The sequence below is a fragment of the Micrasema longulum genome, unplaced genomic scaffold, assembly GCF_059751315.1.
Source record: "Micrasema longulum isolate JH-2025_06_02 unplaced genomic scaffold, ASM5975131v1 h1tg001099l, whole genome shotgun sequence".
Lineage (NCBI taxonomy): Eukaryota > Metazoa > Arthropoda > Insecta > Trichoptera > Brachycentridae > Micrasema > Micrasema longulum.
In genome coordinates, this window is record NW_028278287.1 from 1 (window position 1) to 104831 (window position 104831).

Here is a 104831-nt window from a genome sequence, read left to right on the forward strand (position 1 = left end):
TACGTCACAGCGCCATTTGCTTATCAGACATGACCTTGGCGACACGAAGGTCAAGCTTGTTTGCGACTGCACGAGCGTGTCATCTGATACTCTGGTCCCGTGTAGTGGTGGTCATGGACATGGGCAGTGCGAACTAGCGCTAATTAGGTCACCAGGACTAACCGATTCGTGGAACACCCAGTTGCCGCTAATTGCTGGGAGCAGTAGATTAACAATAAGGACAGCTTCCGGGAAATTAGCGGAGCGTGTTTTTTTGTTACATTTTACATGTATTACGCAGTAGCATTTAAAAAAGAACTTTTTTCCTCCGACTTTCAGTTATTTTTTTTTACTTACCTACCTTAATAACACAATAAGAAAAATACCAAGGAAGTTAGTGGTTTTCATTTATCTCAAATTCTTTCTTGTACAAATTAACACATTACAACAGAGATGAAGAATATTTGAGAGAAGGTAATCCATCCAGAAGTCTAGGCATCTACAGGGCTAATGACCTGTCAATGGTTAGTTTAAGTGCTCACTTTAAACACTGTGTAACATTTACCATTCTGCCCATATTTAAACATCTATATTCCTTCAATTCTATATGTTGATGTTTGTGAAGTTAAAGAGCTGAAACCTTATATTTATGTGGGCGAGATTCATCTAATTGAATTATTTCACCTACATACTAGGCAACGCCTAAAAATCTTATTTTTTTTAATTTCTATACTTATTCATGGACCAGGTGGATTTATCAACAATATTTTAAGTTTGTCCAATTTTTTGTAGACAAGGACTGCATTCAACTTCCTGGGGAGCTGTTAATATTAAAATGGTCAGTATTAACTGTTAATATAAACAGCTCCCCATGGATTTGAATCCAGTCCTTGTCTTCGAAAATTCGGACAAACTCAAAATATTGTACAAATTGTTTGTTGATCAATTCTGTTTATATTTTTTTAATGTAAAAACTGTTTCTTATTATGATTTGTAATATTTGGTTCATTGAAATAATTATGTTTAAATAAATTCTTTATTTTTTTACAGTAAATTTATCTTACATTTCTAGGTTTATATAAAGTATTTTAACTTCTTAATTGTTCTTTTTTTTTTTAAATAAATAAATCTTATCATTATTATGAGATTATGTTTGTTATTACTAGAATTATTTTGTTGTTATTTTTCCAGATATTAAGTTCTTTCTTCCTTCTTATAATTGACTGAGTTTCTTTTTTCTGTTAAATAGGCGCTATCAGGTTTTGGTGAGTTTCTGATGTTAAGGTCTATTTTAATTTATGTTGAAATTTTGCTAATTTAGTTATATGTTTATTACAATAGTGATTATTTTATGTTATTCTTGTAAATATATTTTTGTTGTCTATTGCTAATATCTATGTTGTTATTCCATTCTGTGTTGTGTTGTTTTTTATGTTGATTGTTAATTAATGTAACTTGTTTTTAGCTGCTGTTATTTAGTTTTAGTAGAACGCCCTAATAAAATAAAAAATAAGTGGTTCTTTTTTAAAAATATTTTGTGAATAGATTATAAAACTAAGCAAATGATTAAAAAAACATTTCTAAGCGTCGTATTATCAGTGCAATGAGTTTTCAAACTTTTGTAATGACTATAAATATAATATATAATAAGCACGGCTATCGGCAGAAAACAGATGTTATTATGCCTTGTTTAAACATCTGGGATCCAAATTGCTCACTAGAAAAACTAAGACCATTATTTACAAAACTCTCCTGAGACCGGTTATTACATATGGTGCCGAATGCTGGGTTGAAAGAGATGAAAATATGGTATTAGTATTCGAAAGAAAAATATTAAGGAAAATATTTGGTGCTGTCAACCAAAACAAAGTGTGGAGGAGACGGTTTAATCACGAATTAGAGGCACTGTATAGCGAACCCAACATTGCACAACTCACCAAAATAAGAAGATTACAATGGTTGGGTCATGTGCACAGAATGAATGATAACCGTACCCCGAAAAAGATTCTATATACCACTCCGTAAGGCAGATGAAGCAGAGGCAGACCAAAATTAAGATGGCTGGATAATGTGGAAAGTGACATTAGAGCGATTGGTCTGACGAACTGGAGAAGAGCCGCGGGGTGCAGGGACGAATGGAGACATATTCTGGAGGAGGCTTGGGCCCACAGCGGGCTGTAGCGCCACTGATGATGATAAATATAATATAATAAAATCTAAAATATGGTATAATATGTAAGGTCTTTAAAAAAAATATTAATGTAGGTTAAGTATGAAAAACATCGAAGCAACATATAAGAACCTGCTGACGAGTTGTATGCTTACAATTTAGCAGGACTTTTAATTTAAGACTACTGTGCAAATATTAAAAAAAAAAAAACAAATAAAACTCCGCGTGTTATTTTACGATGCTTTGAGTATGTCCAAATGTTTGAAAACCGGCTGGATTTCCTCCCTAGGCAGTTATTAAGATCTAAATTTGTTGCAACAGATGGAAAACATTCCTGAGAAGGGGTGGAAATCTAGGCATTTACAAGGCTTATGACCTGTCATTGACTGGTAAGTGGCCACTTATCACCTTGGGTTGTATTCACCATTCTAAACATAGGTTTAAAAATTCACATTTTCTCAACTCTTTAAAGTGGCCACTTAAAGCAGCCAATGACAGATCATAAGCCCTGTAAATTTCTAGACTTCCCTATTCCCTTCTTAAAATTTCTACAATTCCTCTTTCTTCTCTAACTCATATAGTGTTCATGCGGCTCGACTGCGGAATCATCTCCCATCCACCATAAAAGATTTTACTACATTATCTCTGTTTAACTCACGTCTAAAGAAACACCTCCTTTTCCTCCCTTACCTTCTTTCTTCTTCCCTCTTTTTTCCCTTTTCTCATTGAGTAATAGTTTTGATTTAAGGTCGTTTATAAACAAATACGTTTATTTCTATTTTTATATATCTTTAGCTTTTAATCTTTATTTTCTATTGAATATGTTGAATACTTGAATTATCAAACTTTTATTTTATTGGTTGGTTGGAAAAAATTACCATTTGGCAATAAGCCCGCCAATGTACAAATAACATTATGAACAAAAAGTTTAATAAAAAATAAAATGTTTTCGCTCGGTTGCAACAAATTTACCTTTGCTCTCAGTTGGCCTCGTAAACCAAATAATTATCACAACACTCAATCATTTTTGATTCGGAAGAACTAGTGACGTTATTCAAAGTAACTTGTTTTTATTGAAATAATTTTTATTACTATTACCATACATTTTCAAAAAACTTCGCCATACAACTTAATGCTCTAATTTTTACCGAGCGTAAGACAACATTTTTTGTGTCCATTTTCCCGTTTCACTGAACTTCGTCACTAGTGCTAGTAGTGTCCATGTCAAAATTAGTAAATACTTTGTTTTTGTTATGATCAGCATTTCTTCCAATAACTTAATATGCGATTCAATGCTCTTTCTCACGAAAAATCTAAATACGCTTCCTATAGCTTTTGTTAACATAGCAATTTCTTACTATAAAATATGCCAAAACACTGTTTTGACATACGCATGACAAACATATTTTTTAACATCACTAAAATATGGAATATTCAAAATTATTTCTAGGGAGAATGTAAGTATATTGGCGGACCCCGTAGTGCTAAGACGTTTGCCTCACGCACGGAGGGTTCCAGTTTCGATTCCTGTTGAGACTGTAATAATTCAATGTAACTGTTCTCAAAACTGGGTGATTTGGGCCATAATTCAGCGCTGTAATTAGGCCTCTTAGCCTGCTGTGATGCAAAAAAAATTACAAATCATTGGAGATATGCACTAGAATCAACACTCCGGGAAGTTTATAGAAATTGATAGAGCCTCTTTGAACAGAAAAATAATTAAGTTAATTCTCAACTGTTCATTTAACTCATTTGTTTGAAAATTAAAGAGTGTTTTTGAGTCTCTTCCTTTGGAGGTGAAATAATTCAGCCAGGTGAATCCCACCAACATCAATAAAAGTTAGAGCCGTTTTTTTATTTCATCAAAAAGTTTGACAATTATTTTTACACTGCCATAAATAAATGAATTTTATAATTAACATTTCTAACTTTCAAATGAAGCAAGATGCTTGTGTTTAAAGAGGGAGTTCGTTTTACTTTGCAATAATTAACAGACAAAACAATTGAAAAAATATGGATGCATATATCTTGACAGAGTAAAGAATGTCTCATACTATGTAAAATGATCACTTAAACCAGCCAATGATTTATTAAAATGCCTGTTCTTGCCCTAACTTCGATTTTTTACTTCTAAAAACGGTCTCTCAGTCAATCTCTAGAGAAATATGTATCAATGAAAAATGATTTTATAACGTTGGGCACATTGCAATATTGAAGAAAACGTGGGTTCCGGGTACAATTCCCAGCGAGATTACATGGTATGTGACAGAATTCACCCTCCTAAAAAAACTTTTTTTTAAAATCAAAGGAGCTTTTAATTAATTATTTTATTGATCATATTAAAAAAAATAATCTAGGATATAAAAGTAAAAAATGGTATACATTAAAATTAAATTGTGATACGCGCATGTGCTTTAGGGTATATCTAATTGGCCCAAATAGAGTATCAAAACATCCGGTATTGTCATGGCTTCCATATAGATTTTGCACCGCGAAAAAAGTTAGACGGAAACACAATCAAACGCCGTGACGCGAACTTGGATTCTTATTTTAAATATAAACAGTCAGCCAATAGAAACGGCGCCTTGCGAAACTCAGTTGCCCGTCGGCAAAAACTAAATTTAGGCCACTTCAGTAATTATGAAATAAAACGCAGACAAAAAACAAAAATGTTCAAGTATTCGCTCTGAAAATTATTCGATATTCGATTGCTTTTGGTTCGGGGGAAAAACTGTGCTCGCGTTGGCGCAGTATTCGGATAACCCTTAGAGCTTTCAAATTTCGAAGCTTTCAGTTTGCCAGTGAGCGTCGGGGTAAGAGGTCGACTTTTCGCTCGTCAACTTCTTTCGCGATTTTCATTTGTCGGGTCGTCAGTTGACGTTTCAAATATTTGACATATTTTTCGTTTGATTGTTTCTGTATTATATAGTGCTCAGTTAGGAGTTTGATTAAGTGGTGTGGAATTAGTCATTTTGATCTGTGGATTCAGTGTGTGTTTATTTTTTGTTTAGCGTGTGTGTGACGATTGATGCTCTATTGTTCCGAAATAAACGCTTCATTAAATCAAATTGGACATATTTTGAATTAAGGTACGTAAAAAATTAATAATTTTGTGATTATTAAATTAAAGTTAGCTAAAAAATGCATAAATATACAAGATATGATACACGTGCGCCTTTTCATACAATATTTTTACGACAACTAGCGCTGTGAAAAGAAAAATAGATTTGAGAGATTGTAAATTTGAAAAATAACAAATAAGCATATTATTGATTCAATTGAAGAATTTTTTTTCTTAAATTTTTGAAATAGAAAAATGGTTCATCAATAATTTTAAGACATATAAATCATTTGAGAAAACTTCTAAAATCAGCAAATTTTAACATTGTACAAATAGCGTTAAAATTTCAATTAAAAAAAAACTAATGTTTATGTGTCAGATACTTTAAAATGAAGATGGAAGTGACAAAGAGCGACATTTAATTTAAATATCTAAAAATAAAATGAAGACAAAGGGACTGTTAAGTTACGTAGTATACTAATTTTTCATTGTGAGGCCCTTGACCCATTTATGTCAGAGTAAGCAAAATCCCTTTGAGATAACTAGAAAAAATAGTCGTGAGGTCGTGAAATGAATGTTGATTTTACCCTTGACCGTTGGTTCATATAACACGCAACAGTTGTGGTTCAATAAACATAAGATTCTTTACATTCTAGACTGGAGATCGCTTCATTTTTACGCTAAGGTCAAATAGAGCTATTGCGTCAGTCTGAGACTCTTCATGCAAACGGAATAACGAGACATGCCCTATTTTATTTACTTATTGACGGAATTTTTGCCATTTATAAAACATGTCATTGAATACCGATTTATGTAATACCGATTTATGGTCCCGTTGCTATTAGTTTTCCACACTCGCGAAAGAAGATCAAATACCACATTTACATAACTTGGTTCCCATTTTATAATAGTGAGTTATTTACTCATTGAAAATGGCATAAAAATTATATTAAAAAAACAGACATATCTTTACGGGCTTATTGCTGTACCTTTTAATCAATCAAAATTATTATCACCTAAACCAAAAACATTACGAACAATTGTATTACTATTGTATTATTTTAATTAAAACTTACCTTTCACTTTTCGCATCTGCATCCGTTTTCCATAACTTTTTCAGTAAAATATAAAAGTTCCATTATGTTTGAACACCCGATGACAAATTGTTCAAAAATCAGTTTATCGGGATTTGAACTTTGGTATATTTTTTTTGTAAAAGAAAACAAAGTAACTATTATGGAATTATTTTATATTGTCTTTAAATAAAAATCAAATTTTATTTACTAATATTGACCAAATTAAAATATTTTGGTCGGTAACCTGTAAATGAATATGTTTTTTACATTAAGATATTTTTTTTAAATTATTTATTTTTCAAAAATATTTACAAAATATTCTTAAATTAAAGTCCTGCTGAGTTGCATACATACAACTCGTCAGCAGGTTCTTATAAATTACAATGATTATTTACACTTAACCTACATTAACAATAATTTTACTTGAAAAACAATTACAGATTACATTTTGAAAAATTAAAAACTATCACTAATACAAAAAACTTGTTTCTAATTAATTAATTAATTTTCTAAACGTCGAACTCCTGTATTTAACATAGTATTTTTAATATTGTTTGGTAACATATTAAATATTTTAGGTATACTGTATTGCAGTGTCTTTTTGACATATTTATTGCAGTATCTAGGAACAGCTAGCCCTTCCATACTAGTAAACCTGGTGTTGTAATCATGTACCAACTTGAGTTTATACTCGGAGTGCGACGCATGCTGACAAATTAATTTATACCAAAGTAGAGCCCTAAAAGCTAAAGCCCTAGCTGCATATAACTAAAGTAAGCGTGAGCGTTCGAAATATGGTTTTTCAACCTGCGGCCAGTTGGCATATGTTTGATAGAACGAACTTCAGTCTTTTGCAAGCAGCCCCCGACTAATTTTCAACTTTTGTCTCCTCACAATTACTAAAAGGTCCATATGTATGCTAAGATACTGTACAAATTGATCTAGAAAAGCAATGGTATAACTTTTCACCGGTAAATAACGTTCTTACGTTAATCAGTAATTGCTTAAAATATCTATTTTAATGTAAAAAAGTCTTATTAATATGTTACCAATTCGTGAGTTATTTCCGGTCTCTGTCCTACTCAGTTAGCCGGGCGTATAAGTTGCCAACCTCCATCATGCGAAAATCGGTAAACACAAAATATTTTTTTTTTATAAATAAAGAACAAGAAAACACGAAATGTGTTGCTGAAAGTTATTTCAAAAGGTGACGCGTATGCGAAAGGGAGCGACCTACTGAATGGAACTCACAGTAGAACAATGTAAATAGTCAGTTCTTTTTACTGCACTACTCGTTTTGCTTGTCAAAGTCGACGTGATATGACATGACGGCACTTCCTCTCTCCCCTCGTCATTCCCCTTCCTTTAGGGATGACTTTTTAGCTTGAATTTGTATTTAGTGTCATCTTAATGTTTTTTTACGAGAAAATTGTTGATAAATCTTTTAATATCAAATTGTAATACGGCCCCCGATCTATATTTAATCACCTCAATCTGTATATATAAACATTATATTATCTCCGTATAAGATTTAAGCTGTTTACTGACAATTTAGTATTTCTTGCGTATTAAAATTAATGTACTTTAAATGTCTTTTTATTATGCATCTAAAACAAATAAACAGGTGCCTAGTGAAAAAAAGTATTAAAATTGATATCTTTAAAATTACTGTACATTATTATATCGTTTTTAAAACAAAAAACATTAATACGTTACAAGTTAAGAGCATATCTTTATTGAAAATGATAAAATACGTAAAACATGAAGTAGCGTATCATTATTTTGGTGTTATGCCAATATCGTGTTATGATAAATGGACATCAGAGACGAACAAAGTTTCGAGGAATTATAATACTTTGTTAGGTTATGTAAATAAATAATTTAAACCAGTAATAATTTCAGTTTCCGTTCGGGCGGATGAAGAAAACAGTTTTGTATGTGAAATAGAATCAGAATTCTAAACGAGTGTTGTTGTCACGACGACTGGTAATTGACATGATTTTGTTTTTCAAAAGTAGTTGTTCACTGAAGCATTTCATTATCCCTGGACTGGCGAGACTGATGATATTATATTCTTGTCACAGATACTCGATATACGCTGCATTTGATTTAAAAATGCAATTCCCTATTCAACACCTTGTGCGTATAAGGGTTTGACTATAGTATAGTTTATGAAAATCAACTTTATTTATTTTAATCTATTATTTCAAATATGTTGAACGGTAATTTACATTTTTAGATTATGGCGCTTTCTATGTTTACTTTTGTATGGGTAACATTTTGCACCATATTTATGTGTAAACTTATTTTTTTAAAGACTTATATTTTGTTATTTTTTTTGCGACATAAAATAATTTTATTGTATTGAATATTAATGAATATTTTGTACCCCTTGAAGGAAAAATTTAAAAATATTTTTCCTTTTAAAATTTTATCTGCACACATTGTTTTAATATATTTTTTTATATGTAAATATGTTTTTTTTACGAAACTGCAGTGTTATCGTATTTATGTAACATAGTACTTTTCAATTTGATTTAATGTTTTTCACATTATATTGAAGTGTTTATATTCTTTGAAATATGTATATTTGTAAGGTAAAGGCACTGCGTGCCGTGTATATTAATTAATAAATAAATAAATCAATATTTTGAGCATGTCCAAATGTTTTTGACAAACGCTGGATATTATCTCCCAGAGAGTTCTCCTAGATAGTGAATTTTCGAACATAGGCCCAATAGTAAGTGTTACATAGCGTGTAAAGTGGTCGCTTAATCCGGACAGGTTACAAACCTCCTAACGCATAGATTTACATGTTATCTAAATCAAAAGCCTCACCCATTTTTTTTATTATATCAATAAAATACGTTTCATCTTAAATATAAAATTAACAGATAAACAGGTCACGTTATATGTATGTCTGGCCGCTATTTTGGTTTGGTTGTCATATTTGACAGTTATGGAGAGTGGTCGCATCACAATTTATTAAGACTTAAGGGTTACATTGTTATGTCGTGTTATGTCGTGTTGTGGAGATATCTGGCGCGTACCACTTCTATGTATTATATATATGGTAAAATCATGCTGTTCTCACGTAATGTGTCGTGGCGTGCCACGTTGCAGTCCCGATACAACTATTCTTAAGTCTGCGCCAAAATAATGGAGGGGGGCTATGGTGCGTCACTGCACATCACAACAATGTGTTGCTAGAAACGTCTCCTTAACGCATGGAAGCATGCTAAGCAAGCTAAGCAAACATGACGAACGATCAATAAAAATGACAGAAGAGCCCTCAACGCACCTTACCACTCCACAACACAACACGATAAAGTAATCATGCCTTAACTCGCCATCACGACAGATTGAATCTCAACACAACGCACGAGAACAGTGTTATCCTACCTTTATGGAGCATCTAACGCCGCAACGACGCATTGAAATTGTATAAAAAAAACGCATTTAAATAATCGTCCAACTGAAAATACTCGTTGAAAATTGCATGATTTTTTTGGTGCCAAGCAAGTCAAATGTTCGGAGTATTATGAATGTTTTTGAAATGTTTCATACACCGGGAGACAAAATCTGGACGACAACGTATCCAACATACACCAGAAAGTATTAATGCGGTGAGGCACAGTGATTGGAAACGTCTGGGCACTTCTCATCGATGCCATGCACAAGAATTATGATGTTGGAAAACTATTATGACATGTTGGAACTCTATTTTGTACCCACATTGGATTGATAGTATCTACAGCAATTGTGGTTCCAACAGGATCGTACCACGTCACACACAGCTTATACAACAATGCGAATTTTAGGATAAACGTCTCCAGGCCAAATAATGTCAAAAGGTGGTGATATCGACTGGCCCCTGCAATCCTTTGATTTGATGACTCCCCTATGTAAAATAACACCAGAAGTCTGCAAAAATGTAATAAAAAATATGTTTTAGAAATAACATTTTAGCCACAGAATGACGCGCCACTTGACCGACATAATATTTCAAACCAATTGTTAAAAACCTTTTAAAAAATCAATCAAATTTGTTTTATGAAATTACGTTTTATTTAAAAGTCATTAAAGAAAAACATTGGTTTGAAATGTAAAACGCAGCTTGTAGAAACTAGAATGATTTTTTAATCTTAGGTATTTCTTTCAATTCACTCCAATAAATTATGCATAACTGTATTAGTGCAGTAATTGGCATCTGAATTCAAACATAAATAACATAAAACATTTATATATTTCCTCACTTTAAACAAATTTAAAGAAAATGCTCGATCCCTAATTAAAAATAATAATTATAATTTAAACTTACTGTACCTACCTAATATTTGTTTTTTTTTACGGTGTAATATTGTTATCATTTTTCTTGTTTGAAAGAAGAAAGAAGGGAGGACTGATAGCTCCGTATGGATGCTCTGGCGAAAGGATTTTTAAGTACAGTAAGTAAACAAAAAACTTTTTTAATATATTTTTTTATTATTTTAATATTTTATTTATCTTTTACCTTTGGAATAATGCAGAGTGGCTATTTCAATGTACGCTTTTTTTCTTCTTTTTTTGACATTGTATTTAGTAATGTATAGAAAACTATAATTGGCCTTTGATTTTGGTTTATTTGTGAATATTTTTTTATTGTTGTAATAGCTGTTGTTTTTTTTTAATAAATAATTTTAAAAAAAAATATTCTAAAATAAAAAAAAAAACGGTTTTGTTTTCTGTTAAAGTAATTACTAAGACAAAACACCGAATGAATACACGCACAGATAAAAACATTGACATATGCACATACTCATGCATTACACACTGTTAAAAAACCATTTATTAAATTTTAATGTATTTGGGTTAAATTTATATATATTTATTGAAAAAAAATGTATTTTTGTAAGTTTATTATGAAAAAATATTCTGTGTTTTTTTTGGTCAATCTGAAACAGGCAGTCAGTTAATTAATTTGAAACATGTGCACGGCATATTTTTATTTTACCGTGACAAGCGAATAAAACCTAACGAATTTGAGATGTTTTACACAAAGCGCCAGATGTTAATTCGCGTGGGAATTTGTTTTATTATTTATTTATTTTCCTGTATAAATTTTGCAAAAAAACGTTAGAGTAAAGTAAATCAACTTAATAAATATTTCAATTATCGACCAGTTACTACGCAGTTGCATAAACTTGCGATTTATGAAAATACAAAATAGGTTCATTTTCATTTATATTACCGTATTTCTCAATAAATTATGTGGAAAAGAATGTAACATAAACATTTTTCAATAATTAATTATTAATTAAATTTTCTTGTGAAACATAAGTATTTTAATAAAAAAAATAAAACAACTTTGTTTTTAACCACTAATTTTTATTTTTCACCGACCTTTGTCACTTCTTTGTCAAGGTTTACGTAACTAATACGTACACGTTACGTAAACCTTGACAAAGAAGCTTGTTTGCTTTGAAACCGGTAGGTGAAAAATTAAAATTAGTGGTTAAAAACAAAGTTGTTTTATTTATTTTATTATAATGAATAACCACAAAGTTAGTGCTTCAAATATAAACTTAAGTATTTTGACCAAAATTCAGATAAATTTTAATTAGTGTTTCTAATAATTTCAACAGACATAAAGAACCTTTTATAAATCTAATTTACATTCTTTGTTTATTAAAAAAAATCATTGCTAAAATAATAATTACAAAACCTAGAATAACATCTATCGACTAACGTTTTTTTTTTTTCTGCAAATACAAAAGGAGGAATAAAAATAATAGAAGTTTAAAAGATGAAAAGGTCAATATTTTATAAAATTTTTTAAAAATCTTTGATTTAAGTGTGCACTACTGCAATACAATTGGAACACAAAATCATTATTTCTTCCCGGCAAAAAAGAATATTAATCTATTACCTTTAGAAATAGGAAGTAATAAAAATGTAAAAATATTTAAATCTATTTTAATGAATAATACGAAAGCAAGAAAATTATTTAATATTGGATTTGTTTGGTTAATGGTTTTGTATTAATGTTTTTATTTATATTTATTTATGATTCTATAATTCTGACCGTGTTTAAACATAAGGAAAAGTAATATTCATAATCTTAAGCACGATTATTAATTTTAATATTTTTTGCATACAAATAGGCTATCATAACTACAATGGTGAATGACAACACATGGGCTTTAGATAAAAGTCATTTAATTTTTGCAATCTCCTCGGAAATCAAACAATTGTCTTATTCAATACACCACAGGAGTCGCGAATTTATTTGATTGTTGCAAAAATAGAACTGAATTTTGAAGTATTGAATAAAATTATTTTTATTTTTATTTGCCCGGTAAAGACTGTATTTATTAAAGATTATGATTTTATTCATAAAACTAAAAAAAACTGATAAAATACTTTTTTTATTGTGTAAAAAAATATCTATTTTGTGTCAATTTTAAAACATCGCTTTTCAAAGTACATGCCTTGTCACAATATATTGCATTCCGTTTCATGAAACTTAATAAAGACTTTCACCCCCGTTTCCCTAAGGGTAAGTTGAAAGCTTCCAGCTCTGCTCTGAGTTTAAAACATAGAGATATGTACACTGGAGTAAGAGTGCTTTTTCATTTTATATTCAGTAATAAAATACAGAAAAATTTCCATTAACAAATAAAAAGTGAAATTAATGTATTAATTATTTTAATTTATTTAAAATAAATGTTTTCAGGAACCTTTTTTAAAATGAATTATCCGGCCGTTATTGAATCGATTAAAATATAAATTTTTAAAACTACCCTTTAAAAAAAATGATTGAGTGTATTGACATAGGGATAATTTTTTTTCTGAATATAACGATGTTATTTTTTTAAAAGTTCAACCCTGTTGAGATGTCAAATTACAACACATTGGGTCTTACTCATAAACTTGATATAAAGTTACAACTTGGCATAGTGGTAGAAAATGGATGGTAATATTATCCTTATTATAGCGGTAGAATTAGGTTGGTATTCCCATTTTTATTCTACCACTATGCCTAGGTGTAACTTTATACCAGGTTTATAAGAAAGGTCCATAATTTTTAAAGTTTTAACTTTATCTGTTGCGCAGAACACTCAAGATAGATAAGGTTTAATTGAAATCGAAAAAAACGTGTTCTGGGGCGTTTATAACGCTGCGCTATTGTGTAAAGGGGTGGCAAAAATAGGAAGCAAGAGAATGAATTTATATGTAGGTGGTTGCAAAACATCCTATACTTAGTTTTTTGGCCTTCGGCGTCGCGACGCGTCGATTTGGTTAAGCGCAGTGCAGAGCTGGGAAGGGTGTTGTAGGAAATACAATAATCATCATAAATTTCCTAACTGCATCTAGTGGTGTATAGGGCAATGTATTGGTGCTTTAATGAAGAAGTTCAGCTGTATTGAAAAAAACAATTACAGGTAAACGTCGTTTTACGCTGGGGTTCCGTTCCGAGAGACACCGGCGTAAAATGAACACAAAAAAATGGAAGAAATAACATTATGTTCCGTGTCAAAATTCTAAGAACAATCAAACATGTTTATTTTATACATATCTTACATATATTCAAAATGAATTATAAATGTGTTCAATAAATACAGCAAATATTCGTTTACAAAATGAATAATAATCTCTTGATATAAATAATGAAGTTTTTATAGTAAATACTAACTCACCAGTTCGTCGGTACTAAATTAAATTCCGACACTTTTTTGAAAAACGCATCTAATTTTATTCGCTTTTATTGTTGATTCCTTTCTTGCAAAATCATAGCATAAACTACAACTATTTTAATATTCTTTTCATTTTAATAATAATAAAATAATAACTATAATCATACCTTTTTTTTCTTCTTAAAAACAAAAGGAAAACCTGCTCTGGAACAATTTCACACACACAATAGGCTGCTCGCGTACATGGTAATAGAATAAACCAACGCGTAAAAGTGTGTCTGCTATTAGAATCGCGGCGCCTACTGTCGTCTGGTGTCGACTGAACCGGGGAATCCCACGCCAGCACCAACCGGAGTAATTGTAAATCGGCGCAAATCGAACCGGCGCAAAACGACGTTTATCTGTATTTGTTAAAAGACCATCAAACTAAGCCAAAATCAAGATGACAAGTCGGAAGAACATACCGAGGTAGATAGAGATGGTATAGAAGTTGAGTATGCCGTCTCAGTATCTATCGATGAAGATAGCCTTTATAATCGCGGTCTTGGTTATGTCGATCGGAAGAGCAGGCAGGCAGCTGAACATTATCACTTTGGAGATAGACGTCTTTTACATCTGTGAAACTATCTTTAAAAGGTAAATACTTTAGCTCTTATAGAGTATTATACCTTAATAATGTAGAACCATTGCTCAAGAGTACGTGGTTTGATGTGTTGTCCCAATATAACGGCTTAAATATTTTATGTTATTTGTAACGTTATTTTGGTAAAATAAATCAATCCAAACTTGATCATTGATTATTTGTGTCTTGAAAAGAGAACCACCATACAACGGATTGTTTAAAAAAATAAAAAGGTGCCGCCTTTACACTGAAGCTATTGTATTTTTGCAGTTATGTAGTAACTTAAAGCTAATTTGCTTTTTACTTTTACCGTAGTTGCGACCGCGATCCCCTAAGCATGGCTTTGCGACACCCTTAGAAGTCGCGACCCACAGGCTGAAAAACTCTGGAGTAAACGATATTATTACACTTTTGTTTGTTTATTAAAAGGCACATATATCTCCAGCCCCTTTTGTTTAAAGACTCATACAATCGAAGTTCATTAAATCTCTAGACCCGAACAAAAGTTTGGCCAAATGTTCACATAAACTTCCGTACAATAGAATCCTGTATCAACACTTATGTTTGTACTATTGTATATGTCTCCCTACTGACCATAAACGATGTTTTAGTTGCTAGAAATGTGGTTACCAACCCTCGCTATGTACGAATTTACCAACACATGAATGTACATAATATGTACATTGTCCACACAAAGGTATAATGTAATTTAGGTGTGTGACGCATGTAAATTATGTGTTTAAACAAGTGTGTATGTTTTGTGAAGATAGTGTAAGTGGAAACATCGTTTGTAAAAGTGTCATCTACTCATTTGATAATAAATTTATCTTAGGCCCGGCCCAGTTGCACCAAAAGTTAAGTCGTGGACATGATGAAAGTAACATAACACAACGCACATTTTGTCTTTTTTTGACTGTATATCATATGCTGCTGACAAGCTTCTAAAATAGAGGCTTAGCGGGTTATTAATAAAAATGTATATATTTTAGTATATAACAGTTTATTACTTTATTATAATTATCACCCAAAATAGATTAATTTAAAAAATGCATGATTAATATAAACATATTCTAGGTACATACGTGACGTTATGGAATTGTTTTATTTTTATTTTTAAATGCATAGAAACCTATCAAATGTTACAATTAAAGAAAAAAGTGAATATCTACACCATTTTACAAGGAGATAAGGCATAAAAAAGGAAAAGAAAAAAGGAGAGAAAAGAAAAACTTTTGTATTCAGATATTGACATTTTAATCGTGATTTAAATGTGAATGAAGCACGGACTTCTTTGTTTCAATGAATGTTTAAAAAAAGAAAATTACAATTAAATGTTGCACTTATTTTAGAACTTGTTTGTCCAATGATGGATTTTGTTATTACATTTTTTCTGTTTTTAAAATTACTTTACTTCATACAATTACTTCACTTGTATTCTGTGCATTGTTTAGAAATATGTTATGCATGCGACATGAATACTTTTCAATAATATTTTGAGTGTGTCTAAATTTTTTCCAGACAACAAATGTATTTCACACCCTAACCAGTTAATGACAATTCATAAGCCATGTTCGGAAATTTAAATTAAAAATAATGCTTCACAAAAATCGCACTTTTCCCTCTTTCCAATTGTTTCAAGAACAAGAAGCTAAACTTTTAAACATAAGACAATTTTTTTTTTCAATGTTTAAAATATAAATTTAAGTACCAACTGTAAATAAATTACAATTAATTCAAATAGATCAAGTCAAATAAGGAATTGAGTTTTAGAAATACCAAATTGTAAAACGAGGCTCGCACAGAGACATACGTATTTTTTAGGCCCAAAAATTTTAATAATTTTTTTACTGATAATAAAATATAATTGATTCCGAACTTTCAATTTTTTTTTTTTTTAAAACACGCACTATCCTGAATTCAAACTAAAGATATGAACTCTTTTTTTCTATGATGTATTTTGTTGCCCTTTAATAATAAGGAATATTTTAATGTTTTTTTAAATATTTTTTATTTCCTTTTTTAATTACTATAAAAAAAATACCGTTTAATCTTAAACAGTATATTTTATTTTCTCTTTCTTTTGTAACACAAAGATATTGTAACTGTCCATTTATTATAGGGGCGAAAATTCATTAACATTTTCTTGTATACCCACGAACAGGCCATGCCTTTGTGGGATTTTTTGTTTACTATTTTTTACTATTAATATGTATTTCATTGCAATGAATTATCCTTTATTTTGTGAATACTATAAATTTACCTTTTATGTATTTTGTAAAAAAACAAAAAAAAAATAAAAATACCTAGACTTACACATTTCTATTGTAATTTTTTGCTACTTTAAGTTGCGTTTTGTTTTATGTTTATACATTAGGGTGGTCCAAAAAAATACCATTCTACCCGGGCACCCTCTTATTTTGTTTTTTGATAAAAAAAATACCTTATATAAACTTCGAATTTGAAAAAAATGTTTTAATGTCGCGACCGAGCTTTGCATTTTTGATTTAAAAAAAAACTTAATTTATCTTTTTCCAAAAATATACAATCATACATATATCATATTAGAAAAGTAGATTTTTAAGATTTTTTTAAAAAATAAAATTGTACTCATAAACAATAAAATTGAATAAAATTATAGGTAATGTTTTTAAATAAAATCGGCGCACATTATCTTCCATACTATTGCCATTTTAAATTAAATTAATTTTAATAACAAAAATATATTTCTATTATTGTGTGATATTATGATTCCTGTAAATATAATTCAAATGCTCATTAAATATAGTGTTCTTTGCAATAGGCCTTCACTATTTATTCTTACCAATTTTTATTTTCTAAAACTAAGTTGTGACCGCTGAAATTTAGTTTGAAAATTACAACAAATTACGATCATTCTTTTTACAGAGAATATCAAAATTAAAAGATGCTCTAAACAAAATACAGAAACGATTTTTTTACTCTAATTTAGGGACCACAATACATGTTGAGTTGAGAATATTATAAAAAAAGTAAGATTCATGCATTAGCTTCTATTGCACCGATGTATTAGGGTGGGCCAAAATTAGCCAGGCGTTCAACGGTATCAGTTCCGCGGAGTGTAAACTTTTTGCATTTCGGTAGTTTTAAAACGTCTTTGAATTTGTAATGTGATTAAATAATGTCTTTACTCCCAAAAAAATAATTTATCAATATTGACAATTAACCAAATGTTCACAGTTATAAACTTCAAACCTCGGTTGAGGGCCAAAAGTAGTATGTTATATTTAAAAAAATATTTTTTACATTCAATGTGATCCAAAATGCAATTTTTTACACCCCTTTCACTTTCATGTCTATAAAAATAAAAAAACTTCATACATCATCGGCCCAATCTAATATAAATACATAAACAAGCCTTTAAATAAAGATTTTTCTTCACAGAAAGAAACACACTTTGTAAAGTATATTTATTTGTAGAATATAAACTTTGCATTAATCGAAAAATTATTAATTTTTTTATTCATGAAACCTGTTTAGAGAAAAACTGTCTGAAACGTTTATACTTAAGTAATTTCATGGGTGATATAGAGGTGCATTAGTCTGGTCTTATAAATTGGAATGTACGGAGGCTCCTTGAACCACTAATTTTCTCTAATCCATTTTATGGAGGGATTGCATGAATTGAATCCGGGGTTTTGTAGGTCACAGTAGCCTAGTAACTTCTAGTCATATTGCCATATATATTGTGTAATGCATACTTACACGTAGGCGAGGAATTCTAGATAAAGTCAGTACCTTCGTATGTATCGTCGCTTCAGTTCGTTTTTATCCAACATGCCAAAACAAGAATCTACAGAAATAGAGCTTTTTTTTTTACAAAATAGGCATAAATAATGACAAAAGTTTCAGACAACATTCTTTGGAAAATCAACTAAACTTTAAACTATTAAAAAACTTTTTTTTTTCATTTGAATTTTATAAATAAAGGCTTCCTCAGAACTCCTGTAAACTTAACTCAATTTTTTTCAAAATGATTTTTTGGACAAAACCGAACTAATGCGACGATATGTCACTGACAAAAAGTTAAATCAGCCACTCAATTGGATGGCTAGGCTGTTTATCAAATGGCGGCATTCAATTGAACAGCTAACGGATGTTTAGTGAAAATGTTGAAAACAACGTTTAACGAAAGGGCTGAACGTCGCTCAGCTTCTTGAATTTGAATACAAGAAAAATAATTGTTTTATTTGTTAATTTATTTTGTAATGTTGAGTAAGTTAGGTTAGGATAGGTTGGATTGGGTTGAATAATAAAAAAAAAATAAAAAAAATCGACTTAATTATTACTTTGACTCAATAAGTAAAGTAAAAAAAATCTTTTTTTATTATTTTACTAAACCCAATATATCCTAACCTAACGGGTTTAATTTTTTTTTTATTTCATAAATTTATTGCAAATATAAGTATACATATTTAATAGCAAGGATGCAGCTAAAGGCAGGATGTAGAAGTCTAATTAAGAATCTAGAAAATATCCAATACATGAAGGTGCTGGATATGAGACAACTGTACTTAAAAGAAGCACTTACACACTTCTGGTCAAACAATAAGGATAGGTCTCAGCAAAATGTCCGTACAAGGTTTTCACAGAGCATGAATTATGTCATACCCAAAACCCGTACGACTTTTGCTCAAAAACATTTCTCTTTTGTCGTACCGAGAGTGTTCAATATTTTGGGAGAACGTATTAAGCTTTTAAATTATTTTTAAGAAATGTGATAAGGACTGGATTTTCCTTAGTGGAAGGAATTTGAGTAGGAAACTCCTTGATAATTTTTCGAATGCTCGAGTTTACTGTTTACCATATTGATGTGCCATATATATGTTTATTGAAAATATTTTTTGTAATTATTTTTTATGTTTCAAATCATATATTTGTGGTTATATACTCATGTGTCTGTGTCATATAATTACTCTTCCCATCTCAACACAGGACTTTTAGTCCCATGGAGTTAGAACTTATTGTCTCAAATAATAAACAATAAACTAATGTATGTAAATAAATAAATAAATATCGTAATAGTAATACGTCATGAGGACTTATCGCGTGAGGTTATATCATACATGGTACAGGTAATTGTCGAAAGAAATACTTCAATAAGTTAGAAAAAACATACTAATTGCAGTAAATATAACCCTTGTACATAAAAAGCAATTATAAAAATAAGTTAGTTCCATTTTAAAAAAAATCCAATATTTATAAAACTAGTGAATCAGTAAAATAATACCAGGAAAACTATACAAAACAAGTCAATTAGAAAATTAATAAGGAGCGTCTTCTGGTTAGGATAGTTTCCATCTAACATGGTTCAGCCTGTTCTAAGATGGTTCGGCTGTTTGCAAAATGATAGCTTTCAACCAGTCAACTCGTTGAACATTAAGCAATATCAAGAAATTCCATGAACGGCTTAGCCAATTAATTGAATCTTCTTCTTATTGCGGTACCTCGTCAGGTCCCTCGACGTTGGCGATCACTACAGTGAAAGCATCTCGGTCCTGCGCTACTCTTGTACTCCTCAGCCAGGACAACTGCTTATTGAATATACTCGCCATAGTGATTCCTGGGAAAAGATGACTAGAATGATTTCCCGTTGCCTTTTTTAGTGAATTTTTCTGTCAAGGTTACCTTCCCTTACCTGGTTGGTTGTGGTTCGGAGACGCCAGAAACTCGCCTTTCATCCACTTGTTATCTGCTGTGATCACACCGTTATGAGTGTGATTTCATTGTCCAGGGTTCGCGACTTGGACGCTTACGATTTAGACTGGTCAGCAGTGTTGCCGGTGGAATGCAACTGGGCGTTTGCAGCATTTTATAGAATCACACCATCCCGCAAGATGCCTCACTGCGACCGTACTGACTGTTTGAACCCGTGAACTTAATATACATATTTTTTATGATTTATTTCTGAACACAATACTGGCCCCTTCAGAATAATCAATGTCGGATATAACACACATTTGTCAGCGTTTCTTCCAATCCTCGAAACATTTCTAGAACGCTCTTTTTGGTATGGCTTTAGTTCCGTCTGCGCTTCGATTATTATTTTCTCTATGGTCGTGAAACGTCGTCTTTTCGCAGTCTTCTTCAACTTTAGAAACAGATAAAAGTCGCAAGGAGACAAGTCCGGTGAAAACGGTAGCCGGTTCATCAATGCTGTCTGGGTTTTGTCAAAAAGTCGCGAACTACCCACAAGACGTGAGCGGTCGTCCGTCATTTTCGCTATAGAATAATCTAGAATATTTCATCAAAACGCGTCTTGCTAGTTCGTCTATCGAAAATTACGTACGTGTCCAAAATGGCCAAAAATTGACAGATTAATAATAAAAAACAGTGTACAAATCAAGAAAAAAAATAGGCTCTTAATTAAGTTATTAAATAGTAATTGCCTCCTACAACTTTGGTAGTTTTTTTCCCAATAACAATAACCAATGGAGATTGGATATCATAGTAGCAATTTTCATTTTTATGGCAGCTGCCCTAAACAAGGACTGATTGCTGCAATGGAATCAGTCATGCAAGTTCTTTAGCCAAAAATGCGCCTTCTACCAGCATTGCGTCTTTCTTAAATCCTTACCTGTAGAAATGATATATTTTTTGCCTCTCATTACATGCTCAAAGTACTCAAATTGTCTTATCTTTATGGTCTTTGGTATCTCTTTATCTTTTTCTATCCGTCAAAGAACGTTATCGTTTCGGACTTTGCCTTCCCAGAAGATTTTTAATATTATCCTGTAGCACCAAATTTCAAAAGCTTTGATCTTTTTTGAAATGTTTTGAGTGAGTGTCCACGTTTCAACGCCGTAAAAAGTACTGAGTGTCCACGTTTCGACGCCGTAAAAAGTATTGAGACGACGTAACATCGTACAATGCGCATTCAGAGGTCTAAATTAAAGTTTCTACTGAAAAGAAGGTCGCACATCCTGAAAAATCAGTCTCACGCCATCTCTATTCTGATTTTAATTGCTTGTGAGTGATCCCATTTATCATTCAGCAAGCATCCTAAATATGTATGTTAACAATCTGCCCTCCAAGTTTTAATCATTGGGAAAGTTTGTGACTTTTTCCAAACGACCATACATTTAGTCTTGTAGATATTAATTTTCAGCCCTTTATTAAAACTAGCCGTGTGAACTTTGTCCAATAATAGCTGTAAGCTTTCCATACAATCTGCCAGAAGGACAGTATCATCCACATGCGTTATAAATAAAAATAATAGACACCTCTGTAGCTTTTTCTTGTATGTCTGCAGAGATATTAAGTACACAGGAAGTGTCGGTATAGGTTACGGGAGTCGCTTTAGAAATATCCGGTTCTAGAAACAGCTTGTTTGCTTCGTACCAGAGGAAATCTCTTAGAATAATTCCATAAAGTAAATGGGTGGTCATGAAAGGCAAGAAAGCTGAATCTCGAACGGTAATAATAAAAATAATTATGGATAACTTATATGGCGCCATTTTCGTAATATAATACCTCAAGGGCGCTTTACAAAGTGATTATATAAAGATATAAATTTAATTTTAACTTTTCAATTTAAGAAAAATAATGTACTTTTTCATATTACTTTTCCGCCACATGCTAAGAATTTATTCAAATGATTTAGAGAACAAGTGAATTTTAAGTTTCTTCCGTAACATCACTTCCCTCTCACAGTTTCGGATTTCTGCTGGGAGAGCATTCCATGCCGTAGGGCCTGCGACCGCAAATGCACGTTCGCCTAATTTAGTGCGCTGTTTGCGTAGAGGTAAAATAACTTTTCCTTTCGAAGTAGATGTAGCTGATCTAAACGTAAGACGTCTGTCAGCTAGTTCATCTGGAATGCAGAGTTCCCTTAGATATTCTGGAGCAGAGTTGTGCAGTGACTTGTACATAAGCCAACAGAGTTTGTATTCCACCCTCCGTGGAAAACGTAGCCAGTGCAATTCCCGAAGTAGTGGAGTGATATGACTAAATTTAGAGATTCCAAAAATAAGTCTCGCATCGGTATCTGTGAATACAAACTTGTAAATTATAACGTTATAATCAAACTCAAACAAAACTTTTGCCTTGTTATTTTGAAACAGGTCGACGTACGACTGTAAAAATTTCGTGACTTATACACATTTATAAACAAAAGAAAATGAAAAACATTATACGCAACATTGTTTTTGATATTAAAAATGAACTATCTTTTTTGAAACGCAAATAATACTACACATTGTTTGATAATCTTTTGTTATGTAATTATTATTCATAAAAAACGATTTAACATTTGTTTGTCGAGTTTGTTATAAAAACTTCCCCCTCAAAAAAGGTGTAGTCGGTAAATTTATACCCGTCCAAATGTTTGCTTTGTCCCAAAAAGCTCTCATGACAAATAGGTTACAGGTAAACAAAAAATAATTTATTCCAAATTAATTTCACTTAAAATGATCATGGTAAAATCGTAAAATACTTCTCATTATTTACTTAATAATAATACACCATTATTTGAAAATGTGCTTTTAATTCAGGACTTAGTTTTTTTTTCCACATTATAAACAATTATAAATGATTTTAAAAATGTGTCCTTACTGGGGTTGCCCGTGCCGAAGACACTTAAAGTTATACTTTTTTTATTTTCTTACATGTGATAACATTACAAAATGTTATAAAAACCACGTTTTTATGTTTATATTTTATTTCTGGATACCTTAATATTATTTATATTATAAAACGCACAATAAAACGAATAATAAGTAGCATGAATTTAAATATCAATCCTGAATATACTGTACATCATTATAATTCCCTTTCCACATCTAATCGTGCATAGAGCACTGCATTGGTACACCAATCGCAGCGTTTATTTAAATTTTCTTTTTTTATTTGATTGTAATATGAATAGACATTTTGTGATTTTTAACAGTTCAATTTTCTTATTTTTTACTAAAACTAAAATCCCACCAAGCCACTTTCAGTAGCTTGTTCGTGGAGATTTATATTAATACTAACTTATATAAAATATATAAATACTTTGATTATTTTTGCTACATGAAGGTAAAATGATCAGTCTTACGCTTCAGGTACCAGTCTAGGGACTATGAAAAATTCAAGTGTAAAAATCCCCTTTTAAATAAATTATTCATATCAACTATGTCGGGCAAATCATCCTTCTTAGGATGGATTGCGTTAAAATATAAAAATGTCGGAGATCGAACCCGAGACTTCTTGCATGGTAGACAAACGCGCTGACCATTACGCCACGAGGCCAACATACGAATCTTGTAGTGATCATTCAGAAATCAGTTCGATAATCATCCTGTGTACCATAACAAATATAATAAATTAAATTAAATTGCCAATGTGGAAAATCTTTATCTTATTGTTTCGTCTTTATTTTATAAACGGTAATTTTTTAATACGAAATTTCTAATTTAAATAATAGATGATAAAAAATAATTTAAAAAAAGATTTAACTAGGATAACCTGCTATAGGGGACTATACAGCGCTAATTTTTTTTGTTCGTTTGTCATGTAAGATATATTAAATATTTAAACTCCATTTTAAATTTATATCTAGAAAACTACTTTATTATCTCGACTCCTTGGAATAACAAAATTCCACCAGACACTGATACTCAATTATTTAATAAAATTTGTAAAACCTTTTTTGAACTTTTAACACTTCTTCTTTCTTTATAATCCATAAAGTACAAAGAAAAGAGACTGGAACTATTTTCACTCGATAACTCAAATAAACTCAAACTGCTAGTTACTTTGTAAGTGTCAAATTAATTCTTTGAGAGATCACATTACACTCGAACTATAATTTCGCAAAATAATAATCATTTTACCATTGCTCAATTGTTGTCTTAAAGAAAAAAACATTGAAGAATTTAAGATAAAAAATAGATTCTACATTAAAAGTTTAACTTAAAAGTAACTAATTCCATTAGTTTTATTTAAAGTAATCTCTTTGAAGCCAATTCGTCAATCGTTGTCAATCGTCGACAAACATTATTTTGTTTTTTCCTTTATGTAAAATTTTCCACCCCGAGAAGTTTGTGCAGCAGATGCATGGGATTTCCAAGCGGGGCAGTAATTTATGGCCACTTTTTTATGTGAAACACTCCCTTCAATTTATCAAAAAGACTTTTTCATGTTCCCAACTTTTTACTGGCATAGACAGCAAGCTTTTTTGAGGCTTAACAAAGGAAAACTTATACGGAGCCTGCGTAAATAAATAAAAATGTTTAATAAAAATGTCATCGAAAGTGTTCCCCCGCTTTAGAAAAAATACTGAGATATGTAGTTTTGCTGATTCTACATTTAAAAAATATATAATACCCGAAATTCGTTGTGTTTCGATAAATATTTCATTCATGAGTGGCATAAAACTAAGAAGTGTTTTACATATTTTATATTTAAAATGTTATTCCGCAAAGATACAAAAAAAAAAATTTTATCAGTCGCGTTTTTCTCAAGTTGTTGAGAGTCAGATTCTCATTAATTTTTATGTAAGTAGCTTTCTCAAAAGCAAAGAAATTTGTTTGTTATTTAATGATAATTTAAATCAAATAAATGTACGCAAACGAACCATTAAAAATATAATAACCCAATATATCTAATTGCCAATATTTTTAACATGAACTTTAATGAAAAATTATATTGAAGGTTGATAAAGTAATCAATTTATATACATTTTGGAATGTTTGCCTAAAAAAAATGCGCGTGGTTAATATTCAATATAATTATAAAACGAACGTCATAAATATTTGTCGGATATTGACCTTTAGGTGTCAAATATTATCAAATTTAGATATCTTATAAAAAATATTATTGTCAGCATGTTTCGGCCGAGATAAAAAAACGTATTTTTTCGTTCGTTTAACAGATTATTATTTTTGATTTACTGATATTTTGTTTGTTAAGACAAACGGAAAATTCTCCCAATGTATATTGACATAAAACAGAAGAATAATAGGCATAGAAAGTCTGTGAAAGAGATTTATTAGTGATAAAAGTGTTTAAGAGGATTTTCTACGTGTTTATGAAAACCTTTTTGGGACAGTTTAGAAGTTATTTTCGCTGTATATAATATTTTGATATTTTAGAGATGAAGCTGTATGTCTCCATAAAAGTAAAAAAAAAAATACAAAAAAATAGATAATTTATCTAGTAAACATAATTTTAAAAACCAAATTTATTTTTTAATAAGAAATTCGACTACCCTCGCAATACTAACAAAGTGTCCACGTACTTTTATTTAACAATCTGACAGACAGTAAAATAATCGAATTTTAAAATAATATTTCTTGTAAATTTACTTCTTACACATATAATGTGATCCTACCGTATTCCCTTTTAATCCCGGCAGCATTTTGACACTTGCAAACGACACAACACGGCATAGTTGAATTTAAATCGGCAGTTGCGTACTAAGCGACGTCTACGGAGTATCTAATGGCTAAGACGTAAAATTACTCATTTGTGACTAGTTTAGTCGGATTCAGTTTGATGCTCGTATGCGGTTTCTGGACTATTCTAATTCTATGGGCAGGTCATAAGCCATGTAAATGCCTGGACTTCTATCTTCTTTCCTTTTCTTACACGGCTTAATAATTAGATCATTTAATTTTACGGCGTACTTTTACTTTTACTTATACTTTTACTCAGAAAAATATGAAAAAAAAAAAAATAACTACTCTCAATGACGACACAAGTTCTTCTTCTTTTTTTATTCCTTTCCCTCGATTGAACGCGAACAGAAGGAGGTGTCGAGAATGTCCTCTTTCGTCTACTTGACATTCGACTTTAAAGGCTCGTAATCAAATATAAAAATATATATAACTTAAAAGCAAACGTAATGTCTTGTAGAACAAAAAATTCTTTCGAATGACGTACATGTATTTTACCATTCGTTTTTCTTTTAGTGCTCAATTTTGAATTAGAAAAAGCGGACTTAACACCCAATATTTGATTTTTTTTACTACCGAATAAAATTTAAAAAAATCATAGTCTATATAATACATTCAAATTGAAAATAAAAATTAAGTAAGAACAAATAATACGGCTAGCCACAGATAAAAAAGATAAATTGAACAGATTTAAAAAGTTTTCGTTAGAAGTTTATTGATTTAGTTGAAAATGTATATTCCCTTTATTTTTATTGGGCAGATATTTAAAATTCATTGCTCATTACTTGTATTGTACTTAATTTTTAAAATTATTTTTCTATTTTTTCATAATTTTTGTAACTCGCATGCTGTGGCCATGTCATTTTTAATATTATTACGATTAATAATATTTAAAGCATTAATATTGTGGTCCAAAATTTTAATAAATGTTATTAAATATTTGTATGAAAATATTTCACATTAAGAAGGCTTTAAAATTAACGACCCTTTAATCGATAATTAAAATACCTTTCAATATAGTCCATTATACGATGTTCCATTGTAATGGTCACCCTATACTTATTAAACTCACGCCCTGCCCATCATAAATGAATTGAATTGAATTGAATCATTCCCCCCTCGTTTATATTTTTGTGCAACAACTAGGGTGAAGGTGTGTAGTGGGTTTCGCATGTTAGTTTAATTAGTATCCTGATGAAGAGGCGGATACGTTTCAAAACCGGTAGGCATAGAAAAGTCGGTAAGTGGTTATATGCAAATATTTTATAACATTTAGTTAATTCATATTGAGTTTTATTTAATAACAAATATCTACCCAATTACTTATATCTAACTAATCTGACTCGCTAAAAAATACGTGTTAAGTTACTTGTATATCTTATATATACATGTAGTTTACATTACACATATAAATGTCAAGAACATTTATTTATCAAAACTTTTTAGGTACGTATCCGTATAAAGCTTTAGATTCTTATATATATTTTTTTGTATTAATATTTGCTTTCTTATGATTAACCCAAATATTTCATTTTAAGGGCCATTTTCTATGAGTTGCAAATAACTCACTAATAAAAAATGGGAATCAAGTTGGGCTAGAGTGGGATTCAAACCACGGACCTTTGAGCCGTGAGTCCAAGACACTAGCCACAGGGCCACAACCCGATTAAAATTCCCCTTCTTTTATTTCTTCGGGTTGATTAACTTCATCAATTTTTTAACTATAATATAATGAGATTTAAGACTCTTTCTCGTTGGTGTCATATTTTAAATCGTTTCAAAATATTGCCATAAAATAATTACCATGCGGCGGCGGTGCGAAGCAGCTTATGCCGGTTTTTAATACAAGTCAAGTGTGCACACAACAGTATAAATTTCTTAGTGAAATCGTATTTCATGGCAGATCAGAGTATAATGTATTCTAACCAAATCTGGAAAGCGCTTCTCAGGCGCAAACATGATCCCAGATTTCCTTAGGTAACTCAGGGGTGAAAGGCGCTATCCTCTACCGCCTGTCCTTCTTAAGGGATGATGTGAGATTCGTCTGACGTCAAACGTCACGAGAGTAGATGTAAATTCTTTATCAAAACATAAAGAAGGCGGTGACAACTCAGATGCAGCTGCTCGGTAAGTAAAGAATAAAGATTTTTCTATAAGCTAATTTTTGCAAATATCTGAATAGAGACAAAAATATTCATCGAGATGAGAAAACAAAGTTAAAATTACTTTATGGAGTGTAAAATATTTTAATGAAAACTTAAAACATATTCTAAGTAAATGTGAAAAATATGAAAAATCAAAAAAATTTATAGAGCTTTTCCTTTAAATTTTTATTGCTCTAAATAAAACGAAATCACGTGTAACCTTCTACGTGAGCATAATTTAATTAATGAAGTAGTTAATTGAATAAGATCACAGTATTAAAAAGAAACGGGAAGAAGAAAAAAAAAACAAAAAAACAATTGAAGGAAATAATCATTTGATTGAATATACAATCAGGATATTCGAAAAGATATCAATGTCTCACACTATCTTAAGGCCTTATTTATTACTTTAGTGTCGAAATCCGTCATAGCAAATAACATGTTAGAGAAAGCAACTCCGGAGTTATTTCGTTTTTTACTTATTTGTTTTGAATATTTAAGTTCGGGCTGATAAAAAATATAATGCTGTAGTTGAAATAGAACCAAAACTCTACTGAAAGCTACTCTCAGATATAAATCCTGTAAAAAAAAACATATGGAGATATGTCCGCCAGAAGTACCATGCTTGATTTCCTAGGTTCAATTTCTGGTAATTTGGACGTAAAATATTGTTGAGATACTAAATTAAGGGAATCCTTAATCCTACCATCCACCCGCAGCTGTTATAGAGCCCTGAGCCGCGATTATGAATGACTATCTTCATCGGTATATACTGCGATGGTATAAACTCATGTCTATATTTATGTACGAAAGTGTGTATTTTTGTATGAAAATTCAAAATATCTTCGTCTGTAACCGGTTATTGAAAATGTATAGAAAAAAAAATGTAAATATATTCTCTTTTTAATACGGAAAGCTTTATTTTACTTTGTAGATAAAAATGAAGATAAATTTTAAATTCCTATCAGAATAAATATGATTGGAATTGAAATGGAAAGTTAAGATTTATCTTCAATTTTAACTACAAAGTAAATTTTAATTTTCTGTATGAAAGACAGAACATGCATACATTTTTTCCTTCTATGCATTTTCGTTTGTAGGTTAATGACGAATATACTTTAAGTGTTCATGCAAATATACTCAATTTCGTGCATAAATATTGGTTTTTCTTTATAGACTGTCTAAGATAACTCTGTTCTCTGATTCTCTGTCAGCTGCGCATAAAGAAAAGTTATTATAAATACTCCCAAAGAATACAAACACTATGCAGATTAAGAAGGGGTGAGGAAGATGTATGGACAAAGGCCAACACGTCGTCTCCACTCCTCAGGATCCCCTCAATGCCTCCGTTTCTTTAATTAAAAAATAAGGTATCTCCAAAATTAACAAACAATTTTAACAAATAAACGGATACAAATATACGAAAATAATGGTTTAGAATAAGTTAAGGTATTACACTGCAATTTTTTATTGTTTTTTGACTCGCACTTGAAGCGTAAGACTGATCATCCTACCTTCAATTTAACAGAATTATCCAGATACGCTGCAATGCATTGGTGAACCTTTATATTGCCTGAGAGCGGATAGGTATTATGAGTATATCAAGACGCATTGAATATGTAAAATATATATTTAATGTAGGATTGTGTGCATACATATTACGTGCATAATAATTATTAAATGAGATAATTTAACATGGGTCTTCGGTATAACCCTCACCTTTTTGAAATTTAATATGCGCCATAAAAATCACTTTAATTGTTCCGAAAAGGTAGCGGTGTTTTAATATATAAGGGGGTTTCTTTGTGCCGAGTTCTCCCGAACCCTGTGCTAACTCCGCATTAAGGGCGCTATCTGAACCGCCACGCTTAATGTTGACATTTCTCGCTAAGTATACAACTTATACTGCTTCCGTGCAAAGGGATGGTAACATGCTATTGAAGATAGCAAAAAGATTAACGTATGAAAAGTGAAAATGAAAAGTATCAACTGATTTACTTTATAACGACCAGATCATGCTTTGCAAAATTGTAAATAATAAGTTTGTTTCCCCGGAACTAATTAATCTACTTGCTTACCGTGTCCCCTCCAGACCAGCCAGACTGTCTGATCATTTCTATATTCCTAACATTAAAACTAATCATCGGAAACATTCTACCATCCCTCGTATATGTAAAACATTTAACAATAATTTTAATAGGCTAGATATATTTAACACTCCATAAGTACAGAAGAGATCTAACGAGCTTGACTCAAGATAACAGAAAAAGACGTTTTGTCTTTTTTTGCTGTTTATTTCTTGACATCAAATTAATAACATTATTTCAATTACTTATCATTTATTTTTTATATAGTTTAAACCGTCGCTTTATTTTATTACAATTTGGTGCATACATATTATTCGATGGCAGACCCTGCTATTTTTTATATATTTATATTTTTTAATAGCCTTTAAGTACTTTTTGAATTTTTGTATTTACATTAAAAACACATCATTTCATTTAATACTTCCAAGGAGTTTTTGTAAAAAAACTCATGTAAGGACATGCAGATAAAAATATTTATTTTCAGTCGTAACCATAATATTATTTTCAAAAGCAGAATAGAAATTAAGATACACTACAAATTAAAAGAGTATGAAAAAATACAAAATAAAAATAATTTGAGCTAATAAGGCGAGGAAATGAATTTAAATTTATCTATTTATTAAACAATTTATTAAAGAATAGACAAAAAAACAATAATTAAAGATCCATCAGAAAGAAATTCAGCCAGTCTGCAAGCATTTGAACATATTCAAAACATTTTTTAATTATTAAAGAGTTTAAAAGTTACATGCATGTACATAATCCAAGCTAAATGAGTATGAAACAGAATGTTAAAAAAATACATAATTGCAAGAATGAAAAAGTTTTTAAAATTAGCAAAATCAACATTTCACCTGTACCTGAGTTTGTATTCCAAATAAATAAAATTAATAATATCTTACTTTTGTTAACTGTTGATGAAAAGTTATTTATGTAATATATAAATTGAAAAAAAATAATATCGTCATTCGTCATATCACAGCGTATCTGGTTTGTTACGTGGAAGGTAAGGATATCAGTTTTACGCTTTTGGTGGCAGTCGAGCAACAATAAAATATCGCAGTATATAAATACATTCTGAAATTTGTATGGAGTGAACCGAGAAAATGAGACGTAATTGTCGAGAAGGCAAGCTTAGTTTTTAAAATTCAGTCTGGGATATTTTTTTGTTTTCTGGTGAAAACCATTAATTCCATTTCCAAAAACTTTTTTAGAAATCTCATCCATTCAAACTATTTAAAAAAACTTAAATGGTTTTATAAGTCTGTATCATTTAATGCATTTCGAAAGTTTTGCCAATAAACCAAATATAATATATGGGATGTATTTGCAAACAATCGACTGAAGTTTTCTCGCTTTTAATGACGTCGAACACGTATTTTAACAAAGGCAAAAATTAAAATTCATACTTTATAATGGATTATTTCGCTTAGGTACTCACCGATTAAAAAAATAATTTAAAGATCAATCTAGTGATTTTTGCTTTGTTTTTTTAGACAGCAAATTTTTCTGATTCCCTATTAAATAAAATATAATAAAAACGTCCCTGTAGAGTGTGCGATGAGGAAAAAGAAGTATCTAGATGGAAAATACAGAATTGATATTAGTATACAGAGGCGTTAATTATATTTCAAGCATTTACGGTATATGGTATAATATTGCATCAATACGGTGTTATTATTATTTGACCTAAAATAAATGCAAAGCCAGCTTACTGGAATAAATACAACATCCCCTAGGTATACCAGAGGTGGGCAAACTTTTTGAGGAGAGGGCCAAAAAAACTTTAAGCGGGTAAAAACATAATTCATCTACATGATAGAAATAAAATAAAAAGGAATCAATTCATGAGTTACGTAAACCTTGACAAAGAAGCTTGTTTGCTTTGAAACCGGTCGGTGAAAAATAAAAATTAGTGGTTAAAACAAAGTTGTTTTATTTATTTATTTTAAATCTTAAAGTAGGCCACACATATCATACATATTGTTATGTGTGTTCTAATAATAACATTGAAAATATATTTAATTTATAAGTTGTTTATCACATATGTCTTGACCATTATTTTAAATTTTGATATGTTTTTTTCTTCATAAATATTTTTTTCCATTTCGTAATACTTCATTTCGTAACATAACTCATCATTAAAAAATAAATAATAAATTGTTACGTAGTATTAAAAGCTATGTACTATAGTGATATCTTCACGATAGAATCTCTCTGGTCAGTTAAACTAAAACTACTGTTTATATTCAAACATTAATTTATGCAAAACAACCAGATTCCAATTAATGGTTTTCTTTAAGCCAATTGGACTAAAAAAATAATGTAAAAAACAGTTGTGTTATCGTTAAAATGTGTTTTATTTTGTATTTTTTTTTGAGCTACTCATTTTGTCCGTTTTTCCGACAACGCAAAAATTATTAAATTTCAAACATTGTTTAACTGAATTTTAATGGTGTAACGCAACGGGCCTTCGGTGGTAATTTCTAATTCTTCTTCCGAAATGTAGTTATAAGGTGGCAGTTCAAAAAGCGACTGAGACCGCTACTTGACGTATGGGCTTACGTTGCGTTCAGTTCGCAACCGAGACAACTTCTGACGTATGGCCTTACGTTGCGTTCAGTTCGCGAGCGAGACTGAGACTGGAGACTGAGACCGCTACTTGACGTATGGGCTTTCGTTGCGTTCAGTTCGCAACCGAGACAACTTCTGACGTATGGCCTTACGTTGCGTTCAGTTCGCGAGCGAGACTGAGACTGGAGACTGAGACCGCTACTTGACGTATGGGCTTTCGTTGCGTTCAGTTCGCAACCGAGACAACTTCTGACGTATGGCCTTACGTTGCGTTCAGTTCGCGAGCGAGACTGAGACTGGAGACTGAGACCGCTACTTGACGTATGGGCTTTCGTTGCGTTCAGTTCGCAACCGAGACAACTTCTGACGTATGGCCTTACGTTGCGTTCAGTTCGCGAGCGAGACTGAGACAGGAGACGCGAGTCAAATAGTCTCGGTCTTCTGTCTTTGTCTTCGGTCTCGAACACGTTGCGAACCGCCACCGTAAATGATTAACTACAGATATGGAATTAATATAAAAAAATAATGCATGGGTATATTATATTGTATGTGATAAAACGGAGTTTATTTTTTTTTTCACTATACGCATCGTCGTTAAATAATCAAGGCACTTGCTTAGTCAGCAAGAAGTCTCAGGTTCGATTCCTGACATAGTTGATTAAAAAAAATGATCTGAAAAAGTATTTTTACACTATAATTTCAAAGTTTCTGGACAAGCACCAGAACTTTTATGTTACAAAAATAATGAATAAATTCTAATTTTGGTATACCCATGCAGTACCCTATGCTCCGTTAGGTGCGGAAAACGTGTGATGAAACTTTATGATTTCAATGCAAATGAGCGTATTTTAACAATTTCATTAAAATTAAAAATTTGTTTACCTATTGTAAGTTTGAAATTTTTAGCGGATCAAAAAGAACCTCTTTGCAAGCCGCAATTGACTCGCGGACCGTAGTTTACCTTTTACTGCCTTATACAATAAAACGAAAAATGTAACAGTCAGCGCACGTTCACGACAACTGACGTTAGTATGAAAAAGCCCCTAGGAATAAAATTTCTTCGCCCAATTTCATCAAAAGGAAAATAATGAGTCCCTAACTCCATGTTATTAACGTCATTGCCATAGTAACGAGCCCGTGTTTCCCTTTAAAACGTCTAATCTTAGTAAATAAAGCCCAAAGATAAGTCAACATATTTCAGAATGTTGAACTTGTTTATGAATTCGTCATAAAACTTGCGGTTCATTATGTTTCTCATTTCGATCCCCAGGGGCGTTTTGTCAATCAAGGTTTTTAAATTAGTTTTGTTTTTTCATACGTTTGTGAAAACACGCGTAAAACTTGGTGGAAAATTGCGCAAATTTAAAATGCTTTTGTTTTGTCAAGTATTTTTGTTTACTTTATAAATAAAATATAATTAAACCTTTCAAAATATATAAAATAATCCCAATAGATAGCGAAAAAAATTAGATGACTATCGTTTGATATGTAGGTACCCATTGTTTTGATATTAATACACATATGTTATTCAATTTCTGTGCCTTAAAGGGAAAACAATATATTTATATTATTATTTTCAAATATGTACATGGCAAAATAATCTAACTAATTCAAGTAATTAATTTAACAATAAGAACAAATTAAAAAGTAACTAAAAAATTTAAATATTACACAAAAAAAGATAATCCCAAGAAAACGATAAATTTACTTTATAAGCATATTTTTTTTGTTGTAAAATGAATGAAAGATGATAAGTTTTATGCTTATGTGCCAGTCTATGGACCGTGAAATATCTCAATTGATATAATATAACTTTTGTCACATAATTATAAATGAAGTAAATTGAAGAAAAAAAAAACAATATTTTGTTTTATTACAAAAACGTATTATTGTTATATTTCGTGACCTAAAAATGATTATAAATAATTTCAATTTGAATTTTCATATACTGAATTTTTTGCGTTAATTAAAATTCAAGGGGAAAAATCTCTGCAAAAAACTGCGTTAGCAGTTTAGCAAGAGTTTGAAGTGTATTAAATTTTAAGTATAAAACTTTTCGATAAAAAAAAAAAAATCAAATTTTATTTCATGTCCAGCATGCCGGAAACCGAATCTGAGAATCTTTACACATCATCATCATTATTTTTGTAATATGGAAGGTAAGGTGATCAGTCTTAAACATCAGGTGCCAGTCAAGGAACAATAAAATCTTGCAGTTTAAACAACCTTTAAATTGAATATTTTAAGTCAACCCTGCGAAAAATTAAACCCAGGACCTCAATGTCAGGTGAAACCTCTAAACGGTAGGCAAACGTACCAACCACTACAAAATGAGAACCCACTCGATTGCCTGTTTTGTGATATTTACCTGAGAGTAGTCATGGAGTCGAAAATGCTTATCTAGGATTCTGGTTCTTTTTCACATTCAGAAATGTATTTTTTATCCGGTCGGATATGAATCTATATATATATATATACTAATTTACTTTCCTACTGCTCAGTCGTTCCACTGCTGGACGTAGGCCTCAAATTCGTTCAAATATTTCTGCTGCCATCTACGAGCCGCGAGCTAGACAATGCCATCTTCCTACCTTTTCTGTTTCTGTGTTTTTACGCCTCTTTTATTGTTCCAAGGCCTCCACTTCAGGATTCTTGGTGACCTCGTCTCGTGGCAATACACGGCAATCTACACAAACCTATACATAACTTATTAAAAAATTTAAGTGAATAAATAATTACATTGTGTACAAAAATACTTAAATAATAGCAAAGTGTTTCCATTTTTATAAACCGAACCCCTATAACTTCACAGCTTCTTCATCCCTCGTTTTCATTTTATTAACGTGAGGTGTTTCGTCTGGAAATGGAAGAAACACGTTTCGTTGGAATACGTCACAAGATCGAGGCTTTAGAGCTTTAATACATGACCAAGATTTTATTTGAATGATGGAGATACCACTTTTACAGGTATATAAAATGGTTTCTGTACTGACAAAATAAATCAAGACACACGAGATTTGCTTTGTGTAAGAGCAAAATAAAATACGTGAAATATTGACATTTTGTCAGACTCGTGGTCTTGTAGTTAGTAGCTCGTTTGCTAACCATGCAAGAGGTCTTGTGTTTGTTTCCCGAAATGATTGAGTTGGAATAGTGATTTAAAAATTACAGCAAAGATAGAGAATATTTTAGAAAAAGAAATATGGAAGTCTAGGTATTTACAGGGCATATGACTTGTCAATGGCTGATAAAGTGGCCACTTTACACACTATGTAGCATTTACGATTCTGCCTGTGTTAAAAATTGGCGGTATTCATGGTGTAATGTTTAAGATGCTTGACTCACGCATGGGAGGTTCCTGGTTCGATTCTCGTTGAGAAAACAATAATTGAATGTAATTTTTTTCAAGCTTGGGTGTTTTTTGTTATAGTTTACAGCGGTAATTGGGCCTCCTGGCTTGTTGTGGTGCAAAATAAAACATTTGTATTTCTGAAATTCTTCTGTTTTCTGATTTAAGTAAAGTAGGAGAACTGTAATTTATTAATCTTAATAGCTTCCTAGGGGGTGAAATCCCAACTTTCGTCTGCAAACATTTGGATCCAGTTAATATTATTAAAATATCAAATCGGTTTGAAAACTACACAAGCGTCCTTTTTAAGGTATAATTTAATTTTCAAATATAATAACTTTAAGTGCTTAACATTATGTCAAGTAGTATTTTGTTTTTGTTGAAATATGGAGTAAAGACTGAGGAGGTTGATTAAATTAGACCTTGTTAAAGAAGCTTGAGAAGTTTTGAAACCAGAAATCGAATCTTAACAATTAAAAAAAGGCGTTTTCGTTTTATTTCGAATTATATAACTTTAAAGTTAGTTATTTACTTATTTTAAATAGATATCTTTTTACTCAACCAAACAAACATATTTATAAGATCACCATATAAATAACAAAACATGTAACGAAACTTTAAAAGTACGAGAGTTGAAAGCATTTTTAGGTTTTCATAGATTTTCTTTCAACTGGGAGTATCGTATGACTGATGCTTTTAGGCAATAAAATGAAGGTAATATTTCATAGAAAGATAAGCAGTTTTTGGATGTACAGATAAACAGTTGAATGGGTTTGTGATTTGAAACCATCTAACGTAGCAAAAAAAAAAACCAGTTTTCATATAAATTTAATAAAGTGAGTGGAAATTATTATTATTATTTATTCTCTCAAATTTCAAACGACACTGAAAAGTTCAAGAATGGAAAAGTTACGAAAGATGGCTCGATAAAAAGTTCATAAAATATTTATGAAGCCCGAAAATTTAAAAACCATTTCTTTGGTACGGCCATAAATTACCACGAGCATTTTCGGCAAGCATTGTTAATTTAAAAGTTCCAGTTGAGGTATAATTTTTGGATATTCTGTGTATTTTCACTTTTTTATGAAACGTAAAATTTGAACAATGCTTTGGGTAGATAATAGAAAAAAAACGCTCTTTCATTGTAATGTAACCTTGGTATTTCTTATTGATTCTTCAAGGCATAATAAAAAAAACTTATATTCTATCAAACAGACAAAACCCCTTTAAAAAAATCTCAGATATATTTTAATGATCCAATTTATTTTATTTATTCAACGTTTTTCATTATAAACAAAGATTTATAATAAAAATAATGTGACCTCACTGGAGTTACCCATGCCGAAGAAAATAAACAATTATTTTCACATGTGAGAATAAACTATGTTGACTTAATTGATAATAAACAAAATATTCAGACAGTTTTAAACACTGCATTTATAAGTTTATATTTAATTTATGTACACCTATATTATTTATATTATAAAATGTACAATAAAAGAACGAAACATAAAGTAAACTATACGTTTGTGGATCAGATTATTCAATATTAGTTTGGGCGAATGAAATAATCCATTTTACCTCTACCCAGCTTCACTATCCATTTTTTATAGCTTTTCTGAACATTTTCTCATTTCTAATTATTTTTATTTAAATCTTAAAGTAGGGCACACATATCATACATATGTTATGTGTGTTCTAATAATAACATTGCAGATATATTTAATTTATAAATTGTTTATCACATATGTCTTGACCATAATTTTAAATTTTGATATGTTTTTTTCTTCATAAATATTTTTTTCTATTTCGTAATACTTTTTAATTGCTTTAAATAAAATTGAATTTTGTGACTTTGCCTTTTTCCTAAATGGAAGTCTAATTTTGTTCTTTTCTCTAGTATTGTGATCGTGTTCATGCTGGTTCCGATCAATTTTTTTCCAAAATTCTGTTTTTTATTAGAGTTTATAATTTTATGAACAAATATCATTGTATATATTCTTTTTTTATATGTTAATAATTTCATTTCATTTACCATCGACTTTACCCTCGTGTATCTGTTTTTTTTCAAAATGATTCTAAAGGCTTTATTTGGCAATACAGTTAGTTTATCTGTGTTTTCTTTGTTTGATAACAATAAAATGCTACTACAGTAGTTAACGTGTGGTTCAATAATTATTTTAATATACAGTAGAAGTAGGTTATAGATAGACACATAATACTCAAAATTCCTTTGTCCGAAAGTGGTGTTAGTTGGTATTTGTTTAAATTGTCTTTGTGTAGTACTAATCGTTTGTCATTTGCAAATTAAAAATATTTCAATAGTTGTGTAGATTTGATTACTCACTCTTTTCACAAAAGTGCTATTATCTCAATTTCACTTTTCTATGGCTGGCTGCTTTCTGCATACGTACGTTCAATTGATGATCTGTATGCAGTGCTCTATGCACTACTAGGTGCGAATAGGGTCATATTGATGATGATCATAACCATTGTGAAGATGTTTAATGGGATTTGTATGTTAGTGTAGTTAGTGTCCTGATGAAGAGACGGGTATGTCTCGAAACCAATAGACATAGAATACATACGATTATCGTCGCCGGTAATTTTACCACACAGCGTAACGGTGGATAGCATAATATGTTTCAATGTAGGAACCATCACTCACAAAAGGGTTTGTCAACATTTTGTATTAATTAAATAAAAAATCATTAGCGTAGTTTCATCAGTTTGGTAATAAGATAATAATGAACCATTTTCAAAGTATGTTTTTTTAATCATTGTGTCGGAGAAGCTTTGTATGAAATAAAGGACACGATTGTATAGAGGCTGAATATGACAGTGACTTTCCTCAATCCCTTTTTTCTCATTTAAGTCGGATCTAAAGTTTCGGAATTTCATTCTTCCTCAGAGCAATAAAGCCGTAAAATAACAAACAGTTCCAAAGCAATTGTATCGGTTTCTTCTCAATACAAAGATCTCAGTTTATTTGTCAGCCTCAGGCGAACCCAAAAATATTACACTATATGTTATTCGTACTCACAATATTTGTCTATCAATATTTTCTTTTTGCCTTTGTTTCATCTTTTCATATCCTATTGCAACGATGAATTTCAAGGCTGAAAGATAAAAGAAATCGAAAAAATTCTTAGAAACACTTAAAGAGATGTCATAAAGATTTTTGATAACTTTCATTGAAATAAGAAAATCATTTCTTGAACTACAAAATGAGATAAAATGCCTACGATGACGCGAACCAGCGAATTTAATGATTATTTTACATCTGTCATGAACAATTAATTTATGAGGACGTTTACTTATTTAATCGAAGTCATACGTTCTTCTAAATCAACTAATGATAGAGTGTTATGGTAGATTTTCAGTTTTCGGGAAACCAACTCACAAAGCAGGACAATTTACCAAAAATAACTAGTCGCGACACGTGTCTTGTAAAAAAAAAATACAAAACTTAGCAATGTGATATGATTTTCGTAGCGATGATAATACGATACCTACATATTTTTTTATATCTCAGAACTAAAAATATCTCAGAACTTCCTCACTTTGTGAATTTTAATTTTTATTAAACGAGCAATAAAAGATATATATTATATGTAGGACACTGTAGAAAAAATAAAAATGAATTATTTTCCATTGGTATTTTGATAGATGTAGATTTTCCGTGTCAGGATGGATAAAGAATTCAGTTTAGAACTAGAATCACAAACTTGGGCGAGCGTTTTTGACTCGATGGCTACTGTCAAATAGAGTGAAGATAAGTCCGCTTTCTTGTGTAGTACTATTGGCGCATTTGCCTACCATTTTTGAGGTCCTGGCTTCAACTTCTGGCAAAGTGGGGGTGAAATATTGATTTGAAAGTCCGTGCAACGCCTTTGAGGAGATTTAAAAAAAAATATCATAAAAATTATTCACAATAATAGTACAAATTTTTGGTTACAAGATAAGCCCTTTTTGATCCAAGACATAGAAGTGTTATCCTTATTCGTGCAAATTTAAAAATTAGCAACAACTGGTAAAATGAAAACGTCATTTGAAAGAAAATTTTCTGTTCTACAATAAATTGTCTTTGTTTTTACGTTGCACAAATTGTTTTAATTTGATTACAAGCCTTTAAAATAGAGAATCAAGTGGACGAAAGCAAGAAGTTTTGACACCTTCCTTAGTTAGCGTTTAATCGAAAGAATAATGCTGCCAAAGCTGCTCGCGATATTTGCGCAGTATACGATGAAAATGCAATGAATACTTCAATCCATAAACTTTAATTCACAAATTAATAAGTATCACTCGTCTTTTATTTCTAAAATAAATTACAATAAATGCTGGATGCTCGATACCTTCGACCTCGGGACTGTAAACAAGGCCTGCCCTCTCGCGATACGCGTGTTCGAAGAAAACAGGGAACGTTTGATTTTAGGTAAACTAATTGACGTTATGGTTTTGAGTGTCAATCCTGGAATTAATGAAAGGAGTAAGGACTTACGGTTTCCTCCCTTTGGCACTGGTCCAGAAAGACACCGTTATCGTTTGCACTGGTCACTTTGCACGTTTTCTTGTATGTTGGGGATTCGAAATCACTGTCACGCTCACGGTACGGTTTTCGTTGTGTTGTGTTTTATTGTTGTGTTGTCACGCGTTGCTTTCTTGACTCGCCGTCAGGGAGGAGTAGGTACATTGGGATTCAAAACAAGGACCACCGGAATCAAAGGAAGGAATGGCTTGACACTTGAATAAAAGAAAATGAATCCAAAACAATAAACTTCTATCAAGAATTTTCACTTTTAAACTTATATTTTTTTATTTATTTGTTGTAAACAAATCAAAGGGAATCCATTATTGACTAATTTTTTGTTTTTTTTTGTTGTGTCTACTTGTTCTCTTCGTTAAGAACGGATGAAACTTATGATAACACCTAATACATTTTCTTTTATTTTCTTCTAAGTTTAGATCAATATAATACAAGTGAGCTTCATTTTTCCCGTAAATATATTTTCAAAACCACAACGAACAAATTGTTACAGGTGTTGAAACCATAAATGTATTTTCCACATGAACAAATTTATTTTCCCTCGAGATATCAAAAAGATGATTCAACATTGTGCAGAAACGTAAAAAAATATAGCTTTTTCATATTCCAAATCTACATACAAATATTTATCGAATGTTGAAAGCAGACTAAAAAATATCTCGAAACAATGACTTTCGTGGAACATTTACAAATACATACAAACATATGAAAATTAATGGTAGAAGTAAATTGTAATTTACTATAGAATCCGTGAAAAGTATTATGTGCAAAAAAAAGCAAAGATATAACTTGCAACAATATTTTGAGTTTGTCCAAATTTTTGTATACAAGGACTGGATTCAACTCCCTGGGGAGCTGTTTATATGAACACATTACAATAGAGATGAAGAACATTGAAGAGAAGGAAATATAGAAGTCTAAGCGTCTACAGGGCTTATGACCTGTCAACGGCTGGTTTAAGTGGCCACTTTACACACTGTGTAACATTCACCATTCTGCCCATATTTGAACATCTTTATTCCTTTAATTCTTTCATCTGTTGATGTTTGTGAAGTTAAAGAACTGAAACCTTTATTTATGCGGGTGAGATTGGTCTAATTGAATTATTGATATATTGTAGATGACTAAACTTCTATATTACCTTCTCTTAAATGTTCTTCATCTCTGTTGTTATATTTTAATATAACTTACAGTTTTATTATTTTTAATTTTTTGTGGATGTCAACAGAAATTCATGTGAAAAAATATAATAAACAAAATATACAGAGAGCAAAACTATTGACAGATATCCGCAGAAATACTTGAAACATACATACATCTGTTTCTTCGTGTGAGTAATTGTGTTTTAGGCATTGGTTGTGAAGGTTAGTGTGTTTGTGTGAGTAGACACGCGTGTATATTATTGCACAAATGTAACAAAATACGAAATATGACATAAAAAATAAGGTTTTTTATTCCCATGAAATTGAGAAACTGTTAAGTACAAGAGAAAAATATATGTTTTTAAATCAGCCTCGACATTATTGAGCCTGCCCTGATTAAAATTCTGGGTACGGCTCTGATTTTTACTGTTTTTCATATAAATGTTACATGTACTTGAATATGCAAGTTTGAAGTACAAATAAATGTGATTTAAATAAAATATACCAGTATTAAAGACGTTGTGGAAGCAATGAAACCGGTAGCTGATTATTTCAAATTTACGATTTTTAGCGTTATTATTTTTTTATTTCAATAATAAATACATTTAAAATAAAATGTTGCTGGGGTTATTCTAAAAAATAAAATTAAGAAAATGTTAGTCCTTTTCTTGGGTGGTTAAAGCTTTTGCCTGCCATTGCACGATGTTCAGGTTCGATTTAAGCTAGGTCAACAAGAACTATGTATATTGTAAAGGACGACTTTACAGATATATTTATGAGTTTTTGGACTTAATTTGGACAGATATCAAATCTAAAATATGCAGATAATACGACACTGATTGCCAAAGATGAAAACGAGCTAGCAAAAGTCTTCAAACAAATAAAGTTGAAGAGTGAGGCTCTGGGTCGGAAAAAAAAAGTAAGACAAAGCTAATGATTGTAGACAGATCTGGCAGACTCCTAAGGACAAGACAGATGCAAAATCTCGAACTGATAGATGGCTTTGTGTACTTCGGCTTGATTACCTCCAACAACGGCAGTTGCAGACATGAGATTGGTCGCAGGATTCAAATAGCCAAAGAAGCAATGAACCGTTTGGAGAAGATTTGGCGAGATCAAGGTATATCAATAAACACAATAAAGCGGTTGATGGAAACCCTGGTATTCTCCGTTTTCCTATATGGGGCTGAAACGTGGACAATGCGTACCTACGAGAGGAAAAGGATCGATGCATTCGAGATGTGGTGTTGGAGAAGGCTGCTGCGTGTGCCACCCAGAACAGCCAGAAGGACGAATGCATCGATACTGGAAGAGGTCCATATTACAACTCGTCTATCAGTGGTGTGTTTGAGAAGGATACTGTCTTTCTTTGGACATATTGCTAGACGTGAGCCAGACAATCTAGAAAGGCAATAATGTCTGGCCGAGTTGAAGGTAGGAGAAGCCAGGGTAGAAAACCATATAGATGGACTGACCAAATAAAGGTGGCTAGGGGACTAAACTTTGATGAGTCAGTTCGTCGGGCTGAGGACAGACTGGAGTGGAGCAGACTAATCAGAAGTGTTCATGGTGATCACGATCCTCAGAATTGAGGGACCGACTTGGAAGAAGAGAAGAACTTTATTTGAAGCGCAAAACTGATCATCTTGCCTTTATTATGTAAATGATCCAGGTACGCGACAATTGAAAATAAAATTCAGTGCCCTGTGCATCATTAGGTTCAGACAGGTAAATGATGATGACGACGAATCGATATTTTATACAAGTTTTTATAGTTACAATAAATATTTAAAAAACTGAAAAATATAATACATGTTTTGTTATTGCAAATTTGAAATTTAAAGTTTATCAGTTGTTTCAAAGCGTGAGCGTGCGTCATTTTATAAATATTTTTTGTTCAGAATAAAAATCTCTAAGAGTAGAAGCATAAGTTTAGTCCGTTTATCAGGGTTGGTATGGTGGTTCCGTACACCACCTAGACAAATATTATTTCCTCGGTGAATATTGAATTCCCCTATTTTTACGTACATATGTATATTTTTGTAAGCTATAGATTTTTATGTGCTGGGTCTGTTTGTTCAACGCGGGTAAAGCGCTGGAATAATATTATCCCTCGTGAGTAAATAATGGTTATTTAATAACTGTTATTTTTGCAAAGAACTTTTTTAGAACAAAAGTGTATAAATATCAAGTATAATGCTGTCTCAGGGACACAAAAAATATTGCTTTAAATAAAAAAAAATCGCGTAACCGTCAAACAGACAAAAAACGTTGCGTAGAGTACAAAAACAACCCATTTTTACCATTAAAATGAAATCATAATTGATTTATTTTCAATATATTACAACAGAGATGAAGAACATTTCGGAGAAGGTAATATATATGTCTAAGCTTCTACAGGGCTTATGATCTGTCATTGGCTGGTTTAAGTGGCCACTTTACACACTGTGTAACATTCACCATTCAAAAATGTTCTTCATCTCTGTTGTAATATGTTAATATTAACAGCTCCCCAGGCAGTTGGATCCAGTAAATGTCTACAAAAATTTGCACAAACTCAAAATATTGTTTATTTATTTACGGTTTAATAAGATAGTTAATTGCATTTTAAGAACTAATAGAACTTTAAAACAAGGTTTAACTTGATTCCCATTTTCTTAGAGTAAATTATTAACAACTCGTTGAAAATAGCTCCCAAAATTTTAAGAGTAATTGATGCGGCTAGGATTCATCTGACTGAATTATTTTACCCACATGTACTATGCAGCGCTTGAATTTTTTTATTTATTTTTATATTTCTTTTTGGATCGGTTTTGTTCAAATGTTTGTAATAAAAATAAGATTTTAAATTATATCCTAATCTATCCGATCAACAGTTGGAAGCATGTATAAAGTGGCTACATAAACCAGCTAATGATAGTTTATTAGCTCTGTAAATACCCTGACATCCATGTTTCCTTTTTCAAAATGTTCCTCATCTCTGTAATATGTTAATCATGCACAGTCTTAAAGAATTCAGACGAACTCAAAATTTTGTTAAATAATTAATTTGCCTATGTACGAGCAAAATACATCGGGTTCCGTATTCAATTGTTCCGACTTTATAAGCAAGCACCAGAGAAGTCCATAGATTCAGCATCCTGAGCTTAAAAAGTTATAGGGATAAAGCAGCGAAATGGCTCATTTAATTTGCCAGAAGTAAACTATCCCAGGTCTATTTTCCGGGAATCGATTTTGCCTTCCCTGTGTTTGTGATCTACGTCAGTAAAATTGCCAATTCAACCAGGTTAATAAATATAACAATGTTTTGAGTTTGTCCAAATGCTTGCAGACTGGCTGGATTAACAAACAGCAACACATTTAAATTCAAATAAATTATTAATCCTGGGTACATTATAAAGAACAGGTATCATCTCTTGGTGCTCATATGGATTGTATCGACCAGAAATTACCCGAAAAGATGTGACTAACATGTTTTCGGTTACCAGGACCCCTCGAACATCGGTAGTCGCTTTCATCTCGTGAACAAGAATACAAAATGTGAAAACAGTTCTTTATTTATTTGGTTCTTTATTGTTTACTTTTAATCATGAACACTTGACTAACTTACCACTCTGCTTATGCACATGTTTTATGTTTTTTTTTGTCATCAACTCTTAAGTTATTCATAAATAGGGTTTAAAATTTCTACCGTCTATGCGCTCTGTAGCTGCAGAATGTGTCAATGCAGCTCTTATTCGTGAACTTGAAAATAAAAAGCAAAAAAAATATTTCATTTTTAAATTATGTAAATGGGGGCTAAGCTTCATACCGTATATGCACTTTGTAGCTGCAAGACATGATGTTATCTAGCTTCTATTATTATCTGTTATTAATTGAACTTGAATTTCAACCGTCAATGCGCTATGTAGCAGCAAAACGTGCTGAGATATTTATTGTACAGCGCCCTTGATGTGATTTTCACAAAAATGGCGATATATTTATGGATAAATTGTCCACAATAATAAAAACAATAACAAATTTTATATGGGTCCTTCAATGTCTGAAAGATTTTTATGACTATTTGTTTAAAAATACATTATTAAAAATATATACATTTGTTTCCAAAATTCAAACACTATTCAGACTTTTTTAGAATAGGTTTAGTGGAGAGAACTCCTAAATTATTACTTTTAATATTTTTTACTTTAAAAATAATTTTAAAATATTAAGACTATAATGAAGATTATCATAAGTAAAAAATAATCTCTAAAACGCTATGATCTGCTAAAAGCTGTTTACGGATGTTGCTTTTGAGATAATGGTTTGAACACGTCTTAAACCTACAACAATAGGACAGTCGTTAATGTCTTAGAGGGTAATGAAAACAGGTTAACGAGTATGCCAGTGAAAATTACTCAAAAAGCCTATTCAGATGCCTTACAAATTTTGTTGGACCACTTTCCATTTAAATTCTAAGCAAACCTAAAGCCGAGGACATTAAAACCAGGGAACTTTTTGTTAGACAACACAGCAGTAACGTTACAATATATTGCAGGTCGGTGCTAAGCATCAGGGTGGGTGAAGCTAAGCCATTCAAGAGTAATACTAGAGTTGTACCCAGGGAAGGAGGCATTAGAAACTCTGTAGCACTCATTAATGGCAGTTGCGAAGGTTTTGTATGAAACTCTGTTCAAAACTTTGCAATTCAAAAAGACTGCGGAAATTCCAAGAGAGAAATCAATTTGTTTTTACTTGTCTTAGTTTCAACGATTCCGACAAATTATTTGCTTTTACAAACTTAAATTCAATCATATAATTAATTTGATAATATTTTCCAAAATTTATTAAGTAAGCTCTGTTTATTTATTTGTTTAAAGAATTTAAAATTAAAAAGAAAAATGTAATTTTCCTACTCTGTTGCAACAAATTTAGAACTAAATAACCCTTTGGAAAAAATCCAGCCTGTCTGCAAATATTTGGGCGTACTCAAAACATGAACATAAACATGAACAAACAATGAACTAACTGGTAAAAAAAGACGTTTATGAACTGTAATTTTTTTTTCAGGCATTGCCCAGTAGGTGCATTGGTTCAGACGAATGAATCTTACCCACATGATAAACATTTCAGTTCCATTACTTCACAAAAGTCGACAGATAGAAGAGTTGAGAAAATGTGGATATTTAAACATGGGCAGAATAATAAATGTTACGCAGTTTGTAAAATGGCCACTCAAACAAGGCAATGACTGGACTTAAGCCCTGTAAATGCGTAGACTTCCATATTCCTTTCTCAAAAATGTTTTCTCTCTCTGTTGCAACAAATTAAGATCTAAAAACTCCCTAGGGAGGATATCCAGCCGGTCTGCAAATATTTGAATATACTCAAAATATTTTTGGATGTGATATTATTCATTGTAAAAGTATTTACTGTTTGGAAAAAAATATCTTAAATTTATTTAAAATAAAACACTTTGTAATTTTTTACAACACACGACTTAGACATTAAAGAAATATTTTTTTCTGAATTTGCAAACCGTATTATCGATACAAACCATTGTTTTCATTCACATGAAAATATTTTTTACATTCTGTTATAAATAAAAAAAATATAATTGGTAACTAAGAAAAAATTTAAATCCAAAAGAAAAATCAGAGAAAACTTTAATTAATAATATTACATTCCATAACTCTTCACCCCTGCTATCAATTTTTCCTATTATTTGAAAAACCCCACCCCCTCCTCCTCACACTGCCTTGTCCCTTCCTATTATATATTGTTAACGGTAGCCCCACGTTGGTTGGCGTCATTGTATGTTGGAAAAATAAGTTATTCCCAGTTGGGCGACATTATAGAGATAGATTATCAAAAATCAATAAGCAAATTTTTAAGATTAAAAAGAATAATGCAGATAACCAAACAAAGTACCTACAAACACTTACCATTTCACCAGTTTCGCTCAATCGGCAAGAACATGAGATCTCTCCAAGAAAATAAGATTATATTGTATGGATTTAACTTTATAAAAGAAATCAAAAACGTTATCTATAAAATACCTTACTGTAAAATGGAACAAATATGACTTAAAGATCTGGATTTTATGAAAAAAACAACTCGTTAGTGAAATACAAAATTTTAATAAAGGAAGCAATTATCTACAAATGTACCAAGATTAATTAATATAATAATTCAGAATCCTGCCTAGCTAATATGAATGAGTGGTTGACAATAAATTTATCTAAGAAATAAATATTTGTAACAATAATAATGACAAGTGAAATAGATTTTTGATTGTTTTCTTCTCGAGATGATATGAAATAATGTTGATTTTACAAAATAATATCCGCAGATGGGACTCGATTTAAGATGTCTTCGGTTGGTGTATTTTTTACTCCGGGTTGCCTCAGTTGATGATTTCCCAGAAGATTATTTGTCGACATTTTAATTCAGTAAATGATCGTCTGCTTTCTTGCATTTGTAAATATGTGTCTCATGATCTTGAAGGAAACTTTAAAATGCTGACATCGACTTTTCTAGATATTAACGAATAAACTTCGTAATAATTTGTGATCCATTCGAATCATGGAGTAAATATACTACATTGTAAAATCTTTATCATCGGACAAAATAGATAAAAGATGGAGTAAATAAAATAAAATAAGGTGAAAAAGGTGGAGAATAAAGGTAGGTAAAGAAAAAAGGGAACCTGTATAAAATACAATCTTATTAGAATGTGATATCTCTTTCTACAAGAATTTCGGTAATAAATTTAAAACGAATAGGCTTACGTTACGTTGAACGTTCCCTTTCTTGAAGGACTACATTTTCAAAATGTGCGATCGCCTATCTTCTAGTCTTTGGGCGTAAATGGACCGTTCGTCTCGAGTTTTCAAATGGAAAGAAATCTACTTCTAATGCACGGATATTGTCTGGATGAGTTACTACCGCGGCCGTCAGATGGCGCTAAATCAGGGAATTTAGAATTATAATGCAGTACTAAAATGATTTCAAAACGGGGTACGTTGGACTTGTTTTTTACAACGTTACAATATGATATCAAAGTGTAGTTTATATGTGCACCTAATGATGTGTAATTAAAAATACTACCTGTAACTAGTAGTGTTATTATATTAAACTCGTATGTGATAAAAAAATACTAAGTGAAAAAAGTCATCCACACACATCATGCCCGCCAAGAGCGCTTCTAACAAAAATTGCGTACACGTAATAGAGCCATTTTTCTTGCTTAATTGAAAACAATGATTTAAAAAGGCATAAAAAAGGAGTCCTGCTTGACAGTTGTTCTTTCCGTGTTATTTTGTGTTATAATAAATGCGAAAAAGACTAAAATTATGCATGTCAAATCCCATCATGTACCAGCACTAAATCAAACTAATGTAGTATCTCGTAGTTTCAACTGTCTTCATAATGAGATTGTCATATTATGTAACTGTGAAAAAATTGGTATAGTTAATGAATATGTGTATTTGGGCAATTCTATTGATATATTTTTCAAATGGGATAAAAATATTACCAAATTATGTAAAAGATTAAGGAAAGTTATAGGCAGCATGTTAAGAATAAAATATTTCATATCAATAAAAACATTAAGACTTATTTAACAATCATTATCGGAATCAATTATTAGGTACGGTATTGCCAGTTGGGGCCTTTTTTTTAAAATCAACATTAAAAAAATTCAATCTTTACAAAGCTCAGCTCTTAAATTAGTTAACAGATCAGTTATAATTGATAAGGAAGAGGTACCCGAACTTTTTAAAAGCAAGGGTGCCTGTCCGTAAATTGATAGTAACTACCCGAAAAGGTGTAAATACACATACACACAATACAAGGCTAGCACAACATGAAAGCTTGTCAGTACTGAGGTATGTCAACAAGTATGGCCAAAAAATATTTCATTATAAAATAAGGTACGTATTAATTATAAAGAAAATGTTGACAAAACTTTTAACGAATAAATACTTAAACGGCTCATAAGTAACAAGGCTTTATATTGATTATTATTTTATGTTAACAATCATCTATTTAATTTTTTGTAAATAAATTTTGTGTAAAAATACGTATGCTTTTAGTTTTTAATAATATTTATATTACTTTTTCAAATTTTATAATTTCTCTAACGTTTTCCCTTTAGATTTTTCTGTTCATGTTTACCCTTTTAAATAAAAAAATAAAAATGTAAATTATTTTCATCCCAACATTTTTTAATTATTTCACATTGCATAATTTTCTATTAGACAAAGTAAGTTGAAAAAAACATATTCTGAAGGCAAACTGTAGGCCGTTATCTTTAATACTTCATGCTGGGGTTCATGTTGAAACAAAGGATCAGATAATTGAAACAATTCTCATGTGATAAATATTTATGATACCCGACTTTCAGAGTATTACTAACGTTATTGTAATTTTAGATGCATCGTTTGTTTACAAAACAAGGACGAAACCCACGAGGAAAGTAATAAAAGGAAGGGGTTGAACGACAAAGGTGGTAAAAAGAGGCAGTAGAGGTTATAAATTGACAAAATAACCATAAAACCAAGCTGTGCGTCACCTTCTGGAGGCTCTAGTAAGAAGAGAAAAGATTACAAAGGCGTGCGAAGACTAGAAATTCAATAAAATAATATTTATATTTGCAACTTGTTCAAATTTTGTGAACAATTATGGGCAGAATTTGACGATTGTGTTCTTTGCATAATAATTTGCATGTTATTATTTTTAGAACATTCAATTTATAAAGGTTAGTACTTTTGCTTATATTTTCACGACTAAGATAACTTACTTTGGAACAAAATAATTACTTATAACAGAACATAACAAACAAACTAACGCAAAGAACAAACTAAAATATTGTTCTTTTCTAATAACATGGATTTTATCACTTTTTGCTTTTATTTTATATTATTGTGCAACTTCTACGGTAAAAGCGTATAAGATATGCCTGCTAGTGTAATTTGTGTCCTGACAAAGAGACGGATCCGTCTCAAAACCGGTAGATATAGAAATGTCGGTATGTGTATATATAAGGTGAGTGAGGCCACATTGTTTTCATTATAAATCATTGTTTATAATTTGAAAAAAAAAGAAATATGTAATATAATATACTTTTTTGTTTAATTTATAACGTCAATTATACAAAAAGAATTTTTAATTTTGACTTAACAAAATTAAATTTACATTATCTTGATCATCGTTTGCTCAATGCCTAGCGTCGAAGTCTGATAGGATAGGATATAAGGCATTAGGTGTATAACACGCCTCCATTCCTCCTGATTCTGGGTGAAATTGAGGATAGTGTATAATAAAGACCTCGTTTGTTCCTTTATTTGGTCGGTTTATCTCATAGGAGACTGTCATTTTAGTCGCTCACCCTCAATTGTCCCTGTTATTGCCAGCTTTTTAAGACTCTCCTTATTCTTTTTCGCAATGAACCTGAAAAATACAAAACCCCTTTTCTGCATGTTTGTGCACATATTTATCTGTGTCCGAGCTGATTTTTAGATGTCCAAGTGTCTGTTTTTTGTGCCTTTAAGAGTGTTACGAGCTGATCATAATGTGATTATCATTTATATTGTTATGAAACAGTTTTTGAAAATAAGTTTTTCAGAGATTATTTTTCTTTGTGTACCGTGTCAGGTCCCCTTTACGTTGGCAATCACTGTGGGGACTGTTTTTTTAACTCGCGCTATCTGGAACAGTTCTTTTATACATATTATTCCGGTGGAATCTCTGATATTCCACAGCCAGGATGTTGCCTCCTGCCGGCTCCTCGGTGGCTATCTTTTTTTCTCGTTAAGATCGTTCGAAGAACGCGGAATTGTGTAAGAACATGAAATACCTAGCGTCAGTGATAGGCTAGTTTGTGTCTTTTTCTATTTTTTTTTACACCACTACAGACCAGAAGACCCTACTACAGTAGTAAATTACAGAACAAAATACTGAGATTTGAGAAAAATCGCATTTAATTTTTGTGTTCTCACCGGGAATCGAACCCGGAGCCTCCCGTGCGTGAATCAAGCGTCTTAGCCATTACACTACGACGGCCGCCTTGGGCCTTAATGTTTTACATCTAAGAGTGTTTGATATTTGTGGCATTATGGCTTATAATATTACTGTGTAGTATAATGCAGACACAATACGTCCCTGCAAGATAGGCTAGTCAAATAGAGACCAGAAGTACTGTGGGGCGGAGATCGGTAACTATCCGGAGCGGTTCAGGAGAAGAAAAATGTCTGCCAGGGCTCGTTATTGGACGATGGAATGGTTCACTGACTGAATGCGGCCCCGGCATTATTTATCACGGAGAGATTTCCGTTTATTCCGCAGAATAATAATACGAATTTCGCCATCTTCCCCTCTCTGTGATGAAGGACGCAGAAACGAGATTTTTTCATTGCTGCAGTCAGATCACGTAACAGTGATGTAGATTTATGCGTTTAAAAATGTACATATCGAATTTATTAGGGTTTCCCTCCCCGAGGTAATAATAAAGTGAATATCTTCTTCTATCCAAGACTTTTTGTTTACGGAAAAGCGTTCGAGCTTTCAAAAAAAGATCTCTTTTTACAGATTTATTAAACCTATATTTAAGCTTGATTGAAAAACTTTTAAACAGAATTACTCGTATGTATGGATGCGAAACACATAACTGGCAGAGGCGAACGAGGTCGAAATGCGATCTGTAAGACGGTGTGGAAAATTAATGTATTTATTTATTAGCGGACTTGGTGCACTAAAAAAGTGATAAACAAAAATCCTTATAATAAATTCCGGCTCAATTGAAAGTGAATACAAATAAAGAAAATTAAATCTAGGACGAAAAATTCAATAATAATTACCACAAGATAAAATCTGGTCTATCTTAGTACTTAATCTAGAAAGACTTGCTTTACTTGATCCTGTCTCGAGTTTACGATGCGACACAATCGGGACATTGGTACTAGCAAGCCAAAGTTTGTGCTGTGCTGATTAAAGAACGGCATATTGATATTTCGCGACCGGCGGATCGGAACATTGAATGCCACTTGTTTCATTAACGATGGTACATCAATTAAGCCATTCAGTAAATTAAACATAAATATAGAGACAATGTTATACCTACGTTTTTGTAGAGTTGAGATTTTTAACATTGACTCCGTTTTTCCGTAAGCTTAGTCTCCTATCTCTAGGCCAATCATACATGGTATTTTTTTTTACTAACTTATTGACCAATATTAACATTTTCATTAAAGGTAAGTTTACAGTCCATGATAACTCCGATTTAGTAATCAAATGAGATACGTTTTTTTGAATCTATGAAAATACATTATTTTTCCTTTTTAAATATTCAATTCTTGGTATGACAGGGTTATATATGATAAAATCAGGCGACATCGCAAATTTGAGACAGGTATAATTGATAAGATTAAGAAAGTATGTCAGGATAGACGTGTGTGGCGGTTCATCCTCTTTGCCTACCTCTACTCAAGAACGGCGTGATGACAGTAGTAGTAATAGTAGCAGCACTCAAAAAACTTATTTATAAAAAAATGTAATGTAAAAAGATGTATTGCGCTCATTTAACTTTTTTTTAAACAGTAATTAGCATTTATTTAAAGAGCTAGATTTTATTTAAAACTAGCGTACCTGTCAGACGTTGTCCTGCCCGAACGTTGGCTTCTCTGCTATTAGCTTGGAAAAATACTTTTTATTGATAAGTAGGTACTTAACTACTTGTTTGTGATTAAATTCCAAAACTTAAAATTGATACTATTAAAATATTTCATGTAAATATGTAGGTACCTAGGTACTTGTTTATAGTTGAATTCCAAAACATAAAATAAATGTTTTTTCAAATATGGCATTTTTTTTGCAAACGTCAAACTCCGGTCGACTCACAAACAAAAGGGTATATACTTATGTAGGATTATGATTTTTTTTAAATGTATTGAATTTAATATTATTTTAGTGTTAGCAAAAATCCAATAAAAAGAAACAAATGGGTAGAAATTATAAGGAATTTAAGGAAAGAATCTGATTGAGATCCACAAAAAACAAATGTTGTTTGTGAACATTCAAAAACAAACTTTTTTATACACCAAAAAACAACATCTTTCCATGTTTTTGCAAATGCATTATCCTCGAATGCAACCCCGGTGTATCGATGAATCAAACATTTTTGCTCCTAACTTCTTTTTTACATATTCGATTGAAAATTTTAATATCTACGAACACGCACAGCGCAAAGATCTATGTTTCTTTGAAAACCGCACGTAAATCGGTTAAGCCGTTTAGGAGGAGTAAGGTGACATCACACGTACAGAGGAATTATATATATAAAGATACCAACATATTTTAATTTATTTTATTTGACAAAAAAATATAAAAAAAATGTAATGTAACCCGCAGACAAGCTTCGGCTTTGCGGGAACAAAAATACAATTATGTTTGTTACTGATTTGTTAAAATGAATAAAACTTAAAAAAAAAATTATATATATATACAAATACAATATAAATACATATAAAGGCGGGCATATTGCCTTGAGGCAATTTCTTCCTGGCTACCCAAACCGTTCAGTTTGAGAAAATTATAAATACAATATACGCTGTAACAAATAATCTTGTCCTCCCCTTACGGGGGTGGTATTCGGATCTTCTGCCTCTGACCAACCAGGAAGTCCTTTTTTATCCAAAGTCGTTCTCTTAATGTAAATATCCGTGTTTTTACTTATGTTTTGTGTAAGTTATGTTTGTTATGTTACTATAGTTTTAAGAAAATGTTTTTGTACATTTGGATACGTTTATTTATGTAAATTGTTTGTTAACATATTTTTTTGAATAAATAAAAACAGAGGCATTGAGGGGATCCTGAAGGGTGGAGACGACGTGATGGCTTCTGTCCATACGTCCTCCTCCCCCCTCCTTAATTTGCATAGAGTTTGTATTCCTTAGGAATATTTATAATAACTTTCCTCTTTGCGCAGCTGACAGAGAGTCCCTCAGGACTTTATAACAGCTGCGGGTGGATGGTGAGCTTAAGGGTCTCCTCTCAATGTAACAAATAATCAATATACGCTGCATTTAGTGTTTTAATGCAGTTTTCTATGCACCATCGGGTATGGATAGAAGGACGATGATGAGTATTTATTTCACATTTGATTGGTTAAAAATATTTTGGGTATGTATCTTTGAAGACATTCTGAATTAGATATTTTTCAACCCTGATGAAACTATTGACTATATGGTAGTCTTGATATTTATAGAACTTATGATACATCATTGGTTGGGTTGAGTGATCACTTTATACATAATGGTGAGCGTTATACATTTTGTAAAGTGACCACTTAACCTCGCCAATGATATTAAGTGTTAACATAAATTGTGTCTGATTAAAAAAAAAAAACTAAATGAGCAATAAAAGTAAAGCAAAATGGTTAAGATTATTCGTCATTTGAAGGATATTTTTCTGTTCTACAAAATGCTGTGTTTGCTTTTACGTTAGAAATATTATTTCATTTGATTACAAGCCTTCTAAATAGAATGTCAAGTAGACAAAAGTGAGCATTTTTGACACCTCTTTCTTTTCGCGTTCAATCAAGGTAATAAAGAAGAAAACAAATACAAGAATCAAAAATGGTACCTGTGTCGATATTCGCTAATAAGCGGAATGGGGAATGTTGTAAAACGTAAAGTGGCCACTCAACCCAGCCAATGACAGGTCATAAGCCCTGTAAACGCTCGAATATCGATAATCCTGAATTTGAAAAAAATTCTACCTCATCTCTGTAGGAATATTGATAAAAAAAAAAAAAAATAGATTATTTAACCATAATCGATTTGCAAATGCCATATCTACAAATATTTGGACATAGCAAAAATATTTTTAATTATGTAACAGATCACTTCGAAGGCCGATAAAAATTCAAAAATGGAAATATTTTTCCAATATGGATAAAATATCTATGATGAGCTTTGATGAATATTTACTGACATTAACAAGGGTAGAAAAGATTTTAATGACGTCTTCGTATACATTTCATAAAATTGTGATATCTTGTCGGTATTTATTTAGGATTATTAAAAAATGTTCATTGTTTCCGAGATATTGAGAACTAAGATGGAGTAATAAGAGGCTTGGTATCGATTGCTAAGCCTCTGAAACTTCAAACCTAAGGCTTTTTTCTCTTGATATTACCGGCGCGACTTTGTGGATTTTTCGCATCAGTTCATCTCCGATATGAAAAAGATAGGGTTGCCTTTAAAATTATACCGTTATCACTAAAATTGTATTTTGAGTAAGGCAAAGTCAAATTAATTGATAACCTTCATTTCATTTTCTGAAAAAAAAATTGCCGTACCTTGTAAAAAATAATTCTTTTTTAAGTTACAATCTTTTTCAAGCGATAAAAATATAATTAATAAAATGATTGTTAAATAGTCAATGAATTTTCAATAATTACTGTCTTGATACAGGTTTGTCTAGTTGAGACAAGTGGTGACCCCGTGAGTATTGTCACTGACTCCGGATCAGAAGTTCCCAGGCTCGAACCCCGTTCTACTACATTTTTTTCACGATTTTTTTACTCGAGTTTTACCACTGGAAATGGCCTTAAAATTGAAATATTTGGGTAAATCATAAGAAAAGCACATATTATCTGTTAAAAAAAAGAGATTCTCTGAGATAGGACTGAGGGGCGGGTTTAAGGATCTTAAAAGATAAGCTGAGATCTCCTACCTCCAGGATCAATCCTTATCAGTTGACTTTAGAACTGAGATCTGGAAGCTGGAAGGGACAGCTTTCTTTCACAAATAGCATAATAAAATTTTTAAAAACATGTTTGATGGATAAACAATGATTTTTAAAGGTATTTCTTTTTAAAATTTACTTAAAAGTTTTAAATAACTAAAATATAATCACTTTTTGACCAGCAAATTATGCCATTTCAAATTAAGACTAAAATGTTTGTTTCTCGATTCTCATATAAAGACTAAGTATTTAACTAAAAACTTTCTAATAATTTTGAAATAATATTTTGAACAATGAAATAACGGAATCAAAATCTTTATTTTTTGTTTTTGAAAAGAAATACAAGCATTTTAAATAACATAAATTTTTGTGACATTTTTCTTTTTTTCTACGTAATATCGTGCCTTCGGTAATACGTTAAAAAAATGTTATTGAAATATTTTGGTTGAAACCTTTTTTTTGTAGAACAGTGTTCTCTCCTTTTTAAAAAAGATAATTCTGGTTGTAATATTCAATTTCTAACAATATCTTATTTAGGTTTTTATTACTTTCATACCGATACCGGTGAGGGACTTTCTAAAATTGGGTTATTCCACTTTTATTTTACAATGCGTTTTTATACCACCGTCATGCGATGTAAAACATTATGGAGAATATTGTGACCTGGTGTGGGATCTGCAAATTTATTACCCACATTATCATTTGTAGTAGTGGGAGTTTATGATATTCCGGAAGTGATGTGGCCTTTGGAAGAATCATTTATTTCAAATAATATCACACCCCCTCGTGCAAATACAATTTAGAATATTACTAAGTATGTAATATTAACATGCTTAAACAATTTTATTTTAGTAAAAACTTTAATTAGGTAACTTTTGACCTTGTTATTAAATTTGATAATTGTTTACATGTGACTGAAGTAATCTTGTGACTGTTGAAAAAGATAATCCCCCTTTAAATAATATTTCGAAGAAAGTCATGATTTTACTACTGAGTTTTGTAATTTTAAGAAAATCAGATTATACTTTTTAAATGTATGTAGGTATTTCTTATTCTATAAAAAGTATTAAGCATTGTATAATAAGAATAATAAAAAAGTCTAAATAAAATTTGCCATAATATTGGCGCAGTAAATATAAGTATAAAACCACATAACGACTTTTTAATGCATTCCGGATGTTTAGAATCGGTGTGATGGTTGTCGTATCACTTAAACTGTGCATGTTATAAATATTTTGTACGCTGTAGTTAATGGTTGGGGTTACGCCATGTGCAAGTATTTTGGAGTTTATAAAGTGATAGTTCTGAGGAAAATATCCGTAAGTAGTTACGCACAAATATTTATTAACATGGGTTCAAAATAAATATTTCAAATGACATGTTTGATTGGCAACCCTATTTTATTATTTTATTTCGTTTCACCTGCGCGAGGGTAATTTTTCATCTTGACAGGTCCAGATGAGACGCTCACATATAACGTGAGAAGTCCTACACACGACTTGTGATACGTATGCACTAAAGAAAAAGAAAGGGTCTAAAAAGAAACATATATTATATACCAGATGGGACATGAGCTATCGGAAAAAGTTGCGAGTTGCGCCTTGTGGTTTCCTAAGTAGGTACTGCATTCTGAAATTTATTTCATAAATACTTTTTGAGTTTCTGTTACAACGATGCTTGAAGTATTTTTAAAAGCCTGTCAAAAGACGTTTTAGGATTGTTCAGTATTTTTAAATATTTTTATTTTTTATTATCTAACATTCCATGGACTTAAAACCAATAATTGGTATCCATAAATTGAACTATTTAAGCAAATAAATAAAATACGTATTAAAAGTACATGGCAAGAACGGGCTCATTAACGAAGAATGACACTTACAGGAAAGTCAAATGAATAAATAAATAATGAAAACCTCATTTGAACTGGGTACATGCATAAAAAAATTAGATATTTTTTTCAAATTTTATGCTTAAAAAAAACATTTTCTTGAACTGACGATTAACAATAAATTGGCAATCTTCGCATGTTGACTGATTTTTTGCTAGATGCGATCCCAAATTTGTTTTCCACAATTTATATAGCTGGGAGATACATTTTGTTAGTTTTTAATATTTCGTTTCTTTAAAAAAAAATTTAATTTTTTTATTTTTTTTATTGTATACATAAGAGGTAAAACAGAGAATTAAAAAATAAAGGATAGTTACACAGAAATGAAATACATACTAACAGTAAAAATAGTAAACAAAAAATCCCACAAATGTATGGCCTGTTCGTGGGTATACATGAAATGTTCATGAATTTTTGCTCCTATAATAAATAGACAGTTTAAATATTTTTGTGTAACATAAAGAGAAAAGAAAATAGTCGTTAAAAGATTCTTAGGTATTTTTTTTACTAGTAATTAAAAAAGGAAATGAATTGAAAGAAAAAAAAAATATTCCTGATAATTAAAGGGCAACAAAATATATCATACCAAAAAAAAATCATATTTTTAGTTTAAATCCAGGATAGTGGGCGTAAAAGAAGGAAAATTTTAGAAGTTTGGGATCAATGAAATATTATCAGTAAAAAGGGAATTGAAAACTTTTGGGCCTGTAAAATATGCATGTCTCTGTACTAGCCTCGTTTTACGATGTGGTATTTCTAACACACGATTCCTTCTTTGACTTGATCTATTTTTTGAATTACTTGTAAATAAATTTTGGTTCTTAAATATATATTTTAAACATTGAAAACAATATATTTGTCGTATATCTAAAAATTTGGCTTCTTAGAACTTTTGGAAAGAGAGAAAAGTGCGATTTTTGTGAAGCATTATTTTTAATAGAAATTTTTGGACAGTTTCTAATTGTTTAATATGGTTGTTATAAGCTCCCCATCATCCAATTATTCCATAGGAAAGCGACGACTGTACAAGTGTATAATATACCATTTTAATAGTATTTATCTGGGCTTAAATACTTAGCCGTTTTACAGTACTTATTAAGGCTAAAAAATGCATTAATATATCGACAATCGAAAATATAAAAAATGCAGTGACCTCGTTTTATCCCGGTACCCTCCATATAATATGCATGTAAAATAGTTAAATTAAAAAATGCTTGATTTTTCTTCTTTTATCAGTTTCTGTAACAAAAAAATATTATTGTATCATTATAACAATACATTTCCTTTTACATTTTTTTTCCGAATCCAATCGGATGTAATTTTTCTGTTTTTTTTATTCATAAACACAAGTAATTTTATTTCTCAAAGAAAAGGCATTAATTACATTCATTATGAAGAAGCGTTAAATTAATTTCATTAAATAGGCTTGACATGAAAAACTTTTTTAATTAAGATAATTTTTGCCGCCTTCAATTATGTACCCTTGTTCCTAGAATAAAACGAGCAATTTTTATATCCGGGATAAAAAAGACAATAAATAAAGGAAGGAACATTTATTACATTTTGGCAAAAACAATGGATAATATTGACGGGAAGAACAGCAATTTAGTTTGTGTTATTTTTTAACACGAAGCAGTTACAGAATTCCAAATGATACCATTAAGCGAAAGATTTCACAGCTTTATACATTCTTTATTTCTCTTTTGCGGGCAACACTTGAATTTGTATAATATCTAGGGTAAAATAAACATAACCCCGTAAATGAGTGTTTCAGAATTATTTATTTATCGATAAATAAACATCCATAGGGCTTTTACATGGATAAGAACATTTTGCTTTTGCATTTTTTTAACTGACCCAATTATTTTGACGTATTGGAAATAGCTCATTATTGAAAAATGGGAATTAAAATGTGGCTTATTTGGGTTTGAATTCTGACCTCTAATCTGTGAGTTATTAAAGTCAAATCATCTTAAACAAAACCATTTACCGTATTACTGTAAAATGTTTGAACGATATATTTTTTATTTCAGTGTGTCTAGGAGTGAAAGGATTTATAAAAGAAGATGCAGGTTGCTATTAAAACAACGCATCCTATTTCCAAATTCCATTAAAAAATCATTTTTTAACAGTGTCTTAATGGTGGTTAAGAGTTAAAATTTAAGAAATTTAGACTAAAAAGAAGATAATGTCAAAATTTCAAAAAGTAATTGAGGAAAATTCCTTCGAATTCGCTACCAATGTTTCTAGAAAATGGTAACATTTTCCTAAAAAAATATCATATCATATCATAGTAAAAAAATCTTTATTTTTAACGTCCATTTGTATTCAAAATATGTTGCCTTACATATAAAAAGCTTAATTGAATATTCTAGAGCAGTTGAAATATTAGACACAATCGATTTATCACTACCGTCAAGATTTTGAGTGCACGGTGAAAATGACAATACAAACAATAGGTTTTTAAAAAAATCCTTAAAAAATGAATATCGATTTAATTTTAAGAAAAATCATTTTTTGTTAAAACTCCATTGTTGATTTTAAAAAAAATTATCAGTAAAGTTCCTTGGTTATGTTTTTAAATGTTGAATTTTGACCAATGAGGACTTTTGCCTAACTAGGCATCTTTTAAACCGGTACATAGTTTACAAATTTTTCAACTTCTATGCTTTGAATTGAATTGAATTGAATTTTGTAAATCAATAACATTTTTAATAAGGCAACATGTAAATTATCCCGAATAATAGATTGCTTAACTAATTGGTTAGTGTTTATTATTTTCTTTTTGAATTTTTAAGCAGATTGTCCAATTCCTTTAAACGTTTTTTTTTGTTTATTTATTCATACAAAAATACATATTACAAAAAAAACGAATTCCTAATTGTATGAGGTTAAAAGCCCGGTGTCTAGTTGGGATACTACATAATGCAAAGTGAAAGCATGTATAATAAAAAATAATAGTTTAAATAAATATTATTACTTTTATTATTCTGAGCCGATTGTAATGTTAAGCTGCACAAAAAAGATTTTTAATTGGTTTATGGTCATTTTAATACTAAAAAAGAGTTATGAGTTATTAAAATTTTTTGGACTTCGAAATCACTTTTTTATGTTAACATTTTTAAAATTATAAAAATATTTCGCTTATTGGATAAAGCGTGCATTTTTTATATTTGCACTATTTAATTTTACGCAAATAAATGTACCTTAATAGTACGAAAGGCTTGCGATCGAAGTTAAATCAGAAATGAGGATAAATTTAGTCAAAATAATAAATGAAAGGAAAATTATTAATGATCAAACCGACAAAGAGTTATTATGCTAAATATGTCTCTGGGCAATGTGATTTCCACGAAGCAGTAATGGAAAATCCCTCGCGTTTCCCATCATTACCAAAGAATAGTTCTAATAATGTTAACGACGCCAAGCTTTACTTATGTAAAAGATAAATATCATCATCTAGAAAATGTCCATAAAAGACTATTCTCTACGAAACTCAATTAAAATTTTCATAAAATGACGTAACGGAAAATTGAGTTTGGCTCATCAATTTCGATGAAATGGGAAAAGCTATTATTTTTCCCCCAAGCTCGATTCATTTAATACTGCTACGATTGAATTTCGTTCCTCCGCGCGACTTGGACACTTTATTGCCATTTTAAGTTTTGGAAAATTAATATCCCAAACGAAACTGATTCTTAGAGAGGATTGAATGGTTTTTCCATAGGTTAAAATTGGATCATAGAAACAATAAATGGGGCAATTTCATAATTTATTAAAGCTATAAACGTTCATACATCGTACATCATTTCCGAAGCGTTATATTGAATTTATCGGGATTTATGCTTGAACTAGAGAAAAAAAAGCTCTGTGTTGAATGTTTGTAAATACAGTGAAAAAATTGTATTTATTTTTTAATGTTCATGTCAAATGTCGTTTATATTTTAACCATCAACTTATTAATCGAATTTTTGAAAAAAAAAATACTAGTATTTCTTTTAAAAAAAAAAAAATACAAGTAAATTCCCAAAAAGTACAAGGAACCAGGTTGTGGTCTTTGGGCTAGTAACTTGGTTTTCATTTTCTAATAACGAGTTATTTAAAACTCGTTAAAAATGGCCCCGAAATTAAAATATTTGGGTAAATCATAAGAACGCAAATATTTATTTTTCTTATTCATATTTAATTAACTTTGTGGTCAAACATTTTACTAAATGTTATTAAATATTTGTAAAAAACTACCCGGTGAGTTAGTGGCGAATGGTGATTTTATTTACAGGTAAGCTATAAAAAATATAATATATTTGTACCTACATAGGAGATACATAATATAATGTAAGTGATAAATACTATAAATTGATATTTTCCTGTAGTTCTGGTTCTTCAAACGATGTAACTTCGCGATAAAAATAAAAATATTATATATAGAATCAAGAATCTTCAAATAATTTGTGTAATCTGCAAGTTGAATTTAAGAGAAAAAACCCGCACTGGGGTTAATACATTCAAAATATAGTATACTTATTTGTTTGAATAAATAAGCTGGAATAATTGACTAGTTTTTTGGCTCACCGCAGACGCTGAGCGCGTTTTATTAAAATTTATATTTATATTAGTATAAAAATACAAACGGTGGCAATGATTTTAAATAAATAGTTTTTTTTTTTTTTCTGTAAATAAAGTTACAATAAAACATTATTATGGTAAGTAAAATATAATGGTAAGCTGTGCATAATCGCTTCTATACACGGTTCGCCCCTGCGGTGAGTGTAATTAGTCTACTAACGGATGTAACGGGTAAGTCTCAAAACACGTATACATAGAAATGACGCTAATACACAGAAAAATGTATAAACATATTTTTTTGAATTAGAAAAAAAATTGTAACTAAATATTTGTATATAACCATTTACCGACTTTTCTATGTTTACCGGTTTCGAGACGTACCTGTCTCTTCGTCAGGACACAAATTAAACCATCATGCAAACCAATAAACATTTACATTTATCTGTGCTTAACAAATTAGCGTTATTTCTATGTATACGTGTTTCGAGATATACCCGTTTCTTCCGTCAGTAGACTAATTACACTTACATTCAAATCTCACAATACACCTTCACCACAGTTGTTACACAAAAATACTTATCGGTATTAATCGGTTAGAACCAGTTTTAATACACAGGTAGTTTTTAATGTTTCAATTTAATAAAAAAAGAAAACCAACCTACTTAATTGGACACGTGTTTTAAAGCTAACAGCTTACGAACAAATGTTCAAAACATGACATAACAGCCCAGAAATATCACATTAATATTTTTACAAAAAAATTGTGTGTACAGCTTGTTAAAAATTATATGGGTAGTAAACACAAGCTCAAATAATATTTTGGTACGTTTATCTTCGTTTAATAAGGTTTTTTTTATTATTTTTGTCATGACGAAATCACTAGAAAAATAAGAAGACTGAACAACAAACTTTACTTGATGATATGTAATACCTAACTTTGTTTTGCGTTCATTTTATATAACATGTTACACAAGACGATTATGTCGACTTTTATTTGTGGACTGTAAACGTATGATAAGTTCCCCTTGAATGTGGGGCAGAATTGTTTGCAAAATCACTCGATTCCAGTACTTATGAACTAAGAAAATACAACATCCGAAAGTTTTACACGAATGAATGAACTAAGTTTGCTTACTTCGAGTTTTAACCCGCTCTTTGGTACTCTTATTTTGGTGAGAGAAGTGTTATATCGTGAAAAACAGGGCGAGAAAGTTCCAAAACTTTACAAAAATCTTCAATTTCAATATGAATTTTTAACAAACACTTGTGAAGGTATATTTTTTTGAAACACACAATTGGCAATTAACATAAAATGGATTTTACTAGCTTTGTTTGCTTTGCTCTGTTACGAGTCTAATAAAAACATGTTCATATCAAATTTCAAATAAGCATATAATTTTATAGTTTTTTAAAGCCAATAAATTATTAAAATCTGTAAGTGACTGAAGTTATATTGCAATATTGCTTTCAATAGTCGTATTTATGATACAAATTGACTAAAATATTTTTAATGCTACTACCAAAAGCCGTTGAAATACTAATTAGCAATTTAATGTTGATTTCAATTCGCAATTAAAAAAATGAGTCAGTTTTTCAATTAAAACCGAGAGATTAATATTTTACTTTACAATTTCCTCGAATCCTTTCAGAGAACATAAAATAATTTGATTCTGACATTTATATTCATTTTGATGTAATGTTATGTTGAATAATTATATCCATCTCTCACAGAAGCTTTTAAAAGTTAAATAGAAAATGTTTTCAAGGAAAGTCTGGAGTGCTGGTAAGGACAAAAATGAAGGTTGATTTTCTTAAGTTCCCGCCAACTCGTTTTCATAATATAAATAATTTATCATAGAAATGTCTAGCAAGTGCGGGCTGGGAAATTTCTCGCGGCCATTTTGTTTGGGCGCGAATGACCATAAATTTGCCCTCATTGCCAGACCCGACTAGAACATCTGCAGTACTAGTAACATTGTGTCGTGCACAGAGCGGCTCGGCGTAGCAAATTCAATTTTCATGGAAGTAAAATTTAATTCCACGTTAGCTCGATAGCGCGAAGTCTCATTCACGATGATTCACTATTGGCCACGGTCATTGGGTGTTAACTGGCCAAGATAAATTAATGGGAATTTGTCGTTTCACCCTCCACGCTCCGTTACATGTATGCCGGCTACACACATTGGCTGCTAGCCTTAAATAAATTATTTTGCCCGTTAGCTCATGTAGCACGTAAACTGCAAGCGCAAAATTGATTTCAGTTTCAGTGCTGCAGAGCAGCGTTTATTTAATAATTAAAAAATACGTATAAGAATTTGTTACCCACTAAGTCTAAAGACTTTTCATTAGGACAATTTTTTTTTATGACAAGTTTATATTACATTTATTTTATTTATATTATACAAATTTATTTATAAACAGGCACTATAAAGTATCTAGAAGATATTTCTTCAGTTCTTTTTTTTTCATTTGAAGATCTTTCATGTAAATGGTCGTTTGTGGGAGATCATTGAACAATCTTGGAACAACGCAATTTAATGTTCGCTCTCCGAAGTAATTTGTAATTTAGGGAACAAACAGGGAGCCCTTGGTTTTTAATCTAGTGTTGTGAGTATGGGAAACTCTTTTTTTATATTCCGGATTAACAAAATGATCTACAATCAATTTGTAGTCACAAAGTTGTTTTACCGGCAGGACATTGCAGAATTTAAAATATACACCTTCGCCCATAAGTTTCGCCTCACGGATTATGCTATCCGGTACAATCCCCCTTAACAGTCTCACCTGAATATCATAAATTTTACCCAGATGCGACTGGAAAGTGAGACCCCAGACACGCACTCTGTAAGATATAATGAATTCAATGAGCGAAGTATACATGTATCTTAACGTTTTGAAAGGTAATATGCTTTTGATTTCATAAATCACCTAAAGCCAGTACCTTAATCTGTCGCAGATTCCCTCAATATGACCACCTCAGCTAAATTTAGAATCAATAATTAATCCTTAATATTTATGATTATTTACATCTTTATTAGGACAATTACATTTATCTGATTCTATATTTGAATTTGAATGAAGGCAAACATTTTTATGAGCTTGTATTTCTATTTCAAATTGACATTTAGTGATATATGGTGAGGAGGATACATGAACAATTTGAGTTTTTTTGGTATTCATTACTAAGCCATAGTCATGCGCCCATTTAATATGGCTAATATTTCAAACAATAAAATAAATAACTTATTCACTCAAAATACTGAACAAAACAATCTTGAAGGTTATGTGTTGTCTTTTATATCTATAAATATTAAATAACTCACCAGACTATACAAAATCCATCATTAATACTTCGATACGTCCATTATTAGCAACTTAAATATAAATATGTATAAATACATATAAATAAATAAAGTATACGACTGTGTAACCCTGACATCTTCAGAGTTGAGCACTTTTCCCCAAATACAGTATATTATCATCCACCTTCACTTGTGAAAGCAGTACAATCAGGTTCACAAGCACAATGCGCAGCTACGTTTTTAGTGATTCACCAAGAGAATTCAAAGTTAATTTACTATAATATCAATGGTCTGCTTTAATCATAAATTATGAAGTCATTTTTCTCTACGCTTTTTATTACATTTTCATTGCTTAAAATCTCAAATTCTGTATCTTAAAATGCGGTTTTATCTAATAACTATAAATGGATAACACTTTTGGCACACATTAGAAATTAAAAAGACGCATTATTTCATTACGATGGTTTTAAGTAGAGGTATGGTTGCTGATTTTTTGCTGAGTATTTTTATGTTTTATCCTTTGCTCTCCTTTCCCACTTCTATTGTTTTCTTATTTATACATGCACATGCACATACACACACACACCCACATGCACCAAAACTCTTATACATACGCATATTAATCTATATATTATCAATTTATTTACTTTCATCGTTAATTATAGAAGAGATCGTGAATCAAGTGCGTCAACATGTAAAGAGATACAGGGAAAGAGGGAAGCTAGTTGCTATTTCTAGTAAATTTATTTCAACAAGGAAATACTCTGTGGAGAGTGATGGCGAAGACAGACCTATAGATAGATATTCTCAAATATTCATATTAACATTTGTTTATTTTATTTAAGTGCTTATATTATTAATATTTACAAGTGTATATACGATGTATTTAATATCGTTGAACTAATTTTTACAATAATTAATTTTCAATTTTAATCTTTAATATTTTTAAGTTTATTTAAATTCATATTCATGTCTTTTTATTTTACTATTATTACTATAATTATTAATATTTATTTAAAAAAACTTATTATTACTACGAGACTGTATTATTATTATCATTATAAGTAAAACTTATAATACAAAAATTACATATTATACTCTAGGAGTTATTAGAAACTCATTTGGGACCGTACGTAAGAAAAAACATTTTTTTGACAATACATAATATCATACAAATTAATACATCCGAAATAAAAAGAAAACATAAAACACCATCTTATATAAACTACATTAATAATTATCACTATCAAAAAGATTTAATAAATATTTTTTCATTGCGACACTTTTTTTCATTGCGATTTTTTATTAAGTTTTTCGTGTCTTAGCTCATCAGGCAGTTTATTATATTCGGAATGGCCAATATTTTCCAAGGACCTCCGGCTAAACTTTGTTGAGCGAAACTTAGACACATGAAGATTCCCTGAATAACGCGTATTGTAATTATGAATATTGTGACTGTGATTATCGACAAAATTAAGAAAGGTCTTTTGCGATGGTTCGGTCATGTGGAGCGAATGAATGATGAAAGAACGGCTAAAAAGATTTATGATGCAAATGTGTCTGGTTGTAGAAGTCGAGGAAGGCCGAGAAAGACATGGCATGATCAAGTACAACAAATTCTTGAAAGTGGTCATGTGAAAAGTCGGATTAATCGACGTGCGTGCATGAGAAGATGTATGAATGTGAAGGAAGCAAAGGAAGTGTGCCAGGACAGAGTGGTGTGGCGTTCTATCCTCTCTGCCTACCCCTCCGGGGAAATGGCGTGATGGTTAGTTAGTTAGTTAGTTAGTAATATTGTGACTGAATACATATTTTAAATTTGAGTGAGCAGAAAAGTTGATGATATTTAAAATAGTATTTGTTATGTCATGCAGTGGCATTACCTTGAAAGGAAGTATCTTTGTTTGTCGGTTGTATAAATTGCATATATTTGAAATTAAATTTTATTGAAATTAATCTTATATCAATTCTATTGAACTGGCTTAATAACATATAATGTAAACTAAATTTTGGTCTATATAAATTATTTTTTTGTGACTATTTATGTCCACATATAATTGGTGAAAGATGTTAAGTGAAATTATTTTTTATTTTATAAATTGTATTTATATTGTGATATATTTTACTGTGTGTGAACTGAAAATAAATAAATTAACTGAAAACAAATAAATATCTAATTCGATGAGTTTAAATAATATTTTTTCCTCTATTTTCTTTTGAATTAATTAAATGGAATCTGCAAGTTCCATTATATATTTTTAAAAATTGGTATACATTGGCACTGCAAAAATAAGAATCCTACGTGGAGCCAATATACCAAACAGCCATTTTTACTTCGAGCGCTGCGCTGGTACAATGACTATTGAAAAACCTAAATCACCGTGAAGTATTTCGAAATTACTTCCATTAAAAACTCCAGCGTATGTTATCATATTGGCCTCCATACACCCGGACAATTTTCATCTCGTTATTGCCATTTCGAGTTATTAATGTTTTATAAACAACTACGCAGATTGTCAATGTATTTTTTAAAAGCGGAAAAAATTACTTAATTCAACGCCATAAATTAACGCGAATATTTTTATTAAAAAAAGAAATGGTATTTACTGCCTGTTTTTTGATGTTATATTTTCACTGCGTGAAATACCTGAAAAGTTTAAAGATTTAAAAAAAATGTTCTACGTTTGTAGCGTTATATTTAATTACTTATTGTCGTAATTGGATTTGTGTAAGCGGGTGATACTTGTGTGCGGGTCTATCTATGTTTATATGCAAAGTGTTTGAAATTTAGATTTGTCTAATGAAATAGTAAGAAAGAAACCATAGAAAATAATATTTAAACTTTGTAAAAATAACAGAGAGTAAACATTCAGTCAAAGCACTTTTCAAGGTTCTGTCTTATTTTATTTCAAACACAAAAATATATTTCTTGTTGAAACAAGATTACTGATTATATGAATTGGAAGTCTTTTTTTTTAATACTGCAAAACGATCAATCAAGAAAAATATTTCTTATTTCTTATTTTTTTGTACCACAACAGGCCAGAAGGCCCAATTACAGTGGTAAATTACATCACAGAACATCCAGGCTTGAGAAAAATCACATTTTTTAATTTTTTTGCTCTCACCGGGAATCGAACCCGGAACCTTTCGTGTATGAGTCAAGCGTCTTGAAAAAAGAGTGAATATGGCATTAAAATGAACGGAACGCTAAGTAAAAGTACATATTTCACATATTTATGATCAGCAGAACATAAAATGGTCGACGGCCTCGTGGTGTAATGGTCAGCGCGTTAGCCTGCCATGCAAAAGGTCTCGGGTTTTATTCCCGGCATGGTTGATACGAAATATATATTTAAAAGGGTGTTTTCACACTAGAATATTTAACTTTTTAATCTTTTTTTCCATTGAATAAGTTCTGTAACTTGAATTATAAAAATAAAACTTTTGTTTTATTGGTTGGTTGGAATAAATTGCCATTTGGCAATAAGCCCGCTAATGTACAAATAATTTAATTTACGAAAAGTTAAATAAATAAAAATGTTCATGAATAAATAAATAAATAAATAAATAAATAAAATACTGAACATACATTACATCATGAAAATTTCCATACAAGACGACGTCTGTTCAACTTAAACTTAATGCAATATCCTACAGTTTCCTTCGCTGTACTTCAGCTTAAAGTGCTAACTTATAGAGCAAGCAACAGCCTGAAGGAACCTTAACTTCTCTGACCAGAAACGTAGAATAGGTAGAACCTATCTGATAATACCCATCACTTTTGAATCTCTAGTACCAACACTCCAGTAGCCAAAAGGTTTATTAAAATTGATATGTCTTACAACATAGATAGGACTCAAAATTTGTGTTTGATAATCACATACGAGTAACTGAAAAAAAGTATCGGTAAAAATGTTAGAATTCATCCATAGAACAACAAATCCATTTAAAAACCATCAATCTTCTACTCTTAAATAAAATTCTTAGACTTTTATCGCAGAAATTTCAATTGAATTTCACACTGAATAGTTACGAAAAGAGTCTTCAACACTTTCACGTCAAAACGGCGGGATTTCTTTCACAGAAATGAACACTACGAGGCAAGTTTTGCTCGTTTTGTGCTTGTTGTGTTCAAGAGACCCCCTACTACCAATCAGTGTTGCCAACTTTTGGAAAAAAATCTCTCAGCACGAAAGCCAAACAGTACTCTTACTTTCTTAATATGTCTCGTATTTTACAGTTTTTAAATGTACGGACGTTCTTTGTTTTCAGGTCCCGACTTGCTGGGAAATTCCTGTGTTAAGGCGGGATCTTTTTTTTTACATGAATTTTTATTAATTTAATGATGCTTATAAAATTCTAATAATAATATTAATAACATAAAAAAATCAACGATAAAAAAAAATTAGAAAACATACCGATATTAATAAAAAATTAAGCGTAAAAATATAAATTAGAAAATATAGCATTAAAAATTAGAAAATAAAACATAAATGTGAATATTAAATTTTTTATATATTATCTTTTTTGTATTTAAAAAAGACATTATCGTATGTATATAACTGATCTTTCCGGCTTTTAATTATATTTCTAAATTCATTGTTTTATAAATTTACATAACTTGGTATTAATATAAATATAATATAAACCAACAAGCCGCAGAAGGTTGCTTGGTGGGATTTCAGTTTTGAAATGTTAATGTTAAAAGTGTACAATGTAAATTTATGTTGACAAATAAATAATCATAATGAAAGTAAACAACGAAAACAAATAAAATACTTATACGAGAGAGATAATACTAAAGTAAATTACAAGATATAAAAAATAAAAAAACTTTTTGGACCATTTTCGATTGCGCTCTAGCTATAGATGAAATATTTTTTACGCCTTTATCTCGTATCAAAACTTTTCCTACAAACATATTAAATGTACATAAAATATTGTAGAATATTTTAATGTTTAATGTTCAATTTTAACTGAAGAATTTATTCGTAGATCTAGGTATTCGTCTTAAACCATGAACTCTCTTTACAAAGTTGTCAAGACACATTTCAAAGAAATTCTTTTCTACAATAATATGATATAAGTATTAGCTCCGTATCAAAAGACATTCCTAATACAATATGATGTTCTCCTATTAAATTTACTGGGAATTCCTTGGATCTCAAGAATTCGTTTAGTGTCCAGAATGTATGTCGAATTCCTTTTTGTACATAAGCGGGGTTGTACCGGGGTTAACATGGAATATTACAGTTTTGTAAAAGTATTCATACATTTTATACTTAAATAATATTTTACAGCAATATCACCATATTATATATATTATATAAGGAAGCAAAGAATATTTAAGCTCATTGCTGATAAGTACCAACTGGTATTTTAGAATAAAATGAGATAGGTATATGCATTTTGACATTCTGCATATTCTAAAGTTTTGTAGTAGTAAAGTGATCTGAGTAGAATTTAAATTTGAACTCCTATGTATTTAAAAAAAAAAAATATGTTTCTTATCCTATATTTGTGGTGATATACTCATGTGACTGTGTCAACTAATTGCTAGTCCCATCTCAACACAGGACATTTAGTCGCATGGAGTTGAGACTTGTGTCTCAAATAATGTACAATAAACTTATGTATTATTTTTTGGTATGTGTATTTTTGTACATACACAAATCTGGATTTCTCCCGAGGGGGAGTAGGTATATATTTTTTTATCAATATTCCTACAGAGATGAGGTAGAATTTTTTTTTTTTTTTTTTTCAAATTCAGGATTATCGATATTCGAGCGTTTACAGGGCTTATGACCTGTCATTGGCTGGGTTGAGTGGCCACTTTACGTTTTACAAAAAAAAAAAAAAAATTCTACCTCATCTCTGTAGGAATATTGATAAAAAAAAAAATATAAACTTATGTATGTAAATAAATATTATTTATTTAGTTTACAAACAATAAAAAAAACCACATGATACATAGAAATATTTAAACAGTAAAAAAAGACACTACTTATTTTTCATTAATTACCCTAGTAAAATATAAACTTAATTAAAATGAACAAAATAATTTATTATGATTGAAAATGAATTTTTGTAAAAATTAAAAAAAAATGTAAAATGGTAGGAATTAATAATGAAATAAAAATGATTGATATTTATTATTAAATAAAATTAACAGGTTAAATTATTCAAATCAAATTATTTAAAAAAAAACACTCATTGCTATAAAACCAATAAAAAAATCCATAAAATACTAATAAAAAAATAACAATATATGTAACCCATAAAAAATTTAATGTAAACAATAAATGTATTAATACAAAAACTCATCTTGTTTACACTTTTTAAACCTTATTAATCCAGCATCAAAAATGTTGATCTCTACGTTTTCAATGTTGTTGTAAAATCTGCATATTCTTGGTATTGGATTAAAAGATTTTTTTTTAAATGAATCGATGTAGAGAATTTGTGTGTTCCTTAAGGTATGATTTATATTTACATACAAATGTGTACATTTTTCTGCATTCACCCAAACCCACGTTAAAAAACGATCGAGAAGATATTTAACTTTTTTTTTAGATTAAAATAATATAAACATCCAGGCATTAACAGAGTTCGTGATCTGTCATAAGCTGGTGTAAGTGATCACTTTACAAACTGCGTAAAATCTGTTAAAAATACTTCTGAGAAAAGGGAGTGGAATCCAGTCGTAAAATTCAGAGTTGGGAAGAACTAAATATTGTAAAAGAAAAAATTCACACAACTTTCGTTCTTCATCATTCGATAAATAAGTTTGCCTATAAACACTCGTTTGCCCATAAAAAAAATCTTCACATTTCAAATACCAACTAGAAATGACCAATGGCATAAAATGTAAAAATAAAAGCAGGAATTTACACAATAAAAATAATTAAAAAATAATACTAGCATTGAAACTAAACAAAAGATAAGGTTTCACACCATGTGAATAGTGAAATTTTTGAGTTGATCATTGAACTAAAATATTTAAATTAATTATTATACGAATTATTTTTTTTTTTCATTAAAAATGTGTGTTTCTACAAAGATATATAAAATACATAAAAATATTGTGATAAAATAACAACTTTGTCATTAAGGTTTCAAATATTTTGTGTAACCTTAATATTTTTTTTATAATAATTTATTATTATAAAAAAAATTAAGTGTAAGGATGCGATAACCGATGATATAAATATATTTATTCAACAGTGTTTTGTATAAAGGTTCAACACAAATCTTTTTATTTTTTTAGCAATAAAAAATATTAATTAATATGTATATGTGAATTCAAATACCATTTTTTTATTTCAGATTCGGGTACATGAATTACACATAAGCGAGGAATACAAGTCTTCGAAATACAGGTATTTTTTTCATACTTTCATGTTTCATTTGATCGAGTAGCAACTCAAAATTCTGTCAATTTACTAAAATTAATATTTGAAATTTTAACTATGTGATTTTCCATGTTAAAATATGAATAAATTTTCACTTTGCTTAAAATTAATAAACACGTATATTTGTTTTTTTGCTCAGAGTAGTAATCAATAATGTTTTGAAACCGGTCAAAACATTATTGGTTCTAACTTGTTATTTTTTAATAAGTTGTACATAGTATTAAACTTTAACTTCACAAACATCAAAAGATGAAAGAATTGAAGGAATATAGATGTTAGTGAGATTTAAAACAACGCCTGAAAACAATTTTCCAATTTTTATACTTCTTCTTTTACCAGGTAGTAATTCAACAATGTTTGAGTATGTCCAAATGCTTGCAGACTAACTGGATTTTCTTCCTATTTCTTTCTTCCTAATTTATTTCAACACAGAGGGAAAACGTTTTTGAGAAGGGAATAGGAAAGTCTAGGCATTTACAGGGCTTATGACCTGTCATTGGCTGGTTTAAGTTGCCACTTTACACACTATTTAACATTTACCATTCTGACCATGTTTGAACATCCTAATTTCCTCAACTCTTCCATCTGTTGACTTTTGTGAAGTAAAAGAGCTGGTGAAATGGTGCAGAGTCAACAGTTCTCTCTCGTTAAGAAAATTGTGCCAGCAGAGATTATTTACACATAGAAAAGTGTTAAAAACGTTCTGAATAAAACACTCAAAACACTGCCAGTTCAAGGATTCTGTGGTTTCGCATAGTTTTAAAACAATTTAATGGTAAGTAGTAAATTCAAAATTCTTTTCAAACATAACCATAATACATGCTTCACGTATACTGATCGTTTAGTAGTCCCAAACATATGTAAGAAGTTTGGTAGTAAAGCTCTTAATTATTTAATACCTAGTATTTTTAATTTACTGCCATAAAAACCTAAATTTAACACATGACGTAAAAAGCATAAAATAAGATAATGGCTATCAGATCAAGCGTTAATAAAAAATACGAATATTTGGAAATGTATTTTGGGCCTATGATGGCCTTTGTTTATGTGCACTAAACACAAAGTTTTTAAATAAAGTATTTAAATAAAATATTTAAATGTTCATACTAATATAAATAAACATAGCATATAATTAAATGTTTGTTAACCACTGAACTAAATTATGAAAATGAATGAACTAAAATGAATAAAAATGAATAAATGAATCAGTTCATGTGTTTATTAAAATGCATGTCGTGTTGGTTTTATATTTTTGTACAACAACTATGCTGAAGGTGTAGTGGGTTTTGCATGTTGGTTTAATTGGTGTCCTGACAAAGAGACGGGTACGTCTCGAAACCGGTAGACATAGAAAAGTCGGTAAGTGGTTATATACAAATATTTGACCACAAAGTTAATGCTTTAAATATGAATAAAAAAAGTATGTTTATTTGGTTCTCCGAAAGACGTTAATTGATTAATTAATTAAACATTTGAACCCACTGTAGTAGATAAAGGTATGTATGTTTATTTGGTTCGTTTTTTATTTTGAAAAATGTTTATATGCATGTCACAGATCTTTCTGGCTATGTGGTTTATTTATGAATAGATTTTTTAAATTATTGTACTATTTATTGAACAGGCATAATCTTGGTGAAAAGGAATTAAAAAAATATAATTAATTAAACGCTTTGTTTAAAAACCACTTGAATTTAGTATAAAGCGCTTAAAAATAGTTTTGAAAAGCACAAATCTTTTCATCTACCGGTGAAGTTAAAAACTAAACATAAATAAGCGGAAAATGAAAATTCTAGGTAATCTAGAGAAGGTGGAAGGAGCTAATAAAAGAGGTGGTGGGTTATATAACGGGAGTATTGTGAGAAACAACGAGAGATTTTAAAATACATAAATAATTAGTTTTTTTTCCGAATTTATTTCTGTTTATATTTTTAGATTTATAAAGCCATTAATTATTTGTCCTTTCTTGTTTTATGATGGAGTTTTATTTCATTTGAATCAAAATAATAGTTCAATTTTATGGAAAGATCCGTACTTTCTGAAACTAGTGGTGCTTCAAAATAAATTCAAATGGTCTTTAAAAAACGTCATTATCAAGAAATATCTCTACCAACCAGCCACAAAAAACAGGGTACCTATATGTAAAAAAATAATATTTAAACATGGCATTGATCTTTTTTAGAATATATATTTTTCATTTCAGTTACGGGAAGTTTAATCAAGGAGTGCTTTTACAAATAGAAGTTTAGAGATTTATACAAAATTTTAATGGAAAATGCTGATGCAAATATTTGACAACTGAAATGAAGCATTGCAAGTTCTGCAATTTGGACGGCTTAGTAAGCATTTTCTCATTTCCGCCGGGGCTTGGGGGCTGCTAAATCTCACCCATTATATGCATTTCAATCTCGGCATTCGTCTGCTATTGTGAAGCTTCCAGAGACAATGGACGCCAAATATTCAGAGTTATTTGAAAAGTTTAACTCGTAGCGAGATTCAACGAAAGAAAAATCACTCTTGATATATATGATAGAATCAGACTAATACATTTTTTTACTGTGTGAGTAAAAAATAATGCATTTTTTTACAAATCGTCATTTGAATTTTGACGCATTTTATGTGTGACTTACATATTGGGATGTGGTCCCGTGGCTAATGTTGCGGAGTCACGAATCAGAGGTCTGAGGTTAGAACCCCACTCTATTCCAACTTGATTGTCATTTTCGAAGAGTGAGTTATTTACAACTCGTTGAAAACGGTCAACAAAATTGAAATATTTGGGTAAATTATAAAAACGCTGATATTCTTGTAAAAAATTAAAAATATATTAATGATTCGATATGTCTGCGTTTGATATTTTTTTATTTAATTAAATTTTATATCAACACGAAGGGCTTAGAACCACAAAATATGCAACATGCAGCAGTAGTTTACCGAGGCTCACATTTTTTTCTTCTGAATAAAGACTAAATACTTAAATATACATTTTATGGAATCAATATGTTACAAACACAACTGAAATAAATGATTAACAAATTACAGCAGGGATGGAGAATACCTTAAATAAGGGAATATGGAAGTCTAGACATTTACAGGGCTTATGACCTGTCATTGGCTGGTTTAAGTGACCACTTTACATTCTGTGTAACATTCACCATTTTGTCTATGTTTGAACATCCATATTTCTTCAATTCTTCCATTTGTTGATTTTAAAGAAGTTAAAGAGCTGAAACCTTTATTGTTGTGAAGAGATTCATCTGACCGAATTATTTCACATACTAGGCAACGCCTGAAAACAATTTTTCGATGTTTAAACTTCTTCTTGGACCGGTTGGTTTCATTACAATATTTGAGTTTGTCCAAATGCTCGCAGACAAAAGACTGGATTTCACCCCCTCGGGAGTCATTAAGATTAACAAATTACAACAAGGATGGAGAATACCTTAAATAAGGGAATATGAAAGTCTCGGCATTTACAGGGCTTATGACCTGTCATTGGCTGGTTTAAGTAGACACTTTACGCCTAGCCAACTTAGATGCCTAGACTTCCATATTCCCTTATTTAAGGTAGTCTCCATCCCTGTTGTAATTTGTTAATCTTAATATCATATACAACGAATATCGATAAAAATTTATAAAATAGATTTAGAATAATTCATTGCATTTTCAAAATCAATATAGATATTGTGGAGGAATGTTTTCATAAATAAATGTAAAAAAGAAATTTAATGAAAATACGTTGCTCGAAAGATGCGATGGGTTTGGTCTTTGTAGTTGTGACGTCAAGATTCGTGATACTGTTCTAAACAAATTTGAATGGTTACGAACAAATAAACATGAATCATGACGTAGGGGCGTAGTCAATGGAATGACCGTTTTTACGGAAATTCAAAATTACAAATTTAAAAATATTTTTTATGGTACTAATAATTTAATTTTTTTACTGGACAGTATTTCATAGACCTTTAATACTTGATATTTTCCTATTATCCAATATCGTACATATTTGTTGGTTTAAAATTGTAAAAATCAATCATTTAATAAAAAAAAGCATTTTTTTCCACTATTATTATAACTACCGGTAACTTACGTAACACCATTTTTCTGATATCACCTCAAGGGTGATGTTAAGAAATATTGAATTAAACTTGGCTTGAAATATTCAATTTATGTAAAACTTTACTGTAAAATAATGTATTTTGTCATCATGTAATGTACGGATTCATTTAAATGATTCTGAAATATTAAAGATTCAAGTTTTTCCGAAACTTTTACAATTTTGCACTTTTGTTGAGTCAGCATTCAATGCTACAGAACTTGTGACCGCAAATGCACGATCACTGAATTTGAGTGCGGGTTGCGTGCAAATATAATGGTTTTCACTATTTTTATTTTTTTAAATTATACAATACGCCCAAGGGGCATTTTCGAAAATAATACAGCAATGTACAAATACATTAAAAATAAATAAAAAAAGCAAAAACACGATATTATTTTATCTTTTTTAAAGACACATAGAAACCAAAATGAAAAATTTTAAATAAAACTTTGCGTACTAAAAAAGAGAGAAATATGTATAAAATGAAACATTAGTAGTTAAGTTTATAATTAATAGTTGAGTTTGAAAAAAAAATCACTAAATAAAGTAAAGAAGAAAAATGTAAGAAAAAAATGGTATTAACAAACTTGTACTGTGTATAAGTAATTGAAATTCAATAACAGTTATTGTCTTAGAGAATAATATATATGGTACACATATAAAATATATTGCAAAACATAATTTTAAATAAATTATTTTAATACATAATAGTACAAATCAAAAACAGAGCCAAAATTGCATTAAAAAAATGTTTTGCTGTAGATGTAGCTGACCTAAGCAAGGCGCCTGGCGTGCATGACGTGTGACGTCAAAGTGACGTGATGCTAATAGCAAGCTGTATTGTATTTGCACGTTTTCAAACCGAATTTTTTTTTTTTGTATATTGATAGTTATATCATTAAAATCATAAAAATCCGCAGTAAATAGTTAAAATATTTTCAACGTTATTCCCGATATAAGAAAATACTCTATTGGATAAAAACTTAACGTATCCCCAATTCCATGCGATTAGAATCCCTGTTTTCAATTCTATGTGGAAAACGTAGACATTAAAATTATAACATAACAGTTAGTCATGAATTTTCTAAATTACGATTTTTAACTAAAAACATTTAATTTGTTAAAACTTAACGATAGAAGACAAATTATAGACCTTTTAAATTTATTCAAAATTGCAAATTCAATATGGGATTGCCCTGAACTGTTATCTCTCATCAACTGCAGGGTGCCTGAAAGAATGACTAGACAAGTGCCACCGTTTTGTAGCAATAATTCACGGACAGTGTATACTTGTAATGCAGTATTAAATAGACTTCACGAACTCGGCAATAGTTATTCCCACGTATCTGATATATTTAGTGTAGGGTATTGTTCCTATAGAACAAACCTTTTGAACTTTTTCAAAGATGGTGAATGGTAATTATATTTATTTATTCATGCATTTCATATACAATTTTTTGTTCACTTTGCCTAGCTGTGTGAAACAGTACTAATGATTTTCTTGTTGTTTTACTGTAGAATGTTTTATTATTTAAACTTTCTACTGAATATGCTGTATGATTTTTAGGTTATTTTTTAAAATGTAAGTCTTGTATAATTTTTTGTGTGATTTTTTTATTTTTTTAAATCTTGTTTTTATTATTCATGTTTTTAAAAAAAAAAATAATAAGCCAAATATGTTGATATTATAAATATTTGTAAATGGCAGATGTGCCGTTTATGTTAATAAAATAACAGTTATGAGTGTTTTTTTGTTGGCGTAAACAACGTTTTGTTATTATTATAATCTTTACAGTATTATACTTTTATATTGTATTATATATTATTCTGTAAACAATACAATACTATATATTATACTGTTTACAGTAAAATATCTTTCATTTAATATGTTTACAGCTTAGATTTTATAAGGTAAGTACGATGTTTTGTCAATATTATAGGATTGTAATGGATAGCAAGCTTTGTTGACAAAATTTCCTACAGCTGAAAGCTTTTTTTATGCTACCAAACTTGTTTGCTTTATTAATATCCTTGTTGTATTGACGCATCCTGAGCATTAAAAAATCTAAAAAACTTGGGTAATTGCCCAAACCTAATGTTAATTGAAAAATTCCCCGAATAAACAGGTGTAATATAATAAAAAGGTAATTAATATATTTGCACTAATGTACAGTAGCGGAATTAATCCTAGACACTTTTAATAAAAATTTGCTCTATTTGATATTTGTGTATATAATGTATATTCTCCTACGCCAAATTTGTACAAACATACTTTTATTATTACCAACAATGTTTGTACAGAATATTTTCAAATAAATCGTTTTGTCAAGGTTTTAAAATTTGTATTGAAAAATGACAAACTACATGTTAAATAAACCAACCAATCTTCGGGTTGACATTTTTGTTCCTGCCAACACCGAAAGTCGCGTTTTTTGAATTAGTCAATTACAGGACGCGTGAGTTCGTGATTAATATTTATTTTGATAGGGGTTTTTCACAAAAATATTTCATTATATTCGTACTGGCACCCAAAATGTAAGACATATGAGGAAGTTCAGTGCTATAAAAAATTGGATATCAAAAATGTTTTTATACACGTGGTAAAAAATGGACCATTTTGTTTTACGAAGGAGTTTCCACAAAACATTCGGAAATAATAGTAATAATGAACTATTTAAAAATGTCGCAGGGTCACGTAAACATGTGTTAACAATAAACAATCAATTAAAGCGTTTCAATAAATTTTTAGTTTCCGGGTAGCCATGTTATTCATGTTTTGACAGGAGCGGGGTTGTACTTTTAAATGGAACGGGGTTGCTCTTTCGTCGTTCTTAACATAGTTCTGACAAAGTTCATCACGTCAGTAGCAGCAGAAGACATACGTCGTTTGAAAAGGGATACACATGCGTCCTTATTTTTTTTTTGTTTTGGCAGCTTCCGTGGTGTAGTGGTCAAGACGCTTGACTCACACGTGAAAGGTTCCGGGTTCGATTCCCGGTGAGAATCAAAAATTCGAAATGTGATTTTTCTCAAGCCTGGGTGTTCTGTGATGTAATTCACCACTGTAATTAAGCCTCCGGGCCTGTTATGGTGCAAAATAAGTAAGGCGCTGTCTCTCTCTTGCGTCCGATTTCCAATTGCTGTCTCTCTCGCTGTCATGTTAAACGTTTTCAAACGTTTTTAGGTTAGTTACCAGTAAAGATACTCTAATGTTTATAAATATTCATTTTATTTTATATTATAATATATTTTATTTATAATATATTAAAGTTTATATACTCTGTGTTAGTTTGTTTATGACGTAAAAAATGCTGAAATGAAGGTAGGTTTGCTATATAAAATGGGTTGATTTTTGTTCAAACATGTTGAATTTTGTTCAGGAGCGCGGTTTGAAGTTGTAAAATAGTTTCAAATGTATTTCCCAAAGTAAAAACACAATTAATTGCTGTTCTTTGGGATTTATAGGATTTTGATAAAGATATTGAAGAAAAAATCTTTTACAATATCGACTCTCTAAAGTATTACTAGACTACCGGTGTTTTAGAACTAGCTATCTCAGTAGTGGTATACCGGAGGACTCCAACGTTTTAAGCATTAATATAATCTGAATATATGAACAAAATGACATTCATCACTCAATTGCGCAAAAAAATGTCTTCTAGCGTTTTAGCTTTAAGGTACAGATAGATGTATAAAGGCGTAATAAATATAACATAATAGGCGGCTTCCGTGGTTTAGTTGTTAAGGCGCTTGACTTACGAACGGAAGGTTCCGGGTTCGATTCCCGGTGAGAATCAAAAATTTGAAATGTGATTTTTCTCAAGCATGACTATTCTGTGCTTCAATTCTCCATTGTAATTGAGCCTCCTGGCCTGTTACAGTGGCAGATAGGCAGAAATAATAACTTGCTGAAAAAACAGAAAAAATGTGAGTATTTTGTCGTTGCGTCGGCAATACCTGTTAAGTGACATTTTGATTTTTTTTAAGGAGATAATTTAAACAATGTATCTTTTGATGTTGGATATTATTTTTAAATACATTTAATTCACGACAAAAAAGAAAATTACGTAATTTTATTTTGACATAATATTTAACTATATTTTGTTGAAACAAAATTGTGAAAGCTTATTGAAAAAATATATCACGATTTAGTTTATTCATTTATGATCAGAAGATTTCACCCTTAATTAGTAGATTTTGGGAGTATCGGGTTAACACCCTACCGATTATTTGGTTTTTTGAGAAAAATCACATTTAATTTTTGTGCTCTCGCCAGGAATAGAACCCAAAACCTTACATGCGTGAGTCAAGCGTCGTCACTACTGCACCACGAAGGCAACCGGAATATTCAATATATTATAACTGTGTGGTTTTGGAAACATTATTTTGAGTGACAAATTATTTTTATATATTTATATTTTTAAATAAATATTTCTGTTCTTAGGATTTACCCAAATCATTTATTTGTTATAAAATGAGAACCAAGTTGTGGCAGAGTGGGGTGCAAAGTTTAGACTTCTGATCCCTGGGTCCGCGATACTAGTCACGGGACCATACCCCGGTTTTTGATTATATTTAGATTGCTCCTAACAGCAAAAAATAAATTGTGAGGCTCAAAAGAGTGAAATTTCTCTGTGCCCGAGATCCTAATTAATCAACTGAGGCCCGAAAGGCCAATAAACTGAGACCCCCAGGGCCGATAAAGCGAGACCCAAAGGGCCGAATCTCCTAACATGTAACAGTCAGCGATAGCCGTTCTTCTAGTTGTTATTAAAAGATCTTATAAGGTACGTGTTTTTTTTTATACCCATTAAGGCTCAATTTAGCTCAAGAAACTTCGCCTTTTCAATTCGTTTTCGGTATAATTCTTTACTTCATCGATTTGAATAGAGAACCAGTTAGTGCGGAAGCACTATGGCACTTGTTTATGAAGCATTCGGCTCAAAGCAGGGAGCTTTTACGGGAAGCCTTTGAAGTTTTCGCTGATTAACGCGTGAGTGACGTAACAGGCTCGAGTGAGGGTTGGTTTGAAGTATTTTTTATTTCATTTTATATTTTTACGGATTTTATAACCATTACACAAAAATAAGTAAAAACACGTTGAGCATTCCAGAAAGAATTTGAAAATCCACTGTCAATTAAATAATGCATCGGTTAGCGCCCCTGACGTGATTTTTATAAAAATGTCTCTGCAGAAAGTACTCTGCAGAGTTTACATAATCGTCTGTGTGCGACGTTTCTGTTCATGAATGTGTATGTGCATATGTGAATTTGACGGTGAAGGTGCATGTGTGTGAGTACGTAATTAAGAAATGTGTAAATATTTATAGGAAAGCGGACATAGGATAGGGCTTGGTAAGAAGTTTGATTCTCTAATAAATAATCAAAGATATTTTTAATGGATCCCGCTTTTTGATCAAAAAATTAATCAACAATGTTTGATTATGTCCAAATGCTTGCAGACTGGCTGGATTTCGTCACTGGGAGTTGTTCATATTTAAATTTATTTCAACAGAGAGGGAAAACATTTTTTAGAAGGGAATATGGAAGTCTTAGTATTTACAGGGCTAATGACCTGTCATTGGCTGGTTTAAGTGGCCATTTTACACACTGTGTAACATTCACCATTCTGTCCATGTTTGAACATCCACATTCTCTCAACTCTTCCATTTGTTGACTTTTGTGAAGTAAAAGAGCTGAAACCTGGGTGAAATTCATCCGGCTGAACCAAATAACCTACTAGGCAACGCCTGAAAACAATTTTCCAATTTTTATACTTTTTCTTTTACCAGGTAGTAATTCAACAATGTTTCATTATGTCCAAATGCTTGCAGACTGGCCGGATATCCTCCCTAGGGAGTTGTTCATATCTAAATTTATTTCAACAAAGAGGGAAAACATTTTTGAGAAGGGAATATGGAAGTCTAGGCATTTACCCGGATAAATCTAACCCACGTGATATAGGTTGCAGCTCTTTTACTTCACAAAAGTCAACAGATGGAAGAGTTGAGGGAATGTGGATCCATCTGCGAATGACAGGTCATAAGTCCTGTAGATGCCAAGACTTCTAAATAACCTTCTCTAAAATGTTCTTCATCTCTGTTGCAATATGTTTATATTAACAGACCCCCAGGGAGTTGAATCCAGTCCTTGTCTACAAGAATTTGGACAAACTCGAAATACTGTTGGTACATAATATATATTTCTGTACCCATTTAATTATGTGGGTACATTTTCTTATTGTAGCTTATTATTGTTTTTTTATTATTTTTTAGGTTTATTCTTACTTTTAACTTAATTTATGTACTTATGTCACACGGCTTCTTTAATTTATTACTAATAAATGTTAAAGTCCGTAGGGCGTATAAATAAATTAATAAAATTAAAAAAGAGAGATGAGTACGATAAAAACGAAGGCTAGGTCGAAAAAAGCTTTCCTGGCTAAGGATCATACGCAAATGGACCAGGTTTGGTGTGGGGTAGTTGTTCCGGCTATTGTTGCGATTTGTGCACATGAAGAAGTCGACGCCTGTACACGTACACTGGCATGCCACAAAAAAAGGAGTGAGCTATTTGTATGGGATACGAACGAAGGCAACTAAGGGTCGGGATAGTATGCTGAAGGTAGTCATCGCGTTGATACCTCTCCTTCTTTTTTACTACACAATCGTATTTTTAATTCCCCTCGGATACGAGGGAATTCATTTCAGTATATAAGTAATTAATAAAAAACATACCCACGAATTATTTCTCTATATTTTTACTTATTTTTTACATCTATAATAAATTTTGTTAATGAACTGAAGCTTAACAAAGTTGATGTTAACTTATGGGAAAGTTCCATAAAGTTTTGACAGACTTTTAAAATTATAATAAGATGAAAAGAAAGCAAAGGTTTATTTTTGATTTCCAGGAGGAATAATTAGCAAAAAAAGTTTTTTACTTTGAAAATGTCAGAAACGTAAATTTCATCATATTTTTGCCTTGGAATTAAAAAAGGAAAGTTAATTAAAAAAATTAAAAGTTTTCTTAAAGCAAATACAAATCACAGCATACCAGTAATTTAAAAACAAAATTAGTTGTTTAGAAAACGTGGTTTTATTTTTTTGACCTAAATGCTTTTAAATAATGTAAAAAAAACACAGTTTATGAATATTTATTTATTTATTTATTAAGGAAATCATACAGTCTTTATATAAATACAAGGCACAAAAAAACAATTAAAAAAAGTAAGACCAATTACAGATTTACACTAGTTTATTATGAATGCAGGAGGAGAAGGGAAAAATAATTGAATTCTAAAAAAGTAAAAATATGAATATTAAATGAAAAGTACATAAAAGGGAGAAGACATTGTATAGCTCCAACTCTCCTTCCCTCTCCCTCTCTCTGCTTCCATAAATATTTATATTTCTTTGTAAAAATTCACAACCAACAATAATTAATTAGATGCAAGTAGATGTGCATATAAATAAGTATAAATTAAGGTAAATTAAATGAATCATCGATGATTTTCAAATTGATATTTCTTGATCATGATTCTGTTATTTTGATAATCGATATTGATCATTGATTGTGATCGATGATCTCGATCAGTAATCATCGGTTATTGATCAGTGATCTTAATTTTGGGGACTCGGTATTCATTAAAAATAAAATCAAATAATTCCTTAAATATTAAATAAGTGTAAATAGTAAAAATAATACCGAAATTTTCATTTAATTCCTTTTGTACAAACATAGCACTATTCATTTTTAATATTCTCAAGAATTTAAAATGGTAAAAAACTTTTGTTTTTCTTTGGCATAACTCCCAAAGATTTTCTTTTCTAATAAACTATTGAATTGTGTTACAGGACACTAATTCTCTTTTGCGGTGTCTCTTTCATTGTATATTGCTTTAAAAACGATAAACGAAAAGATTTTATAAGCTTTAGACCGTGACTGCGGAAATACAATATCCACGTGACTTTTTTTGTTAGTACAAAGCAAAGTTTCAAATTTTCGAATACAATAAAAACACAGAAATAATAAAGATGAAACATTATTTAATAATTCTTATTCTAGTAATTTTCATAAACGCATATTAACAGGTATTTTAACAGAAATGGAGAATATTTTTGAGAAGTACACATGAAAGTCCAGGCGTTAACAGGGTCTAACCTGTAATTGACCGGTCTAAATAATTTGATGACACACTGCGTTACATTCACTCATCATCATCATAATTAATTCATTTGCACCTAATGGTGTAGAGGGCACTGCATTGTTACACCAGCTGGAGCGTATCTCGTCATTTTTTGTTACATGTAGGTAATTAAGTTAGTCCAGGGAAATATTCTGTCATAAAAACACCATTTTAGCAATTTTTCATGTGAACCATGTCGAAAATCCAACCCAAGACCTCTTGCATGGTAGGCAAACACTGAATTTTAGACCGCGAGGCAAATATTCATTTTTCCGTCAGAATTTGCCGAGAAAAAAAAATGTATACGGATTATAACTTAATAAGTTAAAAAATAAGTCAATTTTTCCAGCATGCATGTTTGTTATAACTACCAAAAAATTTATTCATCAAAAATCTTCACTTTAGAAGCAGAATGCTGAGAATACCATGGACAGCCAGAAAAATCAAAGTCTCTATTCCATACTGGAAGAACTCAACATAAAAGTTCGCCTATTGGCTATATGCTGCCAACGTATGCTGCAGTTCTTCGGTTACATAGCTAGACGTGACCAAAAAATCTGAAGAAAATAATAATCACGGGCAGTGTGCCAGGACGAAAAAGCAGAAGCAGAGCTTCAGCTTGATGGATTGACCAGGTGAAAACAACCTCACGGGCGACCCTATATGGAGTTGTGAAGAGGGCGCAGAGCCGTGAAGAGTGGAGACGCTTTATAAATGGAATGGCTGATGAGAGTACCAATGATCACGACCCTCAGAACTGAGGAACGGCAGAGAAGAAAAAAAAGAAGCAGATTATTTATGTTAGATTGAGACAAAACTAATCAGAAAAAACTTCACATTCATGTTAAAATCCTATAGTATCGAACGGAAATTACTAAGATCACATGGAAATAAAAATGGTATATGTGTTTGCCAGTGGCAAATAGTGGGTTAATTTATAGGTAAGCTATAAAAAAATAATATTTGTACCTACATAGAATGTACATAATATAACGTAAGTAATATATACTATAAATTGCTATGTTTCTGTAGTTCTGTGTGATATTAAAAAATAAATAAAAAATAGCACTACGAATTCAGTCGATATTGAATATTCAATTGAAATGTCAACTGGCTGAATTGTTCTAGAAATTAAAAGTGCTAAAAATGGCCGCGTCGAGCGCTATATGTCTCGCAATATGATGCATGAAAGTAAATGGTCTTATTTCAAAAGTACCATCTCAAAGAAAAATAGCCATTAACAAATAATGTTTGAAATACTATTTTCCAAATCAAGAATCTTTAAATAATTTGTGTAATCTGCAAGTTTAATCTTGGAGAAAAAACCCGCACAGGGTATACTTATTTGTATGAAAAAATAAGCTGGAATAATCGGCTTGTTTCTTGGCTCACCGCAGCCGCTGGACGCGCTTTATTAATATTAATATTTATATTAGAATAAAGATACAAACGGTGGAAATGATTTGAAATAAAAAGTAATTATTTATTTGTTTTTCTGTTAATAAACTTACAGTAAAACATTATTTTGATTAATCAAATATAATGGTAAGCTGCGCATAATCGCTTCTATTCACGGTTTGCCCCGGGTGTATGCAATAAATTGATTAATAAATAATTGTTTAAATTACGTAGTTTAAAAGTTCTTTCCGTTAACTGATTGGTTGTAGCATTAAGCTATTCACTGTTTATAAATAAGTGTATATGGTTGTCTATTAATTCCACTCAAACATCCCCTAGTTTATCTTTTTCACAACATTTCCCGCCTATTCATTCGTGCTAACGACAGGACAGCTCCACAAAAAGGAAATATTACATTTTCAGATATGCGAAAACCATTGTATCGTCTGTAAATAGAAGACGAAAAACACAATCAATTTTGTTTTTATTTTTTGTATTAAACATACACGTTGGCACACGGAAAATAATACGCTAACGACATCGACAAACCCTGTCAATTTTTTTGTCAAGGTTGGCCCATCTCCCGTATTTCGAGAGTGGAAAAAACTAGAACCAAATACCAAATAGTTCTGAATAGACAAGCATATTTTTTATAATATTTATATTTGAAGCGCTTACTTTGTGGTTATTTATTGTAATAAAATAAATAAAACAACTATGTTTAAAACCACTAATTTTTATTTTCCACCGACCGGTTTCAAAGCAAACAAGATTTTTCGTCAAAGTTTACGTAACTAATGAATTGATTCCTTTTTTTTATTTTTATCATGTTTTCTAAATTCTACACGTAGACCCAATAAATTAAGTAGTTTTTCCCTTACACGGGTAGTAGTTTGATATCATTATTTATTAAAATTAGACAACTTAGAAATCTTGGAAATTAAAAAAGCGATTCATAATAAAAAACAATAATTAAAAACCAAATTAACAATATTTCTTTTAGTCCTCTCCTGTCTAACTTCAAAAATGATGATATCAAATTACCACCCGTGTAAGGAAAAAACAGATTTAACTCGGTATTACACATGCAAGGTATGCTACAATGAGAAAGTTTAAAGCTACGGGAAATTTGCGATATTTTTTTTTCTTACACGTGGTAAAAATAGGAGCATTTAATTGTACGGCAACGTTTCTCTAAAATATGTAATAAAATGAACTTACTTAAACGACGCCACAAGTTATTCTTAATCATTCAATGATTTTGATGATTATTGTGATAGATTTGCGGTTTCCGGGAAGCTAACCCACCAATCAGGACAACTCACCGAAGAGCATTAGTGACGTCACGCGCGGAGTAATCGTAGCGACGATAAAACGACACGTAAAAATGCATTTTTTTTGCTTAGTTTAATAGTCTTAACAAATGAAAGAATCACTAATTTTTCTTATTATTATATATAAACAACTTGCCCACCGCAAACTGTATATTGCATCTGAGGACGTAAGTCTCCTTAGCGGTGCTCACATACATAGAAACGTTGTTTGTTGCTAAACGAAAAAAGCTGCCCGAAAGAGCACTCTGTAATCTGGTAGCCTTAGCATCTTTGTGCTGAAATATGGCAATTCAAAAAGACATAAAATGCACTTCATTGGATTGAGAAAAGAAGGAAGTAAATTTTTTACTGACTGCGATTAAACTGATTGGACGTGATGTATTCGGTAAAATAATTGCAAAACTTTTTTAAAGCCTCAAAATTCTTTTTGAAAGCCTCTTGATTTGTGTATCTGACAAAATCTATAACAGGACCATGAATAGTAGCAAAAAGTTATCTTAGAGAAGGAGAAAGGGACATGTACCTGTGTATTTATTATTCCAGGGTTATACCAATTTATTTTTTACTAATTCGCCTATATTTATTTAATAAAACTGAATAGACATGTGTGTGTTTATTTTTTTATTCATTTATTTATTTTATTCAGAATATACTTATGCTACATTTATTGAGACATAAAACCAAAGTCCGGTGTTGAGTTTGTTTGTTTGTCCGTCACATCTCTTAAACAGTGAGTTGTAGCGGCTTGAAATTTGGACATGTCATTTAAGATGCGATTTTAAGGTTAACATTGCTACTTTTAAGTAAAATTTGAATCAACCTCTACTTGATAAAGACTCAAACTTTATATGGATGCCAAGTGAGGCCCTGACATATTTCCTTTAATCAACTGTCATTACCAACAGAAATATACTTTAATTAACAAATATATCCCCTGAATTGAGAAAAATTGTATTTGAAGTAGTATGTTGATATAAGGAAAGTTTTTAAGCTACATAATACACGTGTCGGGACAATAAATGCCAATTTTTTTTGTAAATCATGGAAAAATATTTGGAATCAATTACCTGTGAAAACTGACTTCTTTAACACCTTTGACGCTCCTACTGCTGCAACCAAACATACTTCAATTCACCAAAGTCGATTTTTATTTATTATAAGGTAAATATCTAAGCTGTTTAAAAACAAAGCCAAGAACATCGACAAAAGCATCCGACAGAACCGTTATGTGTTTATTGTCAAACAAAACAAAATGGTTACTAACCAACAAACCAACATCGCTTGCGTTCTACGAAACATAGTGATAAGGCTTCTCTCTAGGTTACGCATTACTACTCTGAGTTTGTAACATTATACAGTCCGCTTATCGTTAGGAGTAAAAGTACCGAATATTGAAACTATTTTTAAATCAAACAGCATTTGTAAATCATGTTTAAGTTTAAGCTTTATTTGATTTAGCTTAGTTTTTATTGGAAACGTACCCTTATAAAGATATTATTCAATGAAATATCTAAAAACTTTCTCATATATTTGTAAAAAAAATGTGTTCATGTCATGTTAACATTTTAATGAAACAAATGTAACAAAATTGTAGTTTTAAAACTAAATGGCAATTTTCCCCCCTTGAATCAATATTGAATAAAGTCGGGATGATTCGGAAATAAACCGAGTAACGTTTCCATTTCAAGGACTCTTATTTAGAATTCTTTTGTTCTCAATAAATTAAAACTTACTCAAACTCAAAGCAGATTTTCTGCTTTTTGGGCGCGGATAAAAAATTTCCATAAAAGGACGTGACAATAATTTATCAGCGGTGGTTTTGGGACCGGAGTAACGTAATTAGCAGGATAAAAATACAGCGAAGCAAATTAGGATTTTGTACATTTGCGTTGCATGAGTCCAAGTTTTTTTTTGTCATTTACTCCCGTCCGAATGATAAAGGCGGGATTTATAGCGTTAATTAAAATACCAATTTGTTACCTGCTAAAATTGTAAATGGATTAAAAAAATATATTGCGTTAGACCCGCTGCGATTTAAATCCACGAATGGATAAAGCAGATGGGTTCACGCGTTGCGTTGGCTTGAAATAGGGGTGCGGTGAGTCGAAAATAATATATTTACAGCTACAAAGATGATTTTCCAACTCATTAACTTTTCACAGGTGTTCTATCAGCATTATTAAACTTCAAATTGAAATGAAAAAAGAAAATATTTGTTGGAATGAGTTTGCATTTATTGTTCTAAAGGATAAACATACACATTTATTGTTAGTAAATAATATTCCATAACTGCTATCCTCCGCCACTAGCAGTTTGTCCAAATGTATAAATGTGTATTTTTTTTGCACCACATCAGGCCAGGAGGCCCAATTACAGTAGTAAATTACATCACAAAACACCCAGGCTTGAGAAAAATCACATTTTAATTTTTGTGTTCTCACCGGGAATTGAACCCGGAACCTTTCGCGTGTGAGTCAAGCGTCTTGACCACTATACCATGGAGGCCGCAAATAGTTAGAAGCATTATTTCTGGCATAGCAGATGATATATTTTATAATTATTAGTTGAATTTTTTAAGCATAATTTAATGAAATGAAAACAATACATGAAAAAAAGAAGGTCCTTCCTATACAGGAATTTTCTAGCTAGTCGGGATCTGAAACAAAAAAGTTCTGTGCATTTTAAAAGTGGGTAGTAAATAAGTAAATAAATCATTATTATACTCTCTCCTGGGATAACTCCTGTTATATAAAAAACTCATTTGGGACGGTACATAAAATGATTTTTTTTGTGACAATACATAATATCAATTAATTTAATTAAAAATTGTAAGAAAACACCATATTATAAACAAAAGACACAGTATTATCCACTATTTATATTAATTATATTACCAACTATAAATATCAAAAAGATTCGGTCTCGTGGTGTAATGGTCAGCGCGCTTGCATACCATGCAAGAGGTCTCTGTTTCTATTTGCGACATGGTCGATAAAAAATATTAAAATAATGTTTTCATGCCAGAATATTTCATAGTTCCTGGAGTTGTAACTGAAGTGTAAGACTGATCATCGTCTCTTTATGATACAAAAATGATACACTGGAATTATTCGATTCAATTAAATTATTTTATTAGTGAACCAATGCAGTGCCTTATACACCATTATGTGCGAAAAAGGAATGATGATGATAATTATGAATGGTAAAAGTTATAGTTTTTGAGATCACCTGCGATTAAGGTTGTATCAATAAGGATATTGAATTAAAATGGACAAAACACATAGACGGACTCACTAAAGTAATGGCATCACTACATAGCCTCTTCTACAAAATTAAAGATTTTATACCAAGAAAAGAAAAAATTATGATGTACGAAGCCTATGTCAAAAGTAAATTGAGTTACATGATCGCCTTCTGGGGAACTGGTAACAAGACAGACATAACAAGAATACAAAGACAACAAAATAAAATTCTTAACCTAACATACAACCTACACTACCTGACTTCTACGACTGAACTGTACAAAAAAACACACCAGTTTGACATAAACTACTTGACTAAAATTGAGACCTTAAAAATTGTGCACAAAATAACACTGGGAAACATACAAGACGACGACATAATATTAGTAAAAAATGCTGACATACACAAATATAACACCAGACAACAACAACACTATCATATTGAAAAAGCAAAGACAAACACAGGACAGTCAAAAATACTACATAATGGACTTAAACACTACAACGACCTACCTTACTACTTGAAAACTTTTACTGGAGACACATTTAAAATCAATCTGAAAAAGGACATGATGACTGAACTAACTAGACTAGACGAGACATAAAATGACTAGACAATATTAAATTTCTAATGTAACATTGTAAATAATTTTTAAAAAAAACTTGGTCCTTATTAGATATTGCTCATTTTAAAAATCTTATTCCGAAAATGATTTAACAACCAGCCAATTGGTATGAACTTACCGGGTAAGCTCGATAACTGTAAAAACCGTTAAGGTATAGCTAGAGTAAACATGAGCGTTTGAAATATTTTCACTCAATCTGCGGCCAATTCTAATATGTTAAATAGAACGGACTTAAGTCTTTTGCGAGCGTTCACCGGCTATTTTTCACCTCGCAATTACTAAAATGCCCATATGTACGCTAAAGTCGATCAAATCGATCTGGAAAAGCGATAATATAACCTTTCACCGGTAAGTTATGTTCTTATCTTTCTCAATACTTGTTTGAAATAACTATATTCATGTCAAAAAACGTCCTATTAATATGTTACCAGCTATATCCTGTCTCTGTCCTGCTCAGCTAGTCGGACGTATAGTTAAACGATAAACAAAAGTGACGCGTATGCGGAAGGGAGTGACATGCTGAATAATACTTACAGTAGATGGATGTAAACAGTCCGTGCTTTTTACTGTTCTACTTGTTTTGCTTATCAAAGTCAAAGTGACGTTACGATACTTGTTCCCTCCGCTGGTCATTTCTTTCCTTTAGGGATGACTTTTTAGCTCGGATTTGTATGGAGTGTTATTTCTGTATATTATATCTCAATGAATGATATCACCTTTATGAAAAGAGTAAATAATCAAATCTACACAACAGTTGGAATGTTTTTGACTTTGACAAATGATAAAAAATGAATACATTAGTTTTTTTATATTTGAAACAAGAATCTAATTATGTATTTAACCAATAAAACATTTTCTAGTGCTGCGGGTGTTTTTTGCAATTGTGAAATGCAGTCTTTGTGATCAACTCTATTTTTTTTTTAGCAGGTGATTATTACAGTTTTTTTGTATGAAAGAGGTCTAGCTGTTTTCAGCAAAACATAGAATCAACCTTACTGTACCCGATTACACTAATATTGCATTTTTTAAAAATTGTGGACCATGTTTATTTTAAGTATCTTCAAATGGGTCATAAGCCCTTAGTCATAAGACTTCCATATTTCCTTCTAAAAAATTTTTTTTCTGTCTATTGTAGTAAATGTTAACAATAGAGGCAATTCGAAAAATAAATTCGCATATCCGGAATCCGAGTGTTGGTGACATCCCTAGGTCAAACGGGTGCTTTATCGAAAATTTATACAGGTACAGCAAAATGTTATTCCTATTTTATAAATTACTCATTCAAAATACTACTATCGCGAATTCATTCTGTTCAATCTGCCAGCAATTTTTTTCCACTTTTGTGTCCATCATTCACGTCTTAGTTACAAAACAAAATGAAATAAAGTATAGCTATTTCCACGTAATAAAAAAGTTCTGTAGACATATGTGATCCCATTTTCTTTTTGTATATTGTAAATAAATCTTTTTGTGTCACCCTTGAAATGTAATCAAGCTTGGATGAAGCGAAAAATAGGATTAAGGAATTTGAAAATGATTTGTAGATGAATTTGATAACTTAGGTTATTCCTGTAAATATTTTAATGTAAATTCCGAGAACCTTAGACTCTCAAAACTAATAAAAATCCTTTTTTTCTTGTGTCATATCAATAGAGTTTGTTCTAGAATACATGTTTATTAAGTACGAGCTAAACCTGGCAATGCTTTGCTATTGCTAGATTTGAGTACTTGCTAAATAGATTAAATGAACACAATCGAAAGTTTGATATCAATTATTGTATTTAGTCCAAATTAGATATGTACGTATACATTATTATTTTTGTGTTTCAGTTTATAAAAATTGTGAAGACAAAAAAAATTGATAATTAAGTCTTTGAACATTGTTTTCCTGTCACTGTCTTGTAGATGCCTCCATGATACTGTGCGAAAAAGACAAATGCATTTCAGATCTTTTTTTAAAATAGACGAAATCTACCGTTTTCTGCACCTCAAAACTAAACCGATTTTGTTATTTTTTTATACAGAGTATCAAAATATATTTTTTTGTATCGGTATGCTTTGCGTTTTTCCAAAAAAGTTATATTTGTATACCGTGCGCCGTGCGCCAGAAGATAAAACTATTTTTTTACGGGTTTGAAGGGTTTTATTCCCATCATAAACCATTTTTTTTAAAACGGTACAGTATAGGGACATGCCAATTGTAAATATTTATAATGTGTAAATAAAAGCTGCGCTGGTTTGGACATGAAGAGATTGACAACAAAAGAACGGCTAAAAATATTTACAATGCGAATGTTCATGGATGCAGAAATAGAGGAAGACCGAGAATGAAATAGCATTACCAAATTCAACAAATACTTGATATTGGATATGGCAAAAGTTGGAATAATCGGCGTGCGTGCATGAGAAGGTCTATGAATGTAGAGAAACCAAGATCTGAATGCAAAGATAGAGTGATGTTGCGTTCTATCCTCTCTTCCTACCCCTACGGGGAAACGTTGTGATAGTGTTGTTATTGAAAAAAAAACGATTCCTCAATGCCATAATTCAGAGAGAAAATACGTGAATCCGTTTAAATGAAGAAAATCTGGACCGTGTTTTCTGGTAAGGTTAAACGTAACTAAGTATACTTACAAAACTTTACTAAAAAAAAAAATATTAACAATAAATAATTAACTTTATTAACAAATCTTTAGTTCCGATAAACGTAAAAAAAAAGTAACTTTTCATTGGTAAATAGGTACCTACATAGGTACTTGTTTATGATTGAATTCCAAATCTAAAAATAATAGATGATATTCAAATATTGAATTTAAGTAGGTACCTAAGTACTTATTTATGTTTGAATTTCAAAACATAAAATACTCCATTATTTTCAAATAAAGAATTCTTTTAGCGAATGTCAAACTCTGCTCAGGGATGCACTTTAGTCAGGAATGCGATTTTCAAAAATGTATAGAATGTCAGTTGATACTTTTTTAGTACAACCAAAAATCCAGTAAAAAGAAATAAATAGGTAGAAATTAATAAGGAATTCAATAAAATAAACTTACTGAGATTCATCAAAAAACGAATATTGTTTGTAAACATAAAAAAACAGCTTTTTTTATACGCAAAAAATAACCTCCATCTATTTTTTTTGTTCCCGCATTCTCGGCAAATGCAACCCTGGTGATGGATAAAAAAAACATTTACGCTCGTAACTTTTTTTTTACTCAGTAAATTGAAGATTTTATGAGCTATAAACCTCCTCGCGGCAAAGATGTACATTTATCTGAAAACCGCACGTAAATCGGCCCTGTAGTTTCGATAACTACAGGACAACCATTCGAACATTGCCTTTTATATATATAGACAGAAGATAGATTTAAAATGTTCAATTTGTTAATTCAACTCAAGTTAAATGAAAACTGACTCAAACAAAGATAATAAATAAACTATGGTGTATTTACTATGCATATGAATGAAATAAACAAACTAACACGTCGTTTGCCTATAACGGTTCTCCCACTCTCCCCCCCACTCCCCCCCACTAACTCAACTCCCAACCAATTCTTCAATACACGATTAAATATTTTTTAACTATGCTTAGTGCATGCTTTGACAAGGTGGTGTTCGCATCTCTTTAAATCAGCATGTGATTTATGTATTTTAAGAAATACTAAATATACACTACGGTGATGGCGAAGGTGGAGGTGAATTTTGGTAATTGCATGTTGGTGTAGTGAGTGTCCTGACGAAGAGACGGGTACGTCTCGAAACCGGTAGACTAAAAAAAAGTCGGTAAGTGGTTATTTATCAATATTGACAAACATTAGTTTAATATTTTCGTTTAACGCAAAAGAAACATGCATTACCAGTACTATTATACTACAAACCACAACATTTTTGGCAGAAAATTAAATTCGGTTTGGATCAATGTGATTTTTGAGCTTGCATCTTCTATGCAAGTCTGGTGGTTCCTGGGCTTATATTATTACTAATAGCTTAACGCATTTCATAACTTACTTTTAATCGATTCTTGGAATTGTTTTACCTACCAGCAAAGCAAAAAACTCTTGTTCCCATAAATAAGTTGTGGGAAAAAGCATAAGATAGAGCAAGACGATTTCTCCGATTTTAGTGCATGAAGTGTCTGTTTTACACCAAAACGAATCAGATTTAAAATAACATCCTTAAAGTTTCTATCATTTTGAAATTCAACAAGCTGTTTCTTGGTTTTTCCATTATTAGTGCTAAAATGGTTGAGAATCAGTTTTCGGCCAACTTTAACTTCAGTTTTGTTATATTATGGGAAGTAATGATTGGATTTATCAGCCAACATTTGCGCATTCACCAACGGAGCGTGACGCGGGATTAATAGTTTAGGACGAATATTTAAAAAAAAAATCTTTCGCGGACAACGTTTTAGCTCTTGCGGACCAATAGTTGGGAACCAATGTTTTATATGGACACGTACATAATCTAACTTACGTACATTCACTCCTTATTTTATATCTATCCTAGTTTGATCTTGTTTAAAATAAGTTCTGAAAACAAATTTTCAAGTACTAGAGAACCTTCTGATACACTTGGCAAAGGTCGACCTGATATTTCTTATTGTTACTCAGTGACTTTGTTTGACTTGAAAATTCATCAAGAGTTTTGGTGGCAGCTGTTTAACCCTTATCAGAACTTTAAAACTGTGGCAGCCGTTATTTATGTCCACTATTTATTATTTAAAAATTGGAAAATCTAATCGATTGATCCACGATATCTTGAGGGTATGCCAAGGTACTTTTTGCATATCATAAATTTACTATCGCGTTTCAGTTATAAACTTTTTGATAGTTTTTGGCAAGTCGACTAAATTGAAAATATTAGTTTTATTAAATAATAAGATTTATTAACCTAAATTAAGTATTTATTGATACTAAAAAAAGGTTTAATACGTTATTATTACAGTTGGTATAAAAACACGGTTATTTTAAAACAGCTTTTTTTTCGAAACAGCTTAAACAATTTCACAGATAAATAAACGGTTACTGTGAAAAAAAATTGTCAGGGTATTGAATGAAATTGTTTTTTAAAAAGAACAGTTCAAAGATGCGTGGGTAAAATTGTGGCCAACACCGTCCACAAAAATTAAAAATTGGTCATATGTGAAATTGTTTCTTAAATAACAGTTAAGAGTAGCATGACTCATTACAAATAACAATTTTATTATTCTTTATGAAATTGTTCTGGTATTATAATGGCAGTTGTTGTTTTTTTTTGCCCACCCTGCCTTAAACCGTTATTTAGAAACTGTCGAACGAAACAGTTTAATTTGTGAAACGGCAACTGTTATTGTTATTTCTCATAAATAACCAAATCGTCCATCTATAATTGTAATACGATTTTCGCTCAGCACAGGTTTTTATGTAAAAAGTTATAATGCACTCAACCTAATAAAAACGTTTTTTTTTTGAGTTGATAATTTTTTAGATTAAAACAAAAAATTAATTATTAAATACTAATGAATTTTAAGTTCTTCTTATTTTTTCAAGAAGTAATGGGAAATATTCCATAAAAATAATGCCCTTTTCATATTATTTTTTTACCGCAATTAATAATATATAATATAAGTAGTTATGTATATTACACTTTTCTCACCGCGTACTGCACACCACATCTGAGGGTTTTAATGAACATATTCAGAAACAACATTCAAGGTGAGGAAAAATCATTTAATATCATATTGACAGAATAAATTAAACGTAAGCAAAGTAAAATGTACATTCCTCACTTTAAACTTTGTCTGTGAAAATGGGCATAAGTCTCCTTGGCGGTGCTCAAATACAAGGAAAAATTGCACGTTGCCAAACGAAAAAAGCTGCCAGAAGAAGGTTTCCCTAATATCTTAGCTTTGAAATTTTATTCGGAATAGTGAATCAAGCTATTACAGTGATAATGAAAACTTTATTTAAAAGCTCTATTGTACGAGTATGATGAGTATTGTCTTCAAATTTGAGTGCTCGAAAAATAATTAAACACACGGGTTTTTTGATAAAATAAAACGAAATTACCTTTTGGTAATCCTTAATTGAAATGAGTCCAGCGTATTTATATTTATTTATATTTATATCAATGGTTCAAAGAACCTTTTACAATAAAAAGTTTTACAGAAATAATCACAGCAGTGAACATTATGTCTTATGTAATATATATATATGTATTATATAATATGTAATATGAAACATAACTATTTAATTCAACTAAATAATTAAAACCAAACAAATCAGTTTTTTTTTTTTTTTTGAAAATGCAAAAAAGTAAAAAAGGAACATACAAATCAAGATGACAAATAAAATATAACAATTAAAATGAGAAAACCTTATGTTCTAAATATAAATATAGCAAATTTTAATTGAGAATAATTTAACATTAACATAAAGTGACTAGCTAGGTTATAATGAAAAATAATGATAATGCCACAATAAGATTCTATAAATAATACGTTTTTTGCATCAATATGAAAGCTTAAATAATCTTAAAAACACCTTTATTTTATCAGTTGGTTGGAAGAAGTTGGAATTCGTCACAAATGTATAATTTATATATTTAGAAATAAATAAAAATACGTATCCAAAAAAACAAAATTAAATTTCATAATACTCGTATATATTCCTTTTCTAAAAAATAACAAGTGAGTTTACATTTAAATGCATATCGAACCTATTGTGAATAAAAAAAAAAACATTTTTAAATTCACAATAGGTTCGATAGGAAACAGTAATCTGATCTTGATTGGAATAAAATTTGTGATTAAACCTAGTTATTCCCACCTTTTTTAAATGAATCAGAAACTTTTATTTCTTAGACTTGCCCTTATCTCGAAATAACAAGCAGCTTAAAATAATTCGGGAGGACACATTTCTGGGATTAGAATCAACTCAGGTTTTTTCGTTTCACGATTTTTGCTCCGTGTCTTCGGGTTCGGAAGAATTGAGAGAAGTGTGGCCTGGTTCCAGTCTCATTGCTTCTCATGAATGGGTCGACCCACTTATTGGGCTTTGAGCCAATTGTCGTTAAGCTGAGGAATGCTGGTCTCGGTCCAAGTATGCGTGTTGTCTTACTCCCATTAAATTAATGCGCCGAATATTTGCAAATTATTTTAGACATACTTGTTGAGCTATGTGTGAATTGATTTTTGCGAAAACGGATAAAAATACATCACTTTGGATTATTTTGTTAGAATAAGTACTATTAGTAGTTTTTGGGGATTTTTTTTTATTTGTTTATTTTTTCATACAAATATTATTTACATAGAATTAAAATTACAAAATACACTTTAAAAAATACAAATTAAAATTAAGCTATAACATGAATTGGAAAAAATGCCCACAAAGACTATAGCGTCTGAGCGTGAGCCATTCCTTTTTTAATATTTAAAAAGTTTATAGCACATATATATAGCATGACATGACTTTGAGAAAAGAAAAGAAAAGAAAAGAAATGAAAAATAAAACAAAAACCAAATTAACATATGCTGAATTTACGAAAATATGATTTATTTGCACTATGCATTTTTATTTTTTATTTTCAAAGAATGTGTCTATCTGCTCCTTTCATGCTAATCTAAGACGTCAAACCTACTTTACACTTTACCAGTGATTTAATCTTTTGTAGTTCCTTGGTTAGAAGATAAAAGGGTCTTGGACCAATATGTAAGGAGTGCCTCTGTGCGAACTTAGTTCTGCATCCTGGAACTGCCAGTAAACTATCGGATCTATTACTAATATTTTAATTATTACTAAACAATTCCCTATTAGTGTGAACATTTTTCAGGCACTAAAATAAATATAACTTTCTAAAACTAAGAAGTCCACTCTCTACGTATAATTTATTACTAGGAAATAATCTATGTTTTTTGTAAATTATTTTAACCATATTTTTCTGTGCTATTTCTATTTCTCTTTCTAGGATCAATGATGTCATGACGATCTGTGATTTTATTCTTAACAAACGGACCTGTCAGACGTTGTCCTGCCCTAACGTTAGCTTGCCTGCTATTAGCTGGTTGAACAAACATTTTTTTTCGTATTTAATTAGACACCTTATTTATTTTGGACTTTTTTAAGCTATTTATTTTTGTTTTTTGTTTTATCTCCACGTGTGATTGGTTAAGAGGCCTCATCGTGCTCAAATCAAAATCGCGCAAAAATCACTACTCTAGTGCCACAATCTATGGTGAAAATACGTGAATGCGCCTTGATGAAGAAAATTCAGACAGCGTTTTACCCTGAGCCTTCTAAAATTATGACACTCAACTCATGATCGATGCGTATTTGGTCGTTCTTTTACCGCCAGCCAGGTTTTGACGTGACCTTGACATTTAATTCGAAACCAAAAAAAATAAAGAACTAAGATAGACCATATCTTGTCTTGAGGTAGTAATTTTGTTTTTTTTTGTAATTTTATTTCATTTTATTTTATTTCATTTGTACCTGTATTAAGTAGAAGAAAATGTGTTTACCATTATTTGAATGGACTGTATAAGTCCGTCAATAAATAAATAATAATAAAAGAAAAATGACTGCATCGGGAAAACGTGCAAAAGCTTTCCAAAACATAGCTTTTTTTATATTCAAACATTGTATTTAATTACACAGGTAGGTACTTTGGTATTTGCTTGTGGTTTAATTTCAAAACATAAAATAATAATTTTTCACTTACAGAATTCTTTTTACAAATGTCAAACTCTACGCTACTTACCGGCAGTGGTGCATTGTGTGTAAGAATAAGTTTTTCAAAAATGTCTCGAATGTTGGTTAATTTTTTTTAAACATTATTTAAAATCCATTAAAAATATGTTAACATGTCGAAATTTAGAAATTGTAAGGAAATTAATCAATTCATTGTCTTTTAAAAATAATTGTTTGTAAACGTTAAAATACAAACTTTTTTAATTTACAAAAATAACACATTCTCCAATTTTTTTGGAATATGCATTTCAGTCGAATGCAACCCTGGAAAATCGATGAAAATACATATTTGCTTCTAACTTTTTTTTTTCTCAATATATTGAAAAACTTCACAAACATCAACAGATGAAAGAATTGAAGGAATATAGATGTTCAAATATGGGCAGAATGGTGAATGTTACACAGTGTATAAAGTGGCCACTTAAACCAGCCAATGACAGGTCATAAGCCCTGTAGATGCCTAGACCTCTATATGACGGCCTCCGTGGTGTAGTGGTCAAGACGCTTGACTCATGCACGGAAGGTTCCGGGTTCGATTCCCGGTGAGAACACAAAAATTAAAAATGTGATTTTTCTCAAGCCTGGTTGTTCTGTAATGTAATTCACCACTGTAATTGGGCATCCTAGCCTGTTGTGGTGCAAAAAAAAAAAAAGAAAATGAAATAACCTTCGCTACAATGTTCTTTATCTCTGTTGTAATATGTCAATATATTGAAGATGTTATTATTTGTAAACCTTGAGTACCGTACGAGAATTAAAAAAATTTGCGAAAAACCGCACGTAAATCTGTCAAGTCATTTTCGAGTTTTTGCGAGACAACACGGCCATTCATTTTTATATAATATAGATAAAATTGAAAATGAATATTCACGTCAGTTTCATAGGGTTATGTTAGGATCCGTGTAACGGTTTAGATTGATAATTAATTTGATGTGCAGATGAGATTTGGAATGCGGAATTTTTTCCTTTCGTTGTTTGAGGGGGTGTTGTGCTGTGAATGTTCCAAAGTTATGTGGGGGTTGTGTGTTGTGTATTTATTTTGTTTGTATTATTATGTTCTTCTTCCATTCTCAACGGGATCCGGAGAGTAAAACTGTGTCCCCAATTTGCAACTAACATTGTATTCCTTCACTGTCATACATGGCAATCAGAATAAGGTGAATGTACTGATCATTCATATGTTATAGACCATAAGTTGACAATACTGCATAAAGGTACAATAGATGCTTTCAAAGTTTTAGTTTTGTTATTTTCGCAGTCAAATTGTAAAAAAATGTTGAATTTTAGCAGATTTGTTGAGGAACTGAAGAAAGACGCTAGTCTTTCTGGACAGTGAAGTTTCGGGAAAGGGCGGGCGCTTTCAGAGTAAGTTATTTTGAATCGGATAAAAAATGGTTAGTGTTCATATAATGACGAACTTCTGCCTCATGGGAAATTTTATATTAAAAAAGTTTTCTCGCTGGCAGTAAAAAATAGAGTATTACATTGTAGCGCAAAGTTTCTTGAAAATGTACGAAAAAAATGATCAAAACGAACTACTTTGAACAACGTTACTAGTTCATATGAATCTGACCTATGATAACAGAGCTGAAATAAATATCCGGCTTACTTATCGTGAACGGACAAATCGGCAGAAGTAACCAAAAATAATCAAAAAGAACTTGTGCCGTCACATGTGGAGTAATTTTAGAAATACTTAACATTAAAATGATAGCGCTGATAATATGGCAGAAAAAATTTAATGAAAAAATTTATAGAAAAATATTGGCTCAGTTTTATAGCTTATTAAAAATAAATAAAAAAAGCCATTGAAGTTCTTCATTCTGATGGTAGTAAAATACCCTTCGTAAATCTAAACTTAAATCACTATTTAGAAAAACTCACTATATTTGGAATATTTATTTGTCTCCAGACTACCTGAAACGTGAGGCTTTTGATTTACCATTATGTTCATCATCATCATCATCATTCCCTTTCCACACCTAATGGTGTATAGGGCACTGCATTAGTACACCAATCGCAGAGTTTCTTAATATTTTTTGTAACATGAAGGTAAGATGGTCAGTCTTACGTTTCAGCTGCCAGTAGAGGGACTATAAAATATTTTAGTGTAAAAACACATTTTTTAATAAATATTTCATGTCAACCATGTCGGGAATCGAACCCGAGACCTCTTGCATGGTAGGCAAATGCGCAGACCGCTACACGACGAGGACGACAAATTAGGTTACCAAATAAATATCAAAATATGACTCAGTTGGTGTACCAATTGTGTGCCCTATAGTTCATTAGGCGTAAATTTACAATATGATAGTGGTGATGATGATAAAAAATTTATGGGTATTAAAAATTTATTGATATATAATTCTTATTTTGGTAAAAAATAAATTGGTATTTATTATCCAATTAAATAATTTGGGGCATGATATACAAAACTCAAAACGAGATCTGGACTCATTTGGTGCAAGTCTTTTTAGATTAAAACGATCACTAAGATAGACCAGATCTTGTCTGGAGGTAGTAAATATTATGATTTTTTTTGTCCTAGCCTTAATTTTCTTTAGCTGTATTTTATTTAAATTGCACCTGTGTGTATTTTAAGGCAGTCTGTTTGCCATTGTTGAATAGACGGAATATGTCCGTAAGTAAAAGGTTGAAAAAATTGTTTTAAATAAATCAAGAACGTGTGTATTATTTTCATTTGTGATCCACGAGAAAAAAAATATGGAGATAAAAATGTTAAAAAAAATAAAAATATTATTATTTATTAATTATTTATCAATCATTAGCAGAATCAATTATTAGGTACGGTATTACCAGTTGGGGCCTTTCTTGTAAAACCAACATTGAAAAAATTCAATCTTTACAAATTTCGGTTCTTAAATTAATTAACAGATCACCTAGAATTGATAAGGAAGAGGTACCCGAACTTTTTAAAAAGCAAGCGTGCCTGTCCGTAAATGCTATTGGTTCAAATTTGTTACTAGATACCGATTTGATAGTAACTACTAGAAAAGGCATTTTCATTTACATAATACAAGGCTAGCACAACGTGAAAGCTTGTCAGTACCGAGGTTTGTAAATAAGTATGGCCAAAGAACAATTTAATATGCAATTACTAAATTTTTTAATAAGATTCCAAAGATGATTTTAAAAGAAAATTTTGACAAATATTTTAAGAAAAAAATAATTAAATGGTAAATGTGTAACAAAGCTTTCCATTAATTATCATTTGATGTCATCTATTAAAATTTTTATAAATAAATTTTGTGTAAACATTAAGTATGCTTTTAGTTCTTTATAATGTTTATATTATTTTTTACATTTATATAATTTCTCTAATGTTTCTCCTTGTAAAGGAAAAATAAGAAACCTGCTGACAAGCCGGTTCCGCGGTTTAGTGGATTTCATTATTTTTGCTTTTATATTTTTTTTTCATGTTTTTATCTTCTTAAATAAAAAATGGGACTTCAACCTGGAACA

General features: G+C 30.7%; 1 long non-coding RNA gene across 1 annotated transcript; it reads left to right on the forward strand.

The window, feature by feature from the left end:
* The first annotated feature begins 4941 nt into the window (after nucleotides 1-4941).
* LOC148277036 (uncharacterized) lies at nucleotides 4942-74692 on the forward strand. Its single transcript, XR_015823607.1, has 2 exons — nucleotides 4942-5238; nucleotides 73653-74692. It is a non-coding gene; the product is annotated as an uncharacterized LOC148277036 (long non-coding RNA).
* Nucleotides 74693-104831: the final 30139 nt, after the last annotated feature.